General features: G+C 43.6%; 1 protein-coding gene and 2 long non-coding RNA genes across 12 annotated transcripts; 2 read left to right on the top strand and 1 right to left on the bottom strand.

Moving 5' to 3' along the window:
• Positions 1-36,443: 36,443 nt before the first annotated feature.
• Positions 36,444-73,088, bottom strand: HS3ST1 (heparan sulfate-glucosamine 3-sulfotransferase 1). 5 transcript variants are annotated; one of them, XM_061420830.1, is made up of 4 exons: positions 72,911-73,088; positions 72,345-72,606; positions 72,096-72,210; positions 36,444-38,252 (listed from the first exon to the last, which is right to left on the bottom strand). In XM_061420830.1, exon 4 carries the CDS (start codon positions 38,139-38,141, stop codon positions 37,203-37,205), a length of 939 nt encoding a protein of 312 aa, XP_061276814.1. In that variant the 5' UTR covers positions 38,142-38,252; positions 72,096-72,210; positions 72,345-72,606; positions 72,911-73,088; the 3' UTR covers positions 36,444-37,202. The 5 variants fall into 5 exon arrangements, with proteins under 5 accessions (XP_061276814.1, XP_061276815.1, XP_061276817.1 ...); XM_061420831.1 differs by lacking the exon at positions 72,911-73,088 and adding an exon at positions 72,792-72,895; XM_061420833.1 differs by lacking the exon at positions 72,096-72,210.
• Positions 73,089-73,237: 149 nt separating this feature from the next.
• LOC133249855 (uncharacterized) lies at positions 73,238-98,639 on the top strand. Of its 6 annotated transcripts, none has more exons than XR_009737130.1 (4): positions 73,238-73,357; positions 73,553-81,433; positions 82,140-82,243; positions 85,699-86,935. It is a non-coding gene; the product is annotated as an uncharacterized LOC133249855 (long non-coding RNA). The 6 variants fall into 6 exon arrangements; XR_009737129.1 differs by having other exon boundaries at positions 73,270-73,357; positions 78,717-81,433; XR_009737133.1 differs by lacking the exons at positions 73,238-73,357; positions 82,140-82,243; positions 85,699-86,935 and adding exons at positions 90,672-90,767; positions 92,811-92,946; positions 98,568-98,639 and having other exon boundaries at positions 73,405-80,536.
• Positions 98,640-100,225: 1,586 nt separating this feature from the next.
• Positions 100,226-103,500, top strand: LOC133249856 (uncharacterized). Its single transcript, XR_009737134.1, has 2 exons — positions 100,226-100,438; positions 100,861-103,500. It is a non-coding gene; the product is annotated as an uncharacterized LOC133249856 (long non-coding RNA).
• The last annotated feature ends 40,679 nt before the right edge of the window (positions 103,501-144,179 follow it).

Raw genomic sequence — 144,179 nt, forward strand, 5'->3', positions numbered from 1 at the left:
TCCACACACACACACAGACCCTTCAAAATACCAAGAAACTTCAGAAATTAAAGCTCATGTACAACTTTCACAGGACTACTCCTCAGGCCAACATGTAACACCCATTTTATTTTATTCACAATTCTGACTAGTTTGACATACATTGTCCAATCAGGACAGAGATGAACCAACATGTAACAGATACTCTGTTTGCTAGTTACAGTTACTATATACCATTCATAACTTACAGAACTTCTTTGATTTAAGATGTTTAATCCAACATGCATGATTTCTCCACTTACATAAGCTGCCTTCAAGAAGAAATAGAAATTTCAGAAGAATAGTACCCCAGAGTAAACAAATGGAAAATGTTACGTATATGAACATACCCTTAGGGGAATACTTGCCTTTCAGTGAAGCTTAAGGATACATATTATGATCCCACAAATATTATGAACATGAAAATAGTTTTCCAGAAAAGAGCTTTCCCATCTTAGTACACAGGAAAATGCTCTTCATTGCTATGAAAGAATCCATCAAGAATAGTATCATTTTAAACGTAAAAGTTTAAAGGACTCAAGTTTTATCAATTTCAAAAAACTTAGTCACTCCTAGAAAAAATAATTTCTTGAGATTCAGGAAGATAAGCATCGTGTGAGTTCATGGTACTTTGTTCTCTCCTGCAATATTAGTTAGGTATAATCGCCTGGACAACAGGGCAGAAGATCTTAAGTTACAGTGTTGCAAACCGTGTTCCCAGGAAGGTCTCATCTCCAAGGTCTCTAAGATAAAACCTCTCCTTCAGGCCACTGTGATATTTGGAAATACAGTGTAATCCTAGAAATCATTTTTTACACATTTTCCCTATTTGATGAATTATCAGGAACCAAGTGGGCTTCCCAGGTGGCACTAGAGGTAGAGAATCTGCCTGCCACTGCAGGAGACATAGGAGACTGGGGTTCAGTCCCTGGGTCGGGATGATCTGCTGGAGAAGGAAATGGCAACCCACTCCAATATTCTTGCCTGGGGAATCCCATAAACAGAGGAGTTTGGCAGCTACAGTCCATAGGGTTGCAACGAGCTGAACACGACTGAACGGACTTAGCATTCATGCACGCAGGAACCAAGTGCAAAATAAAACAGCAAAGACCATGTTGATCACTTTTTCTGGAGCTGTTTATTGATACTGTCAGAATGATTGCAGAATTGAAACAGGAGATAAAGGGGTAGGGCACAGCCTTTAAAAGAAGGACATAGCCATAAGTCATGACATGTATGTGAAAGACAGTGAAGTCGCTCAGTCGTGCCCGACTTTTTGCAACCCATGGACTGTAGCCCACCAAGCTCCTCCATCCATGGGATTCTCCAGGCAAGAATACTAGAGTGGGTTGCCATTTCCTTCTCCAGGGGATCTTCCTGACCCAGGGATCGAACCCAGGTCTCCCACATTGCAGGCAGACGCTTTAACCTCTGCACCGCCAGGGAAGCCCCATGACATGAATAGTTAGAACCAATTAGATCCAAGATGGTGTATGAGACTTCCTCTAGTCCTTGAGCCTCAGGATACCTTCATTGTAACGTATCAGCAAGCTAAACGACACAACTGCCGGCACCAGAACTGTTCAAAAACTGACCACATAAGGTCAACAAGTGGGCAGTGGCCCAATTCCTGGAAATCCCATCCCTTCCCCCAAATTGCCAACATTCCTTTCACTGAATTCTTTTTGAGACGAGACATCAAGAGCCTGAGTTTCGCTAGCTCTTGAGACCAGATGTGTGATTTCAGTTAAAAGAACATGGGTTCAAATCCCAGTCTGAGTTACACAATTTCAGAATGACTTTTTTCTATTCCCCTATTTAGCAGACACATCCTTCTGAAGGGTGACCTAGGCAGGGCCAGTAGTCCTGAAGATTCTGTGCTCTAATCTGTGCTCTTTGCAAATGAAATCCATTCCCTAGGTATTCATTAAAAGTTTCCTCCAAGGCCAGTGCTGTGCTGGGAGTGGCTGACAGTGGAAGACAAAGACAATGGTGAGATAAACCTGAAGTTTGGGGTAAGAAGAGGCTGGATCAGGGCAGGTAACGGCAGAGTGGGATAAGACACATGAGCCCTGCTGTATTAGTTTTCTAGGGCTTCTGTAACAAAGTACCACAAGTTGAGTGGTTTAAACAAAAGAATTGTTTTGTCTCACAGTTTGGAGTCTAGAAATCCAGGACTCAGGAGGATTGGTTCATTCTGAGGACTGTGAGCGAAAGACTGATTCCAGACCTTTCTCTTAAGCTTGTAAGTGACCATCGTCTATCTGTGTCTCTTCACTTAGACTTTTCTCCATGCCTGCCTGACTCCAAATTTTCCCTCTTTATAAGCATACCAATCACACTGGATTAGGCTTCTCCAGTGACCTCACTGCCTTCCTTGGTGGCTCAGTAGTAAAGAATCTGGCAGCCAATCCTGGAGACACAGGTGAACACAGGTTCGATCCCTGGGTTAGGAAGATCCCCTGAAGAAGGGAATGGCAGCCCATTCCAGTATTCTTGCCTGACAAATCCCATGGAGAGAGCAGCCTGGTGGGCTACAGTCCATGTGGTTGCAAACAGTTGAACATGACCATGCACAAAATGATTGAGCACACTATAGTGACCTCACTATAGCTCAGTTTCTTCCATGAAGACCCTGTCTCCAAACAGGGCACCTTCTGGGGTAAAGGGGGTTATATGTGCGTACGTGCCCAGCTGTTTCAGTTTTGTCCGACTCTTTGCAACCCTATGAACTGTCTTCCACCAGGCTCTTCTCAGGCTCTTCTCTGTATGGTATTTTTCAGGCAAAAATACTGGAGTGGGTTGCCATTTCTTCCTCCAAGGGATCTTTCCAACCAAGGGATTGAACCTACATCTCCTGTGTCTCCTACACAGTAGGCAAATTCTTTACCACTGAGCCACTGGAGAAGTCTAAAAGTGGGTTAAGTCTTAAAAACATTAATTTGGAGGAACACAATTCAACCAGTAGTGAGGCAGGAGGCAGATGAGCTGCAGGATAGGCATTTACAGCTGGCTTCCTGTTTACATTTCTTGGGGCAGGAAAAAAGCGGGCTCCAGGCTAGACACTTAAAACTAGCCTCCTGTTCGCATCTTTTGGAACTGGGGCTAGGTGGGCTCCAGGTGAGATATTTATAACCATCTTCCTGTCTGCTCTCCAAAATGGAAGTAACAATTGAAAGAGGGTAAAACAGTCAGACTTTGTCTTCTGTGGAGGCTTTAAAATAACAGTTATGACAGGAGCAAACAGGGCTAAACCTCAATGAGTAAAGGATCAGGAGCTCATATGTATTTCCTATCCTTGGGGCAAGAGAGACATTTCGTGTGCACAGAAATGCTCCTGGGAGGTCAAAAAGCAGGGGGCACTACCCCATAATATGTGATGCTAATATGTGATCCCATAGACCTGTGGGCTGCAGTCCATCTCAGGAAAAAAAGCCGTGCATGCATGTTGGGCAGGGTTCTAGGGTAGGTTAGGTGTGGAAAAAGAAGCAAGATAATTGGTCAAATGTAAACAAAGGAAATCAGTCCTGAATATTCATCGGAAGGACTGATGCTGAAGCTGAAGCTCCAATACTTTGGCCACCTGATGTGAAGAACTGGTTCGTTAGAAAAGACCCTGATGCTGGGAAAGATTGAAGGCAGGAGGAGAAGCGGATGACAAAGGATGAGATGGTCGGCTGGCATCACTGACTCAATGGACGGGAGTTTGAGCAAGCTCTGGGAGTTGACAGACAGGGAGGCCTGGCGTGCTACAGTCCATAGGATCGCAGAGAGTCGGACACAACTGAGCGACTGAACTGAAACAAAGACTCGGGAGAACTGAGCTGTGTAAGTGACTTCAACTCCTCTTTACTGCACTCCTCGTCACTGGGGGCTGCCCGTGTCATTTCTCTCTCAGGGTGCATCTGCCTTGCTTCTGTCTTAACTAAAGAAACCGTTTCCCTGTGTACTCTCCTCCCACTTGTTGTGCTATGTCTTCAGTAATAAACTTTTTACCTGCCTTTATAGTTTCTGCCTCTGCAAGAAATGTATTTTTCACTGGGGGCAAAGATCCAGGAAAAAATAGCTCTAGCCTGTAGCCCTTGCTGGGTTGCTGGCCAGGATTCCTGGTTTTCATCCAGGCTACCCAGGTTCAAGTCCTGGGCAGGGAATTAAGATCTCACTTGGCACCACTGTTAAGTGCTGCTCCTTTGAGATCAATGACAGACCTTGGTCTGGACTTGGCAGGGAGGAATGAGTTGGAGGGCAGTATAACACAGCTGTTACTCAGGTGTGAAGGGTCCACTCCTTCACACCCACAGGAGGATGAACAGGGAGGCAAGTGAAGAAACTGTTGCCTTGTCTTACGACAAACATGTCTAGAGGATGGAGAAAGGGGCCTTTGTTTTGCAGTCTTTCTGAGAACACTTAATTTCAGAATGTTTTCTTGTAAATTTCAAATCCCTACCAATTTTGTCTGGGATACTTATCACCCTAAAATGGTACGTCTTGTTTTCTCCCCCCAAACGTAAGCAGTTTATAAAATACTCCAAACCCAATAGAATGACCTGGTGAGAGACTAGGATAAAACAATATAAGGCAGAAACACTTTTTTATAGGATAGGAAGCTGGGTGCAAAATAGGCAACTTTGTTTTTTCTAGAAATCAGTGAAAATCTCTAGACCTGTGCAACCTGTGGCTGAAAACTCCAGGCAGGCACTTTGAGAGAAACATCGTTATGTCAGTTTTCTGTGGCTGCCTGTCAAAATATCACAAACTCCTTTTATTTTCTCATAGTTCTGGAGGCTAGAAGTCCAGGAGCGAGGTGTCAGCAGGGCTGACTCTTTCTTTTTTTTTTTTCTTTTTCTTTTTTTTAGGGCTGACTCCTTCTGGTGGTTATAAAAGAGGTAGCTGTCACAAGCCTCCCTTTTTGGTTAGTAGATGGATGCTGTTTGGGGGTCCACTGTGTTGCCCCAAATTCAAACACTGAAGCCCTAAGCTGCTCCCTGTCCCCCCATACTCCAGAATGTGACTATAATTGGAGATAAGGGATTCAAAGGGGTGATTCGGTTAAAATGAAGTCCTCTGGGTGAGCCCCAATCTAATAATATGACAGAAAGAGGGTAGTGGGACAAGACACACACAGGGAGCCCCCGTGAAGCCACAGCCCTCGACATGCCAAGGAGAGAAGCCTCAGAAGAAATCCACCCCTGCTGACACTTTGATCTCGGACTTCCAAAACAGAATCGTGACAAGATAACACATGTGTTTTTCAAGTCTCCCTGCCTGTGGCACTTTGTTTCGGCAGCCTGAGCAGGCTAATGGAGTCAACTTCTCGCTTTGTCCCCTGACGCTGTCTTCCCCCTGCAGGTGTCTGTCTCTGGGTCGAGAATCTTCTCTGCTGGAACACTAGTCCTACTGTATTGAGTTGGCCAGAAAGTTCATTCGGGTTTCTCTATACACCCTTATGGCAAACCCAAAGAATATTTTGTCCAACCCAATATTAGGACCCATGCTGATGGCCTCTCTTTAGCCTGATTCCGTCTGTAAAGACCCTGCCTCCACACAGGTCGTATTCAGGGGTATTGGGCATTAGGACTTCAGCAAGTGCATTTGGGAAGTCACACTTCAACTCATAACAGTTGCTATTTCAGCTTTAAACACTGTTGGACTATGTTTTTTTCCAAGCTACACAACTCGGCCAATAAAAGCATAAGAAAGAGGGTTTTAGTTTCCTCATCTATGAGGAAATGAGGGGCATGAACACAGGACACCCAGCTCGGGATTTCTGTGACCCACAACCACCTTGACTTTCCTTAAATGCTGGCTCTGTTTCTCTTCAAGACAATGAACCTGATTGATTCCAAGTAGGTTTAAGGAAATGGCCTCTGGGCTTCCCTCAACCTTAAGTTCGAATGATTCCAGTGTGATAAAGCCCCCGTTCATACCAGGGCTTTGCCGAGGGCTACGGACAGGATACTCGCTCAGGAGAGGAGGACAGGAGAATTGCCAAGAATAGTTATCACAGGTGGCAGGTTCGGGCCGCAAGTCTGTGAACAGAGGCAAACGCCTGCAGCAGGGATTTGCTGCAGAGCTTGGCTAGCATCCTGCCGTCAGTTAGGGCAGTTACCAGTGTTAACATCTCCACTTGGCAGCTGTGACCGAAGGAGCCCAGCCTGCAGAATCAGACAGTCCTTAGTGAAGTCCCAGCTCTGAAATGCTGGTGGCCCGTAATGCTGTCCAAGCCAACTCCAAGGCGAAATGGCTCCCTATCCCCACGAAGCTGCCTATGAAAATTAAATGAGGTATGCTCATTGACTTTTAGTAAATGTCAGAAACACCAAAACCCAGCAAAACAAAAAACACTGTGTCCTTTCACTGTCATGCAGTTAATTTACATGAGTCTTCACTGAAGACTCAGTACACCTTTGTGAACTCGCCCAGTCGTGTCCGACTCTGAGACCCCGTGGACTGTAGCCCGCCAGGCTCCTCTGTCCATGGGATTATCCAGGTAAGACTACTGCAGTGGGTTGCCATTTCCTTCTCCAAGGAAGGAGCACCTTTAGGAGCATTTCAAAGATAGAGAAACACCTTAGCTACACCTTCTCTGCCTCTTTATTTACTTATTTGGCTGCACCAGGTCTGAGTTGCAGCATGCGATATCTTTAGTTGCAGCATGTGGGATCTAGTTCCCAGACCAGGGATCGAACCTGGGACCCTGCATTTGGAGAGTCTGTGTCTCAGCCTCTGGACCACCAGGGAAGTCCCCTTCCTTGCCTCCTTGTTCACTGTTCCTGTATTAAAAGTCTTCAATGAGGAAAGATCAGTATAATAAGCCATTCAATTATGAATTCATTTTTAAAGAGAGCTGATTAATTTGTTAATGGACCAGTGTGCTCACTGGTTAATGAATTTTATAACTTGGTTAAATCCTGTACCTGTTCAATGAGGTTTTGCTTTATGCATATTCACTTAGCACAGATACTCATTTTGTAAATGGCACTTTATGAATATTTATTTAGCTGAGTTTCACTTTTCAGCATAGTAATGTATTCAGTGTCCCTATATGAATTATGCCATTTTATGGACAGCAGTAAGAACAGGAGCAATGACACCTGCTCTGTGCCTCCACTCTCAAAAGTGAAGGCTCTGCTCTGCAGAACAATGGTCTATTTTACAAAAAGAAAAAAACAAACAAGACACAGTGCAAGTTGACTCTTACAGGAATGAAAGAACGAACATCAGCAGGTAGACACAAAAGGGATTCTTAAAAGAGCAACCCCAGTATATTGTGGGCTCAAAGCTTTATATAACTCAGTTGTGTATACATGTTGATATAATTTATTGGGTAACAGTACTGCCAGGTAATTTTATAAAACACTTAACATGAATTAGCTCATGTAATCTTTATATCATCCCTAATGATGGGTGGCTCATATGGTAAAGAATCTGTCTGCACTGCAGGAGACCCAGGTTCAATCCCTGGGTTGGGAAGATCCCTGGAGAAGGGAATGGCTACCCACTCCAGTATTCTTGCTTGGGAAATCCCACAGACAGAAAAGCCTGTGAGGTGGTGGTGGAGTACAGTCCATGAGGTGGCAAAGAGTTGGACACAAATGAGCAACTAACATACCAATGATGGTATGATACCCCAAGTACAGATGAGAAAATTAAGTTGCAGATGAAATGAATTTCCAAAGTCACTAAGAAAGTGTGAGACTCAGCATGACCCTACAAGATCTGACCAGTCTGTTGGTCACTCTTTGTTCACGAACAGGGACAGGCTTAGAGCAAAATAGATGGATTGTGACTCAGTGACTCAGTAGCAGGGAACATGTGAAGGGAGAGGAAAAACCAGCAATGAGAGGTTACATTTATTGAGGGTCAACTATGTATCAGATACTTTGTATGGAATATACTGTCCTCAAAGTACACCACTAAAATGGGTATTATATTCTTATTTTATGGAAGAGGAAACTGAGGTACAGAGTTCAGTACCCCTAGTTCAAAGAGCTAGCAAGTGGTGGTGCCAGGATTCTAGGGTCATTTCCGCTCTGCAAGACTCCCCCTGGAGTCCGAGACTGAGGTTGCCGACACAGTTCAGCTACAGGGACAAGTCTTGTTCTTTAAGGATGTCCTGGGGTCCATTCGGGAGGTGGACTGTCACAAAGTCAAAAGCAGGGCTTACGGATTCTTTTCAGGAGCCGAAAATAATACTTTATTTACTTTTTAGTTTGTTTTTCACTGGATGATGCATGTAGAGAGAATGTCTAAAATGACATAGTAAGAAGAAAACCTAACACAGACATACGGCTCATGAAAGTCACCGATTATCACAAGAGTTCAGAGGCCTTGCACACCAGCCATGAGCCCATCTCACTGAGATGCAGTCACTTGTTCCGGGGCCAAGAATTCCTATAAGCTAATGTTATGAAAGAATCATGGCACAACACAAGCGTATGCTTTTGCTTGTCAACATCAGAGCTTGCCATGCAGAGAGACACATTAAGAAGTGAGCTAGAGAACAAAAAGCTTTTTAAGATTTTTAAAAATCATAACATATGCAACAAAATCCTTTTTAAGAAGATAACACAATAAGGTGCATTATTCTTCAGAGAATAGTATAATTCTTCCAGAACTTATAGGAACAGGAAACAGCTCCTGCCTTCTGTATTTCACAATGCAGGTAATGACCCAAGGGTTCATTCAGTGGGACTTTCCAGGTGTTCTAGTATGTTCAAAAGGAGCCTTTTCAAGACCAGTAAGCAAGGAAATAAACACAGCCAAAGGAGTATTGTGTGGGACCTAGGATTTAACTTCTCAACAAAACCTATATATTTGATGGAGATAATGAATAATTCTTCTTATTTAAAATAAACAATCAAAGGAACAAAAACCTATAACAGAGTCCATCAGTTATATTAATCATGAGTGGGACCTCCAAGTCCTGACAGGCCATCCTAAACTTTCTTGAAAACAAAAACAGTGGAATTTCTTTATTAGAAGTTCTCAAAGATCCTAAAGGGCTTTGAACACTTAACTATTTAGAAAGAGAAGAGATGGTATGGATACAAAATTAATGAGAATATCATGCACAATACAAATGACCATGTATTTAGGCGCTTCTGCCTGCTGGCAAGGAGGCACTTTGTTCATAGCTTCATTTAATCCTCCAAAGAAGTAATCTTACAAAAGTTGATGTTATACTCCTCCTCTGGTTGCAGGAAACCAACACAGAGAAGTTAAGGAAACTGTGTAAGGTAACACAGCTCAATATCAGTAGAGCAGAATTCTCATCTTTGTTACTCTAAATGCCATTCCAGTTCCAGGATAACAGACCACTTCTCATTTCCAATTTTCAAAATGGCTTTAAAATTGATTTTGAACTTTTTTTTTTAAGATGGGTTCAAGTAAAGAATAATTAACAATAGTTGAAAGTAGAGTAATTTTTGTTGAAGATGGAATCCTATTGAGAAAGAATGACTTTCCTGACTCACTTTTCTTCCTTGGAAAAAGCAACTTCCGCCATAAACTGGCACAATTACTCAGAAATTAGTATGAATTTGACTATCAAATTCAAAATAGACTTTGGGAATGAGACAGTCAGGTTGGAAAATCAAAATGTTTTTTCTTGATTCCCAGGAATATAAGGGTAAATGTCAAATCTAGGTACAAAATCTGAGTCAGATGCTGTGAGTATATTCATCAGAAATTTCAGGAGGGGAGGGGTGTTGCAAATGCCAGCATTTTATGCACTTGTAGGAGCATCAATTTAAATAAATCAAAAAGTGTCTGTAAATAGGAGTAGACCATATTATTTATAAATGGCTTTGTGGATCAGCTGGTGTCGTAGGTCCTTATATGTTCACTCACTGAGGCCTCCAAGGAACCCATGAGTTAGGAATGGATGTTCTCATTTTTTTTTTCTCATATAATTAAACAAAGCCTCGGGGCAGTCAGTGTGTCTGAAGTTTTGCAGCTGGGAAATGCTGGAATCGGTTACATTCACATCTGTCTAAATTGCCTCCGGAGACTGAGAGAGAAGAGGCATCTGAGTGCAGCTCCATCACGAGAATGAAACAAAGTACCAGAGGTGTTTTCCTGAAGTGCTGAAGTCTCAAATAGGATACAACAGATGTCTGACTTCAAGTCAGGCAAAATAGATGAAGAAAGCAGAAATGCCTTGCTTGAATGAAGATAGAAGGGGTTGCAAAAAGATGTCCTTAGGCAAGTGGAGCAAGGCCGTAATTCAGGAGGCAGTGTGGGAAACAGGTAGATCCTTGAGTCCGGCTGCTGAGACTGAGCTCCATCCTAGGCCTATGAACTTAGGCAAACACATGAAAGTCGTGATGGTGTGTACGTTAGTTTGGGTCCACCCAGAACCAGGTGTCAAGATGGGATTGCACGTGTTAGACTGGGGGTGTGGATCAGTTGCAGCACAGGCTGCCAGAGCAAAATATTAATACCATGGAGTGGGTAGTTTAAGCCACAGAAAAACATTTTTATCAACATTTTGGAGGCTGGGAAGTCTAAGATCAAGGTACTGGGAATCGGGTTTCTGGCGAGGGCTTGCTTCCTGACTTTCAGATGGTCAGTTTCCTCATATGGGAGAGAGAGAGGTTACGAGTAGGAGGAGGGGTTAAAACACAGTCTGTAACATGCAGGGAGCAGGATAAAGCAGGAAGAACCTTCTCCCCTCTATGTGGTTCTGATATCAGTGGAAGAAGAAAAGGGAGAAAGAAGGTTTGAGTAAGAAGGGTCTTTGACTGAAACACACTTTCAAGAAAGTTCTGGCCAGGCTAATGGGTGTTCTTTCCTTTTTTTTAATTCTCTTTTTCAGCTTCATTGAGTTATAATTGACAAATAAAATCTGCGAGATGTCCGAAGTGTACGACGCGATGATTTATTTTGGACATTGTGGCAGTGCCCCCTGTTAAATTAATTCGTACATTCATCACCTCACGTATTTATCTTTTTAAAAAAATATATTTATAGCAGAGTAGAGTTGATTTGCAATATTGTGTTAGTTTCAGGTATATAGCAAAGTGATTCAGTTATACACATACATGTATCTACTCTTTTTCAGATTCTTTTCCCATATGGGTCATTACAGAGTACTGAGTAGAGTCCATTGTGCTATACAGAAGGTCTTAGTTGGTTATTTTATATAGTGTATTGTGTATATGTTAATCCCAACCTCCTAATTTATCACATCCCCCCAACTTTCTCCTTTGGTAACTCCAAGTTTGTTTTCCATGTCTGTGAGTCTCTTTCTATTTTGTAAATAAGTTCATTTGTATTACTTTTTTAGATTCTACATATAAGTGATATGATATTTGTATTTCTCTATCAGACTTACTTCACTTAGTACAATGATCTCTAGGTCCATCCATGGTGCTAAAAATGGTATCATTTCACATTATTTCATCATTTTTCATGGTGAAGTAATATTCCATTATATATATATCCTAAGTCGTGTCTGATTTTACAACTCAATAGACTGTAGTCTGCCAGGCTCCTTTATCCTGGGATTTTCCAGGCAAGAATACTGGAGTAGGTTGCCATTCCCTTCTCCAGGAGATCTTCCTGATCCAGGAATCAAACCCAGGTCTCTTGCATTGCAGGCAGATTCTTTACCACTGAGCCACCAGGGGAGCCCTGTGAACATTGATATGCATGTATCTTTTTCAATTACTATTTTCTCCAGACAGATGCCCAGGAGTGGGATAACTGGATTATATGGAAGCTCTAGTAGGTGTTCTTGAGACAGTCACTCACTGGAGGAGTCTTACATCTTATTGGAATGACAGGAGTGCCCTGTCACTGAGCTGGGAGCAGCCCGAGGGAAGTGTGGCACTTGTGGTAATGAAGGCAAGGGGGCAGTTGCTACGACCATTAGCAAAGTGCGCTCCTCCTGCAAGAGATCCGAGGGGTACATTTCCCTGGCTGCTTCTAGGCAAAGATTAGAAGATACTAACAACAGAGCATTGTTCAAACAATCCTTGGCAGGATGAAATGAGTTAACTTAAAGTATATGGCTTAAAGGCTTCCCAGGTGCTGCAGTGGTAAAGATCCACCTGTCAATGCAGGAGATGCAAGAGATACAGGTTCAATCCTTGGGTCAGGAAAATCCCCTGGAGAAGGAAATGGCAACCCACTCCAGTATTCTTGCCTGGAAAATTTACTGGACAGAGGAGCCTGGTGCGCTACAGTCCATGGGGATTGCAGAGTCCGACATGACTGAGAATGAACACACACAGCTTAAATTCTGCCACATGGTGACCACTTAATATTCATCAGCTCTTATAAAATGTATTTCTCATACACTTTTGTATTTGGGAGACAAATGTAAAGAGTGCTCATTACACATTCATCCCAGGTCATGTTTGTTGATCACCAACACCTACACTTCAATTAAATATATCATTGGCTTTATTGCTTTGTAAAAATCTTCCACAGATAATCAGTGTGGATGCTCAAAAAGGTTACTGCTCTGTAAAAGGCATCAGTCAGTCAGTCAGTTCAGTAAAAGGAATAAGGAGCTCAATTTCCCTGACTTGAGGCCGGTGACCATGATACACAAGGACGGAGCACTGGTTGTTTTTACATTTCTAGCTCAGTGGAGGTACCTTAGAATTACAAAGTCTCAGAATTTGATGGAAAATGTTAAGCCATCTGGTCCAAACTCCATGCTCTGCTTCGATTTTCCAGTGAAATAATCCTTGAGCCTTTCTTCACCAACAGCAATGATGAAACACATACTGTCTTATACAGTTGGCTATTCCTTTTAGAATGTGTTCAAGCTATTTTCCATCTGACTCTAGATCTGCTCCCCACTCTCTTCCACCCTTTTCTTTTCTCCATGAAGGGGGATCTCTATGTATTCTTTTTTTTTTAATTTTTAAATTTTATTTTATTTTTACTTTGGCCGTGCAACAAGGCATGTGGTTTCCTAGTTCCCCAACCAGGTATTGAACCCCAAGCCCCTGCAGTGAAAGTGCAGTCTTCACCATTGAACTGCCAAGGAAACTTCTCTGTGAACTGTATTCTTCTTTCCAGCTAGATTTCACCAATAGATTTAGCCAACATCTGGCAAGACATTGGTGGATTGGAGAGAGAAGTCAGCTCCTTCTTTCCTTGGGTCCTATCTGAAGCATAATGCAGGACAGGCAAGTCCCTGATTGAAGTCACTGCTCCCCTCAAGCTAGTGGGTGCTGGTAACCATCTCAACCTGTTTTTATTAGCCCAGGTTATCAGATTATCCTTTGTGATTCTCTGACAGGCCACCCACACCTTTGTAGCTAATTCCACTGGTAAGCCCATCTCAAATAACTCCATTTGATTTTACCATCTGTTTCTCATTGGTATCTCACTACTACGGATGTTGATAACTGATAGAAAGGTCTTCCTTATAGAGGTCATGGAAACCCTTGTTCCATTCCTTGGAATCAGACAGAAAGGGTCCCATCTATCTTTTCAAATAAAAGTCCTTCAAGTATGCAAGTCAGATCTTAATAGAAACCTAAAAATCTGGACATTTTCACTTTGGGACTTTTGTGATAAAGAATTTGAAAGCATTTCATGAAAAAAAAAAAATTCAGAAGCTAAGTACTTCCCTTAAATATCCTACTGAACTCAACAATCCTTTGTACACCTTCCATTCAAAAAATGCCCAAGACTTTTAATAGTCTGCTTATATTACCAGTCTTCACCATCTTCATCCACCAAGGATGGAAAATGTTTTCCCTTTTCTCATTCCTTTGTGATGCTAGATGCCCTCTCTGTGTTGAATAAAGTATTATAGCCTTTAATTTGCCCTCAGTTGACTATGCAAAAACTTCTTCTGAAGACAAACTATACATCTTTTTAAAAAATTTATTGTTTAATTGGAGGAAAACTGCTTTACAATGTTGTGCTGTTTCTGCCCTACAACAATGGGAATCGTCATAATGACACATATGCCCCCTCCCTCTTAAGCCTCCCCCCTTACTCCCATTCCACCACTCTAGGTTGTCACAGAGCACCAGGCTCTGCTCTCCGGGTTATGTAGCAACTTTCCACCAGTGATGTTTTACACACAATAGTAAATACATCTCAATGCTACTTTCTCCATCTGTCCCACCCGCTCCCGCCCTCACTGTGTCCACAAGTTTATTCTCTGCATCTATTTTCCTTCTCTGAAAATAGGTTCATCAGTATAATTTTTCTAGATTCCATCGATATGAGTTAATATAGGATATTTGTTTTTCCCTTCCTGACTTACTTCACTCTGTATAACAGGCTCTAGCTTCATCTACCTCATTACCACTGACTCAAATTCATCCCTTTTAATGGCTGAGTAATATTCCATTGCATTTATGTGCCATGTCTTCTTTATCCCAGGTATTGTTATTTTCTTAAAAGAGATTTGTTGCCACAGAATTAGTGAGCAGAGGATTCTATTCATTTTAACAACCTTCATATATATATATTGTTCAGTTGCTTTTCAGAATGTTTTTACCCTTTGAATTTGAGATTTTATGAGCGTGCTTTAACCTATCCATAGATCTTTATCAGTGTTAACCACTTGTTATTTGGTGTTCAGTCACTACGTCATGTCCGACTCTTTTCGGTCACATGGACTATAGCACACGGGGCTCCTCTGTCCTCCGCTATCTCCCAAAGTTTACTCAAACTCATATCCATTGACTTAGTGATGCTTTCTAGGTATCTCATCCTTTGCTACCCACTTCTCCTTTTGCTTTCAATCTTTCTAGCATCAGGGTCTTTTCCACTGATTTGACTCTTCCCACTGGCTAGCTAAAATATTGGAGCTTCAGCATCAGTCCTTCCAATGAATATTCAGGGTTGATTTCCTTTAGAATTGACTGATCTGATCTCATTGCAGTTCAAGTGACTCTCAAGAGTCTTCTCCAGCAACACAATTCAAAAGTATCAGTTCTTTGGCACTCAGCTCAGTGTTAAATATCATTAATAAACATAAATGGGTTTTTGAAATTTAGATGAAAGTCAAACTCCAATACTTTGGCCACCTCATGCAAAGAGCTGACTCATTGGAAAAGACTCTGATGCTGGGAGGGATTGGGGGCAGAGGATGAGATGGCTGGATGGCATCACTGACTCGATGGACGTGAGTCTGGGTGAACTCTGGGAGTTGGTGATGGACAGGGAGGCCTGGCGTGCTGCGATTCATGGGGTCGCAAAGAGTCGAACACAACTGAGCGACTGATCTGATCTGATCTGACTGATAGTGACTTCCCAGGCTGTGCTAGTGATAAGAACCCGCCTGCCAATGTAGGAGACACAGCATATGTGGGTTTGATCCCCGAGTCAGGAAGACCCCCTGGAGGAGGTCACAGCAACCCACTCCAGTATTCTTGCCTGGAGAAACCCAACGACAGAGAAGTCTGGTGGGCTATGGTCCATAGAGTTGCAAAGGGTCAGACATGACTGAAGCAACTTAGTATGCATAGTATATCACAAGTGTACCACTCAAAAACATAAAATCATTTGAATTATGAGATGAGATTGTCAAGGAAACAGCAGATGCCTCTACATTTGAAACCTTCTCAATTCTATCAGCCCCACACAGTTCTGGAACAAGAGTTAAAGTTCTCAAACTCCAAGCAGGTTTCATAGGAAGAGGAACCAAGCCTGAAGTATTGTAAACATTAATTGTTGTTTTGTACACTATGAATATGTCAAGGTCTTCAGTAGGAAGGGTCCATTGTCTCTAGCAGTGTGATAATCAAATACATAGTGTGATATGATTATGCATGTATTAAAATGATGCACATGCCAGACAGGGACAAGAGCAGAGCAAAAGAGAAGATGCTGTCAGTGTTGTGTGATGGGGAGAGCTGACTGTAAGGTGAGACAGTCCTGGCTCAGACCCCAGCCTCAAGGTGCTCTCCTCTAAGGAGTCATATTCAAGGTTCAAGGACACAGAGTATACCCAAGACATGAATGCTGAATCCAAGCAAGTTCTCATCTACATGCAGTCCAAAATCATGGTGCCACTGAATACTCCTGGCTTGATTATAAGATCTTATCTCCTATCATCAACATCTTCCAATTCTTTCTTGGATCCCCAAAAGGAGTATAACATGCTCACAGTTATCAACTCATTGTTATAGCTCTGTGGGTTATTTGTCTGGTTAAGCTTTAGGTTATATCATGCAATGTATGATACAATAGCAACAGTCCTGAATCTCAAAGGCTTGACAACCACCGTCTGTATGGCTGGGGAGGAAACGGCAGGGATGTGGACAGTGGACCCCCTTCTATTCAGAGGCAATTTTTCATTGATCCTAAGGAAACCCTACTCTACCCAGAATTTCACAAAATCTCCCATGAAGTTAGTACCTTCAGCTACCCTCTTCCATGGCCCCTCCCCCTGTATGCAAATCTCAAAAAGCAAACATTAAAACATCACCTCCATTTCTATAGCGATAAGGTATAGTTTGCAGAACATTCAAGGCTCCAACTCTAGACTAAGACAGCCTGACTTAGCCATTCACACCTCATCAGCGACTGATCAACAAGACGTGAAACGAAAATGGGTTTGCACCTCCAAACCCATGCTGAAATCCTGTCTCTATATCCTGTCAGGATGGAGGGGTGAGTGACTTTTCAAAAATGTGTAAATAGAGGTTCTCTGGACACAGGCAACAAAGGAGCCCTTCAGTCCCCTCCTCTAAGAGCATAACAAAATGGTAGCAGTTTTTAAGAGATTATTTTTTCTGGCTTCTACACAAAACAGTTTCAAAAATTTGAGGTACTAATTTCAGCCAGAACAGCCTGTGACTTAAAATCTTGGCATAAAGAAGAAGAAAAGAAAGAAAAAGGAGTAAGAAAGGGAAAAGAAGGAAGGGAGGGAGCTAAAACAAACTTTCTTCTTTTTCTTACCTAGGAGAAGGTACAACATTCTAGAACTTTCCAGGGACTTAAAGATTATCTAGTTCTACAACCCTTTTCAAAGAAGGAAATCTCAGGCTTCAGAGAGATGACAATGTGTGTCTAAAACCACAGAGCTAGTGAACGGATGAACTGAAACTTTGTGCAGCACTTCCCATTGTCTCCTGTTGTCTAGATAAACAACAGATTAGATGAGGGGAAGGCGTGCTCAGTGATTTTCTGGTCCAGATTTGAACTGCATAGTCTAGCCGCCCACTTGTATAAATGTACTTCATTTTTATGCTTGTTTGAGTTCCTGGCCACCGGCCAGGGGAGCTAGGCTCTGGACAGGCATCGAGGGACTGCAGTGAATGGGAGGGAGCCATCCAACTGGGAGGAGAATCTTGGCTCTCAGCTGAAGAGTGCGTAAGAATCGGGCCTAAGAAACCAGTGAGAAATCCCTCTAGGATGGTAAACACCATCAAGTGCAGAATTGTAGGCCAGGATGAAATACTGATGTGAGCAAACAGTCAATTAAACATCCCGACTCTATTAGTCTCTTCTTTCTCTTCTTCCTTTTCCTTGTCTCCCTGAATCCCTCCTCCTTCTTCTTTTTCTCCTTCTTTTATGAGATGATTTATACATTCAGGTATCTAAACCCAAGCTGTTCATCCCAACATTTGCTTTACATGGAGTGCGGTGGTGGTACTGAGAGTGTAGAGAAACCGCATGTGTCACTGAGGTCCTTGCCAATCCTTCACTTGTTTCTTTCAGTCACTAATCAATAAGTCTGTGCTACTCTGAACAGATGCAGTATGTAGAGTATCGAGCTGGGGGGTCAAATAGACTCTGCTTCTGTCTAGCTGTGTGTCCTTGAGGAAGTTACTGGATGTCTCTGGTTCTCCCTGTCCATAGCTGAACACAGGGACAAACACAGACCCCAAGGAATCACGAGAGTGAAATAAGAGAAGAATCCAATTTCCCGTTCTCTGTTAGAGATCCTCAAGTTTTTATGTCAGAGACTCTTTCCTCCTTGGCGTCAAATTCTATGTGCCGGATGAAAGATCATTTGTTCGTTCATTCACTAAATATTGACAGTAGGGCTCAGATGCTCTGCTGGCTCTGAGGGTTCAGGAGGGAATGGAAGATGCAAAATCCCTATTCTCATGGTGTTGGAATTCTAGCAGGGAAGAGCAGCAAGTCAACACCAAAGGAAAGCTTCGTGATGGAAAAAACTTTGCTTTTTATCCACTGTTGCATTCCTTACCCTGTGAACAGTGTCTGGCCCACAAAGTACTCAGTTAATATTCATGGAATGATTGAATAAATTCCATCTGGCACAAAAAATTGAAATAGGAGAGACTAGTAATATATTACTATTATAAATATTATAATATAGTAATATATTTCTATTATAAATATATTTATTCAATTGAAAAAATTACATCTGTATATATATTTATGTAAACAGTCTCTATTATTTCAACTATATATGTATATAATCTAAAAACAAATATATATCATCTCCAGTAATGATCAGTTCTATGAAGATAAATAAAACAGAGTGGAAAAAAAAGTTTCAGAATAGAGGAAGCCCTTATAGGAAGGTGATATCTGAGCAGAGATATAATTTCAAGTGAAGTAATAATCATGGCTAACGTTTATGAATCATGTAGTCATGTAAACACTGTTCTTAACAGCTTTCCACGTGTTAAATTAGTCAGGAACGGGAGCCTGATGGGCTGCCATCTATGGGGTCACACAGAGTTGGACACGACTGATGTAACTTAGCAGCAGCAGCAGCATGTAGCCCAGTGAGGAGGTGTCTAACATTGGCCATATGAATGTCAATGACATGAAGCAATGGGAATCAAGTAACTTGCCCAGGGTAATACAGCTGGAAAGAGAAGAGCTTGGGATTTGAGACCTACAGCTTGACTCTGGGGCTGTGCCTTCAATCATTATAGGGGCACTGCCTCAATTCTATCAAATGGGGATACATTCTCAAGCTTTGGAACCACCCCTTCTCCAGATCCAACTAACAAAGAGTCAATCATGCCCTGTTTCATAATCTGTGATGCCTCAAAACTAACCACCCAGCCAACCAAGCAACAAAAACTCAGAATCCGGATGACCCTATCCACCCCTCACTGTGAATCAGCATCTGTTAGAAGTGGAGTATGGTAGAGTTATGCTTCTCAAAAAGCTCCCTTAGTGACATGTACATCTAGCGATGATTGACAACATTGGTTGGGGTGGGGTGGAATGAAATTCAAGAAAACCTTGCATATCTATTCAAGAATCCACTGAAGAATGGGGGCTGCAGTCAGTGGTGGATGGAGACAAATTCAGGACCCTCCTCAAGACCTGGAGCAAATGTCACCTGTTCTATGATGCCTTCCCCCATCCAGGTGACTGCCATGTCCCCTCTTACCTCCTCTCTGTCCACCTTTCTATCACAGCTGGCAGGGTATGTGGTCATATCCCTTCTCCTGGGTCATAGGCTCCTCCAGGACAGATGCCATGTTCCCATTTTGTAAACATTAGAGACCTCTTGCAATGCACTTCATGAATTGAAAAGAATGCCCATGGGTACCTACATTAGGATTTCAGCATGCAGACCCAGAGACACAAACTATGAAAAGAGGCAACAACAGGATGGTCTGGGGAGAAAAGAAACTGAGTGAAAACAAGTCTGCCTTTTCTGGTCCCATTTCTCAACTTGCCCATGGCTGGGAGGCAGAAACAAGCTCCAGACCAAAACTCAGAGCTGTTAAAATAAAAAATCCCATCTACCACCTCCATTTTGTAAACAGCTACACTCCTTTCTGGGCTTCCCAGGTGGCTCAATGGTAAAGAATTCACCTGCCAATGCAGGAGATGCAGCTGGGAAGATGCCCTGGAGAAGGAAACAGCAATCCACTCCACTATTCTTGCCTGGGGAAACCCATGGACAGAGGAGCCTGACAGGCCACAGGCCACAGTCCATGGCGTCCCAGAGTCAGATACGATTGAGTGGCTGAGCATGTAATTTGTTACAACATCCTTAGGAAGAAAATATAAGCACATTGATGGGTCTTCTGGGTTGATCTTAACCAACATGTTGGTGAACAACCCATTCCTATACAAGGCAGACATTCTAATTATGTATATAATTTGATTTTGCTTATAAGAAGGTAATCTTTTTTTATCATTTATTTTCAACAGTTTGATCAGTTAGTCCCAACTCATGATGAGAAATTATTGTCAAACAGAACTGACAGTGTCATGGGTTAATTTTCATCCTGGATGATGCAGACACCCTAAGGCTGTGATGTTGAACATTTCACAGGAAGGTTGGGAAGAGCACCGTTTAGATAGGAAATAATGCACTTCTCATGGGAGGGATTGGAAAACTGTGTTCAGTTCAATCACTCAGTCCTGTTCAACTCTTTGTGACCCTGTGGACTGCAGCATGCTAGGCTTTCTTGTCCATCACCAACTCCTGGAGCTTGCTCAAACTCACGTCCATCAAGTTGGTGATGCCATCCGATCATCTCATCCTCTGTTGTCCCCTTCTCCTCCTGCCTTCAATCTTTCCCAGCATCAGGGTCTTTTCCAGTGAGTCAGTTCTTCCCATCAATTGGCCAAAGTTTTGGAGTTTCAGCTTCAGCATCAGCATCAGTCCTTCCAATGAATATTCAGGACTGATTTCCTTTAGGATGGACTGGCTTGATTTCCTTGTCAAGAGTCTTCTTCAACACCACAGTGTAAAACTGTGTACAGTAGCTTAAATTATAACTGTAAATGATGTATTTGGTCTCAAGATAAATCACCAGTTAGGCACATGAAAAGTGGATCCAATTAGGCCTGCTTTACAGTAAGTATCATGTTTATTTTCCATCTGTAAATTGATATATAATGCAGCAATTATAAATTAGAATTGTTATGCAATGATTGGTGATACATGAAGTTAATACTTTTATGAAAGTCCACCTGCATAAATTGCAGATGAATTAAGAACATGGTTGACTTGCTTGCAATGAAGTGAAAAGTTAATATAGACCTTAGGTTGAATTTGTGTCCATATATATATATACATATATATATATGTATATATATATCAAAGGATAAGAAATATAACATAAATTTTAACCATTTTTAAGCATATACTTTAATCATATCAGTCATCACTATTCCCAAAATAAATGTACATTGGTCACCACTGTCTATTTCCAAAACTTTGTCATCTCAGCATAAACTTTGCTGTTGTTGCTGTTCAGTTACTCAGCTGTGTGTCACTCTTTTGCAACTCCATGGACTGTAGCCTACCAGGTCTTCTATCCATGAGATTTCCCAGGCAAAAATATTGGAGTGGGTTTCCATTTCCTTCTCCAGAGGATCTTCCTGACTCAGGGATAGAACCCCCATCTCCTGTGTTGACAGGTGGATTCTTTGCTACTGAGCCACCCGGGAAGCCCTGTAGCAGAAACTTTCTTTGTGTGTGTGTGTGTGTGTGTGTAGGCTAACAATTTGAAAGTCATTTCTTTCTTTTTTTTTAAGTTAATTAATTAATTTATTTTTTACTTTATAATATTGTATTGGTTTTGCCATACATCAACATGCATCCACCACGGGTGTACACATGTTCTCCATCCTGAACCCCCCTCCCACCTCCCTCCCCATACCATCCCTCTGGGTCATCCCAGTGCACCAGCCCCAAGCTTCCTGTATCCTGCATTGAACCTGGACTGGCGATTCGTTTCTTATATGATATTATACATGTTTTAATGATATTCTCCCACATCATCCCCCCACCCCTCTCCCACAGGGTCCAAAAGACTGTTATATACATCTGTGTCTCTTTTGCTGTCTCGCATACAGGTTTGTCGTTACCATCATTAAATAATAGCTCTTCATTTCTCCTTCCTCTCCAGCCCCTGGTCACCTCTAATTGTCTTTCTGTCTTTATGAATTTGATCAATTATTTATTTCCTATAATTGGAATCATACAGTGTTTCTTCTTCTGTGTTTGGTTTAGTTCAGTCAGCATAAAGCTTTCAAGGTTCATCCATGTTGTAGCATATACAAGACTTCATTCCTTTCCGCAGCTGAATAGCTTTTTATTGTATGGAGAGAAAACATTGGTTTACCGGGTCACCTGTGTGTGGACACTTGAGTTGTTTCTACCAGTGAAAGTGAAGGTGAAGTCACTCAGTTGTGTCCAACTCTTTGTGACCCCATGGAATGTAGTCTACCATGCTCCTCCGTCCATGGGATTTTCCAGGTAAGAGTATTGGAGTGGGTTGCCATTTCTTTCTCCAGTTTCTACCAGTGGGTGATTATAAATAAAATATTGGATTTTAATAGATAGATGATGAGCATGGGTAAAATATCCCTTGAAATTTCAAACTCTTTCAAGTTTCCTTTTCAAAGTTCATACACTGGGAGATGGGAGAACTGAATCTTAAATGAATCATTATGGTACAGATCACACGCATGCACGCACACACACACACACACACACACACACACACACACACACAGATGAGAGAAATGGCAGCTAATTGAAAAACAGTAATTTTATGTCCTTAGCAAATAGTTAGGAGCCTTCTCTACCAAAACAGGTAAATTTCCAAACTATTTAGTGGAAAAGATTTTCTTTTTAAAATACCTTTAATCTGCATCTGACATGTATAGAAAAGAAAGGAAGGAAGAGGACATTCAGACTTATCTTCTTCAATACTTGAATATTTCAGAAAAACAAATAGACCTTTATCATTCAGATAATTGTCTCAAAAATTGTGTTTGCTTGTCAATGGCCTGGATTTATGTGAATGCTTATATTTAGAGGCACAACAAAATTTCACTGATTTTTTCAAGTGTTGGCCTTGATGTTCAAAATGGGCAGTGATACCAAGGGGCTGTTCTGTTTCCAACAGCCAGTTCTCTATTACAGACCTTTTGAAGGGATCCACAAAGAGTGTGTTAAAGAACAATGAATGCACGTGTGTTGAGTGTCTACCATGTGCCTGTCTGTGCTTGTGGCCTTTAATATGCACAAGAATTCCTTAATAGTACCATATTCCTATTTAACATATGAGCAAATTGATCTTCTGAAATAGTTAATCACATTTGTCCAGTATTAGCCCAAATTACCCCACTAGACCATTCAGGTATGACCTAAATCAAATCCCTTATGATTATACAGTGGAAGTGAGAAATAGATTTAAGGGCCTAGATCTGATAGAGTGCCTGGTGAACTATGGAATGAGGTTCGTGACATTGTACAGGAAACAGGGATCAAGACCATCCCCATGGAAAAGACATGCAAAAAAGCAAAATGGCTGTCTGGGGAGGCCTTGCAAATAGCTGTGAAAAGAAGAGAGGCGAAAAGCAAAGGAGAAAAGGAAAGATATAAACATCTGAATGCAGAGTTCCAAGGAATAGCAAGAAGAGATAAGAATGCCTTCTTCAGCGATCAATGCAAAGAAATAGAGGAAAACAACAGAATGGGAAAGACTAGAGATCTCTTCAAGACAATCAGAGATACCAAAGGAACATTTCATGCAAAGATGGGCTCGATAAAGGACAGAAATGGTATGGATCTAACAGAAGCAGAAGATATTAAGAAGAGATGACAAGAATACACAGAAGAACTGTACAAAAAAGATCTTCATGACCCAGATAATCATGATGGTGTGATCACTGACCTAGAGCCAGACATCCTGGAATGTGAAGCCAAGTTGGCCTTAGAAAGCATCACTATGAACAAAGCTAGTGGAGGTGATGGAATTCCAGGTGAGCTATTCCAAATCCTGAAAGATGATGCTGTGAAAGTGCTGCACTCACTATGCCAGCAAATTTGGAAATCTCAGCAGTGGCCACAGGACTGGTAAAGGTCAGTTTTCATTCCAATCCCAAAGAAAGGCAATGTCCAAGAATGCTCAAACTACTGCACAATTGCACTCATCTCACACGCTAGTAAAGTAATGCTCGAAATTCTCCAAGCCAGGCTTCAGCAATATGTGAACTGTGAACTTCCTGATGTTCAAGCTGGTTTTAGAAGAGGAAGAGGAACCAGAGATCAAATTGCCAACATCTGCTGGATCATGGAAAAAGCAAGAGAGTTCCAGAAAAGCATCTATTTCTGCTTTATTGACTATGCCAAAGCCTTTGACTGTGCGGATCACAAGAAACTGTGGAAAATTCTGAAAGAGGTGGGAATACCAGACCACCTGATCTGCCTCTTGAGAAATCTGTATGCAGGTCAGGAAGCAACAGTTAGAACTGGACATGGAACAACAGACTGGTTCTAAATAGGAAAAGGAGTACATCAAGGCTGTATATTGTCACCCTGTTTATTTAACTTATATGCAGAGTACATCATGAGAAACACTGGACTGGAAGAAACACAAGCTGAAATCAAGATTGCCGGGAGAAATATCAATAACCTCAGATATGCAGATGACACCACCCTTATGGCAGAAAGTGAAGAGGAACTATAAAGCCTCTTGATGAAAGTGAAAGTGGAGAGTGAAAAAGTTGGCTTAAAGCTCAACATTCAGAAAACGAAGATCATGGCATCTGGTCCCATCACTTCATGGCAAATAGATGGGGAAACAGTGGAAACAGTGGCAGACTATTTTTCTGGGCTCCAAATTCACTGCAGATGGTGACTGCAGCATGAAATTAAAAGATGCTTACTCCTTGGAAGGAAAGTTATGACCAACCTAGACAGCATATTAAAGAGCAGAGACATTACTTTGCCAACAAAGATCCATCTAGTCAAGGCTCTGGTTTTTCCAGTAGTCATGTATGGATGTGAGAGTTGGACTATGAAGAAGGCTGAGCACTGAAGAATTGATGCTTTTGAACTGTGGTGTTGGAGAAGACTCTTGAGAGTCCCTTGGACTGCAAGGAGATCCAACCAGTCCATTCTGAAGGAAATCATCCCTGGGATTTCTTTGGAAGGAATGATGCTAAAGCTGAAACTCCAGTACTTTGGCCACCTCAGGCGAAGAGTTGACTCATTGGAAAAGACTCTGATGCTGGGAGGGACTGGGGGCAAGAGGAGAAGGGGACGACAGAGGATGAGATGGCTGGATGGCATCACTGATCGATGGACGTGAATTTGAGTGAACTCCGGGAGTTGGTGATGGACAGGGAGGCCTGGCGTGCTGCGATTCATGGGGTCACAAAGAGTCGGAAATGACTGAGCGACTGATCTGATCTGATCTGACCCCAAATTAATGTCAAGATTTAAGACCTAGTTTTTTTTTTTTTTTTTTTTTTTTAACTGGGAAACAGATAAATAGAGGAAAAAATGTAAATCACAGCTGAATTGGATACTTCAAGTGCAAATCAGAACTAGGTAGAGTCTTTAATTGTGTGGAAAATGCAAATCGCTACTAAAGATAGAACTTCCAAATTAAAGAAAGTAGAAAACGAATCTGCCATGCATTCTTTTTAGAATGCTGTACACAGCTTCTAATATGCAGTGTTAAATGTCTCAGTAACTTTCTTTTGTGTTTGACAGATTATCTGAGAGGTCCTGTAGCTCTGCCTACGCAGAGGACCAAATTTCCCTGCTGACCCAGTCCACAATTTGTTCTAAGTGTATCTTTTCTCCTCATAAGGTTTGGTTGGGCTATAATAAAAACACAGTGTATCATGGAACAAATGATTCATGCAAAATCACTTAATCACCATCACACACAATCAAAAGATTGGGCTGAAAATAGGCAAATGCTTTAGGTCAAATAGTTGAAATTACATAGTTGGCCTGAGGACTTTTAATAATGATACCTTGCATTTGTATAATGGATTCTAAGATTCATGAAAGCTTATACCTATATTAATCTCTCTTTTAAATATGACCAAAAATCCATTAAATACGTGTTCTGTCCATTTTATTGTCAAGGAACAACCAAGCATGGCAGCTAGTCTCCAAAGAGGTCCCCCCAGTGAACCACGCCTTCTATTATTCAGCTCCTTAAATAGTCCTTTCCTACTGAATCTGGGCTGGCCCCACTGTAACAATACCGTGTAGCAGTAGTTTCTCTAGGTAACACTTGCAATTTTTGCTTTGCTCTTTAGAACACTCATTCTGGGGAAAGTCAAGTACCATAGAAAAGTTTCCACCAATGACCTTAAGTCTGCTATGCGGTAAGGAAGCACAAGTAGGTCACACGGAGGGCAGAGGGAGGGAGACCCAGCCAGCCCCCAGGCATGGCAGTCATTCCAACTGAGACATCAAGTCAGTCGGTCAGTCGGTTCAGTCGCTCAGCCATGTCCCATACTTTGTGACCCCATAGACTGCAGCATACCAGGCTTCCCTGTCCGTTACCAACTCCCAGAGCCTGCTCAAACTCAAGTCCATTGAGTCAGTGGTGCCATCCAGCCATTTCATCCTCTGTCATCCCCTTCTCCTCTCACCTGCAATCTTTCCCAGCATCAGGTTCTTTTCAAATGGGTCAGTTCTTCACATCAGGTGGCCAAAGTGTTGGAGTTTCAGTTTCAACATCAGTCCTTCCAATGAATATTCAGGACTGATCTCCTTTAGGATGGACTGGTTGAATCTCCTTGCAGTCCAAGGGACTCTCAAGAGTCTTCTCAAACACCACAGTTCAAAAGCATCAATTCTTCAGCGCTCAGCTTTCTTTATAGTCCAACTCTCATATCCATACATGACTACTGGAAAAACCATAGTTTTGACCTTTATTAGCAAAGTGATGTCTCAGCTTTGTAATATGCTGTCTAGGTTGGTCATAACTTTTCTTCCAAGGAGCAAGCGTCTTTTAATTTCATGGCTGCAGTCACCATCTGCACTGATTTTGGAACCCAAAAATATAAAGGCATCAAACATGTCATTAACAAAGCTGTCTTGGATCTCCAACTCAGCTCAGCCTTCAGGCAGCTTCAATCCTAGCCACCATCTGAATGCAACTGGGTGAACACCCTAGGAAGAACTGGCCAGAATTTCCCAGCCCACCCTCAGAACTACCAGAGATAATAAATGTAGCATGACTCTTAAGTTTTAGAGTAATTTGTAACATCGAAATGGGTAATTTTAATACTAGGTCTGTGTGTGTGTGTGTGTGTGTGTGTGCGCGCGTGCGTTCTCAGTTGCTCAGTCATATCCTGCTCTCTGTGGCCTCATAGACTGCAGCTTGCCAGGCTCCTCAGTCCATGGAATTTTCCAGGCAAGAATACTGGATCGGGTTGCCAATTCCTACTCCAAGGTATCTTCCCGACCCAGGGATTGAAACTGCATCTCTTACTTCTCCTACATTGGCAGGTGGATTCCTTTACCACTGCACCATCAGTTAAGCCCAGAATACCAACTCTACCTAACTTTTGTTGTTTTTCCCATTGCACCAAAACGACTACTAAATGAAGACGTTAACTTTACTCAGCTGCTGTCATCTAGATATTGGCTTCCTGCAAAACACTGTGAGGCAGTGGTTTCCTAGGAAGCAACTGGATTTCATCAGGGGACCAAAGTGTCTGGTGGGGAGTTATACAAGTGATATGACATCAAACATACAGCGTGGAAGGTATTAAGGGGTAGTTCTGAGTTCTCATCCATTATAAATTCAGCATGAACAGTGACTTGACTCCTCTAGAACGCACACCCTTCTTCCATAAAACAAGAAGATTAGCTTAAATTATTTCTAAGTTCTCTTTCAACTTTATCAGTGGATAGGTATCAGCTGATGTTTACCCTCTGGTTGTTGACTGCGTTTTCAAAAAGAGGTAATTTATTTTTAATACACACAAGTCATGTGTTGGAAAAATCTGAAGCAAGGCAAAATATTGGCAGTGATTATTTCTAGATAATCTTACTTGAAGGATTCAGTTTTCATACAACAAATATGTATTCCTTGGGTAGCAAAAAAGTCATGCATTTTGTTTGTTTTCAATAGAGAGTATATAAAAGTGAGTATAAATTGAGAAGAATGGCTAAAAAGTAGATTTAAGACTTTGTAGTGTGTGTGTGTGTGTGTGTGTGTGTGTGTGTGTTAGTTGTACAGTCATGTCTGACTCTTTGCAACCCCATGGACTGTATAGCCCACCAGGCTCCTCTGCCCATGGAATCCTCCAGGCAAGAATACTGGAGTCATTCCCCTCTCCAGGGGATCTTCTCCACCCAGGGATCAAACTGGGTCTTATACATTGCAGGCAGACTCTTTACCATCTGAGCCACCAGGGAATTTTCTACTATTAATACATAACAAAAATTATAAATCTAGCAGGTTAAACCAACATACTTCTATTATTTCAGTTTCCATGAGACAGGAGTCCAAGCAGGCCCTCACTGGGTGGCAGTCAAGGTCTCAGCCAGAATGTTCTCATCTGGAGCTTGGGGCCCTCTTCCAAGTTGACATCTTGTTGGGAAACTTGAGTTCTTTGCACCTGTAGGACCATGGCTTTTGTTTCCTTGCTGGATGATGGCTGAGGGACCCTTCCAGTATTGCTGGCCACTGCAGTCCCTTGATAAGCTTCTTACATGGCAGGTGACTTCAAATCTAGTAGGAGAATCTTTCTCCCTCCCCAGTATGCTAAGCTGACTCGGAGTCTCAGAAAACCTGATAACGTCACATGCAATTATCCTTACCAGATAATGTAACTCAATCAAGAGGGTAAATATCTCATCTCATTTACAAGTTCAGCTTACATTCAAGAGGAGAAAATTATATAGGGTATGTACACCAGGGACGAGGAATCTTGGGAGGACATTCTTGAATTCTACCTACTACATCTCCTTGCTGATGTTTATCTTAAGTTCCTAATCTCTATGTTTGCTTTCTTTACGCTCTAGTTCTTTTCATGAGCAAGTATGTTAAAGAAAGGACTCTCTTCTGCACTGAAAGGTGGGGTAACCTGGAGATACTAGGCTACCCTACTAGTACTAGCTAGTACTACATATATGCTAGCCAAGAAGACAGTTCAGGGAACAAATCTAGCTCTATTTACTAGTCATGTGACTTTGAGAAAATTACTTAATGTCTCTTGCCTTAGATGTCCCATCCACAGAATGAGGTTAATAGTAATGTCTGCCTCAGAGGCTAATCTGAAAATTAAATGAGATAATACATACCCAGCTTTTCATTAATACTCAGTATTATTCCATTACCCTCTAAATGGGGTGACACCAGTCATGAGAGCTAAATTGCTTTTCAATGTTGATGAGTTTTTGTAGAATTATGATCCCTTATATTTGTACATTGGCCACTAGCCATGCAAGACTCACAGAATCTGTGTGAAGAAGGCATCACTTATCTTGCTTTGCAGAAAGGTACCAGAAGTTGAGAGAAGCTACAGAAATTGCCCAAGGTCACACTGCTGTGAAAAACTAGGTTCAGGATTAGCTCTCTAAGTTTAGGACTTCAGAATCCAAGGTCAGCATACTTTCCAGTGTGCCAACATGAAAAAAGTAGAATGAGATTTGTTCTTCATAGGACCTGGTGTAGAACTCATATCCACTGGAGGAAGCTAGGGGAATAGAGATGTAGTTGGAGGAAGCATGAATTTTAGTGGCCAATCTGGAGATGCAATGGCTTGCCTTAGGGAATACTGGATTCTCTACTAGTGCAATATTCGGAAAGAGGTTGTATCATACGGCATAGTGGAGAAAGCTTGAATGTTGGAATGATTCATTTCGTTCATAAATGTTTGTAACTCTTAGGTCAAACATTGTTCTATTTGCTTGGGATATGATGGTCAGAAAAAAAACAGTGAGCTTGGATTGAGTATTTCCCCCGGGTTTTGTAAGGATTAAGTAAACAGCATACTGTGAACTGCTAACAGTGGTGGCCCAGAGAAGGGGTTCCCAGGACGGCAGCTCCCGAAGCCAGGATATGGTGAAGGGGGTTTTCACATCAGATTGACATCTGGGCTAGAATTATAATTCAATCCACAAACAAGTATTTGCTATCTACCATGTGCCAGGCACAATGCTGAGCGCCAGGGTGTTGTAACCAAGAGGAAAAGACATTCATTCAGGAGCTCTAAATTAATTACTAACCAAACAATAGAGATACGATATCTTGTAAAATAAGTAAGATGGAGTGATGCCCTCATATTGGTGAGAACCAGGAAGCTTTCATGAAGCTGGAGGTTGATGGTAATGCATGGACACTGTTGATAGTCTGAGAAGCCAAAAGAAGAGACTACTCCTTGATAATGGTTAAGTCTATCATTGTATTTAGCACTGCTGTGTGTCAGAGAACAAAGTGGTCTCATTCCTTATGGGAAAAATTAGAATAACCCTGTTGTATTACTGGCTGGTCATATTATTCATAAGAAATACAGAGAGACTAAGACCTCTATGCAAGTTTACTATCTTAGAGTGGATGCTCTAGAAGCGAAGCCCGAGATGGGGAGTCCTGTATTCTTGATGCTGCTGCTGCTAAGTCACTTCAGTCGTGTCTGACCCTGTGCGACCGCCTAGACGGCAGCCAGCCAGGCTCCTCCGTCCCTGGGATTCTCCAGGCAAGAACACTGGACTGGGTTGCCATTTCCTTCTCCACCTGTATTCTTGGGCAAGTCATTTACTAGGAATGGGATTGTGGAAGAAATAGATAATCAGGGACACAGAATAAAACAGGAGAGGAAACTAGGCAGAAGTGTGGCTTCAGGAGAAGTTTGTGTGCACGCACGTGTGCTAAGGCGTTTCAGTCGTATCCGACTCTGTGCAACCCTATGGACTATAGCCCTCCAGGCTGCTCTGTCCATGGGATTCCCCAGGCAAGAATACTGGAGTGGGTTGCCATGCCCAACTCCAGTAGGATCTTCTGGGCCCAGGGATCAAACCCATGCCTCTTGCGTCTCCTGCATTGGCAGGCGTGTCTTTACCACTAGTGCCACCTGGGAAGCCCTCAGGAGAAGTCTAGCCTCCACTTGATCCCACGAATTCTGGAACGTGAGTTGTACCATAGAGGTTGTCCTGCCCAGAGACCAGGAGGCTGGGATGCTTCCCCGTGATCCTATGCCTCATGCCACATCAGTCAATCATTAGTCACAGGCAACCCCATGGAGAGTAGAGAAGAAGTGTGGGCATTACTTCCCAGGCACCTCCAGGGATGGCAGAAACCGACAATTAAGAGAAATGCCCCAGAACATAGTACACAGGGTGAGCTTTCAGCAGCCAGATGGGGGTGGGGAATGGGCTATGGGGAATCAGAGTATTTTTCTGATGAATGGAGTCCAGACTGGACACCAACTGCAAAAGCCATGGTCCTGAAGCTGGGAAATTGTGGGAAACCAGGGCCTTGGGGCCTCCTGTTTCAAAACCAGTCTTGATCTACTTCCCAAAGTTCTCAATGCTTTTAACCACTAAACCAAATACCCACAAAGTTAACAGGTTTTACTTTATCTTACTGAATGCTCCCCAAAATAGAGTTAAGTAAATGTCAGTCCATTTATATTCAGAAAAAAAAAAAAAATTGAGTTTCTGGGAATTTGAACCTAATACCTGGTGGAATTGGGATTCAGATTGATTCAGGTCTCCTAGCTCTCCTTGTTTTTTCTCTCAGGTCACCTAACTTGGAAATTTGAGGAAAGTGGAGTGAGGATCTTGATTTCAGGGTGAACGGAAGAGTCAGGGTCATTCCTTCCACCAAAATATTTCAGTTAAACACTTCAGTCAAGCATCTCAGCATCTTGGTCCTCATCCCTTGCTTGCCATTTGGAGAGCGCCTTTGTGCTGTTCTGGTCTTTAGCTCAAGCTCAGACTTTCTAAATGAACATCTACTAGTAAGGAACCTGATTTATCACATCCCTTTTGTATCAGGATTCAGCGACTCTTGGCTTGAAGATGATCCAATAGCACTAGAGAGTGCCTCCTGAGATTCTGGATGCCTCTTATGTTTTTAGGAGCTTCTCTGGTGGCTCAGTGGTAAAGAATCTGCCTGTAAATGCAGGAGGCCTGGTTCAGTCCCTGGGGCAGGAAGATCCCCTGGAGAAGGAAATGGCCACCCCCTCCAGTATTCTCGCCTGGAATATCCCATGGACGGAGGAGCCCGAGGAATATGCTTTACTTCTTCCTCTGCTGACTCACAGTTGCATAGACTTTTAGTAGCAGGGCGTGGACACTAGAGGCTAAATTCCAGTTGTAGCCATCAGTGGCTCTGGCATTGTGGTCAGGCTCTTCAGCCTCTGAGTTTGCATTTCCTCCCCTGTAAAATTAGGGCTATGTCATTTCCTACTTCTCAGAGTTACCACATGGGTTAAAAACAACATATTTAAAATACCAAGCACATAGCAGGTATGCAAAAATGGTAGTTATTTTTATCTGACAGATATACACCTGCACAGGAGAGAGAGACGCATGGATGCCTACTAAGCCAGCTTCCGCCACTTGGGAAGCAGATGTCAAGGCCACAGAGTGAGCTCCCAGTGTGTTGAACCCACTCCCATGCCCAGGAGACCTTCTCTGCTTGCATCTCTACTTCCTCCGCCTCCACACCCCCACTGCCTTGATTCCTTAACCTGCTCTTGTCCAGAATGCCCTGCTCTGGTTACCTCCATTGCCTCCTGCGCTCCGGCTCTATGGCAATTCCCCCAAGAAGCCTTCCTGCAGTAAGGACAGGGTCCTGTGGCCCACAGGATAAGCGATCTGGGTCACAGCTTTGCCACGCCACCCTTCCCATTTCTTCCTACTCTGAGCAATGGTGTGGTTAAATGATACCTCTGTCATCTCTCACTTTATATGATCCTTGATGCCAACATTCCCCATCTCTGAGACCACCATCCCTATAGCCGGAATAGTATTCCTCTCTTTATTATTATCATTTAAAAATATTTATATATATTTATCTGGTTGCTCCAGGTCCCAGTTGTGGCATGTGGGATCCCCAGTCACAGGATGTGAACCCCCGGCTGAGGAAGGCAAATTCCTGACTGCAGCATGCAACCTCTTAATTTGGTTTGTGGGATCCAGTTACTGGACCAGGGGGCCCCCTGCTTGGGGGATGCAGAGACTTAGCCTCTGGACCACCAGGGAAGATCCCTCTACTTATTTTCTTTTAAAACAATGGGGCAGGTCCATGTCTTATGCCTCAGTTAGTCCACTCTATCCTGGGGCTAACTGACTTCTCTCAGGGATATTCTTGAATCCATATTGAAGGCCCTAAGCACACTACACTGGCTAATCTATACAGTTTAAGCTGCCTGCTTTCCTTTTTTTTAATTTAAACACAGAATAGCCTTCCTAGCGCTTCTATGCTTTTGTTGTTTTTATTTTAAACACAGAACAGTTAATGACTATTTATTCCTGGATTAACATTTTCATTCTCCTGAGAGCTTAGTGCCATGCTAAGCACGTAGTAGGGTCTCAAAAGAAAAACACAATTGTAATGAATACTCAAACTCTCAGCAGTGATCTCTGACTCTACCTCTGCGGTAGCAGGCACTCTGAACACTGGCCTCTTCTGCCCCACATGTCCTTTCTGCTGTGTACTGTCTCCCAAGATAGAAAGAGCAAGGCACTCTGCTCAGAGGCACACCAGCAGTTTTGCTAAAATAGCAAATTTCCAGGCTGTGAGCTGATAACCAAAATAGTGTTATCAGGGTTTCAGCACTATCTGATTCCTGGAGGATGGGAGGGGGCTGTCTGATGCCTCAGAAGCATCAAGTGAAGTGAATATTCCAAATATCCGGAACACAATAGCTGAGACCCTGCTCAGCTGTTCTCCGTCGCCCTGCGAGGAGGGCATCACCCAGGCTGGCCCTGAGCCTAGACCAATCCAGGCAGCAACCTCACTCCCTAGGCTTTTCTCTGTTAATAGACTTCCTGTGAGGCGTTTGGAGACAGATCAGGTGTCCACCTGACTCCTGAGTCACTGCATTTGGGCCTCTGAGTAGGCCCACCCTGGTCTACGGCAGGACCCCTCTGAATCTGACCGTGCTCAGATGAGAGCCAAGGGCCTGGAACAGGTCTGGAGCAACGGCCTCATACTGCTTATCCCTTCCAAATGGCTGGCTCAGGGGGTACCAAAAACAGGTGAATAGAAATAGCTACCAGGGCCCCTGACCCTTGCCTATGGTAGACCTCCATGACAGCATTTTTAGTCAACAACACTCCCATTGGGCTTCCCAGGTGGCTCAGTGGGGAAGAATCCACCTACCAATTCAGGAGATGCCAGAGATATGGGTTCGATCCCTGGGCTGGGAAAATCCCCTGGAGCAGAAAATGGCAACTTACTCCAGTGTTCTTGCCTGGAAAATCCCATGCACAGAGAAGCCGGGGGGGAGGGGGGGGGCTGTAGTCCATGAGGTTGCAAAGAATCAGATGTACCTGAGCACATAAGCACACCTCCAAACCAAAAATTATTGAATTTATACCCATTGATCATCTTAAATTGAGTCATCCCCTAGCATCAGCTGTGTCAGCCACAAAAGTTAGATCACGTCTCCAGTGCTTGGTCCCTCCCTCCTTCATCCCTAACCACCACCTTCTTGCCCCAACAGCACAAGCTTCAAGTACACCATCCCGAGGGTCCTGGCATGCTTAGGTATTTTGCAAAAAGCATCCTCTTTGGAGTCAGAAAACACATATCAGAGTCTCCCCTTAGTCACCCAATTCCTGGGCAACCTTGATAACTTGATTTCATCTTTGTCTCTCATTTTTTCAGCCTTCATCTATTACAGTGGGTATAATAGAAGTAAGATCCAGTGGTGCACTATAAAGGGAAACACTCTGCAGATGGTAAAGTACCGTGTCAACAGGAAGCCCACTCTATTTCTGCCACACCCTCTGGGGAGCTGTTTTTTTTTAATGACAACCTTGACTTCCCGGGTGGCTCAGACGGTAAAGGATTTTCCTACAATAATAATAATAACTTTGGCATCCTGTTGGATTTTCTGCTTCAGCATTTGATGCTCTGATTCTTTTTTGTTGTGGTGGTTTGTTTTTTTCTTCTTTCTTGTCTACTGCTGCTGCTAAGTCGCTTCAGTCATGTCCGACTCTGTGCAACCCCATAGACGGCAGCCCACTAGGCTCCCCCATTCCTGGGATTCTCAAGGCAAGAACACTGGAGTGGGTTGCTGTTTCCTTCTCCAATGCATGAAAGTGAAAAGTGAAAGTGAAGTCGCTCAGTCGTGTCCGACTCTTCGCGACCCCATGGACTGCAACCTACCAGGTGCCTCTGTCCATGGGATTTTCCAGGCAAGAGTACTGGAGTGGGGTGCCATTGCCTTCTCCGAATGAAGGTGCAGAGAAGGCATTTTCTGTTGTCTGTGCAGGGCCCAGGGTGGAACGCAGTCCATGCTAAGGTCCAGCCAGACTGGTGAAGCATAACTAAGGTGACTCACTTCCCTGATAGCACGGCTGAGAAAACCTCAGGCTCCTTCTTGCTCTTTCCCTCTGGCTCAGGCTCACCTCTTGGGATGGAAGACATTTGGCACCAGAAAAGTAATATGTCAGGAAGAACTGTCTCTAGGTCTTTCCATTTGCATTTAGGGGGAAAATGGGTAGAGAAAAAAACCAATAAAATAAAATAAAATAAAAAACCCTTGGGCTTTGACTCTAAGTGGACTCTGAGCTCTGTTTTATAGTCAACGTGAACTTGGGCGAGTTCCTTATCTTCACTGTGCCTGTTTCTTCCACTGTGAACTTGCCAGAATAATTCCTCCTTCCTGGGGTTGCTTGAGGGAAATCTCAATGAGTTCCTCTACAAAATGTCTATTTCAGTCCTCTGCCTTAAGTAAGAACTATGTCAGGAGACGCATTTGTGTCCTTGTAATTTTTTGTTTTACCGTAACGAACATATTTGTATTCATAATAAGAAAAAAAAATCTGATTTATTTAATTCTGTATGAGGCTGACTGAACGAAGAATGCAGGAGAAAACTGAGGCTCAGAGGGGCTTATCTGATCATTCCTAACAACCCAGTTGTTCAGGGCAGAAGTGAAACTGAAATTGGGCCCCTCGTCTCTGAGGCAGGTGCAAGGGGTTCCAAACCTATATCTGCCACTGCTTTGAACTTTTTTCTCTTTTCAATTTCAACCCTTGGGAATTTAAATTTCTTTTCACATTCAGGACTCCAAATTTGGAACTGATGTTTTAAACATGCACACACCCAGATCTCAAAGCATATGGAATATATGTCTATAAGTGCATATTGATCTTTCAGGAAAGAGATTAATAGACTCGGAGAAGGCAATGGCACCCCACTCCAGTACTCTTGCCTGGAAAATCCCATGGATGGAGGAGTCTGGAAGGCTGCAGTCCATGGGGGTCGCTGAGGGTCCGACACGACTGAGCGACTTCACTTTCACTTTTCACTTTCACGCATTGGAGAAGGAAATGGCAACCCACTCCAGTGTTCTTGCCTGGAGAATCCCAGGTATGGGGGAGCCTGGTGGGCTGCCGTCTGTGGGGTCACACAGAGTCGGACACGACTGAAGTGACTTAGCAGCAGCAGCAGCAGCCCAAGCAAACGGTTATCCCTTTAGTCAGCTTTTCACAGATGGGGACATGCAAAGATTCTGCAATTCCTCTTTTCTATTCTAAGTGACTTTCTGGAGACCCACTGCCACCTGGGGCAAAGTACACAGCCCCAAGATCATTCTGAAAGCCAGGTTTAATTTCCTTTATTGTTGTTTCATCTATTGCTGCAATCAGAAGGAAGTGTAAGCACTCTTTGAAGCAAGTCTCTTGCTGGTTAGCAACTAACTTCTCCAGCTTAATTGCTTTGTCCTCTTGGAGTTTACGTGGAGTTAGAATCCACACTCAGGGACCTGCTAAAGCTGGAAATGGGTGAAACTGTCACCTCCAAGAATAACAGGCATCTCAATGAAGATAAGTCTCACAATGAAAGTAAAAAATAAATCTGATGACCTCAGGGAGACATTAAAATTTTAAACGACAATGAAGACAGGAGAGAAGGGGAGAGGAAGGTAATAACTATGAAAAACATTTTTTTTAAAGCATAACAAAGAAATATACGCGATGAATGAACACACACAGCTATTTGGAGTTGGGGGCAAGTTAATTATATTCAAAAAAGACTGCATCTCCAGAATTTCTTTCTTTTTTTTTTTTGCAGTTAAATATTTTAGTTCCTTCATATAGAGACATATTACACATGTTAACAACCATGAAAAACAATACAAAATGCCCTCGATTTAACAAGTAGAAAAATATAACTAGTATATATGGCAATTGTGAATCTAATACTGTACAGAAGTAATTTATGGATCTTACAAATAAATTATACTTAAATGCCCTTTTAAAATTCTTTCCCCCACCCTAGATGTACACCAGAACTTACAATAGGAAAGGTTCCGAGCCTAGCTTATCGCAAAAAAAAAAAAAAAAAAAATCAGTGCCAGTCAAATGTTCTGCCGACAAGCTCAAAGAATTTCTTATTTGGCTCATGAAAATATTCGTGCAGTTTATTGAGGAGTCTGGGGTCCACTTGGGGGTGCGCCCGGCCTTTGGACTCGTGTAAGCAGCGGTCCCGGCCGCTGTCCCTCAGGCAGTAGAAGCCCTTGGTTTTGTTAAAGTAGAAGTTGGAGGCGTTGATCTGCGGCGACAGCCTCAGGAACCGCTCCACCTTCTGGATCTCGGGGAAGGGGTCCCTGATGAGGCGGTCGCCGTCCACGATGTGGATGCGGCGCAGCGGGAAGAAACGCAGCCAGTTCTGCATGTGCAGGTGGTACAGGCTGCGGTTGAGAGCCTTGTAGTCCACGTTGAGGCGGCCGTCGCGCACCAGGAACTCCTCGATGGACGGGTAGGGCTTGCGCTTCTGCACGTGGTTGTAGAACACTTGCGTGTAGTCGGATAGCACGCGCTCCGACGGGTCCCGCAGGATAAGCAGCAGCCGGATGGCCGGGTTCATGCCGTGGACGCGCTCAGGCACTTTGGGCGACGTGAAGTACGCAGGGGTCTTTTCCACCGTGAGCTGGTGTGGGGCGGAGAAGGGCATCTGGCTGAGGTACCAGCCCAGGCCTTGGCTGTAGTGCTCCTCCCAGTCGAAGAAGTGCACCTCGTTCTCGGCGGCCGCCACGTCCGGATGCAGGCTGAGCATCTCCAACAGTGCGCGGGTACCGCCCTTGCGCACTCCGATGATGATGGTCTGCGGCAGCTGCTGGGCGGAGCCGTTGGGGGCTGCGCCGTCGGAGATCTCCTCCTGGAGGGCTGCCGCTTTCCGCACCAGCTCCGGCAGGCCCGGCTCGTCCCCTGGCACCACCGCGGGGCGGGAAGGCACTAGCTGGAGCTGGGCCACCAGCATCACGGCGCCCAGGAGCAGCGGGGCCATGCCGGACACCACGGTGGCTTCACTGGGCCGGGCGCCGCTGGGTCATGAAGTGCTGCCCGCGGGGAGACGTCTCCAGATCAGTGACACATGGGTATTGCAGGCTTCTGATTACTAGGAAACAAAGGGGAAAATATTAACCCCACGTAAATACTTGGCTTAATCAAGCTGACAACTCTGTCATCTTTGGCAAGACACTCAGCTCCTCGGGGTTTTCTCAGTTTCTTTATTAGATGGTAAAAAATCTGCATGCAATGCTGGAGACCCAGGTTTGATCCCTGGATGGGGAAGATCCCTTGGAGAAGGAAATGGCAACCCGCTCCAGTATTGTTGCCTGGTGAATCCCATGGGCAGAGGAGCCTGGCAGAGGAGTCCACAGGGTCGGGTAGCAAAGAGTGTGACATGGCTGAGTGACTTTCACTTTCACTTATCCTATCAAGCAGTGTCAAACAGTTTCTGCACCAGGCAAGAGAGTAAATGGTTAGGCTTTGGGGGACATATAGTCTCCATGGGAACTCTTTCAGCTATGTTGATTTTCTCTTAAATGTCCACAGACAATGCACAGAGACTTGGGTGTAGTTGTGTTCCAATAAAGTCTTATTTATGGGCACTGACATTTGAATTCCGTATCACTTTCATGGGTCATTAAAAATTATTATTCTTTTACTTTTTTTCCCCCCAATATTTATATGTTTAGTGCTTTATTGACACAAAAACCAGGCCAGATTTGGCCTGTAGTCCTATTTTGCCAAACTTTGCTACAAAGGAAAAAGATTGGGAAGGTCTGTTGGACCTCAGGAAACATCAGTGAATAGCAACTAGCTTCGAGCCCCAGGCAGAGGGGCAAGAGACAGCGAAGCAGCCATGGTTTCTGCTCCCCTACCCATGAGGGGCTTCTGATTTAATAGGACCGGCGAACTTGTTTGAAAAATGGAACGGTTAGTTCCTGTTGTTCACTTGTCCCTGGATCCAGTTCTTGCTGTGGCCTCAGTGCAGAGGGGAACGTACTTCCCAGTGATTTTAAGATTTGGCCAGTGGCACGTGGGCAGATTGACTGGTCTGAGCTCCTTGCAGTCCAAAGGACTCTCCAGAGTCTTCTCCAGCACCACAATCCAAAAGCATCAATTCCTTGGAACTCAGCCCAAACCAGTCAAACCTAAAGGAAATCAACCCTGAATATTCATCGGAAGGACTGATGCTGAAACTGAAGCTCCAATACTTTGGCCCTGGATGCAAAGAGCTCACTCATTGGAAAAGACCCCAATGCTGGGAAAGACTGAGGGCTGAAGGAGAAGGGGGCTGCAGAGGATGAGATGGTTAGATAGCATCACTGACTCAATGAACATAAGTTTGAGCAAACTCAGGGAGATAGTGGAAGAGAAAGGAGGCTGGTGTGCTACAGTCCATGGCATTGCAAAGCGTTGGACACGACTTAGTGAATGCACAACAACGTGGGCAGAAACGACAGTGTGCCAGTGCCCAGCAGAGGCCTTAAGAGGAGTGTGTTTTCACATGTCCTCAGTCCTTACACCATTGTGATGAACAACAACAAAAAAAATGTGCCCAGGTCCCAGGAGAAAGACAAACCGCACTTGGCATAGAGCCACCCCATGTGTGCAGCCTAGCCATTTCCCTCGTGTGTGAGAATGCATGCTTGTGGTTTTAAGCTGTTGAGTTTTGGGCTGGTTTGTATTGCAGTACAAATTTGGCAAAAGTTAACCGACACAACCTGACTGCAAGCATCAGTATGGTATCCGTTATGATCACAGTTCAGGTACTTTGAGGACCTGCGTTCCTTCATTTTGCCTGAAACAATTAGGGATGTCTTCCTAGTAGAGCAAGTGTGTGCAGTGGGCCTGGAGGGATGAACAGGTGAGGTTACTGGAAGGAACAAAAAACTTTCACACAAGCAAAGGTTAACTGTTTATAAAGAGCGAGTCTTGCAGTCTGCTCAGTGGAATGTTACCCCAACACGGCAGTGGAAAGTAGAAATGCAGGACAGTTATAGATGAGGGTCTTGCCCAGGGACACAAAAATTTATTCCACTTCAAGATTCACGGTCTAAATTTAAAGCTCTAAACGCAGGGCTCTTCCCATGAACTGCCTGCTTTATGCCTTCTCCTCCTTTAACTCTCTGAGATTTATCACATTTGGGCGTTAAAGTCCCTAAGGAGCACAGGCACTGCTGAGCTGCAGCGTATGGGCCCCCAAGACACATGAGCCACGGTTGATGTTTTTACGGGGCTGATAAGCAGCAATCTGTGTTTGACCCTCTCTAGGAAAGAGGCGATTGGAAGCTCTGTTTTAAATAATCTCTGTCTAAACACAGCTTAGGGAGAGTTGGAGACAGGCCCAGTTTGGGGACTGTAGGACTTACAAAGCCAGAAAACATATTTTCCATCAAGAAGGCCCATCATCTTCATTATGCCAGGTTTAAAATTCACTTTAATAGTTTAAAACTTGTCTGGTGGTAGAGGTATAGTTGCTAGTTGTGTTTGACTCTTTTGACCCCATGAACTACATAGCCCACCAGGCTCCACTGTCCATGGGATTTCCCAGGCAAGACTTCTGGAGTGGGTTGCCATTCCCTTCTCCAGGGGATCCTCCCGACCCAGGGATTGAACCCAGACTTCCTGCACTGCAGGCAGATTCTTTACTGGCTGATCCACTAGAGAAGTACTAAAATTTGTCTTGAATGTGTAATGAAGAACAATATACAGGGCTTCCCTGTTTATGATCAAATTGATTTGATATCCTTCAGATATCAATTGTATTAACCACTTTGAAAAATGTATATTCAAGACCAAACAATTAAGAAGTTGAAAATCATAGAACACTGGAAAAGGAAACTGCAAAATCACCACATGCTTATTTAGGAAAAAAAAAAAAAAAACGTTTCAGAGAGCTGGCCAAACAAGATGGGGTTCAAGGTTGGTCTTACTGATTGGATGAGCTCAATTTAATGGGCCATTTGCTTTAGTCAAATGCATGTTTTAGCATGACTCAGTGAAATTCTATTTCCTTTTCCACTGCTTGTGTGGGTCAGCCAAAGGGACCAGTTGTGCTTGCCTTTCACACGTTTAGGGTATGTGAGCAGGTGCACGCGTGTGCTTGTGTGTCTGCACATCTATGTGTACATGTGTGTAGATGTGTGTGCATGTGCAGGGTGTCACGTGGGTGAAGTGAGGGAGAGAGCAGCTCTTCCACACTGAGCAGCCACACTCTCCCCATCTCACAGCCTCACATCCCAGAAAACAGCCCGATCCTGGGACACCAAAGGAACAGAGCCAGAGGCCAGACCTGATATCCACACCCTTTGACTATCCATGCTCTTTTCACTTTATTATGAGGCATGCGGATTAGCACAGGGAGCATCTGAGATCACTTTCCTAAAGGGGAGTTACCAGCAGACAGCAAAAAGAAGAAACTTTTATTTATTTTTTTTCTGGTTGAACCATGAGGCTTGTGGGATCTTAGTTCCCCTACTGGGGATTAAATCTGGGCCCTCAGCAGTGAGAGCCTGAAGTATTAACCACGAAACCACCAGGGAATTCCTGAGAAGAAACTAAATATAATTTGTCTTTTACAAAAACAAAACAAAAACACCACCACTCTCAAACAACTCCCCCTCCAAAACAACCAAAAGACTAGTATGTAGTTTAAAAACTCCTTGTTGCTATTCAGTCGCTTAATTGTGTCCAACTCTTTACAAGCCCATGGACTGCAGCACTCCAGGCTTCCCTGTCCTTCACTATCCCCCAGCGCTTGTTCACATTCATGTCCATTGGGTCTCTGATGCCATCCAAACATCTCATTCTTTGCCATCCCCTTTTCCTCCTGCCTTCAATCTTTCCCAGCATCAGGGTCTTTTCTGATGAGTTGGCTCTTTGCATCAGGTGGCCAAAATAATTGAGCTTCAGCTTCAGCATCAGGCCTTCCAAGGAATATTCAGGACTGATTTCCTTTAGGATTGACTGGTTGGATCTCCTTGCAGTCCAAGGGACTCTCAAGACTCTTCTCCAACACCACAGTTCAAAAGCATCAATTCTTTGGCGCTCAGCTTTCTTTATAGTCCAACTCTCATATCCATAAATGACTAGTGGAAAAACCATAGCTTTGACTAGATGGAACTTTGATGGCAAAGTGATGTCTCTGTTTTTCAATATTCTGTCTGGTTTGGTCATAGCTTTTCTTCCAAGGAGCAAGCGTCTTTTAATTTCATGCCTGCAGTCACCATCTGCAGTGATTTTGGAGCCCAAGAAAATAAAGTCTGACACTGTTTCCATTGTTTCCCCATCTATTTGCCATGAAGTGATGGGTGGATGCCATGATCTTAGTTTTGCGAATGTTGAGTTTTAAGCCAAATTTTTCACTCTCCTCTTTCACTTTCATCAAGAGGCTCTTTAGTTCCTCTTCGTTTTCTGCCATAAGGGCAGTATCATCTGCTTATCTGTGGTTATTGATATTTCTCCTGGCAATCTTGATTCCAGCTTGTGCTTCATCCAGCCTGGCATTTCACATGATGTTCTCTGCATATAAGCTAAATAAGCAGGGTGACAATATACAGCCTTGATCTATTCCTTTCCCAATTTGGAACCCATCTGCTGTTCCATGTCTGGTTCTAACTGTTGATTCTTGACCAGCGTACAGGTTTCCCAGGAGGCAGGTAAGGTGATCTGGTATTCCCTACTTTCACCAATACCTTCTCCCCTCCACTCTTCCAACCACACTGCCTTCCCCAAAGGAGTTATGTAAGTAAAAGTGTAACACACTGTTTTACAAGATATTCAGAAAACCTCAAATCATCACAGGTCATTAAGAGCTGCTCAGGAAGGTAAGAGCTGCTGCTGCTGCTAAGTCACTTCAGTCATGTGCAACTCTGTGTGACCCCACAGACGGCAGCCCACCAGGCTCCCCCATCCCTGGGATTCTCCAGGCAAGAACACTGGAGTGGGTTGCCATTTCCTTCTCCAATGCATGAAAGTGAAGAGTGAAAGTGAAGTCGCTCAGTCCTGTGAGACTCTTAGCGACCCTATGGACTGCAGCTTACCAGGCTCCTCCAACCATGGGATTCTCCAGTCAAGAGTACTGGAGTGGGGTGCTACTGCCTTCTCCGAAAGGTAAGAGCAACCCTCTCAAAGCTGACAGTAACCACTGCTCATTTATGTCTCCAACACTTAGTCACAGCTTGCCCTAAGATGGATCATATCTCATTGTTACTTTTATTATAGATGTTAAAATGACCCACATACGCATTTGTACATTTTCCAGGAGCCCTGTTTTAAAAACAGAATATTTTCTGTAACCCTATCCAAAACATTATTACTTCAACACAAAATGAAGGAGATTTTTTGCAGTTTTTTGTCATAAGTCTTCAAAAGCCAGTGTGTATACATTTGTAGGACATCTCAAGGCTGCTTCTTGTTGCTGTTGTCCAGTCACTAAGTCACGTCTGAGTCTTTGCAACCCCTTTGCAAAGCCAGGCTTGCTTTTTAATATGGTGTTTAGGTTTGTCATAGCTCTACTTCCAAGGGGCAAGCGTCCTTTAATTCCGTGGCTGAAATCACCATCTGAGGTGATTCTGGGGCCCAAGGCCACATGTGGTTTCTGACAACTGGAGTGGACAGCCCAGAGATCCACAACACTGAGCAATGTTGCAATTCTTACTCTGAAAGCTCGTTAATTGTGGAACCTGCTTTCTTCAAAAGTAAGATCCTTGACCCCACTCACAAATCAGGAGCATCTCAAACAGGAAAAGAACCAGGAAGGAAAGCTTGAAATTGCAAGCAGCACAAAAATAAATGGAGTATTCTCTCTTCAGAAGTAAACTAGGTACTATCAAAGGGAATCTTCTGGAAGTCTGGAGCCTGAGCTGGCATCAGCACAAAGACTGTTCAATAGCACCTGGAGGCCAGTCTACATTCCTCCAAAAAGCAATGTTGGCAGCAGTCATCCGGAGCACTTGCTACTGAGCAGACACTAGGGTAGCCACTTTACACACAGAACCCGTGTGACGCACACTGCATGCTGGACGGAACTGATCCTGTCACAAGAAAGTGAGGCTCAGAGAAACGGAGTGGTTTCTTCAGTCATGTCCATCTCTTTGCATCCCTAAGGACTGTAGCCCACCAGGCTCCTCTGTCCATGGGATTCTCCAGGCAAGAATACCAGAGTGGGTTGCCATTTCCTACTTGAGGGGATCTCCCAACCCAGGGATCGAACCCTCGTCTCTTCTGTTTACCTGCATTGGAGGGTGGGCTCTTTTACCACTAGCATCACCTGAGAAGTCCCATCCTTCCCTGTTGAAAGAGATCTAACTCACTCTCTGTTCACTCCCTTTTACCAGGCAGGCTGCTTGCTTCATCTTGCAGTGATAAACCAAGCCCTGAGTTTCAAAAATTCTGAAGCCAAGAGTCTTTCCCATCAGCAGCACTAGGCTTCCTTGGATTCCACATGAAGATGCTGACCACACACCAGGCACGGGGGACCCATGGGAAAGGACACAGAATTTTCCAGGTGGAGATTCCCCTGCATTAAAAATTAAATCCAAGGGAACTTCCCCGGCGGTCCAGTGGTTAAGACTCCTAGCTTTCACTGAAGGAGGCATGGGGTCGGGGAACTGGGAAGCCACATGCTTTGAGGTGAAAAAAATACAAGTTAAATGCAAATCCTTTTCGGGTCAGGAATGAACCTAGAATAGGATCTGTCTGCCCCTCCCACCTCACTGCCCTTTTAAGCCAAGCTCGGGCCTTCCAGTTCATTTGATGGTACCAAGCTTACACCAGCTCTGTGCCTTGGCCTTCTCTGCTCCGTCTTTCCAGGATGCTCCATCCCCCAACATGCTTCCTGAGGCTGGCTGTCCCGTCACGGATTTTATTTCAAACGCTGGCTTTCCTCGGCAACATGAGCTCAACCTCTCGCCTTTAATCACTTTCTTTCCCATCATCTTGTTTTATATTCCTGATATACTATCCAAAATTATGTTTGCTTGTTTACTGCTTGCCTCTCCACCCAACAAAGTCAATTCAGAGCTTCCTTATCAGCATCCTACCTCCCGCCGCTGCATCCTCGGGGGCTGGTGTGATTGCTGGTACCCAGTGGGTGCTAGAGATGCTGTTTGCTGAATGAACACATTGGATGTAGCGGCAAGTCAGGCAAATGACGGAAGGCACTGACAGAGGCTTTTCATTCAGCAGAAAGAGAAACTTAACCATTTGCCACTTATGAAAAAGACAGTGGCAAAAAGTAGCAAGCTTTCCTCCCTAGAGGATCAAATAGGAACCAGATGTTGAGAAGGGGGCTCAAAATTTCTCCTGGAGGATGGACAAAATCGCCTGAGAGCCTAGAATGCATTTTCATTAAAAAGGATGGGAACTAGTGAGATAACCCTTCAAAAATATTTTAATTTTCTTCTTAAGTCTTACCACAAAATTCACATTATGACCGAGATTTCAAATGTAACCACTACAACACATCTGCTCTCAGCTCCATCACTAGAACATGTTCATGGATAAAATTAAAGAACTAGAATATTTCACAGGAGGGACATTCAGTACATCAAGCACAGCGGTGCTTGTGGTCCTTCTGTCTGCAGGAAAACCTTTTCGCCCCTCAGAAAAAGATGGTCTTGGATGACAAGGATGGTTATCTGGGGGACCAAAGTCATCCAAGGGATTTGACAGAAGGGTTGGAAAGGAAGCAATTACTCTCTCCCTGAGTGCCCACCGCGTGTCAGGCAGTAAGCCCTCATGTAGAAATTATCCCTCCAAATACTTGTAACAGTATCAAGGGGGTGGCTATTCTCCTTTTATCTTATATATTTGTAAGCAATAAAAGGGCAGTGAGTGGTAATAGAAAAGCAACTGGACAGACCCAGGCTAGAATTCTTATAGCTAGCTGAGCTCAGGTTAGCTTCTCATCTCTTTGGGCCTCAGTGTGCCATTCTGCAAAACGGGCTAAAATCTACTTCATAGGGATGCTATCATGATTCCGATAGATTACTCATGCCAAAGAGACAGGGCGATGTCTGGCATTTACAGGGCATACTACGAATGCTAATGGCCTGCCTTTCTCCCCAAGGCAGACACAGAAACATGCTATTAAGGTTAAAGTGAAAGTGAAAGTCACTCAGTTGTGTCCGACTCTTTGCGATGCCACGGACTACACAGTCCATGGAATTCTCTGGGCCGAAATACTGGAGTGGGTAGCCTTTCCCTTCTCTAGGGGATCTTCCCAACCCAGGGATCAAACCCAGGTCTCCCGCACTGCAGGCAGATTCTTTATCCCTGATAGCTCAGTTGGTAAAGAATCTGCCTGCAATGCAGGAGACCACGTTTCGATCCCTACGTAAGGAAGATCACTGGAGAAGGCTGGAGAAAGGATAGGCTACCTACTCCAATATTCTTGGGCTTCCCTTGTGGCTCAGCTGAGTAAGGTTAAAAGACCTTCTCAAATAAAGAAGTCTGAGTGCCGAAGAGTTGATGCTTTTGAACTGTGGTGCTGGAGAAGTTTCTTGAGAGTCCCCTGGACTGCAAGGAGATCAAACCAGTCAATCCTAAAGGAAATCAACCCTGAATATTCATTGGAAGGACGGATGTTGAAGCTGAAACTCCAGTACTTTGGCCACCTGATGCGAAGAGCCGATTCCCTGGAAAAGATACTGATGCTGGGAAGGATTGAAAGCAGGAGAAGGGGGCGACAGAGGGTGAGATGGTTGGAGGGCATCACCGACTCGATGGACACGAGTTAGGGCGAATTCCGGGAGATGGTGAAGGACAGAGAAACCTGGCATACTGCGTTCTCTGGGGTCACAAAGAGTCGGACACAACTGAGCAACTGAACTAGAACAAAAATGTCACAGGAGCAAGAAGTGTGCTTTGCCTCTGAGTGGAGATGCCTTCCTTGGGCTGCGGTGAGCACATCCCAGGCAGAGGGGGCAAGCTTGCTCCAAGCCTGATAACACAGCAGAAAGGAGGAGAGCTCTTGTGTTACTCTCCAAGAATTGCCTCTCTCCACACATGCTGGAGTGTCGAGTGATTTAACTTTCTGGCATGCAGTAATACCCAAGTAAAGATGGTTTGATGAGAACCGTCCTTTCTGTATCCAACCAAACTTCTGAGCAATCAACGGTAGATGATGTTTTGTTTACCTTTAGGAGACCTTTACCTCTGCCTGGCTAATTTAAGAGCATGTGGCAGCAGGGTCAACTTTCCATCCTTGGCAGGTCATCGTGGAAACCAAGAAAGAGGAAACGGATTTAGCTCCTGCCTGTCAGTCTACAGAAGGACAGAGAGATCTCAAGACTCCCATAAATATTTATTTTCTTGAAACTGCCTACACATGACACTTGTCAATAGCTGTTGACATTGACTTTTGCATGAATTTACTCATGGTAATTGCTGTGAGGTAAGTTTGGGGTAGAAAAGAGCTCAGGGTACAAAAGACACAAGGTCAGTTCACATAATGTTACTACAGAGAGAAGTCAGTCAGAATAAGAAAAACAAGGATGGAATATTAATGCATATATGTAGAATCGGAAAAAAATATTGGTATAGACAATCTTATTTACAAAGCAGAAACAAAGGCACAGATGCAGAGAACATGTGGATACCAAGGGGGGATTGGGGTGAATTGGGAGATTGGGACTGACACAGGAACGTTGATATGTATCTGTTTTATACATGTTGGTGCTGCACTGCACTGTAAGTCGCTTCAGTCGTGTCCAACTCTGTGCAACCCCATAGACGGCAGCCCACTAGGCTCCCCCATCCCTGGGATTCTCAAGGCAAGAACACTGGAGTGGGTTGCTGTTTCCTTCTCCAATGCATGAAAGTGAAAAGTGAAAGTGAAGTCGCTCAGTCATGTCCGACTCTTAGCGACCCCATGGACTGCAGCCTACCAGGCGCCTCTGTCCATGGGATTTTCCAGGCAAGAGTACTGGAGTGGGGTGCCATTGCCTTCTCCGATACATATTGGTACTATGTATAAAATAGATAACTAAGGAAGACCTACTGTATAGCAGAAGGAATACCACTCAGTGCTCTGTGGTGACCTAAATGGGAAGGAAATTCAAAAAAGAGGGGTTATATGTATACGGATAGCTGATTCATTCTGCTGTACAGCAGAAATAAACACAACGTTGCAAAGCAATCATATTCCAATTTAAAGAAAAAAAGTTTCTCTGAGCCACACTGACTGCCTGGGAAAAGGAGGAGTGACCAGCCCTACTTTCCTCTTGAAAAAGACCAGGACTGTTCCAACACTCCCTCCTCCACTTTCTAGGCTCTGTTACCTCCATGACACGGGAGGCTCCATATATACAGAAGGGTACCTGGATAATGAATGCAACTCCCCGGAATTGAAGGAAGGAGGTGCCTGGGTCAGCCCGGGAGGGCAGCATGGTGGGGCAAGAATTTGGGGCCAGTGGATTTCAATCACCATGTTATTTCCAAGCTTCTGAGAATTCCCTGATCCAACGATGGATGATAAATGCCAACTGCCCCATAAGTAGCCTGAAGTCAACCCACAGGATATACTTTTCCAAATTAGGTGAGAGATTAGGTTGAAGGATCTGGGCAAGGCGTTGCAAGTTGGAGTCAATTAAAGCTCCCCACATCCCCACCAGGAGCTCTGGCTGCTCCATCACCATCGCCAGGCACTTTCCAGGCTTACAAGTGCACATCGATTCCCTGGGGATGTAGTTCAAAATGCAGATTCTAATCCAAGAGTTCTGGGCAGAGGCCTGGGAGTCTGCGTTTCTAACCAGTTGCCTGGAGAACCGGTCTGCCCACCCACAGCCTTTGGAATGGTAAAAACTAAAGAACTCCCTGAGCTTGGAACAACTGCATCCATTCAGATTCGGAGCCTGATGCCCCTGGCCTTGGGCTGGGAAGGCTGCCTTTGGATTTGGTCTCCTATGGTTGTTAGGGTAGTTTGTTTTTAAATCCAAGGCTGGAAACAATTGCAGGAGACAAAATAGAGAGGGATCAGTCTGGTCACAGAGGTGGTGTTATCTGTGGACAGGGGTGGAGGGCCGATGCTGGAATTCAGAGGATTTAGAGCCAAAAACCCAGGCGCAAATCTCAGCTTTATAACTTAAAATCCACGAGAGAGCACTGAAAACCCAGAGCCTTCGATCGAATGTCCTGGCCAACGTACACTATTGGAAGGATTAAACAGAACAGCCTATGAGGGTGCTTACGATGTTGCCATATTGCCTGGCCGATGGCAAGCCCTTCAATCGTGGCAGCTATTTTTGTCTCTTAACAAAAAAAAGGGGGGGGAGGCTGTGTGATATAAATGGGAATCAAGGATGATAATTAGTCAAACGCATTTGTTCATGATCCAAAGTACTGCAGTGACTCAACCAGACAGAGGCTTGCAGGAGAAAGGACAGTGGCACACAGGGGCGATCCAGGCTCTCTGTCTGGGGAGGGGCTCGCAGAGGGTCCTCCAGAAAGGCCCCCTGCCTGAATGATAGGTGGCCAGGTGTGTGCAGGAGGGATGAAGAGGACCCCTCCACCCCCTTCATGTTTAATCTGTGGTGCTGTGCACAGGAGGCAGTGGTGACCTAAATAAATCCTTCATTAGAAGCAGAAACACACTGGCACAGGCTGAGCTCCGTGACGGGAGGGCGGACGGGGCCTCTCTTATTACTCAGTGCAGCTGAGTGGAAAAGGGGGCCGTGCCAGCAGACGGGAGACAGGATCTCGACTGCCTCGGTGCGCTCGGATACGCACGGCTCAGCTCCCGCTCCAGGTATGAGCCAATCTGCCCACAGGTGCCATCTGACTGTGAGAACGTCCCTGGACGAGGTGGACAGTCCTCATCACCCCACTCATGGCCAGCACCCATGCAATCCATTTCCCCGGAAATGGACAGGAAAGAGACACAGAGCTTCAGAGGCCAAAGAACCCCCTGTCCTTTCTGCATCCCTGTTGATTAGGACACAGGTCACAGAGGACCAGAGCCCCAAGGTCAAGGGTGCAGGGGCTGAAATGAATCAGAAAGCAACGTCTGCTGATACCCATGCACCGAACCCCAAACACACGGGAACCTGTGTTTCTTTTATTTGGGGTCACGGAGCCCTAGAATAGTTGCCACTGAAAATAAATATATACAAGTCAAAGTAAATTCTTCCCCTGGATACGCAAAGGTGGAGGGTGAATTTGTCTCATTTCTTGAGCCAGGCTGGATAGACTGAATGATGTTGCCTCTCAAATTTCATAGGTTGAAGCCCTTGTCTCTGGTGTGGTGGATATTTGGAGATGGGGCCTTGGGGAAGTAATTAGAGTTAGATAAAGTCCTGAGGATAAGACCCGTAATGAGATGAGCGTCCCTGGGAAAAGAGGGAGAGAGATTCGTGCTCTGTCTCTGCCACCTGAGCATGCTCTTGCTTGCTTGCTTAGTCGCTCAGTCGTGTCTGCCTCTTTGTGAACCTGTGGACCGTAGCTCATCAGGTTCCTCTGTTCATGGGATTTTTCAAACGAGAATACTGGAGTGGGTTGCCATTTCCTCCTCCAGGGATTTTCCTAACCCAGGGATCGAAACTGCATCGTCTGTGTCTCCTGGATTGCAGGCAGATTCTTTACCCACTGAGCCATCGGGGAAGCCCCAATGCTAGATGGTAACCATCTGCAACCTGGAGAGAGCTCTCACCAAGAACTGAATCTGTTCGCATCTTGAACTTGAGCTGGGAAGAATAAATACTTGCCGTTGTTTAAGCCACCCAGCCTCTGGCATTTTGTTACAGCTGCGGAGCACACTCACGTGCTATGCCGTGCTTAGTCTCTCAGGTGTTTCTGACTCTTTGCGACCCCATGGCCCATGGACAGTAGCCCACCAGGCTCCTTGGTCCCTGGGGATTCTCCAGACAAGAATACTGGAGTGGGTTGCCATGCCCTCCTCCAAGGGATCTTCCCAACCCAGGGATCGAGCTCAGGTCTCCCACATTAAAGGCAGATTCTCTACCATCTGAGCCACCAGGGCTGATACACAGCCCTTAGGGGAAAGAAGAAAGAAAGAGTCTGCCTGGGACTGTTTCCACTGGGTGAGTCTTCCCAGGGCGGCACACCACGGTCTCCTGGATCCAGGCAGGTGACATGAACCTTGGAAACTGGGTGGCTGGGGCGAAGGAAAGCAGCAAGCAGCCCCGTGTGTACACAGGCGGTGTAATGAGCAAGCTGCTGCCATAACTCTGGCCGGTGTTTTTGGGGAAGAGGGACCAGTGTCGTATGATCTTTGGATTTTTTGAGACTCTATTATGGATACTTATATGAAAGTTCTTGATTTTTATGGATGCTCAAAAAGGTGAAGATTTTTTTTTTTTTTTAAATGAAAGGATTAGAAGGCAAGTCTGCAAAGACTGATGCCTCAGGTCTATGCTTTCCCACAGGTGATCACTTCACACTTTTACAAGACACCTATGATGCTCCAATACTCTAGCCTGGAAAATCCCATGGAGGGAGGAGCCTGGTAGGCTGCAGTCCATGGGGTTGCAAAGAGTCAGACACGACTGAGCGACTTCACTTTCACTTTTCACTTTCATGCACTGGAGAAGGAAATGGAAACCCACTTCAGTGTTCTTGCCTGGAGAATTCCAGGGACGGGTGAGCCTGGTGGGCTGCTGTCTATGGGGTTGCACAGAGTCGGACACGACTGAAGTGACTTAGCAGCAGCAGCATGATGCTTCCATCCCCTTCATGCAGCACAGCCTAGTCATGGCGAAGGGGCTTGTGTAACTCTATGAAGCTATGAATCGTGTCGTGCAGGGTCATATAAGAAAGACGGGTCACAGTGAAGAGTTCCAACAAAATGTGATCCCCTGGAGGAGGGGAATTCCTGGGACACAGAAATGACCCAGTCACTGCCCTCAGAGCACCCTGTAATGTAGAAGATACCTGTGGAAGGAAACCTATTACGGTGTCCAGGGTGATCAGGGATTAGGCACCGCTGTATCAGAGCACAGGGGAGAGAAGCCACACAGGAAGAAGACAGGGAGGGCCTGGCATCATTGCACTAAAAGGAATCAACATCAGTGGCCAGAAATAATCCAGGAGGAGGCTTGGGGTCTGCTTGGCAGGAAGTCCCCAGGGACAATCAGCCCAGAAAGAGTTTGCAGCAGAATCAGGGCTGGGCAGGGGGCAGGGACTCAGCCCGTGCTGGGGTTGGCTGTGGAGGTAAGGTCTTTGGGGAAAAGTGGCAGATGATACGAGACTGCAGGAGCCCGTAGGGGCCACAACTTGAAATTCAGAAGCACAGGGAGGGGAAAGAGCCCTGGCAATAGAACAAAGGAAAAATTCCTCAGCTTGAGTCCCAGAAACGCCACTCACAGACTCCAAGTTGGGACACATTAATGGAAAATCTTGGAAACTACTGCTCACTCTTGGTCCAAGAGCTTGTTTTTGTCTTTCCTCTTGGATATGCGTGTTCTTGGTTTAACGTGATCATTTAAAAACAGACATTTGAGTGTGAGCTCAGTACTGACCTTGAAAGACACCAGGGTTGGGCAAGGACTGAGATACCCCTGACTGCAAGTTGCTGAGGGGGAAACGGACATGGGCAGAATTAAAGCACGGCACCATAGCTGGTTTCGATTTTACATTGTCTGTAATTTTTTTTTTTTTTCCTTTTCGGAATTGAGTTGTTGCTGTTCCTGTAACAGTACTGAATAAAGTAACGGCTGTTTTCTCCCTCCTCCCACACATACACACAGAACTGTGATTTCTGTTCATCCCTGACTTTAAAAAAATTTTTTTAAATACTATTCAAGTTAAATATTTCCTTATTCTTAAAGCTTCAGGTTTTACAAAATGAGTTAGTGTCTCATTTGCCTCTGAATCGAGCTTGAACTTATCTATAATAAATTTAAACAGAAAGCATCTGCCTTATTATCTCAGTCATCTTGGAATCTTTAAATGCTGTTTAATCGGTCCAGAAGAACTACATCTAGATCTTGCACTTGACACAACCTTTTCTGTGATCTCTTGTTATCGCTTGTGATAAATTTCAGTATCTTCAGATTAACTACAATACTATACAGTAAGTTCAACCATCGTCAGCCTGATCACGTATTCTTTCTGCATGCTGTTGCAAAGTGGTTTATAGTTTAAAAATATTTTCAATTTATTACCCCTTAAATAATGTATCTGAAACAATCTGGCATCTGAGGGAGACATTCAGGAATCTTCAAGAATGACGAGCTCAGAGGGGCCAGCTGGTGGTTAACAGTGTGGGTTTGAACCCCAGCTCCATCCCTTACTCCCACTGTGTGACCAAGGTCATGTGACCACTGTGGGCTCTGTTTTTGTATGTAACATGCACGGATGACAGTATTAATACTATAGGATTGCTGTGAGGCTTAAAGAAGGTATTACCACATACACAAAGCACCAAGAAGAGGCCAGGCATGTAGAAACCCTCACCAAGCGTGATCATCAGCCCTGGCAGAACTCTGTTTTCCATCTTTAATCCAGATAATCAATTTCTCTAACACCGATCATTTCAGGTACATAAAATGCACCTCCACAAAGTCGTCTTGGCTTGAAAGGACCCATACACAAGAGCGAGCAGGGTGTTGAGCTGGGGTCTAGTCCTAAGTTCTGTCCTGACTTCTGTGTGACCTTGGCCAAGACCCAGAAATACTCTTAAGCTTCTTTTACAAAAGAAAACAATTGGACCATAAATTCTCAGAACATCTGCCCTCTTATATCCATCTATAATATGAAGGCTTTAGAGAATTAAGAAACATTCTTGTCTGTCAAAGCAAGACACTATTATCCAAGATTCTAAACAAAACAGTCACTGTTAAAAATAAATCTTAATAATGTTTTGTCACTTGGCATCAGCTTTCCATTTCATAGGCTAACGGGAGCAATGTATATTGAATTTCTATACTTCTGAGGTCCTTTTGATATTCAGAAAAATCATATAGCTTCTAGCAGGAAGGACTCCCTTTGAGGGTGTGTGTGTTAAGCCACTTCAGTCATGTCCTACTCTTTGCGACTCTGTAGCCCGCCAGACTCCTCTGTCCATGGAATTTCCCAGGCAAGAATATTGGAGTGGGTTGCCATTTCCTATTCCAGAGGAACTTCCTAACCCAGGGATTGAACCCACGTCTCTTATGTCTCCTGTACTGACAGGTGTAGGGTCTCCCAAGCTACCTGTTGCTCTGGTTCTATTCAGATCATATTCAGCATTCAATCAACAAATATTAATGAAACCCAGGACCTGATTAAGAGGTGGATATGCAGGAGAGGGGAACCCTCTGAAGGAGGTTTCATCACCCCCCGGGGGAAAAAAAAAGATGAAGAAAAATAGCATTATATAAAAGCTTCTCAATGAAAGGAAAATATACAAAGTAGACCAAGTCCTTCCAGCTGGGGTGGGGGCTGAGGGGTTGTGTGTCATGGGATAAACCTTCCCCCACACCCAACTCCAAAGGGTGAGCCTCAGCACCTTCTGGGCTGGATGGAGGCAGTTGAGTTCAGGACTTTTGCTTAGATATGTTTGGGAGGGTAGTTTGGGAGTGAGCAGAATTCCTTAAGACAACAGAAAAGGACGGAGGGCTGCCAGAGGGGTCCCGCTTCTTGGTCCTGATCACACATAACATCCAGTCTCTTCCTAAATCAGTGAAGATGCAATCTTTAAAGAATAGTAGCAAGTGCAAAACACAATCATCAGCTGGCCCAGCGTACCCAGAACCCAGCCAAGACCTAAAGGGGTTTGCTGTGCCTCAGGCCCTGGGGAATTAAAAGACGCAGCTTGCATCCTTGTTCCTTCCCTCCAATAACTCGGGTATATGCAGGGGTATAGGGTGTTTTTCGGGGGCAGATGAGAGAGAGGAGGCAACATACGTGATAACTGCACTGAGGTTAGGGCTGAGAAATGGCCATGAATGCACAGCTTACTAGCATAAAGATTCACAGACAACAGAATGATGGGTATACATACATCAACATCAAATTATTTTGGTCATATCAATGTGTCAAGAGACAAGAAGAACTGTAACAAAGTTACATTTAGAAATAGTTTGTTCTGTTTGTCAAAACCAAAGGCGGGAAAATGGTGTGGGAATGAGTCCTCATGTCCCAATAATAGGCGGAATTTCTTCCTCCAAGTCTTAGTGAACAAGAAGGAAAAAGCAAAGGTGTTGGGAGAGGGAGAGAAGAGACAGGAGTCTGCGTGTGAACTTCTCCATTGTTCCTTCTTTCATGGTGTCAACTTGATCTGACGGGACTTCAATAGGGTTCAGGCTTCCTAGGTGGCATCAGTGGTTAAAAAAAAAAAAATCACCTGCCAATGCAGGAGATACAAGAGACGTGGGTTCGATCCCTGGGTTGGGAATATCCCCCTGGAGTAGGAAATGGCCACCGGCCTCACAATTCCTGCCTGGAAAAAATGAGCACACACACACACACATCATGAAGGTTCATCCTCTGAAAGGAATTTGCTACATAAAATCTGTATGTATGTGTATGCGTGTGTGTTTTTGTGTTGGAGCTCTGATGATAGACCAGGTTTTTAAGACTTTCTGCAACTTTTACATCCTCTCAAGACAATCAAGGCACTAGGGAAGCTAACACACACCTTGAGGTCTTGCCTATGAGATGTTTCTATGACAATGCATTTCCAAAGGGACATTTTCAAAGATGTCAAAGAATAAATCACTACAGCCATCTTGGTCACTGAGCCACACAGAGTTCCCATGTTGACAATCACCTTCATTTCCCCATCAGCTGGTGTGAACTTGATGCCCTGGCTTTGTGCTTCAGACTAGGATCAAACTCAAACCAGCATTCGCTGTTGTTCAGTCACTCAGTCCTGTCTGACTCTTTGCAACCCCATGGACTGCAGCACTACAGGCTTCCCTGTCCTTCACCGTCTCCTGGAGCTTGCTTAAACTCATGTCCATCGAGTTGGTGATGCCATCCAGCCATCTCATCCCCTGTCATCCCCTTCTCCTCCTGCCCTCAATCTTTCCCAGCACCAGGGTCTTTTTCAATGAGTCAGTTCTTTGCATCAGGTGGCCAAAGTACTGGAACTTCAGCTTTATCATCACTCTTTCCAATGAATATTCATGATTGATTTCCTTTAGGATGGACTGGTTTGATCTCCTGCAGTCCAAGGGACTCTCAAGAGTCTTCTCCAACAGCACAGTTCAAAAGTACCAGTTCTTCAGCATCTGGTGTCCCATATGTTGGGGCAAATGAGGGGCTTGGCCCAAGCTCAACAGTTCCCATTAAATGAGGTATTGATGATTATGCTGACATTTCTGGTTGGCTTTCCACAAGTGTCTTTCAAGTATTTACAGTCACAGGAAGAAAGACATTTAATAATGTGGGTCACTAAATTAAATTTCAAGATTTCTTCTTACACACATTACCCTCTTTCTTCTCTCAGATACCATCCAGGAGACTACATCGTTTGCTCAGGACAGGGATACCAGGTCTCCAGAGCACAGGTCCCTTCTGGACACTGGTCAGGGATACAAGAAGGAGACAGGTCCCTCCACAGCCCCCAGTGGCCCACTGTGGACAGAGGAAGATGGATGTGGAAAATAGACACTTTTGGCCCAATTAGTTGGAGGAGGATCTGGGATGAACACTATTTTAGCAAATAAAGGAAGCCAGGAAGAGGAAGTTTGGGACATACTTCATGGAAAAAACACCTAGGGAACACTTAGAAGTCTGGTGAGGACAAAAACCAAGTTCAATATGCTTTAAAATGACATCCAGGGTAAAGCATATAAACAGAGAAATAAATAGAATGGTGTGGGAAGATCAAAGCAAGTGAGTTGATATCTGCTGGGGTTTAAATCCTGGCTTAGTTATTTGATCATGAAAAAAGTCACACATCTCTCTGGGTCTTATTTTTCCCATCTAAAGAAAGTAGGGGGCTCCCCAGGTGTGGCTCAGTGGTAGAGAATCCGCCTGCCAATGCAGGAGATGCGGGTTCAATCTCTGGATCATGAAGATCCTCTGGAGAAGGAACTGGCAACTCACTCTAGTATTCTTGCCTGGGAAATCCCATGGACAGAGGAGCCTGATGGGTTGCAGTCCATGGGGTTGCAAAGAGTTGGATACAACTAAGCACCCACATACGCAAAAAAGGAGGTGGTTCCTACATTGTTGAGTGACTGTAAGATTCAAATAAGATATTGAGGAAGAACACTTTAGCTCACCTGATACAAGGTTAAACCCTCAAGACAAAGGAGTTCAAAAATACCAGAGTAACAGTAGCATGATGACATCAGCTTGAAAAGAGAAGTAAAAGGACAATAATAGCAATTAAAATTCAGATTTTTATAACATCTAGCCTACTTAAATAATGGTCCTAAGTAAAGAAAGGAATCGCAACATTCCAAAAACTGACATGTAAGGAAAAGTATTCTTTAGGGAAAGCGGAAAATTTTGAGCATTGAGAGCCATTCACAGAGAGAGAGAGAAAACAAAGAAAATAGCAGAATAAAGAGCACAAAGTGGTTCTTAATCTAATATTTTTAAAGGACAACGTTTATGAGATAATTAGCCTTGGCACCATCTTTGCAGAGGACTGTAAAGAACTCTTCAAGTAAGAAAAGGCGGCAGGTGAAGGCAATTCTGAACACGAGATTGTTTCAATCAGCAGGGTCTGGTGGCTGGTGTAACTGGCATCCTCCTAAGTGGCTCCATGCCAACCCTGAGCCCTTCTGCAGCTTCTGCTGGAATCTGTACAGCCAGGAAGCGTGGCTGGGAGCAGAGTAAGGTCAAGGCAAGCTTGACTTTCAAGACTGTGTGTGTGTGCATGTGTGCCCAGTTATATCCAACTCTTTGCCACATTACGGACTGTAGCCCTCCAGGCTCCTCTGTCCATGGGATCTCCCAGGCAAGAAGACTAGAGTGGGTTGCCATTTCCTCCTCCAGGGGATCTTCCTGACCCAGGGATTGAAACCACGTCTCTTGTGTCTCCTGCATTGGCAGATGGATTCTTTACCAGCTGAGCCACGGGGGAAGCCCACTTTCAAGACTAAATAATGTAAAGCAGTCCTTGGAACAGGGGCTGCCAGGCTGGGGGAAGGCTGGTGCACACAGGGCTGCCTGCAACCAGAGGGCTCATGAGAAAACAAAGCACCAGGTGGCACTGATGTTACCCAGAGACCGACTCAGGTCACTTTCATTCCCTGATGGACCACCACCGACAGCTGCCCATCTGAACTCACAAATCTGGACTAAAACCTCAGGCTTCTCTCAAAGACTCCTGTTTCTGTTTATTTTAACGGTACTTTCACTTTCAGCAGCTGCAAAGGCAGGCTTTTTTTTTTTCTGCCTTCTCCGCGCATAGATCCATATTTTGTTGCGCAATCCTGCACTGAGATCTGGGACCAGGCAGGAGCGGGTGCAGAGCTGACAGCAGAGGTTTATCCTGTTCTCCCGTGGCAGGCGTTTCCTGCGGGAAGCAGCCAAGCCCATGTCAATTACAGCAATGTCACAGCGCCGGAGGAGCCGGGAACACCGAGAATAGACCCTGCATCTCAGCACCTCCAACCCTCAGCTTCTTGTCCCACTTGGGTTGGTGGCAGGACTCTGCCCACTCAAGGGTCTCAGAGACCTAGAAAGACAGCTGCCGGCCATCTGGGGCCAGATCGGGGAGAATGTGCATAGAACCTCAGCTGGCCCTTCCAACTCCAGGAAGTGACACAGTGCTTCCTGTCACTTTCACTGCCCGCAGCAAGTCCCAAGGCCATCTGACCTTCAGATGGGGTGGGGTCAGGGAGGGAGTGCAACCCTACTCTGAACCTAAAGACAGACAGTAGGATGCTGCCAAAGGCATTATTATTATTTTGGATGGGAGGTGGGAGGCGGAGAGCATCCAAGACAGATCTGGGGGAAAGACAAGAGTCTGGAGCTAAGAAGAAAGGGGACAGGGCTGGCAGAGGGAGCACAGCCCGGGCAAAGGGTGGGGATGCCCACGGTCCTGATTCATCTGGGGAAACAGTGGGGAGTCCTGTGGGCAGACCACGAGATGGGAGTCAGAACAGAGGACGGCAAGGGACAAGGCTTGAAAGAGTAGTGTGCGAACACCAGGCTGCGGGACTTGGAATTGCAACATTACTTGCATTATTAACAGCTAGGTCTGGAGAACCCACTACGGGCATTAAGGCTTCCCTGGTGGCTCAGTGGTAAAGAATCCACCTGCCAATGCAGGAGATGGGGGAGATGATGCTTTGATCCCTGGGTCAGGAAGATCCCCTGGAGTAGGAAATGGCAGCCCGCTCCAGTACGCTTGCCTGGAAAATCCCATGGACAGAGGAGCCTGGAGCACTACAGTCAGGCGGGGTTGCAAAAGAATCAGACGTGACTTAGCTACTAAATAACAACATGAACACTAAATGTGCTCCATACACCACTGCCTTTAATCCTGACAAATCAATAAAACAGAATATATTGGGGTCCTTAGTTTTTTTGGTCAGTAGTTATTTCTTGGGTGACAATGCCTACCACACCCTGGTTCGGGATTGATCTAGGGGTTGGGGGGTCCAGACAAAGCCTCCATCCTCCTGTGATTTAATCTACTGGAACAGATTAAACATTAAATAAGTTTATGAAAAAATCATGAAGAGTATGTGAGGTTTGCAGAAATGATAACCTTGCCCAAAGGGATACTGTGATGTAGCAATGCAGTTGGGCCCAGAGCTCATCTGCATTTAAGTGTCCTGTACTCAAACACCAATGCTGTACACCATGGATTCCATGGGACACTGTGCACCGGGGGACAGGGCCGGGACCAGATTATATTTGTGTTCTGCACAGTGGGTCAGAGTTAGAGAAATTAACACAGAGAATACTGTAGATTGCAAACAGTTTTAAAAGTTATGAAGCTGAGGGGGGAAAGAAAAGCAAAACCAGAAGAATATAAGATTTACATTTTGGCTGAAGACAGTAGTCAAAGATGTTTCAGAGAGGAGCAGCATACATCACCAATTGCAAGATACAAACATAAGTGTAATTGTTGCTCAAAGGCTTGTGCATGCTAAATCACTTCAGCTGTGTCTGACTTTTTGTGACCCCATGGACTGTAGCCTGCCAGGTTCCTCTGTCCATGGGGATTCTCCAGGCAAGAATACTGGAGTGGGTTGCCATGCCCTCCTCCAGGGGATCTTCCCGACCCAGGGATCGAACCTGAGTCTCCCTCACGTCTCCTGTAGTTGCTCAAAGGTGAAAGGGATCGATTCTGGATGACCCAGATTAATTGGCTTATTGTTTGATTAATTGGCTCTTCCACAGTTTCAAATGGCTGTGCCTTAGTTTCTCCTTCCGTAGTTCTGGCCTGTGTGCATGTGACCAAACTTTTGGATAAGGGGACCTACAGGGAAATCTGGCTTTGCTGGTGGCTCAGTTGGTAAAGAGTCTGCCTGCAATGGGGAGATCTGGGTTCAATCCAGTATTCTTGCCTGAAGAATTCCATGGGCCTGGTGGGCATAGTCCATAGGGTCACAAAGAGTCAGACACGACTGAGTGACTAACTTTCAAACTTCTCTGTTTTACAGGGAAATCTCCTGTAGGCTTTTGAGAAAGATTTCTACCCTGATTAGGAGTCCCTCAACCTTGTTCCCTTCCTACGTGAAAACGGAGGGTAAGGGCAGCTGCCGGGGTCATCCTGGGCTTCTCCCCACCTGGACAGATCAGCGAAGGACGAGGTGGTCTGGGTGGGGATACACAGCTAGAGCCTTAGTAACATTCTTAATCTGCTTTTCACACAAGATCAGGCTTACCAGCAAGAAAAGCTCATAATCACTACTAAGTGCCGCCTTATACACACTTACTCAGTACCAGACTTTCCAATGGGTATTTTACATATATTATCCAACGTTTCTACCAGCAAAAGGTCCAGGTTATTGCTGTTGCTTACTTGCTCAGTCGTGTCTGACTCTTTGTGACCCCACGGACTGTAGCCCACCAGGCTCCTCTGCCCATGGGGTTTCCCAGACAAGAAAACTGGAGTGGGTTGCCATTTCCTTCTCCAGGGGATCTTCCCAACCCAGGAATCAAACCTGCATTCCCTGCATTGGCAGGTGGATTCTTTACCACTGAGCCACCAGGGGAGCCCAAAAGGTCCATGAGGAAATGTAATGCCCTTTAACAGGACAGTCAAGGTTGGGAAAAACAAAAGCATTTTCTCCAATGTCAAAAACCTCAAATAATGCAGTGCTGTTGGGAGCAGGGGTGGTTCTGTGATCTTCAATAATGCTCTGGCCCCAAGGATGCTCCTGCCTCACTAAACAACTGAGGACCGACGACTTGTCCCCCAGAAAAGGTCAGTTCCTCTGATGTGTGTGTAGATGGGGCTGAGAGGTCAGGAGGGGAGGAACCATTTCACAGGGAGAAAGCATGGCAGGAGAGATGCTACCCAAAAGTCTCTCTAATAAGAGCCCACATTTAAGAAAGAGACTCACAGACTTTGAGAAGGAGTTTATGGTTGCTGGGGGCAGGATGAGGGGAAGGGATAGTTAGGGAGTTTAGGATGGATATGTACACACTGCTATGTTTAAAACAGATAACCAACAGGGATCTACTGTACAGCACATGGAACTCTGCTCAATGTTACGTGGCGCTGGGATGGGAGGGGAGTTCAAGGGAAAATGGATACATGTATGTGTATGGCTGAGTCCCTTTGCCAATCGTCTGAAACTATCACAACATTGTTAATTGGCTATACCCCAAGAAAAAATAAAGTTAAAGTAAAGAGAGCTCCTGTGTACTGAATGGAAATAAAACCAAACCCAAAGTAACAGACCCACTCCAGGCATCAAGCGGAGGAACATGGGGGGCATGGTGGCCGGTGTCTCCAGCAGATGGCACTGGGTTCCCTTGTGTTCAGCTGTCATCTAGGACTTCGTGCTGACTCAGAGCAGGGAGAAAGGCCTCAGCTTCTCTAGTTCTATCACGTTCCACATTTTTTCCAGTTCCACCATTACAATTTGTATGTCCTTCCCTCAAGGTCATAGGTATTAAGCCCAGATCCTGAGAAGCCTTGGGACAGGGAGAGGGAGTGACATTTACTTAAATGACTGTGTCTGGATAGGATTTAATCAGGGACTTCATGCTACAAGAGGCCACAGCATTTCCCTGGGCTACTAATCCGCTGTCTGCTCGTAATCCTTTTCTGTCCTGGCTTCTCCTCCCTTCTCTTCCCTCCTTCTTTCCTGGGTTCTTCCTCCTTCCCTTCTCTTTCTGTACTTTGTCTTCCCCTGACCGTTCCTGCTGTACCCCTTCTGCATTGCTGCTTCTAAGCTTTTGGCCCAGAAAATGAAATGATAAGATTTGCTCACACTATATAAATTAAGACTAAAGAAACAAAGGGCAAAAGACCAGACAGTCTCCCAAGAATGTGAGCTATGAGATCCACGCTGTCTGTGATATAACGTTGAGTTTGCAATCTAGAAGTCTACACTGCTTTCGTTATTTTATTAACAGCATCTTTTTTTTTTTTTAATGCTGATGAGTCAGGCATTGTGTAAATGTTTGACATTATTTATTTAGTTTAATTTGCACTAAACAATTATCTGCTATAATTTTAATTATGCCCATTTTGAAGATGTGGAAACTGAGGCTTAGAGATGGGAGATAACTCGTTTCCTGTTGCATGGCCAAGAGGTAAAAAAGTGGATGTAACCAGATCTCTCTGGCTGAGTCATTCTACATGCAACCTGCCAAGCCACTTTGCTTCCTTTCTGGTCCATATTCCATATAAACACACTGCTCGTAAGCAGCTCAAGTTAAATGAAGAGTTAGTAATTTCAGATGCAACAGAAACATCATTTTGGCATAAGCAGTATCTTACTATAGAAGAAAGCATTAAACTCTGCTTGGGAAAAGTCCACTAGCAACCAAAATACTGCTTGTTGAGTTTCTGCCAGGTTATTACCTGAAATGGAAACACAGTTCCATGGCCATCCTCAGAACAACAAAGTCCAGCGGTCCTCGGGAGATCTCGGCCTCAGTTCATAACCTGAGGTCATCTGCTTGGGAGGAGCCAGTCTGAAAGGCCCTCTCACTGTTTTATTAGCTTTGGATTCATCCGAGGAGGGAGCAATTGCAAGCGTGAGTTTTCAAAGCACAAAGCACTCCTTCACTGTACTCAGTGGAGCCCTTGTGTGGATCTCTTGGTTCCAACTCCGGTCCTGCAGTAATGAGCTCAGAGCAATGTTTGTGTTGAATAATGTGCTGCGTTGGTGGACTGGCTGCTCCCCTGGTGGCCTAAAGGGTTGAAATGCCTTCTTCCCAAAGGATGCTGGGAATAATCTGCTGCATAGATGGGAGAGATCTGACTTGTCCACAATTCTTCTGCTTCTTTTCGCAAACAAGTAAGTTTGCCTTGGTTTGATCTGTTGCTAAGCTCATCAGAGAAAACAGCCCTTCCTTCTCTACTTGGATCATATAGTGGCTAAATTATTTCACCTCCAAATGACTGTATTCTTCCCTCTCTCACTGCCTACAGCTCTAGAAGTTTCACCAAATGCATCACCTACAACTGTCACTGCAAGAATAGAGATGCTTAATAAAATATAGGACTTCCAGTTAAATTTAAATTCCAGAAAAACAATCAATCATGTCTTAATATGAAGTATCTGGGATATACCTATACTAAAAGAGTATATGTTCTTTATTCAAAGTTCAAATTTCACTGATCATCCTGTATTTTTACTTGTGAAATCAGGCAACCCTGCATAAGAAGAACGTGCATTTTCTTGAGCATTAGGCTAGGCATTTGACAAGGGGAATCTCCTTTAATCCTCATTAAAATACTGAAAAATCTGAGACCCAGAAAAACTGTCTATTTCTCGGGGTGATACCACCAGTAAGGAGGAGATCAGAAATTCAAACAGACATGACTTCAAAAGCCACAGTCTTCGAGAATAACTCCTACACCTAATTCCAGAACGTGTAATTAACACCTTCTCTGGCCTTCCTTCCTATCAGGGACACTGGGAAAAATCTGGCTGAAGATGGAATTTATATCAAGTGAAACTGAGTTTTTCAGAGGTGGTGCTGTGCCAGCCTGCTTTCACTATGTGCCACTCAAGTATGTACTTCTCTGAGCACAGCTAGAAGAGCAAGCCTTTTCATTTCAGCTGCATCTGCAATCACCTTTCTCCCACTGTATGTTAACTGCTGATACAGGCCTCTGATTTACTCTTCTTAAGGAGTAAAGATATTTACACAAAAACAACCCTACTGCAGGGTGTACCTAATCTGTAGGAATTCTAGGGGAAATTCATCAAGACACAAAATGCATCTCGGAAAGTGCTGAAGTGGAAGTTCTCAACAAATCAAAGGAGACGTGAATGTTTCAAATCTAAAAACATTCCTTTGCTTATAGAAAATGTGGGCTACTCAGCCCCCCAGGGATTTAACCTGTCTCCACCTTGAGCCATCTGCTCACTGCAAGTGGAGAATTGTGGCCCTGGACCAGGGTCTGCCGTCTTCATTTTGAGGACCTAAGAAAAGTCGCTATTCAGAATCTTGGTTTCCTTAAATATAAAATAAAAATGCTAAGAGATCCCTGTCTCCCTTGAAGGACCGGGTACAAGACAAAAAGGAGACAGTGGGTATGAAAGTTCTAGATGGAAGTTAAGAGTTATCATTTTCATTCTTTTCTCTTATTTTGTTATTTATTTTTTCCATTTTTTCATTCTTTTTAAATCATTTTCATTCTTTTCACGCCAGAGTACTTTTGTGCTGCCAGAATCTATTCAGGGAAGGGTTTGTGTTTAACATGCCAGCTATTTACCTGGACTGACCACACTGAGGATCTCTAAAATGGACAAATGGGATGGCTTGGGGCCATATTTTGATTATCTTGTATCATCACCATTCATTGGCTTTTCTCCGCAAGCCTCTCTCTTTCCTTACATATTTCTTTCCCCCATGAAGCCTTTCCCAGTTCCCCCAGGCAGAAATGTTGCCTCTTGCTCCTTTTCTGAGCAACTACTTGGAACCAGACACACTGTTCTGCAAACTGGTGGCAGAAACAAACCTGAGGCTCCAGATGCCTGCTCAGACCCGGTGTATATTCTGACGGGGGCGTGAAAGGTGGGGAGGATGAGAACCACCGAAGTAACAGGACGACTCCAGATCAACATTATGGCTGCAAAACCATGCTGTGGGAAGGAGGACTGCCATGAAAGAAAGAAACAGAGTGATTGGAAAGAAGTTGTTCTCAAAGGCAGGCCTACCTGATGCCACAAGCAAAGGCCCAAACAGGATGCATTTCTCGGTTCATACACAGAAAAATTGCTCATTTATCTGACTGCCAATACTAAACTGTAAGTTCCTCAAGAACAATAACTTTTTTTTTTTTTCGCTTCTGTGCAGCTACCCTGGCAACAACAGTCACCATCAATGGCAAAGTCGACTGGAGAGGGAGATGTACCAGAGTCTCAAAGGGCCTAAGTACATTTCACACTTAGAAAAGATTTTTTTAAAGACTCAATTGTCTTGATACAAAATGAAATTTGGTTAAGAATACAAAATGCCATGCTGCTCAGTCACTTCAGTCGTGTCTGTCTCTGTGTGACCCCATAGATGGCAGCCCACCAGGCTCCCCCGTCCCTGGGATTCTCCAGGCAAGAACACTGGAGTGGGTTGCCATTTCCTTCTCCAATGCATGAAAGGGAAAAGGGAAAGTGACACGACTCTTAGCGACCCCATGGACTGCAGCCTACTAGACCCCTCCGTCCATGGGACTTTCCAGGCAAGAGTACTGGAGTGGGGTGCCAGTGCCTTCTCAGACAAAATGCCATGGCCAGGTTTAAAAGAAAAAAAAAAGGCTTCAAAAAAATTGTATTGATGATGAAAAGCACAGATCTAAACTGTTCCTGGTACATCTCAGATGGTCCATTAAAAAGAGGTTAAATGGGGGCTCCCCTGGCAGACTAGTGGTTAAGACTTTGCCTCCCAATGCTGGGCACCTAGGTTTGATTCCTGGTCAGGGAGTTAAGATCCCACATGCCTCACAGGGAACAGGTCAAATCATAAAATAGAAGCAGTATTGCAACAAATTCAATAAAGACTTTAAAAACAGTCCATGTTAAAAAGTAAAAAATCTTAAAAAAAAAGTCAAAAAGATGCTGAATGTCAGCATTCTGAGTGTCAAAACTCAACGGTTATGACTCCCTTCTCGCCCTCGCCACTCACTTTAGTAATCTCTTTTGTGATCATCTGGTCATGTCTTCCACACTGGCCTACAACTTCCTGGAGGACTGGAAATTTTGTGTTAATGGATTCTAGCACCTAATGTAGCACCTACCACCTGCTGGACACTCAATGAATGGGCTCAAGAGATGGCCTCATTAAAACTAAGAGAATAGTCTGCTCTTAGGGGTTTACCCACAATAGCAAGTCCTGGAATATAATACCAGGTCCAAACTCCCAAATCCTCAAATCCTTTATGTCCTTTATGTCGGACCTGACTTTGGTTGTGTTGGATCAGAGACTGAACCTGGAGATTCCTGGCCCTCTGCCAAAGGTGTTACCCTGGTACCCTGACATTTCCCCTAATTTATCTTTATTCTTAGTACCTAAGAGTCTGACCTAAGATGGACTGTCCTTTCCCGTCTTGCTTTTACCTGTCTCCTCCACTGAAGACAAGCAGAAGAGCAGAGCTTTCCATCTGTTTTATCCCCTATTGTGTCACCAGTGAGAAGAACAGCGCTTGGTACATGACTGGAACTCAATAAACATGTGTTAAGGGCATAAATGTGATTGGTGTAGCTGCTTACAGCACAAGGAAAAAGTAACACCGCAAACAGAAATTCTGTAAACGCAAAATTTAACTCACAGGAACACTGTTTACACTACACTCCTGATGCACTCTTGCTTCAAGCTTATAAATAACTGACTATACTGAGCCTCTGTAGTCCCACGCATTACTTTTCTGTGCCTGGAACCCAGAGGCCATAAACTGGAGGCCTGTGGGATGCAGGTACAGATGAGGAAGGAGGTCTACGTATAGACATGCTTTGTTTCATCCACATCGTATTATTTTAAAAATACGGAATTAGCTGCTGATAGGAGACTGGAGTTTGATCCCCGGGTCGGGAAGATCCCCTAGAGTAGGAAATTTCAATCCACACCAGCATTCTCGTCCATGGAAAATTCCATGGACGGAGGATCCTGGCAGGCCACAGTCCATGGGGTCACAAAGAATCCAATATGACTGATCACACACAGACACAATTAAAAGTCAAGGGCTTTCCTTGGTGGCTCAGCAATAAAGAATCCACCTGCCAGTGCAGAAGATGTGGGTTCCATCCCTGGGTTGGGACGATCCTCGGGAGAAGGAAATGGTAACCCACTCCAGTCTTCTTTGCCTGAAAAACCCCATGGATAAAGGAGCCTGGTGGGCTACAGTCCATGGGGTCACAAAGAGTTAGACACACTGAACAACTAACACAACTTAAGTCAGTCAATTCTACATAAAATTGTAAACTCACAGCCTATCTTGGAAAATAAAATCATACTCGGCAAGATAGAGCCTGAGGTCCCAGCTTGCGTGCTGGATCAGAGCCAAGACATCACCCTTACCCAGCCTGTCCTCCAGGCCTGTTTCACTCAGGCTATTTACTTGCCGGGTTGCTGAAGGCATTTGAGTGAGCGACCCCTGCTGGAAAGTTACCAAAAAACACACAGCATGGATTTAAAAAAAAAGAAAAGAAAAAATGCCCACTGGGACCTATTTCCCTTATGTTCAGGCTATTTCTCGGAAGAATAATGTATTCATTTTTCTAGAACTCTGGTAGTATCACATAACTGTTGACATACTATGGCCCAGTAAATATTCCTCTAAGGGCCTGAAAAAGCTATGAAACTTAATTCCCTGTGGGTAGAGGAAGCTGAGAAAGCTTCATGCCCGAGGCAGGCCTGAAGATGCATTGTGAGGCTGACATCAGCTGGTTACAAGACTGACTGAATCTGAGAGAGAAGGAATTTACTTGAAGACTATGAGTTACCTCGAGGAATTCATGAGAAGCTGGAAAGCCGGTCTAGGAAACGAGAAGGAATGAAGAGAACCTGGAAGCATCAGGATTATGCCCCTGGAATAGCATCCCTGGGACATCCTAAGACACTGGGGCTGCAGCTGACACCTCTTGACTCATGACTCACACTGGTAAATAAACGCTTGATTGTCCTTTTGTCCTTCAGTCAGTCCTTTGAGATTCCAAGCCTCAGGTGGGATCACCAGGCTGAGTCCCAGTTCAGAGCTCAGAGATACTGATACAAAGAAAGAGCCCCCCATCCCCCGCCGCCCCGCCCCGTGTTAAAGTCCCTCCATGAGGGGAGGTTGCTGTTGCTGTTGTGTAGTGGCTAAGTCTGGAGAAGGCAATGGCAACCCTGTCTAGTACTCTTGCCTGGAAAATCCCATGGGCATAGGAGCATGGTAGGCTGCAGTCCATGCGGTTGCTAAGAGTCAGACACGACTGAGCGACTTCACTTTCCCTTTTCACTTTCATACATTGGAGAAGGAAATGGCAACCTGCTCCAGTGTTCTTGCCTGGAGAATCCCAGGGACAGGGGAGCCTGGTGGGCTGCCATCTATGGGGTCGCACAGAGTTGGATACGACTGAAGTGACTTAGCAGCAGCAGCAGCAGTGGCTAAGTCCTGTCCAACTCTCTGCGACCCCATGAACTGTAGCATGCCAGGCTCCTCCGTCCATGGGATTTTCCAAACAATACTGGAGTGGGTTATTTCCTTCTCTAGGAGATCTTCCCCACCTAGGAATTGAACCCATGTCACCTGCATTGGCAGGTGGATTCTTTACTACTAAGCCAACCTGAGGGAAGGTTGGTACCTCCCTGAAGAAGAAGGGTGTTTGATTGCTGGAAACCTTACAAAATGCAAAAGTCCACTATGGATTAGGAGAATTTTAAGTGGTGATGGGAGAGAGGGCAACAGGATGAAGAACAGAATGGAATGAGAACAGGCAGACCTCAACTCCAATCTGGAATCCTTTGTACCTTTAGGAAATTAATTAACTTTTCTAATCGGCAGATTCCAAATCTTTAAAATAGAAAAGTTGCCATCTGCCCATGTACCACATGAGCTTGCTGTGAAGGTTCAGTTCAATATTCATTCACTTATTTTGAAATTACTATTTGAGTATCTACTAAGCCACTTAACTAGCACCTGGGGACAAATTCTGAATAACAAAAATGCAACAGAGAGACAGTGCTTTATGCTAGATGACAGATGTAGACATCGGAGACCCAGGTCATCTTCTAAAACTAATCATGTATCCCTTTTCCCCAACTGCTAACACTAATCTGCAACATTCTTCCTTTTTTGGTTAATCAATACCAAGGCCCTTCCTGAAACATACATTTCCTTTAATATACAAAATGCATTAAGCTAAAAAAAAAAAAAAAAAAAGAAGCACCAAAAAACTTTAACTCTGATTCTACAAATAAGAAACTAATGGTTCTCAGAAGTAGTGAGGCCTGATGCTGGTGAATTTCAGGTGGAATAATCAGGAGATATTGGCCCATTACACGAAATCCTCTCCCTCATTGAATATTTAAAATATGTAATTCACACAGACATTCACAAACTAAAATGAAAATTAGCATTAAAATAGATCAAATGAAATTTGCAGGAAAAGGAAATTAACCCAGTATGTTTTTCACCAGTGTTTTAGAACTGCCCAAATGCTCTCCACATGTATCTTTCCCACTTTCTCATAATAATATTTCGAGCTCTATTTTTTAGAGGATGAATCTGAGGCTCAGAGAGGACAAAGCATTTGCTTAGGGTCCTGAGGCAAGAAGCTGGTTCCAAATCCAGTTAGCAGTCTTGCCATTCCCTACTGGAAAAGGTTGGCCTGACTGGGAAGCCCTGGGCCATTAGTGGGGTTGACAGAAGATACTTACATCAAAGTGATGGGGGAAAAGGCAGATCTTTTCCAACATCAGCTGGAAAATTACAGCTTTCAGCAACAGCCAGAAAGTCACTTCATTTCCCACAGAGCAGCTAGAAGGCTGCTGCTACTCACCAAAGTTGCTACTTGTGTTTACTCCTCCAAGACTGTCTCTTACACAAGAACCCTGGCATAGAAGCAGGCCCTGGAGCCTGAATTCTCAGTCCTAATCCTGAATACAGACTCAGTTCCACCAGGACATCAGTACCTTTTACTATGCCTTTCTCCAAACTGACTTCTATAGCCAGAACATGACTCAGGACTCACTGTGGGTCTGGACCACCCTGGGTAGATGCTCTGTTCTGGAAAAGCCACTCTGTACCAATCAAGCACATTACATTAGCCAGTCCCTCTCCCTAGCCTCTTTTTAGCCATCATCAAATTTTAATTCAACATAAGGAAAGCTTCCACATTGCATTTCCCTTCAAGGAGCTCGCTGGACATTTCCAGTAACAGAATGGTCTTCTTTTCAGAACTAAAGCACATCCCCAATTACACGGGAGAATACAAGTAAAGGACTCCTGAACAACAACGTGGAAGACTTGAAATTTCACACAAGGCACACCAACAGCACAGCTAGAACCATGGGCTTTTCCTGTTCTCCCCTGTAGAGTTCAAGGTATCACTTTCTCACCAGTTTCCCAAGCAAAGAATCTCCCATCTTAAAGCTACAGTGCACTGTACAGCGGGCAGCTTTAGCCTGAATCAGAAGCCGCAAAAGCAAGGCTCAGGATGCCTCAGAAAGGGATCCTCAGTGTATGCTGTCATGGTAATGAACTGTTTCGACTTAAGAGTGCTTAGTCACGAAGTTGTTGATCCCAGGCAAACTCAGCTGAGTTAGAGGGATCCGCTGAAGCCCTGAAACGCTCCATGAGAAGTTGATTTTGCTCTGCCGAGCGCTGGAGAAAATCTTATGTAACACAATGGGCCATTTCAATATGTTATTTCTGCAATCCTATGGGAGGAAAGGGAAAAAAAAAATCTAAGCTCTAGAAATACAAAGAGTAACGCGGGGATCTGCAGCTGAAGCGTTCATCTTCTGGAATTTCACTCGGTCAGGCTTATTCGAGTCGCACCCAATCAGTACCGAGGAAGCAGAAAGGAAGAATAATCCCGAACGCCAAAGGATGGGGTTTAGAAATTCAAGGAGGCAGAAGTTAGGTTATCTCCCTGCCCTTTCTTTCTTTCCTTTTTTTTTATTTTTTATTTTTAACATAAAATTCCTGAAATTAACCCTTGAACGGTAGTGGGCAATTGCATTTCAACAAAATAGGGTAAGATGTGGCTGCAGAGCAATAACGCCCAAGTAGGGCCCAAAGGATCCTGAGTGTAAACGGGTTGCGGCCACAAAAGCCAGCTAAGTACCGGCCCCAGGGCGCTATGGGACCCTCGAGGATCCGCGCCCGCACCTAGCGGCAGGCGGAGAAGCGGGGCAGGTGGAACCCGGGTTTCCAGAGCTCCGTCTACATCCCTTGGCCGCTTCTCGCGGCTGCTCCCTGCTAGGAGGGGACCGCTTCTGGGAGCGGAGCGAGAAGACACCAGATTTGGAGTCGCCTCCCCAGAATCCCCCCCGAAAGCATCTCTGAACAAGTAGTGGATAAAAATAGCCAGCGGACAGCGCCGGGAGGGGGAGGGAGGAGCCAGACTCACGCAAGGCTAAGCAAGGATCCGACTGGTCCTGCAAAGTGGAGGGCGGAGGAAGAGGGGTGCGATCCCCTCCCGAGAGAGGGGCCTGGGTGCGCGAAGAAGCGTGGACGATCGCCTCGCCGAGGGGAGGAGATGGAAGACTCGCGGAGCTCGCAAACCTCCGCGGAGCAGAGCACACCTCACACTCCCCGCACCGCCGCCCGCCCCCCCCCCGCCCGGCCCGGCGCCCTGCATCCCAGCTCTCGCTCCCTCTCGCCTCTCCACCTCTCTCTCTCTCTCTTTTTTTTAATTTTTTTGCCGGCCTCCGGGACAGGTTGGGGTCAGCAGCGCGAGCCGGCCGCCTGGCCTAGAGGTCGCACCTGCAGACTTCAGGCTCCGCGAGTGTGCCCGGTTCTGAGTCCGAGTCTACGCGCTTCCACCGCGGGTTGGCGCCCCTCCTCCCCTCACCTTCATCTGCCGTCACCACCCAAGGTGCTCGAAATAGAAACAGACGCAGGATTAAAAAAAAAAAAAAAAAAGTAAAAAGTAACACGAAAAACCAGAACCGTGCATGTTTGGCACTGGGGGGGGGGGGGGGGGAGGGCGGGGCGAGGGGGTAGGCTACTTACTGTCTGTCCGCCGCTTCCATCTCTCTCCTCCCGAGCTTTGCCCGCCCCTCGGGAGATGTCCCATCTCTGCTTCGTTCCCAAAGCTAACCGCACTGAGGTTTCCCCACCCTGGATGCTCCCTGAAGACGGAGTTTTTGCTGTTATCCCCGCCCCAGTTGCCAGCCAGAGTGGTACCCAGGCTCCGCGGAGCTTTGCGCTCCTACTGCCCCTCACGGTCGGTCCTAGAGAGACGCGTCGGGCAGATGCAAACCTCCTGACTCTTCTACGGGGTAAGGGAAAAAAAGAGAAAAAAATCCACCAAGTCAGAAACCTGCTTGAAAAAAACCAGTCCCTGAAGACTTGCCTAGCTGAGGGACAAAGTCTGGAGGCTAGTAGGATGGGGAAAGCTCTGGGCTCTCCTTCCTTCCTCCACCTACGTGCACTCCACTTGCGCCAGCCTTCACTCACCTTGGGCTCTGCTCTGGTCCTGAAGTCCAGGATGGCAGGTCGGGGCACCTCGATGGCCCCGGGTCCTGCCGCTCCCCACACTGGCGACCCCCGCCGCCGCAAGCGCGCGCCGCACTCACCTGAGCCGCGCCTCGGCGGTCCAGCCGGTCCGGCGCCCGAAGTCGGCTCCTGGGCTTGGCCATGGGCAGCGCCGTGGAGCCCCGGCGGCCAGCGGAGCGAGTTTTTCCAGGACGACCCGGGCCGGAGGGCGAGACACCGGCGCAGGCGCCCGCGGAGACCCAGTGGTGGCGGCGGTTCGCGGCTGCCCTCGCGCCGGGGACTTTGCAGGCGGGGAGGCGAGGTTATCACCGCCGCCGAGGGGAGGAGCAGAGGGAGGAGCGGGAGCGGGAGGAGGGGACAGAGGAGGCCGGGCCCGCAGGGAGAGCGTGTCGGGCCGAGGAGGATCGCGAGCGCCCACTGCTGCCCGGTCCGCTCCGGTGCTGCCCCGGGGTCGGGTCGACTCGGAGTCCGGCTCGCCACGCCGCTCCCGGGGCGGCCGGGCAGGGCTCGGGAAATCCCGCGGACAGGTACGGCACGAGTCAGTCCCGCCCCTTCCCTGGCCCGGCACTTCCCGGGGTTTCAGCCCTGGGAAGCTGGGGGTGGGGATGGAACTTGGGGAGGGGACTAGCGCTCCCTCCCGGGAGGGTGGGGCCGGTTGTGGGTTGGGCGACTGCCGTCCCTGCGAACCTGGGACATCCTGTCTCCACCGTCACTCTCGTTAGGGAAGGCGAGGTCCTAACCCGGAGCCCACGTCTTCCTCCACTCCCCGGCCTCGCCGGGCCCTCCCACGTGCGTCAGCGCGGCCGGTCTCCGTCAGGGCAGGTGCCCACCTTAGGCATCGCTTGCTCCCTGCGCCGCCCAGGAAGCGAGGGGAGCCATCCACTCGCACCGCAGCCGGACCCGGACGCCGGCGGCCGGGCAGCCGGGGCGAGGATCCGCGCGAGGAGCCGGCTCCCCAGCGCTCGGTGTCGCCATTGATCACTCCCTCCCTCTTCGGTTTCGCGTCCCCGGAGCGGATGCGGATTCACCCGGAGAACGCAGAGCTTTTTAGCTCTGCCTTCTCTAGGGCATCGGGATTGCAAACGTGGGCTCCGAAATTAAGCCGGTCCCCCTGCCCCCTTCCCCCGCGTTCCTGTACCTGGAAAGTTTTGTGTCAGAACTAGACCAGCCTTCAGTCTAATTTCAAATGTAAGGTTTCCAGGGACCCAGGGTAGGAATCCCCTTGGAGAAGCTAGGCTGTCTCTCTATCGGAGCCCAAACTAGTGGCCCTAAAAGGCAGATCAGCCAATATGTTAAGAAATTAAATAAAGGAAAAAGAAAACGTGCCAGATGAGTGTCAAAGTAATTTATTTTAGATGAAATTTCAGTCGCTCTTCCATATTTTAAGTATTGGAAAATAAATGTTTGGAAGAAATCAAATTTGCCCTTCAAGTGTAAAAAACCTCATTAACTTTGCTCAGATTAAAAATACACACCCACCAAAGTAATAAATCCTGTAGGAAATTGACCTCTTTCTCTTGTAATGTTACCCACTGCCCTTTTGGAAAGCAAAACCATGATCAGCATTTTCTGGCTGTCTAATAAAACCAGTAGTATCTGGGAAGCCAAGGCCAAGTCTTATTTTGGAAAATAAGATTATAGAAGTTTTAATGATCCTGATTGCTTCTTTGAGCCAGACTAATATTGACATAATATTTTAGAACTTTTAAAATGCTTTTGGAGTACCTTTGTGTTAAGTTTCTTCTGTCATGTTCCACTCTTTGTGACCCCATGGACTGTAACCCACCAGGCTCCTCTGTCCATGGGGATTCTCCAGGCAAGAATACTGCAGTGGGTTGCCATTTCCTCCTGGAGGGAGTCTTCCTGGCCCAGGGATCTAACAGTCCTCTCTTACATCTCCTGCATTGGTAGGTGGGTTCTTTACCATCAGTGCCACCTGGGAAGCCCAAGGAAATGGCAACCCACTCCAATAGTCTTGCCGGGAAAATTCTATGGACACAAGAGCCTGGTGGGCTGCAGTCCATAGGACTGCAGAGGTTCAAACATGACTGAGCCACTGAACACACGCACACACACATATGTATTTTAAAAAGTCACTTTAATCAAACTTGTGGTTGGGGGCTGGGTGTGGAAGAAGGTAGGAAAAAAGTACAAGCTTCCAGTTAAAAGATAAATATCAGAGGTATAATGTACATCATAATGACTATAGCTGACACTGTTGTATGGTATATAGGAAAGTTGCTAATAGAGTAAATCCCAAGAGTTCTCATCACAAAGAGACTTTTTTCTTTTCTTCTTTTCTTCCCTTTTGTTGGGTTTACGTGAGAAGGTGTCTGTTAGCTGAACTCATTGTCATAATCATACCACAACAGATGTAAATCAAACCAGAAGGCTGTATGCCTTAAACTTAAAGTGATGTATATCCATTACATCTCAGTAAACCTGGAAAAAAACAAAGTCAGTTTAAAGCCTCTCTTTGAAAAGCCTTAAGATTCAAATTTGCATTAGCTTCTAAAAAAAAAAGTACTTTTCCTGCCTCATTCAATGAACCCCTGTAAAATCATGTATGATGAGGTTGTGCAGGTCAAATGGTATTTTCAAATATACCCTTGCCAAGTACTGGAGTCCTTAAGCTCCTACCAGCAGCTAAGCCCAGCGCAGATCACAAGTTCTTCAAAATAGGGAGCCACTTTGATGTCCTAAGTTGGTATGATTGCTTTTCCTTAAGAGTTCAAAGTGCCTTTGGGCCCACAGTCTGGATTTCACAACTCATTTGTGAGATGCAAAGTGAGACTGGCAGTGATTCCATTTGTACCCTGGGAGCCAAAGTCCGGTTAACTGATCTACTTAGTTCCCCACTACAAGCCCCAAAAGGGAACTAGAACCTCAGGCCACAGCCCTGAGACTCTGTCACAAGCTTCTCTTGCCCCAAATGACTCCAGACAGATCTGGCCACTGGCAAGGATTGGTGTTTTAGCTTCTCTCTCTTTTTTGATTTTGGCCAGCATTCATTGATCAGTGATCAATAGTCTTATGCTTAGGTAAATAAGAAAGTATTCACTGGTTATTTGTTCTTATTTAGCATCTTTGTTGCTGTTATAGTTGTTCACTCACTAAGTCCTGTCTGACTCTTTGCAACCCCATGGACTGCAGCACGCCAGGCTTCCCTGTCCTTCACTATCTCCCAGAGTTTGCTCAAACTCATGTCCATTAAGTTGGTGATGTCAACCAACCATCTTATCCTCTGTCACCCCCTTCTCCTCTTGCCCTTAGTCCCGGCATCAGAGTCTTTTCCAATCAGTTGGCTTTTTGCATCAAGTGACCAAAGGATTGGAGTTTCTGCTTTAGCATCAGTCCATCCAATGAATATTCAGGGTTGATTTCCTGGCTTCCCTGATGGCTCAGATGGTAAGGAATCTGCCTGCAATGTGGGAGATCCATGTTTGATCCCTAGATCAGGATGATCCCCTGGAGAAGGGAATGTCTACCCACTTTAGTATTCTTGCTGCCAGAATTCCATGGACAGAGGAACCTGGTGGACTACAATCCATGGGCTCACAAAGAATTGGACATGACTGAGTGACTAACACTTCCTTTTGGGTTAACTAGCTTGATCTCCTTGCAGTCTAAGGCACTCTCAAGAGTCTTCTCCACCACCATAGTTCCAAAGCATCGGTTCTTTGGTGCTCAGCCTTCTTTGTAGTCCAACTCTCACATCCATACATGACTACTTGAAAAATCACAACTTTGACTATATGGATCTTTGTCAGCAAAGTGATATCTCTGTTTTTTTTAATACATTATCTAGGATTGTCATAGCTTTTCTTCCAAGGAGCAAGCATCTTTTAATTTCATGGCTGAAGTCACCATCTACAGTAATTTTGGAGCCCAAGAAAATTAAATCTGCCACTTTCCATTTTTTCCCATCTATTTGCCATGAAAAAGATTCCTAGCCCACTGCTTTCTGTACTTGAATAGTTTATGTTTGCTTTTGTTATCTCTGGTTTTCTACTTTTCCTCAAATATATGATGGAAGGGAGGTCAGGAGAAGGAGAATTAGAGAGAGAGAGAGAAAGAGAGGGCTTGCTTCCTCGGATGACGTCGAGGACTCAGAGTCACTCTACCTTCCTGAGCTCAACCTGATTTTATCTGTAAGGCTCCCCTGTACAGCCTCAGCCTTTCTTCCCTTAATGGCCATTTGAAACTTTCAGGTTAATAGCATGAATATTAAGGAGTCCAATGGGATTCTTTATAAGCAGAGGAAATTGGGATCAGGTTAAAAATCCAATTTTAATAAACTTTCCAAGTCTTGATTTAGATGATGCACTAATGGCTTTCAGTGCTGAATCACCTTAAAAGTCAATGTACTTTTAAAAGGTCCTTGTTGTAGAGAAAGCTGGATGGGTGTGTTTAATTGTAGACTGTGCATCCCTGTCTTCATAGAAAAGATCACGTGTATAATGGATGAGAGCAGATATGAAATGCCGCTGTGCACAGAGCTGGTTGGGAGAGGAGAGGGCGTTCGCTTTGAAAGATAGTTTTCACTCATTTGGCCAAAACAAAGGGAGTGTGATTGCACTGTGTGAAAATGGTATCCTCAAATAACTCCTCTAATTTGATTGTGCTGAGGTCTAGAATTGTTTCCATTTCTTTTGACTTGCTAATTAGCTGGAGCAGAAGGCTTGTGAGAATAGAAAAATGATGGTCATATCCAGAAAATATGTAGGATTGTGATTCCTCCCAGCCAGCACACCTGTCACCTGCCTACCCCACCAGCCTGTCCAACTCCCAGCCTTATCTGTGTGTCCTTGAAAATGACTCACGCCTCTGTGATTAATAGACTATGGGATGTTTTTTCTGAAAACAGGACTTTCATCCCCTTAGTAACACTGGATACTCATGGCACATGTGGTGACAAGTTTCAGTTCTAACTTTTGCCTTTATAGGACCTATCCTTCTCCCATATTGCTTTTGTAATTAATTAAACATTAAAATTATATGGCACGTCTACATCGCCATAAAGAAGCATGTGTGTGCATCTTCAGTCGATCAGTTGTGATCTGACTCCCCATGACCCATGGACTGTGTAGCCCGCCAAGCTCCCTTTGTCCACGGAATCCTCCAGGCAAGAACACTGGAAAGGGTTGTCATTTCCTTCTCCAGAATATATTGATATTATTTTTATTTATTTAAATATTTTATGAGGTCCCCCAAATCAGTATTTCTTGAGAGTTTAAAAGAAATTACAATATTTTTGAAAGGCCCTGAAAGTACCTTGAGATACAAGAAATCTCAAGATTTCTAATGGAGTGGTTGGCCCTGTGTTGGTGGTGATGTTGTTGGGGATGAATGCTTAATTGATTCTGGTAAGGAGGTGCAGTGGTAAAGAATCTGCCTGCCAATGCAGGAGATAGAGACATGGGTTTGATCCCTGAGTCAGGAAGAATCCCTGGAAATGGCAACCCACTCTAGTATTCCTGCCTGGAAAATCCCACGAACAGAGGAGCCTGGAGGGCTACAGTCCATGGGGTCACCGAGAGTCGGACATGACTGAGAGACTGATCACACAGAGTATGCGTGAAAACCGCAATTCCAGACTCATACTTCAAGGTCCATTTGTTATGTTGGATAAACAACTATAGAAAACATGCTGCTTTTATTTCTGGTCCTGGGTCAAGCTTTGCCCCAAATTACACACATCAGTGCTGCAGAAATTGCAATATTGCAGCCCTGAAGTGGTCCTCTTGTTCAAATTGTTAGACCCTGCTGAGTGCCAGAAAGACTTCAGGGCCACGGGAAATTGTGGCACTCTCTTTGATTTCAGGTTTGCAAGGACCAAAGCTGATGATGCTTTGATAAGCAGGTCTTGCTGATTCTCTCTTTTAGGCCTTATTCAAGGATCCTGAGAGGTTCAAACTCTTCAGGAGAAAAAAAAAGGATCTTTACCTCTCTCTAGCCCTGTCAGTTCAGTGGAAACATTTACTGGGTACGTCCTAGATAGCAGCCCGGTGGTAAGTACCTGGGTGGAGATGTACAGAGAAGAATAAAGTGTAAGCCCTAACCCCAAAGGGGCTCACAGATGTGCAGAAGAGAAAAATTACAATTCAGCCTGACGATTCTCATGCGCTCAGGTTCCCGGTGTACTAGGAAGGTCGACAGAACATTTGGAATGTGATTCTCACGCCCTTACATTCTACCCTGAACTTGCAGCTTCAAGCAGCCCTTGCTATTTCTAGCAGCTCTCTCCTCTCGGAGTCCCTGCTGAAGTCCTCCAGAGTGTGGCCTTATTGTCCCTGCAAACCGGCAGGGCTGCCTTCTCACTTCTGAGCCTTGTTTTGATTCCAGATTTAAAATAGAATCAAAACTATGAGAAAAGTCTTGAAAGGTGCTTGTGAGTTCTCTTTCTGACTTTTATAATACTTTTCTTTTAAAAGAGTTTGTAATGACACTCCAAAAGAGCTCGCTATATATATATATATATATATATATTTTTTTTTTTTCTCCTTTATGGTAGTAATGTGTATTTTATAGAACACTTTGAAGCTCAGACAACTTAGCTCTAAAAGAAAAAAAAAGTTGATATTTAAAATGATCAAGTTGACATATCTCAATATATTGGTAACAATATTTATTATAAAATTTTTAAATGGCTACCTTGCAAATATGATACCTCAATTCTGTTTTGTATCTATCCTGTTACCATGAGAGACCTTACCATGGAAACAAAGTCTGACCTCCAGGACACAGAAGATGTCAAAACAAGTGGACCAAAGACGGTTTAGGACAGAGACTCGATGAAACCTGGTAAAGGATCTGCCTGGAATGTGGGAGACCTGAGTTTGATCCCCGGGCTGGGAAGATCCCCTGAAGAAAGGAAAGTCTACACACTCAAGTATTCTGGCCTGGAGAATTCCATGGACTGTATAGTCCATGGGGTCACAAAGAGTCAGATACGACTGAGTGACTTTGATTAGATGAAACCATGCTTGAATTCCATGTTAAAAATGGCTAACTGGTACAAAGTTGGGAAAATGTATTAGACAGCATGAGAAATAAGGTGGAGGTATGAAGAGGTAAGCAAAAATCATGGCGTTTATTGATAAGATTTGTGCTAGGAGATCTGAATATCTCTTATCCTCGTTTTGCACAGACATAGAGCAGTTAAGGAGGTTCCTAAAGGGCATACAACCAGCAGTGCTGGATTTAGGACCAGGTGAACAGTCCTGGGTGTTCATTGGAAGGACTGATGCTGAGGCTGAAACTCCAATACTTTGGCCACCTCATGCGAAGAGTTGACTCATTGGAAAAGACCCTGATGCTGGAAGGGATTGGGGGCAGGAGGAGAAGGGGATGACAGAGGATGAGATGGCTGGATGGCATCACCAACTCGATGGACATGAGTTTGGGTAAACTCTGGGAGTTGGTGATGGACAGGGAGGCCTGGATGCTGCGATTCATGGGGTCGCAAAGAGTCGGACACGACTGAGCGACTGAACTGAACTGAACTGAACATCAAGTCTTTCTATGTTTTTGTCCTCCTGTCTCATGATTTAATCTCTGTTTTCTTGCTTAATTTCATGTATTCACTTCATCAAAGAAAGAAGAGTCCATTGGAGTTTATGGTCTATCTCTTCCAAATGAAGAAGAGATCAGGGGTTCTCTTCAGGCCTTGAAAAGATACTTACATTCTAGGAATTAACCATAAGGTATTTAAATCCCATATTCATGATACTGTTATAATTGCATTTAGTAAACTAACTCTAGGCTTAAAAGCTCAGTTCTCAATGTCATTGTTTTTTTCACCCTGCATACATTTATGATGAAGATGTATTGCTGGCAAACTTTATCTCACACTGCGGCCCTTGATTTCATGCAGGGTTTCAGATCTCGGCTCTGGTGTCTGTGGTCATTCATTCATTATTCCAGCATCATGTAGTTTTTAGTTCTTCGTCTGTGCCAGGCACAGGGGTGGGCCCTGGAGATACAGGAGTGGACAGGATAGCACTTCCTGTCGTCTTAGAGCTGAAAATCAGGAAGGTGTCCACATATCCTTTGGAGGGTTGAATGCCCTTCACAGCTCTTGCTCCTTATCTGGGCTTAGCCTGCCCTTCTGGATTCACTCTACCTGGAAGCTGTTCTGATTGGTAGAGACACTCTGCCTGAATAGGGAAGTGGATGGACTTGTGTGTCAGTGTGTATGTGTGTGCTCAGTTAATCAGTCATGTCTGACTCTTTGCAATCCCATGGACTGTAGCCCACCAGGCTTCTCTGTCCATGGGATTTTCCAGGCAAGAATACTGGAGCAGGTTGCCATTTCCTCCTCCAGGGGAATCTTCCCAACCCAGGAACTGAACCCACATCTCCTGCATTGGCAGGCAGATTCTTTACCACTGAGCCACCTGGGAATCCCAGTGAATGGACTTACTTGTGAAAGAACTGGGAAGTGTATCTTCAGATTATCCGTTAGTTCTGCCTTTCTTCCTCTTGGGAGCAAGATGCCTGTAGGAAATGTCCGACCTGCTCGACTCCTCTGCTGCCTCTTTGGGATCCACCTCTATGGGAGAGAGGTCTGTTCTGGTCCAGGGCTGTCTCTTCCCCCATGGGTAAGTGCCCAGTTCTGGGGTTCAGTTATGCAGCCCTCTTAGCTCTCATATGGTAAATTTCTGCAATCTCTTTTCCCTCAGTAATAAAGGACTTATTTAGCCGACATCCATCTTTGTCTCTACGGCATGGGCATGGAATAGGGGTGCCACTTACAGAAGCTGATTTAAAGTCTCCCAACTGATGAACTCTTTTCCCCTTTACCTGAATTCACTTACTGTTCATGGGGTTCTCACAAGGCAAGAATACTGAAGTGGTTTGCCATTCCCTTCTCCAGTGGACCACATTTGGTCAGAACTCTCCACCATCACCCGTGCGTCTTGGCTGGTCCTGCACAGCACGGCTCATAGTGTCATTGAGCTGAACCCCAGAACTGCCCGTAATTAGCACTCATTACGTACCATCCTGTGCTCTAGTTGTTAACCATGGCCAAGGTCAATGCCTGGGGTTATTGTAAGTCTGTTGGGTTCACAGTTTATACCTTTGAGGCCCTACTCATTCTTGGAAAGAGAACATGAGGTGAATTCTTCCAAAATAAACATTCAGGACATATGACAAACCTCAAGAGGGCAGATTCCAGATCCAGGTTGCCAGGGTTCAGATCCTAGATCTGCAGAATGTGCTCTGTGATCTCATCTGAGTTACTTAGCCTCAGCTTCTTCTTCTGTAAAATCATGAAAATGGCCCCCTTCTCTTCTTATTACGCAGAAAGTGCCTGGTACATAGTACACACTAAATGCGGCAACAGGCAAGTCCATGCGCGAGCAGGCAGCGACATCAGCCTCATGACAACTTCTTGGCCGACCACAATGGTGAGATGCTATCAATTGTGGTATAATCTCAGTTTCATAAATATTAAGATGTAAAAAACGTAAAGTCAGTGAAATGCAATGTTATTTCTTAGAAGCTTTGAAATGGCACCCCTACCTGATGTATTATAAATTTTTTCTTGTAATTTTCACATGACCTTTGCAGTTATATGTTATAATAGAGAGTAAAGAAAGCCAGAATTGTGGAATCAAATTTTGAGGTACTTAATTAGTAAATCATTTAATCAGTCAAGAGATGGATACCACTAAGTTCTATGCATACGACAGCTGCTTCATGCATGATCAGTCGGACATGATCAGTCATGTCCGACTTCTTGCGACCCCAGGCTCCTCTGTCCATGGGATTTCCCAGGCAAGAATACTGGAGTGAACTGCCATTTCCTCCTCCACAGAATCTTACTGACCCAGGGATTGAACCCTAGACTCTTGAGTCTCCTGCATCGGCAGGTGGTTTCTTTACCATTACACCACTTGGGAAGCCCTTATGCATGCAAAAGTGTGTGCGTCGTGTCTGACTTTTTGCCATCCCATAGACTGTAGCCAGCCAAACTCCTCGTCCATAGGATTTTCCAGGCAAGAATACTGGAGTGGGTTTCCATTCCTTTCTCCAGGGGATCTTCCCCACCCAGGGATCAAACCCACGTGTCCTGCCTTACAGGCAAATTCTTTACCAACTGAGCCACCAGGGAAGCTCTACCCTCAGAGTGTTTGATGGATTCAGAGAAAAAGATCAGCTAATCAGGGAACAGAATCCTTCACAAAGAGGTGGGATTTGGGCCACATCCATGTACCATAATGTTTGGTTTCAGTAGACGTTTCAAATAGCAAAATTCTCTAATGAATTTACTGAACAAATCAGAGGAGAAAAAAGCGTACAGGCCACCAATGACACACAAGCGAGGGCTAAATACTGTTTTTAAACCTCCACATCCCAGTGTTAAGGGTTAAGCTAAATTTTGAAGTTTGCTTTGGCATTTGTTTTCTTATAAAGTAATACTTGTTCATTATAGCTAATTTGGAAAAAAATCACAGGAAATTAGACAGAGAAAAAAAGAAAACAATAATACCACTACCTGAAGGCAATTCCTGGATTAAGACTGGGTAGATAATAACTGAAATGAAAAACGAAATTGAAATCACCAGTTTGTTGTACTAGAGTATTTCTAAGTCTATAGCATTTAAAGTTGTTTATGTTTAACTTTATTAAACATAACATTATTGTATATTTGGATTTCTGATTTCTTACGAAAGGGTGCAAACCGGAGCCTAGTCTCTGATTTAAAAAAAATCAGTTTTAGTAATACTTCAATATTTACTTTATATAGAAAATGAACAATACATTCTTATCTGATGACCCATGGAGGTCTGAAGAAGGGCAACTTGTCAAGCAATTCACTCTCACTCGGTTCTTGAGCCAGGAATGAAGAAGTGGGTTTAGATGGAGGAGTAGGTCTTTACCTCCAGGAGACTTTCAGGCCTCTTCCTCATCAAACATCCTCCCCCTCTTCCTTCCCCAAAGTCACCCCTTCTCCTGAATTTTAAAGTTAGAGACTAAATTTGCAAACCGGAATATGATTTAAATACCAGCACGCACCACTATTCTGAGTCCCAGACCTTGTTTTCTGCATTGCTTATACAAGTCATCCATGCCATTGCTTGGAGATGGAATTCTCTGTTACTGCTGAATATTGTGTGAGTGTTGGAAGATTCTTAGTCCTACCGTTGATGACGTTCAGGTTGTTTCCAGTTTAGGACTTTCCCAAATCATGCGTCTGTGAACATTCTTGTGTGTGTCCTTTTGGTGCAGAAATGTAAACATTTATGTTTGTTGTAAACTTAGGAGTAGGGTTTCTGCATAGTGAATCAGTATTTTTGCAGTTACACTCAATTATAGGCTACGAGATGATGATTGCTGTAACCCCCTGTCTTGTGCAACATAAGCCTGTTGCTTGTCTACTTTGTATGTAGTAGGTTGTATCTGTTAATCCCATACCCCTAATGTATCCCTCTTTTATAAAACACCTATTCATGTCTTTTGCCCATTTTTCTATTGTCTTGTGTTTATTGATTTATAGACAATCTTTGTATGTTTGGGGCAAGTTACTATGCTTCTGTTTTCCTGCCTACAAATGTGAATGATAATAATGCCTACTTTACATCTTGTTGTTGCTAGGACTATATGAGTTAATGCATGTAAACACTTAGAACCGTATGTGGCGCATAGTAAGTGCTCCGTAAGCGTTTGCTTTTGTTACCGGTCAGGTTCCCATGGCTAGCACATTGTGGACACAGAACTCCAAAGAGGCTTCAAACTCCCATTTACCAACATTGCCTTGCAAACCGTTACTTTACAGATCCAGAAAGATTGGAACTCACCTTAGTCACCCCTGATTGGGCCCAACTAGGGCCCTGGTGGCTTAGTGGTTAAGAACCTGCTTGCAATGCAGGAGATGTGGCTTTAGTTCCTGGGTTGGGGATATCCCCTGGGGAAGGGACACACTTCAGTATTCTTACCTGGAGAATCCCTTGGACAGAGGAACCAGACAGGCTACAGTCCGTGGGGTTGAAAGGGTCAGATGTGACTGAGCGACATACCCAAGGCCCTAGACATAGCTTTAGAGGAAAATGCTGGTTGTCATTTTATTATAATCACCACACTGTTTTTAAAATATTAAAATTGTGTTTTTCCTCTGAAGAGAACAAAGTGGTTTTTGACTGGAAATTACTGAAGTAGCGGTTAACTCACTGCCATTTTATGGTGCATTTGGCATGTTGATTCCAAGATTCCAAAAGTTTTTATAGAATGACTTTGCATCAGGAGGTTGAACACACACATGCAGACACACAAACAAAAAAAAGGAACTCCCCAAACACAGGAATTAAATGTATTTGAAGTTATGCAGTGTGAGCAATGACGTGTTTTAGGCTCAGGGCCCCTCTCTGCCTCAAACAACTTCTCTTGGTTCACCAACCACACTTACGAAAAAAGGACATTTCTTTTCTCCCCATTTGGGAATTAATTTGCCTCTAGTAGCCAAGGCAGTAGAATTTCTTATAAACAAACAAATCAACAAACTGTAGTCAGCCTGCCTTGGCTCCTTCCATTTGTGAAATTTTTACAGATAAATTAAATTCATTCTTTTTTGAGGAGTGAGGCATGCAGAAGACCATAATTTAGGCCTTTACAACCAAAAATGACAATCTTTCATTTATTATTCCTCACAGAGAACAGCTACTAATATCTTCCTTCTTGGTCCCTTAATTAAATTCAGCTTCTTATATTTTTTTTTCCTGATTCACTCTGTTTCATTCCTGGATTAACCTAGTTCTTCATAGTTGTAATTTCTCAACTGTTAAATTTCATTTACCTTATTTAAATTTCTGGAGATTTTTTTCTTGAGTGGAAAGTTTGTTTATTTTTTCATTTCTCTCCCCAGGCAAGAAAACCATCTCCTTTAGACCAGAGTTAACTAAATTATAAACATCCACACTGTATTATTCTATATAAGTATATGTGTAAATATAGAATGATTTTGGAAAGGAACAGTGATTGGCCTAAGACTGTCAAGAAAACAGTCTTCTTCATCCTTGAAGCCCCTTCAAAGAGTTACATAGTCCACAAAATCTTGTTCTCTCAACTTCTACAGACTGAGTTCAAGAATAAAGTGTGTTTTTGTCCCTGATATTGTTCTCACCTTGAAAGAAAAGTTATGACCAACCTAGACAGCATGTTAAACAGCAGAGACATTAATTTGAGAACAAAGGTCCATCTGGTCAAAGCTATGGTTTTTCCAGTAGTCACGTATGGACGTGAGAGTTGGACTATAAAGAAAGCTGAGTGCCGAAGAATTGATGCTTTTGAACTGTGGTGCTGGAGAAGACTCTAGAAAATACCTTGGACTGCAAGGAGATCCAGCCTGTCCATCCTAAAGGAGATCAGTCCTGAATGTTCATTGAAAGGACTGATGTTGGAGCTGAAACTCCAATACTTTGGCCACCTGATGGGAAGAACTGACTCATTTGAAAAGACCTGATGCTGGGAAAGATTGAAGGCAGGAGGAGAAGGGGATGACAGAGGAAGAGATAGCTCGATGGTATCACGGACTCAATGGACATGAGTTTGAGTAAACTCAGGGAGTTGGTAATGGACAGGGAAGCCTGGCGTGCTATAGTCCATGGGGTCACAAAAACTGGGACACGACTGAGCGACTGAACTGAACTGAACTGATTGCTCCCACCTTCCTGTATAGGGTTATACATACTTGACTGTTGCTGTGTCATTATGTGGCAAGACTGTACTTTTTGGTACAGTCCATGGACATTGGCATTGGCCATGTGATGTGCTTTAATCAATGGGATGTGAGTAGACAAGCCTCATCTAAGGGGAAGCTTTCAATGACATCACTCTTGTTCTCTTGTCCTAAGTTCCTTCATTCTGGTTCCAGAATGAACATGCACATGGCACCAAGCTATGGTCTCCTACATGGGCCATCAGTAAGAACTGACTATCTAAGGCTTGGAGGTTGTTGAATACTTCTTGTCACTGAAACTGTTTATTAATTTGTTTTATTCAAGATACCTTTCTTGAAGACAGGGAATGCACTTGCTTTGTTGGTTATGTACATAATTTGGTGCTTGGCTGTCAGCAGAATAAATGTTTGTTGAATAACTGAATGACTTGGTGAAGCTCTCCAGTGACAAACATGTAACCTCTTCTATGGCAGCTGTGGCTTTTGAAAATGTTTCTCATTCTGAGCAGAACTCTGATCCTCCACGATTTCCACTAAGGGTATCAGTGCTCTTCTTTGGACTCACATAAAACCATCTCATACCTGTCCATAAGACAGCCCTCTAGGGTTTGAAAACAGTGCTGTCCACTATTCAGGAATTCGTTCCTTTTGGTTTATTATCTTTCATGCTTTCACCTCCTCAGCCTCCTGAGAGGTTCTACTCTTTCAGTGCAGAGATGGACTCGTGGGATTCCCAGGTGGCTCAGTGGTAAAGAATCTGCCTGCCAATGCAGGAGATGTAGGTTTGATCCCTGGGTTGGGAAGATCCCCTGGAGAAGGGAATGGGAACCCGCTCCAGTATTCTTGCTGGGATAATCTCATGGACAGAGGAGCCTGGCAGGGTACAGTCAATGGGGTTGCCAAGAGTTGGATACGACTGAGCGACTAAGCACGATGTACCCATGTCCCCTGCAGAATGTGAGATTTGGCATCAGCACCAGTCTTAGTGTGTGGTCAGAGCAGCCCAGAGTGAGAAAGGGTCGTCTCCTCTGGAGTAATCGCCCATCTGGACTAATTACACTGCGTCTAACAAAGCCTTTGCTGTTCTTGGCAGCTTCATCACACTGCTGACTCAGACTGAGTCAATCAAATCCCTTAAGCCTTATTCACAAGTCTTTATGACCACATCGTGCCCCGACTTGTGAGGTAGGTTTAAGGGACCCAGATGTCAACCCTAATACTTTTCCTTGTTAAATTTTTACCTCATTTCATCTGGTTCGTGGTTTCTGTCTACTTGGGAAAAGGAAAGCTTAGATTTCTGGGAATGGAAACTCAGCTATTACCCAAGAGAAAGGAAACAACCTTGTGTCGTCAACTAAGGAATGATTAGAGAGCTCCATTGTCTGGTCCAGCAGCCTGTACTTAACTGTGTGATGTTGTTCATTGCCAAGCATGTGGTGTCTTCTCTGAATCTGTCAAAGAGAATGGAAGAATACTGAGATCCAGCAACAAACAACACCTCTATTTACGGGTGACAGACTCGAAGGGACTTCCATGATCCCCACCTTCTGATAGTGCCTTTGCATGATTCCCTCTGCTTGAGTGCCTGTGAGTCTTCTAACTTGCTTCGGATCACTAGAATATGGCAAAGGTGATGGAACATATGTGCATGCCCTTGGTAACATTACATGAGACTGTAACATGGTCTTTCTAGAAGGCTCTCCTAACTGGCTCTGAAGAAGCCGGGCATGTCATGAGCTGCCCTGTGGAGGAAGCCACATGATGAGGAACTGAGAAGAGCTTCTAACTGAGGTCTGTCTCACAGCCTCAGTTGTGATGCTGCCAACAGTCACGTGGCCCTGGAAGAGGATTTTTTCCCCAGGCGAAACTCCAAGTGAGACTGCAGCCCAGGCCAACACCTTGGCTGAAGCTTTCAAATGAGACTCTGAAGTGGAGAACCCAGCAAAGTAAGGCCTGGACTCCTGGTCCACAGAATAATGGTGTGTGTGCTCAATCGTGTCCCACTCTTTGCGACCCCAACTGGCTCCTCTGTCCATGGAATTTTCCAGGCAAGAATACTGGAGCGAAACAATACAAATATGCTGTTTTAAGCTGCTAAGTTTCTTGCTAATTGTTACTCAAGGATATGTAGCAGGATATGTGCTAATATATTATCAAACCAAATTCAGTTGGAAGCCCAAGCCATCATGAAACCCAGAAAACACACATCCTTTGTCTTTTTTTGGTGGGTTAGATTGACTTATAGAACCTTTTGTGAACCCTGTGTCCCATATTACCATGACATTAGAAGATCATCTTAATATCCAACCTCAGATAATAAAGAATTTTTTTCTGGTATTTGTCCAAATGATCTTCTGCTAATTCATTTCATTCAATGGTCCTCTCTTCTGTTTTCCTGCCTTTGAATTCCTTGCTTCTGTACCCAAGTCTGATTTTGCTTTCTGCACTCTGATCTCTTAACTTTGTTTCTTCACTGGATCAGGGTTCCTGGTTTTGCTGCCTCCTAGACTTTTACTGAGAGGTGTCTCCATCTAGTTTCTATTATATCTATGTCTTCCGGGTCTAGTTCTCCCAGGTCTCCTGCCAAAAGAGAAGCATCTGATATTCTAGATCCTTACTGGCAAAAAGCCTTCAGGCACTAGTGTGAATTTCCACACAATCTTAGATATCGCTGATAGCAGTGGGGTCACCTCAAACATTTTATTATTTTCACTTGAGTTCTTTTACTCTTTGAACATGAATCTTGTCATTGTCATCATCATAGTAAAACTGTGTACATCTTCACATATGAAAAGGAAACTGTGACTACCAGGGTTTAGCTCAGAGTTGTTTGTATGTATATCCTGATGGCCCATTGGCATGTCCCAGCCATACCAATTTGTTTGTTCCTGCAAAAGTGCTTGTTGTCATGACTCTAGTTTGAATCCTGCTTATAATATCAGAGACTGGATACTGGGGCCTGAGGAGGAAGCTGATGATTGGGCATTTGTGTTTGTATCAGCCATGCTGTTTTTACATGCAGTTGAGCTTGCCAGAGATAGGAAGGGCTCTGGATTTCTTTAAACCTAATGCACTTTTTTTTTTTTTGGCTGCACTGGGTCTTAGCACATGGGATCTCTAATTACAGCATTTCAGGATCTGGTTTTGGACATGCATTGAGAGCACAGTCTTCACCACTGCACCATTAGGGAAGCCCCCCTCATGTACTTTAAATACCATCTCTATGGAGATAGAGAATCGAGAAGCCCAGATTCTACTCAGCCAGGCTTGTTCTTTAAAAGCAATGGGATCTTAGACGTGACTTTTCAGGTTCAGGCAATTTCCCCCAGTGTATCGCTGTAGAAGAAAAACAGGCTACAAGCAATTTGAGTCATGCCTGTTAGATGGCCTTAGAATAATAGAGAGATCAGAAAGGAGACTGAGCTAACCACTCATTCCAACCCTTCATTTTGCCAGCAGAAAAACAGAAACACAGAAAGGTCAAACGCCTGGATCAAATTTCTGCAGTTAATTCATGGCTCCATCCAGACTTGATTTCAGACAAGGTAGCCATGGTGTTCTTTAAAAGGCTGTAAAGAAATTAAAGTCCAGAGGAGAAAGTCAATCACTTCTAATTACTCAGAGGGGAGGTGGGTGAGAACACACGACACCAGACCTGAAAGGACAGGCACACAGATCCAGGGAAGACCATTGTCCATCTCCTGTCTAGACTTTGAGGAGTCCTGATAGCAGGCGGGGATGAAAATAGTATCCCCTAAGTCGAGGGAGACCAAGGTCTAGGAAGGGAAGGCGTCAGCTCTGATGCTCTTACCCCAGGGATCCCATGTAGAAGGAGCAGACCTCTTAGACAAAGTTTTGATATGATAGGACTGTTTATTTCCTTGTTTCTGTTCCTGAGCATTCAGCAAAAGGCATATTGATTTTCATTATTTTTTTTTCAAATATTTATTTTTATTTATTTGGCTGCATAGAGTCTTAGTTGTGGCACATGGGAACCAGTTCCCTGACCGGGGATCGAACCCAGCCCCACTGTATCGGGAGCACAGAGTCTTAGCCACTGGACCACCAGGGAATTCCCTGATTTTCATTATTTTTAATTCCAGCCTGGCCTCAGCTGTATGGTGGGGAGTTAATAGAAAGGTCTTTTCTGTCTGGGCCAGGATATCTGAAGAAGATTACTACCCTCTGAGGCCAGCAGGATGGTGGTAGCAGAAACCAGAGAAGGGTGCAGAGCAAAGGAGAATCTGAAAAATGAGGTGAGAACCTCAGCATCAGGTACTTCTTCCGCTAAGATATTCTTTTAAGTGTCCACTTTGGAAGGACTTTTCTTTTTCGCTTGTAATCCATTTAGGGCCTAGATTGAAGGTTGATTCTATCAACCAGGTCTCCAGAACTGACCATCTACTCCCTCAATTCCCTCTTCTGCAGCCTCACAGCCTTTAGCTGGACATAGATGCCTCTACCTGTCATCTGTTTTGTTAACTGTAAGGGGTCTGTCTGTCCTACTAGATGATCATCTTTCTCCAGGAAAAGTATCTTTTTTTACATGCCCCTCCTCTAGACCCCACAGAAGGTGGCTAAAACGGGGATTTAAAGGTGGCAGATAATCATGAAATAAGGCTTTCCTGGTAGTTCAGTGGTAAAGAATTCATCTGCCAATGCAGGAGACACGGGTTCCGTTCCTGGGTTGGGAAGATCCCCTGGAGAAGGAAATGGCTACCCACTTCAGTATTCTTGCCTGGAAAATCCAATGGACAAAGAGGCCTGGTGGGCCACAGTCTATGAGGTCGCAGAGTTGAACATGACTTAGTGACTAAACAACAATAAATCATGAACTACATAGTCTCTTCGGAGAAGGCAATGGCAACCCACTCCAGTACTCTTGCCTGGAAAATCCCATAGACGGAGGAGCCTGGTGGGCTGCAGTCTGTGGGGTTGCTAAGAGTCAGACATGACTTAGTGACTTCACTTTCACTTTTCACTTTCATGTATTGGAGAAGGAAATGGCAACCCACTCCAGTGTTCTTGCCTGGAGAATCCCAGGGACGGGGAGCCTGGTGGGCTGCCATCTATGGGGTTGCTCAGAGTCAGACATGACTGAAGGGACTTAGCAGCAGCAGCAGCAGCAGCAGTGACACATTGAGGTAAGCCAAGAGCCTCTGAAGTCACATGACCTGGACTTGATATGTGGCTCTACTGAATGCTTGCCTTGTGTCTTCCACCAGCATCCTTGGCTTTTCTGTGCCCTACTTCCTTAATCAGTAAAGGTCAATATTATCAGTACCTGCTAATTGGGGCTGGGGTGTGTTAAGGGAGTTGTTTCATGAAAGGCTCTTAGAACAGTGCATCATCAGGCATTTACAAAGCATTCCAATAATAGGGTGTCCAAGATGGTGCTAGTGACAAAGAATTTGCCTGACAATGCAGGAGACACGAGAAATGCAGGTTGGATCCCTGGGTTGGGAAGATCCCTTGGAGTAGGGAATGGCAAGCCAGACTAGTATCCTTGCCTGGAAAATTCCATGGACAAAGGAGACTGGCAGGCTACAGTCCATGGGGCCACAACGAATTGGACACAACTGAACTAACTCCCGTCCACCCAACGGTAGACCATATGCACCGGGTTCTGTAGACCAACTCTATGCCTAGTGGCATCCCACCAGAGCATGGCAGAGCAAGCTGGGTGCTCCAGCCTGGCTTTGTCAATTCTCCCCAGTTGTCCCTCCCCCCTGGAATGACCTCCCCTACTGTCAGCTGTCCTCTTCCCGACACTAGGGATGTGTCCCAAGGCCCAGGTGTCCTTGTCTCAGTTTCCTTGTTTTGACTCTACCTTGGGTTTCCCAAGGCTGTACTGTAGAAACATCAACCACTGTATAGGCATCCATGTCCCAACAACCTCCTACTTTATTCAATTTAGAGAGGGTTAGGATTCGCGTTGCATCTCTGAGTCTACATGATGACCACACTGGGGATTCTAGATCTTATTGTCTGATATGTTATAATGGAGGGAGAATCTCGGTCTCTAGTGCCTCAGGGTATGCAATTCTTGACTGAGAATCTCCTGTCCTTTTCTACCAGTTTATTGATTGGGTGAGGGATTTGCTTTGGTGATATAGGTGAGTGATAATTAGGTGAGTGAATACCTATGGACTTCTGGGTCAGTCATTCTCAAAATGTGGTCCAAGATCAGCAGCTTCAGCTTCACCTAAGAATGTCACGAATACAAATTCTAAGACCCCAACCAAGATCTTCTGAGTAAGATACTCTGGGAGTGGGACCAGTGATCTGTTTTGTCACAGGTCCCCCAGGAGACTCCAGGAGATGCTGGGATGTATCAAGAACCACTAGTCTCACCCTTGAAACCACCTTTATCTGTGATGATGCCACAGATGACCAGAGAAATCCTGCTGGGAATCTACTTCATATCTTTACTAGGTAAGAGACGTTAAAATGGTGTTTCACAAACTTTCATGATAACAAGAGTCATAAAGCAGAACATAGTAAAAATCAGTCTCAGCTTTCACCTCTACTCTCTGATTCATGCCTTCTGGGGGCAGAGTTGGGGAAGCTGGGTTTTTAACCAGAGTTTCATGTTAAAATCTTATCTGTGAAGTTTAGGAAAGTATTCTTTTTTTTTTTAATTTATTTTTTTTATTGAAGAATAATTGCTTTACAGAATGTTGTTGTTTTCTGTCAAACCTCAACATGAATCAGCCATAAATATACACGTATCTCCTCGCTTTTGAACCTCCCTCCCATTTCCCTCCCCATCCTACCCCTCTAGGTTGAAACAGAGCCCCTGTTTGAGTTAGGAAACTGTTCTTGAAGGTGGGAATGGGGGCTGTGGGCTGGGTGGAATTTTCCCACCTGACATGTTGGAGATGAGTGTTGAGGAGTCAGGAGCTGTCAGAAGAACCGATAATTATCAATTTTTCATTCTTTTTGGGTCCATGAAGTGGAAAAACACAGCTCTGGAGTCTTTACAGGAGCCTCATGGAATGCCTCTACTGGCATCTTCATTTGTCCCTGGAAATCACAGCCTCTGTGTCTCTTGTGTTCGTTTCCCTGGAGTCCTGAGCCTTTGCATGATGGGAAAATGAGAAGGTCCTCATTCCCAGGGTGTCAGCCACTCTGAACAGCCTGCTTTCGACTCCTTACCATCTGCGGGCATTCACTCCTGTGTATCCTTTTGTTCTGACTGCCACTCTTTTTCAGGGAGGTCTCCAGCCTCCCTGGATAATAGTCCTGTGATGAAAGAGTTTTTACCCACTAGAAACTTTCCATCACTCTAAAGTCCAAAATCCTAATGCAGCCTGGTCTTGCCCACTGGGCTCAGGTAGAGACCTCTTACAAACACCAAAGACTGAATTCAGAAAACTAAGTTCATGGCATCCAGTCCCATCACTTCATGGCAAATAGATGGGGAAACAGTGGAAACAGTGAAAGACTTTATTTTGGGGGGCTCCAAAATCACTGAAGATGGTGATTGCAGCCATGAAATTAAAAGACGCTTACTCCTTGGAAGGAAAGTTATGACCAACCTAGACAGCATATTAAAAAGCAGAGATGTTACTTTGCCAACAACGGTCCATCTCGTCAAAACTATGATTTTTCCAGTGGTCATGTATGGATGTGAGAGTTGGACTATAAAGAAAGCTGAATGCCGAAGAATTGATGCTTTTGAACTGTGGTGTTGGAGAAGACTCTTGAGAGTCCCTTAGACTGCAAGGAGATCCAACCAGTCCATCCTAAAGGAAATCAGTCCTGAGTGTTCATTGGAAGGACTGATGTTGAAGCTGAAACTCTAATACTTTGGCCACCTGATGGGAAGAGTTGACTCATTTGAAAAACCCTGATGCTGGGAAAGATTGAAGGCAGGAGGAGAAGGGGATGACAGAGGATGAGATGGTTGGATGGCATCCCCGACTCAATGGACATAAGTTTGAGTAAACTCCAGGAGTTGGTGATGGACAGGGAGGCCTGGTGTGCTGTGGTCTGTGGGGTCACAAAGAGTTGGACGTGACTGAGTCACTGAACTGAACTGTGGCAACTTAGGTGGAAAGGGTGATTATTCAAGGGTTTTTAGGGTTCATAGAAGTGACAAGAGGAGGAAGACCAGATGTAGAAACAAGTGATATTCAGGGACAGCTAACCACCAAAGACTGCAGCACAAGGTACTACAGACGTGTGTGGGCTGGCCTGCTCAGGCTGCAACAGTGATGACTATGACCTCTATTCCCACATAAGTGCATCATTCTCTTAAGATCCAAATTGATTGCTGAAATTGATTACCAACTTGTGGAGCCCAGTCCATGTGTTAGCGTCCTACTGACCCAAGACAGAACAAGAAGAACTATTTTGTTTCTCCTTGCCTAGTGAGGGATTGGGTGTATCTCCCCAGGACTCCACCTAATAGGACTTTCTCAAATAACAGACTGAGGGTGGTAGGAAAAGGAGGCTGGTTGTCCCAGAAGCAGAAACAGTGTCTACTATGCAGATGCTTCTGCTTTGGACAACACAAAAATTTGGGGAAAAAAAAAGTTACACAATTTTAAAGGCTTTCTTGAAATCAATGGTAGCAAATGGTCTTCCCTTCTCTTTCCTTTCCTTCCTTTCCTGTCTGGTTCTTCTCTCTCCTCTGACCCATGTCTGTCTTGTTGTACTGGCAGCAATGTTCTATTGCTCAGTATTAGACAAGTTCTAAATCCTTGGAGGTAAAGGTAGAAAAGTAATATTCTGAATGGTGAGAAAGGAAATTATGTTCATGGAAATTGCTAAATTAAAACTACCAAGAGTTTATTATCTTGTTTATGGATCAATTTGTGGTCCTTTTTGTCATTCCACAGCATACTAATATTCATTTTAAAAATAAGTCCTTAGCAAACACACTGTATAATACAATACTAATAGTAGAATCTAGGTTTGTGTGTATGGGTGCTTACTGTAACATTCTTTCAAATTTGTTGTGTGTTTGAAATTTTCATTAAAAAGTTACAGATAACCAACAAGGACCTACTGTTTAGCACAGACTGTGTGTGTGCAGTTGCTCCGTTGTGTCTGACTCTTTATGACCCTATGGACTGTAGCCCACCAGGCTTCCCTGGTGGCTCAGCTGGTAAAGAACTTGCCTGCCAAGGCAGACGACATGGGTTCAATCCCTGGGTCACTATAGAGCTGAGTCACTGGGCTATACACCTGAAATTAACACAGTGTTGTAAGTCAGCTATACAAATACAATGCAAACACAAAAGTTGCTCAGTCGTGTCTAACTCTTTGCAACCCCATAGACTATACAGTCCATGGAATTCTCCAGGCCAGAATACTGGAGTGAGTAGCCTTTTCCTTCTCCAGGGGCTCTTCCCAACCTAGGGATCGAACCCAGGTCTCCCGCATGGCAGGCAGATTCTTTACCAGCTGAGCCACCAGGGAAGCCCCAAATCAGCTATATTTCCATTTAACCTAGAATTTTCCCTATGAATATTTCTGTTTTTTATTTAATCCAGAATAATTGTGGAGAAGGCTTATACAGAAATACATTCATTTCAGCTCTATTTGTAATAGCTTTCAAATTAGAAACGATCTAAATGGGATGAATATATGATGTGCACACTTTGTGGTATACTATGCTTACAAAGCATTTAAAGTTTGTTTGTTAAAAACTGAAGTGAAAAAAGAACAGTGCATAAAATCTAATCATAATTACATGGAGTAAATTAAAGGAACAGAATCTACCAACAGAAAACAGAGGAAGTGGACACACAACATTCTTCCAGGGCTTTGTTTTAAGTGAGGATTATTGATGATTAAATTTAAAACACATTTTTGTTGGTCATTTCATGCATTTCTTTAATTCCCTTAATTTTCAGTCAGAACATGCATATATTTCTTTATACCAAAATAAAATATGCTTCTGTTAACAGTAACAATAAAATGCCCTTCCTGGGGCATGGGTTTTTTGTGCTTCACTTTGCACTGGAGTCTTCTGAAATGGCCACCCTCTTGCTGAGATCACCATGAGGTCACCAAACATCCTGGGAATCAAATCCAGTAGGCATGTCCTTCTCTCATCTTACTAAACCCTCCAGCAAAATGTAATATGGTCCGTCAGTCTTTCTTGACACCCTTGTGTACCATTTTATGAAACACCACTCTCTCCTGGGAACAAGCTTGCTTCTCTGCACACTCTTTACACTTGCCTTCTCTGTTTTATTGAATTGTTTCCCCTCTCCTGCTTAAGCTCTAAATATTAGCATGCATACGTGCTCAGATGCCAAGTCCTGTCTGACTCTTTGTGATGCCGTGGACAGTAGCCCACCAGGCTCCTCTGTCCATGGGATTCTCCAGGCAAGAATACTGGAGTGAGTTACTATTTCCTCCTCCAGGGGATCTTCCCAACATAGGAGACTGAACCCACATTGCCTGTGTCTCCTGCCATGACAGGCAGATCTTTACCATGGAGCCACCTGGGACGCCCTTCTATTTAAAACCTTGTTACTAAAGGACCCCATCAACTCCCCTCTCTGTCCTGACACCTTGTTGGTTTATGGCTTCAACTCACCTTTTCTTGTGATTGCTAGTTTAACTGTATACTTGACAGCTCCATTCAAATCTCTCTCAGATATTAGAAACTTAGGTCCAAAATGGAATTCTTTATTTGCCATTCTAACATGGAAATGAAATGAAGATCAATGTGTCAACTGATATAGTCATGCATGCTAAGTTACTTCAGTCGTGTCTGACTCTTTGAGACCCTGTGAACAATAACCCTCCAGGCTTCTCTGCCCATGGGATTCTCCAGTCAAGAATACTGGGGTGGGTTGCCATGCTCTCCTCCAGGGGATCTTCCCAACTCTGGGAGCAAACCCAGGCCTCCTGCTTTGCAGGACACTAGCACAACCTGTAAATCAACTATACGTCAATAATAAAAGAGTATACTTTAGAGCCTGTATATTAAAAATAAATTTACAAAATTTACATGTTGTTTACAACACATGCACCTCACTTTGGACATGGTTTAACCAAAGTTGTCTCACAAGTTAAGCATATTGAATGGTGTCACATGATGGGAATTGAGAGAGCAAGTTTGTGACCCTTTATCCCTCACCATCCTCACCAGCACATTGTTCTGAAGGAGGGCAGATTGCTTCCTTTTTTTTTCCTTTTTTTAATTTTTCTGATCATCCCCACCACTTCTCTGAGCTGCATTCTCTTCTCCTGTAAATAAGGCACAACTGGTAACACACAGGAGAGAAATGGAAGCATAGCGATTTGCATACTCTAATTAAACTGCTGTATCAAGAGCCTGCTTTCTTAGGTTACACTGGGATGGAAACAAAAATGTGCCTTTCATTCAGAGTTTGGAGCGCTATCCCCGGGACCTGGAATGAATAAAATAGGCCAGGAAGGCTTGTGTGCCTTACAGTCTTGATGCAGCTGGTGTGCTACGGGGCTCAAGGGCAGGGCACCCCCGTCACGGTCCTTAGTGGACTGGCCTTTATCTCAGGTAAGTGGGGCCTTTCCGCTTGGCTCTCTTCCCGACAGGTGTGCAGAGAAAGATGAGAGCTTGGCCCATGGGTGAATGATTGCTTTTCACCCACGGAGTTCATTTTTATATTTGAAATGCTGCATGACCTGGTGGATGGAGCCCTGAATTGGAAGTCCAGGGTCCGTGGACTTTGGAAGACCTTGCTGCTCACACCGAGGTGAGGGCTTTAACAGCTTAATGCCTGTGTTAACTCAGTCATTATTGTGATTGCTAATTCGTAATAAAAATGCAGAAAATGTACCCAGGGTTTAAGTTTAGAAAGTACTTTCACACACAGAGGTTAACCCTTTTCATCTTTGGGTTCGCATCGGCAAAGAATGGCTGAGTGGCTTCTGGTGTCTGGTTTTATAGGAACCGGGAGAGCTCTTAGGTGTTTTGTTCTTCCTTCCCTCCATATTCATTCTGTAAAGATACTTTAGGTAATGAAGCAGATTTGATCCTGGACTGCATGCCTTCCTGAATCATAGAATTTGAGACCTGGCTTTTTCTTTTTCTTCTTTTCTTTTTTCAGTAAAAAAGACAAAAACAGTATAAATAAATGAATTGCTGCTACTGCTGCTAAGGCGCTTCAGTCGTGTCTGACACCACCCTTATGGCAGAAAGTGAAGAGGAACTAAAAAGCCTCTTCATGAAAGTGAAAGAGGAAAGTAAAAAAGTTGGCTTTAAAGATCAACATTCAGAAAACTAAGATCATGGCATCTGGTCCCATCACTTCATGGCAAATAGATGGGGAAACAGTGGAAACAGTGTCGGACTTTATTTTGGGGGGCTCTGAAATCACTACAGATGGTGATTGCAGCCATGAAATTAAAAGACGCTTACTCCTTGGAAGGAAAGTTATGACCAACCTAGATAGCATATTGAAAAGCAGAGATATTACTTTGCCAACAAAGGTACATCTAGTCAAGGATATGGTTTTCCCAGTGATCATGTAAGGATGTGAGAGTTGGACTGTGAAGAAAGCTGAGTGCTGAAGAATTTATGCTTTTCTTTTTTTTTTTTTTTTTCATTCAGCAAGTATTTATTGAGTTTCTGTGATGTTCAGTTGCTGTTTTATTTTATTTTATTTTATTTTTAAACTTTACAAATTGTATTAGTTTTGCCAAATATCAAAATGAATCCGCCACAGGTATACATGTGTTCCCCATCCTGAACCCTCCTCCCTCCTCCCTCCCCATACTTTTCATCTGTGGTGTTGGAGAAGACTCTTGAGCATCCCTTGGACTGCAAGGAGGTCCAACCAGTCCATCCTAAAGGAGATCAGTCCTGGGTATTCTTTGGAAGGACTGATGCTAAAGCTGAAACTCCAATACTTTGGCCACCTCATGCGAAGAGTTGACTCATTGGAAAAGACCCTGATGCTGGTAGGGATTGAGGGCAGGAAGAGAAGGGTATGACAGAGGATGAGATGGCTGGATGGCATCACCGACTCAATGGACATGAGTTTGAGTGAACTGCAGGAGTTGGTGATGGACAGGGAGGCCTGGCATGCTGGGATTCATGGGGTCACAAAGAGTCAAACACGACTGAGTGACTGAACTGAACTGAACTGAATTGAACTGAACTTTACATAGCCCATAAGGCTCCTCTGCCCATGAGATTTCCCAGGCAAGAATACTGGAGTAGGTTGCCATTTCCTTCTTCAAGGGATCTTCCCAGGACAGGGATTGAACCCCTGTCTCCTGCTTGGAAGGCAGATTCTTTGCCACTGAGTCACCTGGGAAATCCCTTTTATTTTGAAATAATTTCAAACCATTCATTACAGAATGTTTCCAAGACATGTATAGGAAAGTTATGCATATCCTTTTTCCAAATTCACCAATTTTACTACATTTGTTTTTATCATATCCTCTCCGTGTGTCTCTCTCTTCCTCTTCCTGTCTGTATTCAGAAAGAGTGAAAGACAGAGAGAGAGGAACAGTGCTCCTTGTCCCTCACTCCAAAAATCTTCCCAATCAGCATCTGTGGATTCAACCGACCAGATCATGCAGTAAGTACTATAGTATTTACTATAGTGAATCCGAGTGCAAGTGGACCTACCCAGGGACTCCACTGGCAGTCCAGTTGTTAAGATTTCTCCTTCCAGTGCAAGGAGTTAGGTTCAATCCCGGGTCCAAGAGCTAAGCATGCAAAGATATTTGCTGCTGCTGCTGCTGCTAAGTTGCTTCAGTCGTGTCCGACTCTGTACAACCCCAGAGACAGCAGCCCACCAGGCTCCCCCGTCCCTGGGATTCTCCAGGAAAGAACACTGGAGTGGGTTGCCATTTCCTCCTCCAATGCATGAAAGTGAAAAGTGAAAGTGAAGTCGCTCAGTCGTGTCCGACTCTTAGCGACCTCATGGACCGCAGCCTACCAGGCTCCTCCGTCCATGGGATTTTCCAGGTAAGAGTACTAGAGTGGGGTGCCATTGCCTTATCCCAAATAAATGAGTTAGTGAGGTCCAAAGAGGGGAAGAGAGTAGGTAAAGGTCACTCAGCCTGTAAATTACATCCTTAGAAAATGAGGCCTGAAGCCTGGGAAATATCACCTTCTGGGACCTAAATGTGATCACGTCTGTGAAAGGGGCTGGATTACTTTGCATCTGTCCCAAGAGTGAGGGAGGAGATATAGAGGCAATTTAGGAGGTGCTTTCGATTCTTTGGGGTCAGTAAAGTGATTGCAAAATGGTGGTTGATGAGACATAAAAAGAAAGTAAAAATGGAGACATGAGTACAATTGGGGTGATAGGTTAAAATTTAAATTAAGCACACTGAAATGGAAATAAATTAAAATAAAGTATTGATCTTTTTAAAATAACTTCCCAGGTGGTGCAAGTGGTAAAGAAGAATGAAAGAATGCTTTGCTTCAGTGTATCCGACTCGTTGCTACCTCATGGACTGTAGCCCGCCAGGCTCCTCTGTCCATGGGTTTCTCCAGGCAAGCATACAGGAGTGGGTTGCCACGCCTTACTCAAGGGGATCTTCTAGATGCAGGGATCCAACCCACATCTTTCACTATCTCCAGCATTGGCAGATGGGTTCTTTTCCACTAGCTGCTGCTGCTACTGCTGTTAAATCACTTCATCGGAGTCCGACTCTGTGCGACCCCATAGACGGCAGCCCACCAGGCTCCCCTGTCCCTGGGATTCTCCAGGCAAGAACACCAGAGTGGGTTGCCATTTCCTTTTCCAAAGCATGAAAGTGAAAAGGGAAAGTGAAGTTGCTCAGTCATCTCCAACTCTTAGCGACCCCATGGACTGCAGCCCACCAGTCTCCTCCATCCATGAGATTCTCCAGGTAAGAGTACTGGAGTGGGCTTCCATTTCCACTAGCACCACATAGTAAAGAATCCACCAGCAAGGCAGGAGATGCAGGAGACTTGAGTTTGATTCCTGGGTTGAGAAGATTCCCTGGAGGAGGGTGTGGCAACTCACTCCAGGATGCTTGCCTGAAGTAGCCCATGGACAGAGGGGCCTGACAATCACAAAGGGTCAAGCACGACTGAAGTGACTTAACACATGCTAATCTTACAGCTAAATTAGAGCTTGTGAGCCTCATGACCTTGATGACAAATAGATGTTTTCAGTTTTATCCCCAGGGTGGTCCAGCATTGGTGTCTTCCTGTCCCCCATCACGCATGTAGAAAAGATAGCTATGAATACCAAGTGGCCACATCTCATCTTCCAATACTAGGTAAGAGAGAACCAAGACTCCGGGGAGGTCAACTGACTCCATGGGATGGAGAAAAATTAGGATGGAGTTTGAGCTACAGTGAGTGCCAGAAGATAAGGAAACTTTTTAAAAATGCAAGGGTCATACTGCAAGGACAAAGGAGATAGTTTTAAGAAACTCCTACTTGTCAAGTTATAACAGTTTAAGCATCAAACAAGAATATTAACTAGAGCTAATTGGAATGAATTGAGTCTATAAGAAAGCTATGCCATTCAAAGATGAAATAAGTTCATTAAAATGTATAAGATGATAATTATAATACAAAAGAAAGGGTGAATGAAATTTTTAAATGAGCTAAAATTGGTAAGGAACTATTGCCATAGATGACATTCTGCTTTTCCAAGTAAATGGAAGTATTACATTTTGTCTTTTTGTTTCTTTACCTAGGAAATAGAAATTACACCCAGAGGAGCAAAGATCTGTGAGCACAAGAGACCACAGGCAAAAATGAGAGTAGAAAGCATGCCAGTCGGTTTCCATGAAAAGAAAGTGAAAGTGAAGTCGCTCAGTCGTGTCCGACTCTTTGCGACCCCATGGACTGTAGCCCACCAGTCTCCTCCATCCATGGAATTTTCCAGGCAAGAGTCCTGGAGTGGGTTGCCATTTCCTTCTCCAGAAGATCTTCCTGACTGAGGGATCGAACCTGGGTCTCCCAAATTGCAGCAGACGCTTTACCATCTGAGCCACCAGGGAAGCCCTATGGTTTCCATATAATGGATCAAATTCAAGAAGACTACCTGGTGGGTTAATTCAGCCTCTTATCTCCTAGAGAATGAAATGTCTGCATGAGTCCATCAATTTTCCTGAGATACAAAACGTGGAGGTTGAGTTAAATTGTAAACTGGAGTTAACTGTCTTATATTAGTTTGCTAGGACTGTTGGAACAAAATACCACAGACAGAGTGGCTTAAACAGAAACTTACTTTCTCATAGTTCTGGAGGCTAGAAATTTGAGATCAAGGTGTCAGCAGGCTTGGTTCCTTCTCAGAGTCATGAGGGAGGAATCTGTCCTAGGCAACTTTATTCGACTTAAAGCTATCTTGCTCTGTTTTTATATTGTCTTCCTTCTGCATACATCTATGTCCCAATTTGAGGGAGTCTCATGGGCTCAGAGGTTATAGCGTCTGTCTGTAATGCGGGAGACCTGGGTTCGATCCCTGGATTGGGAAGATCCCCTGGAGATCTTCCCAGGGGATCCTAGAGGCCACCCACTGTAGTACTCTTGCCTGGAAAATCCCATGGATGGAGAAGCCTGGTGGGCTACAGTCCCAATTTACTTTCCTTATAAGGACGTCGGTCATATTGGATTAGAGTCTACCCATATGACCTCAGCTTATTTAAATTATCTCTTTAAAGATGCCATATCCAATTATAGTTTCATTCTGAGATACTGTGGGTTAAGACTTCATAAGAGGAATTTGGGGAAGACATAAATCAGCTCAATGCCTCCATGACACAGAAATAATGAAGGGAGAGAGCAGAGACAGCAATTTGCAGGAAAAGACGTGACTGTGGACATTCTGACAAAATGAAACAACCTTGGTAAGAAATACCTGCTAGGCTTTCACTCACTCTAGAAGTTCAAACTGTGGCCTTTGGTGTGACTACTAGTGAATTCACTGATAACTCAACGATCTCAGCTGATCAACCATAATCTCTTTGCTTTATGTTCAATACATCTCTGTAGCCTGGAAAGATGCAGTAAAATAAAGTATGTGAGTAATGGAGAAATTAGCTAAATCTGTATGATCACTAATTTTCTGCTAGGCTGAGTATGAATATAACAATATATTTTATAAGCATTATGATACTTTGTGAATATCACATATTTGTGAATATGTTTCTAAGGTGTTTGAAGCACTAAAGGAATGTTACACATTAGGTTTATGCTTTTCTTGAGTTAGAGAATTTGATTAAGGTTTGCAATCAACCTTTCAGTGTGTAAGATGATTTATAGTTTAAATTTTGATTTATGAATAGATTAAGTCTGTTTAAATATTTAGAGAAAATTTACCTGGTATACTTGTAAGTATAATTACATTGAACATTAAAGAAATAGCAAGTAGTAAATTTGATTGTTTGTACACACAAAAACTTGAAAGTCAACTCCTGAGAAGGTCTCCAAAGTTGGTTGGAGTTGGGAACAGGTGTGATGTGTGGCATGAACTAATGGCACTTACATTCAGCACATTCAGCCGTCCACTTCCTATGTCCCAGGACTCTTGGCTATTAATTCCAGTATAAATGAGGGAGGCTGACTTTCACTCAAATTTTTTTTTGAGTGATATTATATTTATATCACTAACTCTATATCACTAATATTTATATTTATATTACTAACTTTATTTATATCACTAACTTTAAAGTTATATTTATATTTATCTCACTAACTTTAAATATTTAGAATATTTATATCACTAAGTTTAAAGTTAATGATATAATTATTAGTAAAATTATATTACTAACTTTATCCTTTTGCAAGATTAAGATCCCTGGTGGCAAATAACAATGATTTTGCCTCACTGGAAAATGCTACGGCTGTTGTATTTCTTAAAGAGTTAAAGGGATGGGAATTATGGAAGATATCTGTCGTCAAAGAGATTTGCATCAAAAGAGTTCCTATAAGTACTCACTGACCTTCACTTTCCCTGCTTGTGTTCCAGATTTGCCTACCACCTTATCTTTGCCTGTTGATACCCTCTCTTCCAATTTCTCAGAGATGAGCAAAGAATGGGTCTATTCTCCATGAAGAGCTTTACAGTCAGGATATGTCACTGGCCAGAGTCTGCTGTTAATAAGAAAATTGATTTGATAAATTGAATTCATTAAACATGTGTGTGATTCAAGATATTACTAAAGTATCACATTATAATTTACATTTAAAAATAGGGTTATAGGGGAGGCCAGTGCTTAATTTGAAGACATTATCTGAGTACTAGGCATGAATTTAAATGTGCTTTATTAAATAACTCCGTGTCCCCATGACTGCTACATACCAGGTCCCTGATTTTAGTCACAGCATCACTGTTCATGGGAAACTTACTCCGTAGAAATTAATACGAGTAGTTATCAGTTTTGGGGTACCTCTTTCAGTACTAGTTTTTATTTTGCATTCATCAAATATGAAATATTCCCTCTACCCTGTGGTCTGTGTGTTATTTGCCACAAGGTGATAATCAGAGACTAAAAAATGTTAAGGTATTTCTGGTAGTAATATCTGTGTAGAGCTGAAATTAAAAATTTAGCCTTCTGGGTATACATCTAGGGGCTTCCCTAGTAGCTCAGTGGGTAAAGAATCCACCTTCAATGTGGGAGACCTGGGTTCGATCCCTGGGTTGGAAAGATCCCCTGGAGAAGGGAAAGGCTACCCACTCCAATATTCTGGCCTGGAGAATTCCACGGACTGTATAGTTCATGGGGTCGCAAAGAGTCAGACACGGCTGAGCGACTTTCACTCACAGGGTGTCCATCTAGTTCACTTCTGACTAAGATTCAATGTTGCTTTACTCCTTGACTTTTAGTTTCCCATTTGTGAAATACACATAATGATGCTTGTCTGTGAGAGCTTTGTGAGGTCCAATAATATTGATATAAAACTGACATAACGAGAAGGCCTCCTTCCTTGGTGAGGTCCAGGGTGGTTGGGTACTTTCAACCTTCCAATGCACTCTTCCCCCAGAACTTCAGTTTTGAAGACACTTCCATTTAAAGTTATATTTGTATTGTATTAATATTTATCCATTCATGAATACTAGAGGTGAGGTCTTTTCTGTCTCTCAGTCTAGACGGGGAACAGTGTAGATGGATGATTATATGGGTACCCTCTTCCCCTTCAACTTGGTTTTGGATCAGAATCTAGGTTTGCCATTGTTCAGAGTAGGGTTACCAGATAAAGGATATGGACTGTCCTGTTACATTTAAATTTCAGGTAGATGATAATTCATTTTGTTATAAGTATGTCCTAATATTTGTATGTAACATTTGGGATTTTATACTTTTACAAGAACTAATTTGTTATTTATTTGAAATTCAAATGTGACTGGGCATCCTGTATTTTATCTACCAGCCCTAATCATAAATTCTGCTTTTACCAAAGTCAGGCCCTTCCCAGGCAGAGAACTGACACATCAGCAATTAACAGGCTGGTAGACAAAATTTGGGGCAGGCACTGAAGGTGAGTCTCAGAGGTAAAGAGAAAGAAAAGATAGGCACAAAGGAGGAGGTCAGACATCCCCAGGCCCCTGGAGGACTTGGCCCTCTTACAGGAGGACACTCCCTTCCCCTACCTGATATTGGCCTGTTTTCCTTCTTTCATTTCTCTAAAACAAGCAGTTTTGCTTTTGTGCTCACCTTACATTTGGGGAACTTCTAGATTGATCTCAATTTTTTTCTCTTATGTTATCATACATATTCATAGTATCCTTAAAGGCCTTCCCTGATGGCTCAGTGGTAAAGAATCTGCCTGCAATGCAGGAGGTGGGGGTTTGATCCCTGGGTTGGGAAGATCCCTTAAAGAAGGGAATGTCTACCCACTCCAGTGTTCTTACCTGAAAAATCCCATGGACAGAGAAACCTGGCAGGCTACAGTCCATGGGGTCACAAAAGAGTCAGATACAACTTAGAGACTAGACCACCACCCCCAAAGTGTGCAAAGAAATTTTTCTATTTCTTATTTAGTTCTTCTATTCTACTGGGTTATGGAAGATAATCTAAATTTAAATTACCTGGAAAATTAAATCTTATCCAATAATTTAGATTATTTGGAATCCCCCCTTTAGGGGATAATGGATTTCCATGGAGTTAAAAATGCATTCTTTTGTATTATTTCCCTCTTTCCCCTGTGTGCTTAGGACATAGTGGGTATTCATTAGTATCTGTTAAAAAAATGGAAAGTACCTCATTTATCTGCACCCGCATCCATAAATAATACTTCAACTGAAATAATAAATGTATTTGTAGCTGCTGTGAATGGTGCATTGCTATATTATTTCTAACTTTTGAAGTGTCCTGTTACAATTCATGAATAGAGAAGCCAGGGTTCAGATGAGTTAATTTTGCCTGAGGTCACACAGATTAAATGTTAATAATAGCAGAGCTGAGAATAGACCCAGATATGTCAAACCTTAAAGTTTTCTATTCTATTCTACTGCCTTTCAAACAACAAAAATAGTGCGTGAGTTTTACAAGGTGCTTTGATGTACTTTGGGAAATGTAAGGCGGACTGAAAAGAACTCTTGATTTGTTGTCAAAATACATGGATCTAAGCCAGGGTTTCTTAACCTTGGCACTACGAACATTTTAGTCTGGACAGTTCTTTTCTGTAAGCAGTTGTATTTGTGTATGGCAGGATGTTTAATAGCATCCCTGGCCTCTGCCCACTAGATGTCAATAGCATAATCCCTCTAATGCGACAATTCCCAATCTCTGAACATCTCTAAATGTCCCCTGGAGGCAAAATTACCCTTGGTTGAGAACTAGGGGTTTAAAGTGATAGTTAACCACTTGTGAGATTCTGGTCAGTTCATTTTATTTCTCTGAGCTCAGTTGCCTCCATGTGGGACATGAATTATATTTTTCACCTGCACCATCGACCTCATCAGGTCAGTGCATAGTTACAGTGAGATTAGAGAAAACCACATTGATAAAAGATCTATTATATGTGAGACATCCCACTAAGCTTCGTCTTTTCTTGTTCAGTCTACCCACAATCTGTGAATACTGGTCTTGTCTCCATTTTACATATGCAGAAAGAGACTTTCAGAGAAGTATGGTAACATGTTCAACTTTATAGATTCAGCAAACATGAGAGAGTAGAATTAAATGTAGGTTAATCTTTAAAAAAAAAATGTGTATTGAAAAACCCTGAAGCTGTTTGGTCAACTCTAACCTATGGGACCTGTGGAAAATTTGACAGGTCATTTCACTTGTTTATTGGTCAATATTATTGCTTTGTGATACAGCGAACAACCACAAAATTATTTCTCTTTTGCTTAGCCAGGCACTAAGAGTGGGAAGGAAACTGGTAATACCAGTACATGCCCCAATCTGGAAAAGTTGAATAGACATTCCTTAATTTCCTTTGTGACTATGAAAATGAAAGTTCTTTCTTCACAGAGAGGAAACAACCTAGACATCATAAAAGAAATACCGATATCACCACTTCTTTTAAGATGAAAAGATAACATTTTATGCACATGACAGAGTAGGCAATGTTCAACCCTTGAATCTATCAAATCAGTATAATTTCATGGAGGATCAGCACTTTCAAGCTTTTACGATTTAACTGCTTTTAATGGTTTTTGGTAATTATACTGTTATCATCATTTTAAAATAAGTATAATTGGTACGCTCTTCAGGGATTGAACAGGAAAACATGGTATTGTTTTGCCACAGAGAGAGAGAGAGAGAGAGAGAGAGAGAGAGAGAGAGAGAGAGAGATTGATTACTGGAGGAAGGAAAAAAGGAATGAAGGAAAAAAGGAAGAAGAAAGAGAGAGTATAAAAACCATTGCAAGAAATTACAGGTAAGGAAGCTATAAACCAACATCTTTTTCTTTGCAGAAGGAAAAAGTGTGCTGAAAGTGATGACAATTTGTAAATAACTGTCCTTTGGCCCCCCTGGAGATACTAGTTCAGCTGCAGCCACTGCCTTGGTCTCCCCTACTTTCCCAGAGACTCCGGGGGACAAAGTGTGGCTGTGTCCCCAAGGATCATCTCCAGGGCTGCCATTCACTCACAGGAAGAGGCTAGAATAGATCTGAGTTTGCCTTCTCAAAGGAACTTCATGCAGCTTGGGGACCTTCTCCCTTCTGTGGTTTTTGAAAGCTGTGGTGGTGGCTTGATTCCCTTGTTGTTTAGTCGCTGAGTTGTGTCTCTTTTACGGCCCCATGGACTGTAGCCTCTGTCCATGGGATTTCCTAGGCAAGAATACTGGAGTTGGCTGCCATTTCTTCTTCTAGGGGATCTTCCTGACCCAGGGATGGAACCCTTATCTCCTGCATTGGCAGGTGGATTCTTTTCTGCTGAGCCACCAGTGAAGTCCTTAATTTCGTTGAGTGAGTGCATGAGTGAAGTTGCTCAGTCATGTCTGACTCTTTGTGATCCCATGGACCGTAGCCTACCAGGCTCCTCCGTCCATGAAATTTTCCAGCCAAGAGTACTGGAGTGGGTTGCCATTTGCTTCTCCAGGGGATCTTCCCAACCCAGGATCGAACCCAGGTCTCCCTCATTGCAGGCAGATGCTTTATCATCTGAGCCACCAGGGAAGCCCTGGTGATTCCATTACCTAAAGCTGATTGCCTTTCTCTGCTGCTGCAAGGCAGCTTGAACATGATAAAGTCCTATTGTTTTACATTAGAAAGAAAGTGTCCCCTTCCATTATTTCATTCAAGCCTCTAATCCAGTCTTTTACTTAGTCAGGACAGGGTGAGTTATTTCCTGTCTGGAAGAACATTCTGGAGCCAAAAGAGATGGTGGTGAGTTTCTGGAGGGAATGTATGGCTCCTGGTGGGAGAGGTGGCTTCACCCCACCTTCTGGAACCTCTCAAGAGTCAGAGAACTAGACCTACCAGGGACACAGAGACTTCAGTTTGCAAGATTTTTTAAAAAAATTGTTATGTTTCTTTCCCTTCTTGGTCCAGATCACTTCTGCTTTTCGTTCACTGTGATTGGTTTAGCCAGATGCAGCAGTCATGTGTTCTGTAGTAGAAATCTGAATGATACCTAGGATGCGGACTTAGTTTCTGCTCCCTCACTAATTAGCTTTGTGATTTTAGGCAAAGACTTTCCCTTTCTGGGCCTATATTTCTTACAAACACTATGAAGAAGATATTGTAACTTTGCCACTGAAATTAAAAGATGTTTACTCCTTGGAAGGAAAGTTATGACCAACCTAGATAGCATATTGAAAAGCAGAGACATTACTTTGCCAACAAAGGTCCGTCTAGTCAAGGCTATGGTTTTTCCAGTGGTCATGTATGGATGTGAGAGTTGGACTGTGAAGAAAGCTGAGCACCAAAGAATTGATGCTTTTGAACTGTGGTGTTGGAGAAGACTCTTGAGAGTCCCTTGGACTGCAAGGAGATCCAACCAGTCCATTCTGAAGGAGATCAGCCCTGGGATTTCTTTGGAAGGAATGATACTAAAGCTGAAATTCCAGTACTTTGGCCACCTCATGCGAAGAGTTGACTCATTGGAAAAGACTCTGATGCTGGGAGGGATTGGGGGCAGGAGGAGAAGGGGATGACAGAGGATGAGATGGCTGGATGGCATCACTGACTTGATGGACGTGAGTCTCAGTGAACTTTGGGAGTTGGTGATGGACAGGGAGGCCTGGCATGCTGTGATTCACGGGGTCACAAAGAGTTGGACATGACTGAGCAACTGAACTGAACTGAACTAGTCTCCAACTGATATTTTTTTTCTTCCCCTGCTATGAGATCTATGTATCAAATGAAATGTATGTTACCTGGAACTGGTGGTGGTGGTTTAGTCACTAAGTCATGTCCGACTCTTGCAACCCCATGCACTGCAGCCCTGCCAAGCTCCTCTGTCCATGGGATTCTCCAGGCAAGAATACTGGAGTGGATTGCCATTGTGGACTTCAATTTATGGAACATGTATAGATCTTTCCTGCAGCTCAGATGGTAAAGAATCTGCCTAAAATGCACAGTTTTGCCAAGAAAATGCACTGGTCATAGCAAACACCCTCTTCCAACAACACAAGAGAAGACTCTACACATGGACATCACCAGATGTTCAATACCAAAATCAGATTGATTATATTCTTTGCAGCCAAAGATGGAGAAGCTCTATACAGTCAGCAAAAACAAGACTGGGAGCTGACTGTGGCTCAGATCATGAACTCCTTATTGCAAAATTCAGACTTAAATTGAAGAAAGTGGGGAAAACCACTAGACTATTCAGGTATGATCTAAATCAAATCCCTTATGATTATACAGTGGAAATGAGAAATAGATTTAAGGGACTAGATCTGATAGGGTACCTGATGAACTATAGATTGAGGTTTGTGACAGTATACAGGAGACAGGGATCAAGACCATCCCCAAGGAAAAGAAATGCAAAAAAGCAAAATGGCTGTCTGGGGAGGCCTTACAAATAGCTGTGAAAAGAAGAGAAGTGAAAAGCAAAGGAGAAAAGGAGAGATATAAGCATCTGAATGCAGAGTTCCAAAGAATAGCAAGGAGAGATAAGAAAGCCTTCCTTAGCGATCAATGCAAAGAAATAGAGGAAAACAACAGAATGGGAAAAACTAGAGATCTCTTCAAGAAAATCAGAGATACCAAAGGAACATTTCATGCAAAGATGGGCTCGATAAAGGACAGAAATTGTATGGACCTAACAGAAGCAGAAGATATTAAGAAGAGATGGCAAGAATACACAGAAGTCTGTAGAAAAAAGATCTTCACAACCCAGATGATCACGATGGTGTGATCACTGACCTAGAGCCAGACATCCTGGAATGTGAAGTCAAGTGGGCCTTGGAAAGCATCACTACAAACAAAGCTAGTGGAGGTGATGGAATTCCAGTTGAGTGCTTTCAAATCCTGAAAGATGATGCTGTGAAAGTGCTGCATTCAATATGCCAGCAAATTTGGAAAACTCAGCAGTGGCCACAGGACTGGAAAAGGTCAGTTTTCATTCCAATCCCAAAGAAAGGCAATGCCAAAGAATGCTCAAACTACCACACAATTGCACTCATCTCACACGCTAGTAAAGTAATGCTCAAAATTCTCCAAGCCAGGCTTCAGCAATACGTGAACTGTGAACTTCCAGATGTTCAAGCTGGTTTTAGAAAAGGCAGAGGAACCAGGGACCAAATTGCCAACATCTGCTGGATAATGGAAAAAGCAAGAGAGTTCCAGAAAAACATCTATTTCTGCTTTATTGATTATACCAAAGCCTTTGACTATGTGGATCACAATAAACTGTGGAAAATTCTGAAAGAGATGGGAATACCAGACCACCTGACCTGCCTCTTGAGAAATTTGTATGCAGGTCAGGAAGCAACAGTTAGAACAGGACATGGGACAACAGACTGGTTCCAAATAGGAAAAGGAGTATGTCAAGGCTGTATATTGTCACCCTGCTTATTTAACTTCTATGCAGAGTACATCATGAGAAACGCTGGGCTGGAAGAAGCACAAGCTGGAATCAAGATTGCTGGGAGAAATATCAATAACCTCAGATATGCAGATGACACCACCCTTATGGCAGAAAGTGAAGAGGAACTAAAAAGCCTCTTGATGAAAGTGAAAGTGGAGAGTGAAAAAGTTGGCTTAAAGCTCAACATTCAGAAAACGAAGATCATGGCATCTGGTCCCATCACTTCATGTGAAATAGATGGAGAAACAGTGGAAACAGTGTCAGACTTTATTTTTTTGGGCTCCCAAATCACTGAGGATGGTGACTGCAGCCATGAAATTAAAAGACGCTTACTCCTTGGAAGAAAAGTTATGACCAACCTAGATAGCATATTGAAAAGCAGAGACATTACTTTGCCAACAAAGGTCTGTCTAGTCAAGGCTATGGTTTTTCCTGTGGTCATGTATGGATGTGAGAGTTGGACTGTGAAGAAGGCTGAGCACCGAAGAATTGATGCTTTTGAACTGTAGTGTTGGAGAAGACTCTTGATAGTCCCTTGGACTGCAAGGAGATCCAACCAGTCCATTCTGAAGGAGATCGGCCCTGGGATTTCTTTGGAAGGAATGATGCTAAAGCTGAAATTCCAGTACTTTGGCCACCTCATGCGAAGAGTTGACTCATTGGAAAAGACTCTGATGCTGGGAGGGATTGGGGGCAGGAGGAGAAGGGGACGACAGAGGATGAGATGGCTGGATGGCATCACTGACTCGATGGATGTGAGTCTCAGTGAACTTTGGGAGTTGGTGATGGACAGGGAGGCCTGGCGTGTTGCGATTCATGGGGTCGCAAAGAGTTGGACACGACTGAGCGACTGAACTGAACTGAACTTAACTGAAAATGCAGGAGACCTGGGTTGGATCCCTAGGTCAGGAAGATCCTCTGGAGAAGAGAATGGCAACCCATTCCAGTGTTCTTGCCTGGAGAATTCCACGGACAGAGGAGCCTGGCGGGCTACAGTTCGTGGGGTCGCAAAGAGTTGGACACGACTGAGCGACTAACGCTGCTACTGCTACTGCTCCTGCAGGAGCAAGCAGCTGAGTTGGCTGATGTGGTTGGCTGAGCAAAGGGCGGAGAAATAAGTGAGCTTCTGGCCCTAAGGGGGCCCCTTCCCACCAAAAGCAGGCCCCCGAGGCTTCCAAACAGGTTTTTGCAGCACAACCAAAAGGAATGTGGAAATCCCTAAGCAGTATATTCACACATGTTGTACACATTCTTTAAAAGTACTCTGTACATGAAAAGAGGTACGGAAAAGCCCCTAGTAAAACTGGAAGGATGTAGTTGTGTTACTGTGATGGTTATGGTCTTTGCATGGAGCGAAAGGACCCTTGTTTCTGACCTACAGAGGCCTGTGGGCTGCTGGCTTTGCCCAACATTGACTAAGACAAAACCAGAGGCAGAGCTTCAGAAAGGTGGCTTGATTTTCTTTGGTGAAAGTAAGAGTTTGAAAAAATATTGAGTGACTCAAGGAAAGAGGGGAGAAGGCAATGGCAACCCACTCCAGTACTCTTGCCTGGAAAATCCCATGGACGGAAGAGCCTGATAGGCTACAGTCCATGGGGTCACAAAGAGTTGGACACGATTGAGCGACTTCACTTTCACTTTCACTTTCCTGCATTGGAGGAGGAAATGGCAACCTACTCCAGTATTCTTGCCTGGAGAATCCCAGGGACAGAGGAGCCTGGTAGGCTGCCATCTATGGGGTTGCAGAGTCGGACACGACTGACGTGACTTAGCAGCAGCAGCAGCAAGTAAAGAGACTGTGAGAGAAAGAGAGATCTGAATGGCTTTCCTTAATAAAGCATTTCCTCCAATTGAAAGGAAAACACAGAAGCCAGGGTAACCAGGAACCACCCTGATGGGTTTATCACCAGCTGCCTCCCCCAAAATTCCTCTAAATGCTAGATCAGTGCGGGAAAGACTTGCTGACACTGGTGGCTGGAAGGATGACAGAGAAGCTTGCCTGATGGCAGAGCTCGTCTCACTATGCTCCTTGCAGGTAAGGATTTATTCATTTGCTCATGCATTCACTCATTCATTCAATTAGGAATACTGCAGTCTGTACACAAGATGTATGTGTGTGTGTGTATGTGTGTGTATTAGTTGCTTAGTCGTGTCGGACTCTTTGCAACCCCATAGACTGTAGCCCACCAGGCCCCTCTGTCCATGGGCCTCTCCAGGCAAGAACACTGGAGTGGGTTGCCATTTCCTTCTCCAAAAGGAACTATAGAAAGAAAGTGAAGTTGCTCAGTCGTGTCTGACTCTTTGCGACCCTATGGACTGTAGCCTACCAGGCTCTTCCATCCGTGGGATTTTCCAGGCAAGAGTACTGGAGTGGGTTGCCATTTCCTTCTCCAAAAGGAACTATAGAAAGAAAGAAAGTAAAGTCGCTCAGTTGTGTCCAACTCTTTGCGATCCCATGGACTGTAGCCTACCAGGCTCTTCCATCCATGGAATTTTCCAGGCAAGAGTACTGGAGTGGGGTGCCATTTCCTTCTCCAGGCACACAAGATAGAACACCTCTATTTTCAAGTTCACCAGTTAGTGAGCTCCCTACGTGCTAGGCTTGAGAACATAGAGGTGAGCCAGATTTCACAAGTTCATCCATCTCTAGGAATCTTAAGGCAGCAGGCACGTCCTTTCTGAGAAGCCCCCAGTCTGGATGAGGTTCCCGTCCATCATAGGTGCTCCTGAGGTACTTTGCCCTCAAGCGTCACCACACACACTGCAATGGGAGCTCTGGGCTCTGCTCCCCACAGCTCTGGTCCCAGAGAGCTTAGCATAACACCTGGCAGCTAGTAGGTGCTCAATGAATAATGGTTGGAAGACTGTAACAGTACTTCTCACAGCACTCTATGCCATCCAGTTACTTTTCTTCCTTCTTTCTAGTTTAATTTTTTATTATTTATGTGTTTTTTTTAATTGAAGTATAGTTGATTTAAAATGTGTTAGATTCAGGTGTACAGCAAAATGATTCAATTATACATATACGTATATCTGTTCTTTTTCAGATTCTTTTCCTTTGTAGGTTATTATAAAATATTGAGTATATTTTCTTGTGCTGTACAGTAGATACTTAGAGTTTATGTATTTTATATACAGCATTACTTGCATATGCTCTGTTGCTCAGTCACGTTGGACTCATTGCAAATAGCTGAGCAGAATCCTCTGTCCATGGAATTCTCCAGGCAAGAATACTGGAATGGGTTGCCATTTCCTCCTCTAGGGGATCTTCCTGACCCAGGGATCAAACTCCTGTCTGCTGAGGCTCCTGCATTGGTAGGCTTATTCTTTACCGCAGAGTGACCTGGGAAGCCCCTACAGAGTAGTGTGTATATGGTAATCCTGTTTTCCTAATTTATCCCTCTCCCTCAACCATGAGCTGTTTACTATGTGTGTAGGACTATTTCTGTTTTGTAAATAAGGTATTTTGTATTTTTAATAGATTTCACATATAAGGGTTATCATATGGTATTTGTTTTTTCTATATTCCTTTTCTAGCCTTGCAAGGCCTGTGAGCTCTGGAAGGGCAAAACCCCGCCTCTTTCTGCCTGACCACAAATGAATGATCCCTTCTAGTGATGCACGATGAGCCTGGCCTGAGCTCAGATCCAGGACTCTGCCACATCCGGCAGTGAGTGTATCCTGTTTCAATTTCCTCACATCAAAACATGAAAATGATTTCCACATCCAGAGCTACTGAAAAAAATTAGAAAGAATGCCTGTGACCTGCCTGGGACACACCATAGCAAATGATGGGCACACAATAATTACTCACTATTAATAGAAACTTCAATTTGTTTAAACTTCTAAAGCTCATTGAATTGGCAGAAAAAACAGCCTCTTTCTCTCTAGAGAACTTGTAGTTACGCTTCTGCCAGATTCACCAGTCTGTAACATTTTGCCACATTTGGTTTATTGTCCTCCATACATACATACAGCTAAATATCCATACACACATGTATCTTCATATACAGGTACCTATGTATGTGTGAATTATAAATTCCAAAATATTGTTTTTCTGAGCCATTTGAAAGTAGGTTACTTATATTCTACCCTTTTACTTATTAATATTTTGGTGTGTAATTCCTAGGAATAAGAATATTCTCTTAAGTAGCCACACTACTGTTTCATTGGGGCTTCCCTGATAGCTCAGTTGGTAAAGAATCTGCCTGCAATGCCAGAGACCCTGGTTTGATTCCTGGGTCAGGGAGATCCACTGGAGAAGGGATATACTACCCACTCCAGTACTCTTGGGCTTCTCTTGTGGCTCAGCTTGTAAAGAATCCACCTGCAATTCGGGACACCTGGGTTCAGTCCCTGGGTTGGGAAGAGCCCCTGGAGAAGGGAAAGGCTACCCACTCCATTCTCTTCTGGCCTGGAGAATTCTATGGACTGTATGGTCCATGGGGTCACAAAGAGTTGGACACGACTGAGTGACTTTCACTTCACTTTCACTGTTCCATTTAGGAAATTTAACATTATTAGAATACTTTCATTAAATCTACCTTCCAATATCACATATTTGTGAATTGTCCCATGATATCCTTTAAGCCCTTTCTCTTTCAGTACAGGGTCCGGTGGCCATTTGGTGGTCACGCCTATTTAGTCTCCTTTAATCTGGAAGGTTTCTCAGCCGTTAAAGAATCCAGACAAGTTGTAGAATGTTCACTGTGGGTTTGCCTGATTTTTTCCCTTTTGATTAGATTCAGGTGACTAGTAAGGGATGGTGTTTCCTCCTCAACACGTTACATCCAGAGGCTATGGTCTCCACCTGCTCCTCACTGCTAAAGGTAATTCTGAGCACAAAGCCTAAGTGTCATCTGTTCTCACCAGCATATGGTGACTGGCCTTCCTTTTTCAACTAAGAAGCAATCTGTGGGAAGACCCCTTTGACATCATGCCAGTATTCTGCTCCTCACCACATCTTCCCCTAGATCTGGGTCAGCACTGATGATCCTTGCCTACTGGGTCCTCCCTAGGATGGATCAGCATTGTGATTCCAGTACTCCAGCGCTCCCCACTTTTTTTTTAAAGTTATTTATTTTTGGCTGCACTGGCTCTTCATTGCTGTGCGTGGGCTTTCTCTAACTGTGGTCCATGGGCTTCTCATTGCAGTGGCTTCTCTTGTTGCAGAAATTTGGCTCTAGGTGCAAGGGCTCAGTAGTTGTGGCACATGGGCTTAGCTGCCCCACGACCTGTGGAATCTTCCCAGGGATCAGACTCATGTCCCCTGCTTTGGCAGATGGATTCTTAATGCCTGGGCCACCAGGGAAGACCCCTCTCTCCACTGTCATCCCAGGCATTCTACAATAAGAAAGAACTCTGTGAGTAGGCAAGTTGATGAATCTAAGGATATTTATCCTATTGTCAGAAGAGAACGGGACAAGTGTGTTGGTAAGAGAGCAAGCTGGAGATGAAGATTTATATGTTAACCCCTGAGAAGCCCCGAGAATGTCTCAGAACAAAGAGAAATAAAGCCACGGGATCATGGGAAACTCAGCACAGGAATCAGAAAGAAGTTGCAGTTGCAGGAGATTCAGTGGTTCGGGGAGAACCTGGGCAGGAGCTACAGGCAAAAGGATGGGTCAGATCCCACTGGGGCCACATTCCAAATGGTTGAGGAAACTCTCTCTACCTTTAACCCTGTTTGTTCTTCCATAAAACTGTGATCATCGTACTGATGTCATAGCATTTCCCCACATTCTGGACAGAAATTGGATCTAAAGCATACTATATAACATCATGTAGGTGCTCATTAAATGAGAACCCCTTTTCCTTCTTCTCTTCCCTGTGTGTTGGTCAAATGTTGTCATGGAAACACACCTCTCTGCTTACTCCAAGGTCTCTTTAAAATTGTTGGGATTACTTCAAAAGTTTGGTGTTTAAAAAAAATCTGAAATGAGAAATTCTGAAGGTGAATAATATGCTATATTTCCTGCTAATAGTAAGTTAAATGCTCAAAAGCCACTTCTGAGCTTAACTAGGAAGTCTCAGAGATGCTTACATTTCAAAATTGTCCTAATTATTTTTGGTCAATTAAATATGACAAACATGATTTTGCATGATGATAATGATATCACCATTTTATTAGTATCAACAAAATACAATCATAATAATGACTGCTTTTCAAATTGAATATGTAGTATTTTTGCTACCTCCTTTTCCATCCTCACAACTGTTTTGTTGGTATTCTTTCCATTTTACAGATGAAGACGCTGAGACTCAGAGTGTCCATGAGATGTGCCAAAAGTCTTATTGCTGGAAAGGGGCAATAAGTATACTTTTTCTCCAGAATGTATATACTTTGCATTCCAGGTTACTTCTGGACAGTGATTTCATTTCAATGTGTTGAAAAGAATGTGTTTTCCATTTGTTTCTTCCAAGCTTGATTTAGGATAACCAAGTGCAATCAATCATCTGACTGAGGCAGAGATGGTTATTTCTCAACAAATATTCTGGGCATCTCCCTTCATTTCTCACCTGCACTTGCCATTAGGTTGAGGCCAATGATTCCTTCTGTCAAAGAATCTGAAACAGAATGATACATTACTTCCAGGTGGAGACAGTTAACAAGCCAGTGTGCTTCTCCCCCGTTTATCTTCCCCATGCTAAAATGACCTTAGAAGGAACATGCTAAAGAGGCTAAATTATAAGCTGAAGAAACCCTGGATCTCTGAATCACAGGATGGAGGAGCATCCCAGGCAAGCCACATCAGACTTTGTGTGTGGAAGAAATCAACTTCCATTTTTCTAAGCCCCCATGATCGTAAAGTATATTTGTTACTGCAGCACAATGTAGCCTACCCTGACTGACACGCTAGGGGATCGTTTTTTTGGTGGCCAGTTATCATGGAAGGCATAAGAATCTCATAATTTGGGGTTACAAAGTGGCTAGGGGACTCCACGAAAATGAATGACCTGACCTCTCTCTCTCTCTCTCTCTTTCTCTCTCTCTCTCTATATATATATAAAAGCAAATCTACCATCATCTTGTTCTTTAGAGCTGGAGGTGGAGGTGTAAAGAAATAGAAACTCCTTCCTTTTCTGTACTGAGATATAGGTTAAGCTAAATAGGAAAAAAAAAAAATCTTTCTCCTCCAACCCAGAAGGACAGAGAAAGAAGGATCTGTAGGAAGAGGCAGGCATATACTTGGGAGAACATTTTAAATATTGTTACCACAAAAAGCATCTGTAAACATCAGAATCTAAAAGAAAATAATCACAACTAATGAGATGTAACCTGATTAGAGAAAATCATTTCAAAAAATCACTGTGGGTTTTCACTTCTGCACTGGAAGGCTAAGCTTTGCCTGAATCTTATTAATAGGAGAATGATGCCAAGATAACTAGGACTGATAAGGGATAAATACACTTTGGCTTGATTCAACTGCAAATATCACATGTTTTGAAATATTATTATAAGTGACTCTCAAATTTGGATAATTCGTTTCTAAAGTAAGTTTTGTTGGCCTATAAAAATATTTTTCAATTTCCCTAAATGAGAAATGGGAGAAAGAGGTTAATTAAAAGTCAACTGAAGACTACTTAGGCACTTAAAGATGTAATTTCTTGAGCTTCAAACTTAAATAGCTCAAACTATAAAATAGCTGACTTTTATGATTCATGACTTTACTCTTTAAACATTGGTTTTTATTTCCTTGGTTTGATTTAAATCCTATCCTAAAACTTTGCAGAATCTTAGGTTTTGAATAACCAACCACGTCCGCATTTACTTTTTTTTTTTTAACTTTACAATATTGTATTGGTTTTGCCATATATCAACATGAATCCACCACAGGTATACACGTGTTCCCCATCCTGAACCCTCCTCCCTCCTCCCTGCCCGTACCATCCCTCTGGGTCGTCCCAGTGCACCAGCCCCAAGCATCCAGTATCGTGCATTGAACCTGGACTGGCGACTTGTTTCATATATGATATTGTACATGTTTCAATGCCACGTGTGAATGAGTCTAAGTTTGCAAGCAGAGAGATCACTAAGACCGAAAGAGTCTCTTTAATACCTCAGAACGCTGATTGCAGGTTTCTCCAAATCTTCTAACTTATGCTCTCTCCGCTGCCTCTCTGCCTCCCACTCTCACACCTTCCCTCTCCCTGTGTGAATTATCCAGCTGATACCCATCTTTCAGAATCCCACTCATTCCTCATGATCCAGTTCAAACTGCTGTCGCTTTGAGATATGTTTCCTCATCATGACGGTCTTTCCTTTCCTTGATTTTCTGTTATATTATCTGGGGGAAACCACTGGTCATTCCACAAAGCTCGTATTGTGTTGTTAAGTGTCTTTTTTGCATTTACATGCCCTATCTCCTTATTTACCCTGTAGATTTCCTGGGATCTGCCACTCTCTCCAGTGCCCTGTAGAACATCTGTAGTTTTGGCCTGATACTAGATGGAATTGCCAAAGCTCTCATGTGGTGCCTGCATTCAGGATTTATGTTCAGCTCTGTCTCCAGATGGACAGGGAGGCCTGGTGTGCTGCAGTCCATGGGGTCACGAAGAGTCGGGCATGACTGAGAGACTAAACTGAACTGTCTCCAGTACTAAGTTGGAGGGGCAGTAGTCATATACTCCAGCCCGGAAAGAAGGTCAATGTCCAAAGCCCAAGGCCAGCTGTTTAGTCCCTCAGTCATGTCTGATTCTTGGTGACTCCATGGACTGTAGCCCACCAGGCTCCTCTGTCCATGGGATTTCTCAGGCAAGAATCCTGGAGTGGATTGCCATTTCCTTCTCCAGGGGATCTTCCTGACCCAGGGATTGAACCTGTGTCTCCTGCATTGGCTGGCAGGTTCTTTACCCCTGTGCCAGCAGGGAAGGCCAGCTGTAGACTCTTGCCATTGAGTGAGACAGATTGCAGGGCCGTGATGACAGACAGGAAATCCTGGCTAGAGTTTAAATGTGTTCAGGAGACATATTTGGAGTTTGCCATATTAAAAATGAAACCTTGTTTATTAATATTTAATGACAACTTTGAGCATGCATTAAAGGAAGACTAAGAATTTTCTGTACTTGCTAATAGAGTCTGAGAAACTCAGCTCATTATGGGCAAGTGATTCATATGACACAGCAGGTAAGCCTTGTTTTACCTTGAAGAACACCTTCCAGAACTTTTAAGACTGGGAGATCTGATGTTCTCGCCAGGCTTCAAGCCATTGTACATATTTCCCATCTGTCTACAAGTATCCTTCGCTTTACCAGGATAACTTCTTTGTTAGAAGGGTTTTTGTTTGATTTTGTTTTGCATTGTAATCTTTATAAGGGCAACTTCACACACCTTAAATATCTTCTTTTTGGAGAAGCAAAGAGTTCTTTTTTCCCATCTTTGTTCCTCACCCTGAGTTAAGTTACTTGTTTCTATCATATGCATCCTGTACTTCCACTATGGTAGCAGTTTTCTACTGTGATTTCTTTATTTAATTAGCCCCTTTCTTGATAGCCTAAGTATGTGTGTGTGCCCTCAGTCATTTCCAATTCTTTGAGACCCTTTGGACTGTAACCCGCCAGGCTCCTCTGTCCAGGGGATTTCCAAGGCAAGAATATTGGAGTGGGTTGCCATTTCCTTCTCCAGTGGATTTTCCCAACTCAGGGATCGAATCCCCCTATCTTGCATCTCCTGCATTGGCAGGTGAATTCTTTACCAGCTGAGCCACCAGGGAAGTCCCCGTGATAGCATAAGCTTTATGAACGCGGAAACCAAGCCTGTCTTGTTAACTGCTGAATCATTTTCCCCTTACACAGTGCCTTGATATATCAGGCACTCCAAAAATATTTGTTGAAAAAAAATAAATATAGTTTCCAAACTTCGGAGATGAAAGAGGAAAAAATTCAGGCAAACTAAACTGAAGTTGTGCCTTTCAGTTCAACCTAGCTAAAATCCTTCACATTATTGAAGAAGAAATTGACATTTACACAAAAAATCTAACTGTGCAGTGTTTATACAATGCATTTATCAGGAAGACAGTAAGCTATTTAAAGTTCTCATTTTGTGGGTGAATTTTACATTTTTACCTACATGGGATGTGTTGTCCTAAATTTTCCTGAACAAACCATTTAATAGATGTGTCTAGATTCTGTAGCCCCTACCTGATTACTGCAGTTAAACCTTGTCCCCAGAATAGAGATGCATTTGTGTGTTCCCTTTTTACAAGGGAGACATGACTAATACTTGTTAATGCTTATATTAGTAGCACAAACTCACAGCTGTTGAGTACTTATTATGTATTAGTTACTGTTCTAAAGTGTTTACATCAATTATTAGAGACCACAACCCCTGTATGAGATCAGCACTATTATTATCTTAATTCATTAATTTATACACCAGACACATATTGGGTTCCTGCCACATACAATGCATTGAAATGAAAATGAAAGTGAAAGCCACTCAGTTGTGTTTGACTCTTTCCAACTCCATGGACTATACAGTCCATGGAATTCTCTAGGCCAGACTATTGGAGCGGGTAGCCTTTCCCTTCTCCAGGGGATCTTCAAAACCCAGGGGTCGAACCCAGGTCTCCCACATTACAGGCGGATTCTTTACCAGCTGAGCCACAAGGGAAGCCCAATGCATTGAGATAGGCATTAGGAAATATGATAGGGATTAAAATAAGTGTAACATTTTGGCCCATTGGAATTTACATCCTAGCAGAGCATAAGAGAGCAATAAGACAAACATCAATTAAGCTAAATGTTAAGAGTGTTACAAATAAGTGTAGCAAGGAAGGGAAAAGGGAGTGCTGGGTTATGCAATTTTTCAGAGAGAGTTCGGAAGGCTTTACTGATAAGGGAGATATGAGCAGAAATGGGGAGAAGGAAAGAGAGGGAGCCATTCAGATATCTGGGGGAAATAGCATGAAGAAAATCCTGGGGACATGGAATATTTGGGATCAGGAGTGAATTTCATGTAGTTAGAGTACAGGAGCTTCCTCATTGGTTCAGCAAGTAAAGAATCCACTTGCAATGCAAGAGACACAGGAGACGCATGTTTGATCCCTGGATCGGGAAGATCCCCTGGAGAAGGAAATGGCAATGCACTCCAGTATTCTTGCCTGGAGAATCCCATGAACAGAGGAGCCTGGTCAAATAAATGGGTTCCAAAGAGTTGGACATGACTGAGCAACTAAGCACATACGTACATACATAGACATACTTACATAAATACATAGAGTACAAGAAATGAGTGAACAAGGAGAGCACTGTGAAGGAAGGAACAACTAACATGGGTCTTACAGATTATTTTGTGAAGGGCTCATTCTGAATGGCAGGGGATATTATTGGGGGGTTTGAGATGGAAATGACATGAGCTGGTTTGCATTTTAAAAGGGTATTCTGGTTTCAGTAGTAAAGCATTCACCTGCCAATGCACGAGACTCAAGAGACTCAGGTTCGATCTCTGGGTAGGGAAAATCCCCTGAAGTAGGAAATGTCAACCCACTCCAGTATTCTTGCCTGGAGAATTCCATGGACAGAGGAGCCTGGTGTGCTACAGTCCATGGGATCGCAAAGAATCTGAAGCGACTGAGTGACTGAGCACAGCAGAGCACCGAGCAGTGGTTGTGTTGAGAATAGATGGATGGGTCAAGGGCAGGGCCAGGAAGCCCAAATAGGGGACCATGGCAGTAATTCAGAGAGGCGGACAGGTGGCTGAGACAGGGTTGTACTGGTGCAGGGGGTGAGAACTGCTTGGGTTCAGTGGTTTGTTTTTTGGTTGTTGTTCTTTTGGTTTATTTATTTTTTGAGGGGTAAAGCCAATGGGATCTGCTGATGAGTGGAATGTGGACTATGAGAGAATGAGAGAAATCAAAGACGACTCGAAAGCATTTGCGCAACTGTAAATGTTGAGTTGCTATTTACCGAGATGGGAAGAAAGAAGAAAGGACAGCTTTCGGATAAAAGATGGTGGGTTTAAACTCGGACAGTTTGGTCTTAGGTTCCTGTTGGAGTGCCAATAGAGATGTTAAAGAGGAACTGGATATATCTGGAGTTCAGGAGACAGTTTGGGGCTGGAGTCACAAATCTGAGAGACTTCAACATAGGAATGGCATTAAAACCCTAAAAAATGAAGTGGGCTTATCTGGGAAATAAGGAGCAGGGACTCAAGAACTGATACCTGGAGCAGTCAGTATTTGGGTATTGTGTCCATTCAGGGAAATAGATGCTTGAGCAGTATAAGGGGCTCCTTAGCCGTTTTGCCAGTGAAAGATAAAGAGGGAAGATGCAGGAGAGGGTGGGAAAAGCCTTCAGGCCACAGAGCAGACCTGCCACCTCTGAATGGGCAGAGTCTGGAGGAAGCACACTTGTTAATAGGCAGAGTGAGACTCCGACTATGATGCAGTTTTGACAATGTCTTGGCAATCCCAAGGAGGAGATCCAAAATGAAGTTTGCCCTTTAACAGAGCCCCAGGTTGGATCAATGGTGGTAGGATGTGTGTATCCATGCTCTGTCATTGACTAGGGCCATTGAAGGGCATAGGGCTTCCCTCACAGCTCAGTTGGTAAAGAATCCACCTGCAATGCAAGAGACCCTGGTTCGATTCCTGGGTCAGGAAGATCCATTGGAGAAGGGATAGGCTACCCACTCCAGTCTTCTTGGGCTTCCCTGATGGCTCAGCTGGTAAAGAATCCACCTGCAATGTGGGAGGCCTGGGTTGGGAAGATCCCCTGGAGAAGGGAAAGGCTACCCGGTACTCCAGCATTCTGGCCTGGAGAATTCCATGGACTATACAATCCATGGTGTGGCAAAAGAGTTGGACATGACTGAGTGACTCACTTTCATTTGCTTCATTGACGGGCATGATCTCAGCGTGAATTCTGCAGTGGAAGCCTGTGGTGCTGCTGCTGAAGGCCGATAGCTAATGACACTTCTGTCAGCTTTCTGTCAAGGTCTTTCTTCAAGATCTGAGCAGCATATCTCCATGGTGGCCACAGTTATGAATTCACCCATAAGAACTCTGAATCCTGGAAAGATGAGGTAACTAGTCCAACATCAAACAGCAAGTAAGTGGCAGCCTGTCTGCAGATCTGATTTTTAACCAAAATGCAAGACTGATTCCCTCCAATGAGCATATTTGTGAGTGTCAAAGAATGAATTGGATTTTATTTGCCATCGTACAAAGAACTTAAACAACAACAACCATTGGTTTGAGGCAGCCTCAATGGAAGAGGTAGACCTACTCAAAGTCTCCTTTTTCTCTTTGGTGCTGAAATTTTCTTGAAATGTTTTCTCCATCTTCCTCCCCATCCAGCTCCCCACACTCAGGCACATAAACCCTGCCTGTTTGATCCCTGTGCCAAGTTTGTGAAATATTCATAGATAACTAAAAAAACTGCTTCCTCCTTCATGAAGCTTTCTTGGGTTCTTAAGCAAATGCAACATTTAACACTTCTAAATTTTTGTAATACTTTAATCTGATTGTCATTCATGACTTCATGCCTGCAGTGATAAATGTGTTCTTCATCTTCCCATCTCTTCATCATCAGCTCTTGGTCCTCGGGTGGTAACTTGAGGGATCAAGGCAGAAGGCATGACCCATTGTAGGTCAACAACTGCTACTCTTCAGTCGCAAGACTTCTTCAATCTGTTCTGCTTTCTGAATGAATTCTCTGTGCCTTTTTCAGAAGCTGGCATTTCTATTAGGTGGTGCAGTGGTTAAGAATCCGCCTAACAATGCAGGAGATGCAGGAAACACAGGTTCAATCTCCGGGTCGGGAAAATCCCCATGGAGAAGGAAATGGCAACCCACTCCAGTATTCTTGCCTGGAAAATTCCATGGACAGAGGAGCCTGGCAGGCTATAGTACATGAGGTTGCAAAGAGTCAGACATGACTGAGCCATTTGTCTTGGAATTACTGCCTTTTCTCCAAAGTTCAGCTGAAGAGCTCCCTTCTTCAGAAAACTTCCTCTACCATCTCCTAGGAGTCTCATCTAGATATCTCTACTCTGTGTTCCCACTCACACCATATTAGCATCTTTCAAAGACTCTTGACAGTGACCTCAAGTTAGAAATATATTTTACATCATGACTTGGTGCACAAGCCGACACAGCTTCCCACGCAATTGAAATGCAATTGTCTCACCAAAATTCTTGCATTTTTACTGCTGTGCAATGCCCACTGATATATTCTGGTCTGTTTTATTTCTTTTTTAAAAAATGCTGTCTGCAGCCTACTAAATTGATTTAATGACCTGCCAATGGGTCTCAATACACAGCGTGAAAAACACTGCCCTCTATGGACTTTCATTAATACACTCCGCTTACAATACTGACATCATTAGTATACTTGTCTGTTTCCCCCAGCAGGCAGTAAACTCTGAGGGTAGGGATCATATCTTATTCTTATTTTCTCTTCTATTTTAGCACAAGTAAATGTCTGAGGAATGAATAAGTGAGTGCAGGCAGGCTCTAAAGTCTTGACAACCGCCTACTCCGAGTTTGAAAATGTAACAGAGTTTCCAGGATGCTGAAATGTTTACCTTAGACTTAGTAGAAACTTCTTTCTTGCCGCATGGATGTTTGCCTCCTTTATGTCCCGGGTGCCAGTGGTACAGTTAGCCCAGTAGGCTTACTATTCTGGAAAGTTCTCTTTTCCTACTTTACTTGTTCACTCCTGTTGTCAGAACATACAGAGCTACTTCTCTGGCCTTAGCTGATCCAACCAGTCTATTCTAAAGGAGATCAGCCCTGGGTGTTCTTTGGAAGGAATGATGCTAAAGCTGAAACTCTAGTACTTTGGCCACCTCATGCGACGAGTTGATCATTGGAAAAGACTCTGATGCTGGGAGGGATTGGGGGCAGGAGGAGAAGGGGACAACAGAGGATGAGATGGCTGGATGGCATCACTGACTTGATGGACATGAGTCTGAGTGAACTCCGGGAGTTGGTGATGGACAGGGAGGCCTGGCATGCTGCGATTCATGGGGTTGCAAAGAGTCGGACACAACTGAGCGACTGAACTGAACTGGACTGAGATGCTTTACAATGTTGTGTTCATTTCTGCTGTACAGCAAGGTGAATCAGCTGTGCCTACGCATGTATGCCCTCTTGCATTTCCTTCCCATTTAGGTCTCCACAGAGCACTGAGTAGAGTTCTCTGCTGTAGAGTCTGTTCTCAGCCTGTATTTCAAAAAGAAATACAATGTATTTAAATGCTAAATATTGGGGCTTCTCTGATGGCTCATTTTGGTAAAGAATCTGCCTCCAGTCTGGGAGACCTGGGTTTGATCCCTAGGTTGGGAAGATCTCCTGGAGAAGGGAATTGGCTACCCACTCCGGTATTCTTGCCTAGAGAATTCTGTGGACAGAGGAGCCTGGTGGGCTATAGGCCATGGGGTCACAAAGGATTGGACACGACTGAGCAACTAGCACTTTCACTTTTCACTTTCAGTATTCCGTTGTATATATGTAAGTTCCTTAAAAAACTAAAAATAGAACTACTACGTGACTAATCAATCCCACTACTGGGCACATACCCAGAGAAAACCATAATTCACAAAGACACATGCACCCCAATGTTCATTGCAGTATATTTGCAATAGCCACGACATGGAAGTAACCTAAGTGTCCATCAACAGAGGAAAGGATAAAGAAGATGAGGTGAGCTAATTTCTAAATCTGTGACCAGAATGAATGTAAATCAGTCCGTATCAGAAGGTGAGAGATAAGTTTCCTACTACATGTAGTAAGTCCACCCCTAGCGAGATACTGAGGGTCATGTGGGACTATAGGTACAAACCAAGGTAGGGCTAAGAAGAGAATGTGTTCTGGCAGCCTTCTGCGCACCTGGTTTCAGTTTTCTTAAAAACCAATAGGTCCTACATTTATGCCCTCACCTTATTTAGCCCCTCTGTTCAAATGCCCCAATATTTGGTCCATACCAAATTCTTGTGTTACTTTTGCCAAGTGATGCTTGCTTCTGTCACTGGGAAAGAAACTTCTAAAATTACATGTGTGACTTGTCAAGGAGTCCCAGGCAAGCATCTGATCAGGTGCACAGTGACTGGTGGGTCTTAATAAGGTCCTGTTCTAGGCACCACCATTGCCTTAACTCCTCCAGGAAGTTAGCCCTGGAATAGTTTGCATGAGAGGGCAAAGAGTCTTCAGTTCAAACCAAGAGAAACATCTAGGTTGTGCAAGAAAGGGCGGAAGGAGAGATTTTTCTTCCCACATATACACCAGTACAATACATTCTGGTGTTTTGTTCCTCAATGTTTTCATCTATAGAATCAACACAGTTCTAAATTTGGTTGTGAAGATTAAATAAGGTTGTGAACAGGAAGGAAGTAACACAGTTTTTGACATACAGTAAATCTTTCCATATAGGTCTTTTGACTCCTCATTTTCTGGTAAAAGGCACTGATGTAGTCTTCTCATTTTAAATCATGGCTTCTTAACATATAAATGTGGAAACTAGAAAAATGGTACAGATGAAACTATTTCCAGGGCAGGAATAGAAATGCAACAAAGAGAATGGACATGTAGATGCAGGAGATGAAGGGGAAGGTGAAATGAATTGGGAGACTGGTATTGACACGTATACACTACCATGTGTAGGTTATATAACTAGCGGGAACCTACTCTAAAGAGTAGGAAACTCAGCTCGGTGCTCTGTGATGACTTAGATGTGTGTGATGGGGCTGGGGTGGGAGGGAGGTCCAAGAGAGAGTTCAGTTCAGTTCAGTCACTCAGTCATGTCCGACTCTTTGCAACCCCATGAATCGCAGCATGCCAGGCCTCCCTGTCCATCACCACCTCCTGGAGTTCACTCAAACTCATGTCCATCGAGTGGGTGATGCCATCCAGCCATCTCATCCTCTGTCGTCCCCTTCTCCTCCTGCCCCCAATCCCTCCCAACATCAGAGTCTTTTCCAATGAGTCAACTCTTCGCATGAGGTGGCCAAAGTATTGGAGTTTCAGCGTTAGCATCATTCCTTCCAAAGAACACCCAGGGCTGATCTCCTTTAGAATGGACTGGTTGGATCTCCTTGCAGTCCAAGGGACTCTCAGGAGTCTTCTCCAACACCACAGTTCAAAAGCATCAACTCTTCGGTGCTCAGCTTTCTTCACAGTCCAACTCTCACATCCATACACGACCACTGGAAAAACCATAGCCTTGTCTAGACGGACCTTTGTTGGTAAAGTAATGTCTCTGCTTTTCAATATGCTATCTAGGTTGGTCATAACTTTTCTTCCAAGGAGTAAGTGGGGATATATTTATACATATAGGTGATTCACTTCATTGTACAGCAGAAACTAACCCAATATTGTAAAGCAATTATATTCTAATTTTTAAAGCGTTGTTGTCTTTGATAAAGCAGAGATGTCCTATCCCAGTGGTTCCTTTTATTTATTTTTGTAGTCTCTTCTCATTTGCTGAATTGCTCTATCTCCCCATGATTTGAATGTTTGCTCTGAGTCATAAATAGTGATAATGACCCCACATTAGATAAAGATGTTCTTATTTTTTTAGAGCAGTCCTAGAAAGACTTGTAAATGGTCCAACATAACATAGGTCTTGATGACAGACATTTCCCTGGGTAGAGTATCAACCCCCGTTGACCAGGATAAAATTGTTTGTCCCTCTTTGCCAGACAGATCTTGAAGTAGCTTGTCTTGTCAGAGCCTGATACTGAATTGTCAGGGAAAATTGAGTTTCTGAACCTGCCATGTTGTGTAGTGGCCAGAAGCCCACTGTGGGGGATGGCCTGTTTGTGTTAGCCACTTTTGAGTTCTGACCTGTGTGCATTTGTCTGGGAAACTCAAGATTCTACCTTTGAGTCCTGGGGGAACCTCTGCCACCTACACCTGTCAGATGGAGGTCACTTTGGGCTGGGTTAGTGCTCTCCTCTCTGGACATGGCTGGCATAAAGCTCTGTCTGCACCTTGGCCCAGGAAAAGTTATCGGATGGAAAATAAGGTGATGGGGATAGTTTCATGTCTTTCTTCAGTGTGTGTTGAGTTCCTACACAGGGAGAAGCAGCTAATAGAAGGTAAACCCAAATTAAGACAGAAAATGCAAAAGACATTACATATAATCTAGACCCAATGCGGGTGGGCAGCTGGGGTAGATTAGGGAATGAAGATGTGCCAAAATCACTTGTGAGACTTTGATCACATTGCCCAAGACCCTCCACCTCGAATCCTGACATTTAAAGACACTGTCAGAATTAACTTGGCTGAGGGGCATTTTTCTGTGATTACGTCATTGACAATTAAAAAAAAAAGTCTCCCAGATGATTTCAGTATACTTCTGCCACTCTCAGAAAAATAAATTTTCCCTGTCCATTTCCTCACTCACTAATAGCCTCCTCTACTATCCTGGCTGTGGATTCAATACATCGTTCTTATAGTTACATAAGAGGGCTTTCAGGTGGCACAGGGGTAAAGAACCTCCCTGCCAATGCAGGAGACACAGAGATGAGGATTCATGAGGGTTTGTGATCCTTGGGTCGGGGAGATCCCCTGGAGGGGGCAATGGTAACTCATCCAGTGTTCTTGCCTGGAGAATCCATGGACAGAGGAACCTGGTGTGCTACAGTCCATGGGGCCACAAAGACCATCGTCCATTGGACCATCAGTCCATCGGACCTGACTGAGCACAAGCGAAATAGTACATAAGAGAGAAAATTGGGTGCTGCTGGATTTGGCCCAGGAATTTAGTGTTTCTGGCCTCTTGTCAACTTTCTTTTGACTATTATCCCAACATTTCCAAACTCAGAACTGTTTCCTCCACACACCCCAAAATCTCTGTGCACCAGAGGCTGTGATTTCCTTGCAATCAATGCCACTAATATGGAGTGACAGAGCCATAAACTCAGAAGATGACTTTGAGATCGCTTTGTTCATTCAACTCCCACTTATCTGTAGACTAAAATGGCAACTCACTCCAGTATTCTCGCCTGGGAAATCCCATGGACAGAGGAGCCTGGCGGGCTACAGTCCATGGGGTCTGTAGCCCCCATGAAGAAGAGTCAGACATGACTGAATGACTGAACACATGCAGAACACACACAATCTGCAGATCATGAATCAGAACCCAAAGAAGGAAAGTGGGATCTTTAAGATGAACAAACCTGTTAGGGAAAGAAGAAGGCCTAGCGCTTAAGTTGCCAGAACTGACTGCTGTTTTCAATTGTCTGATCATGGTTATAACTACTATTAGGTCATGTGATCTTGTCATGTGATCAACACTAATAGGAATATAACCTGTCAACTGACTGCACAGATCGCCTTGCTGTTATCTCAACGTCATGAATGTCCAGGATGAACAAAGAAAAATACCTTGTTCCAGGATCCAACTTAGAAGTATAGAAGATGAAGTAAATATACTATGGAAAGTTACTCAAAGATATAGTCAACAATGGTAGTGTTTTTTATGCATACTTTTTAAAAAAGAATAACAACAGCAAAAGGCTATAGCAACAAAGCCGACATTGATATGCAGACGTGAACTTTTACCCCAATATTCATTCTATTCTGATGACAGAATCTCTGTTTTCCTTCTTGAGAATTATTCCTCCTCCATTTTCCTTCATGTGATCTGAATACACAGGGAAGTGAAGACCGTGACCCAAGACTAGCATCTTGTTTCCCTTGGTGTGGCTGCAACAAATGATCACAAACATAGAGTTTTACCATTCTGAAGGTCAGAGGTTGAAAATGGTTCTCATGGAGCTAACCTCATGGTCTCAGCAGGCAGGCTGTTTCCTTTCAGAGGCCCCAGGAAGAGAATATGTTCCCTGTCTCTTTCAGATTGCACAGCTTGCTGGCCTTTCTTGGCTTGTGGTTATTTTATTCTAATTTCTAATTCCATTGTCATGCTGCCTGACCTCTGACCCTTCTGCATTCCTCCTATAAGAATGCTTGTGATTCCATTCGGGGAACCCAGATCATCCAGGGTAGTCTTTTTCTCTCATGATCCTTAATCAAAGGACATCTGAAAAGTGCCTTTTGCCTTGTAAGGTATCCAATTCACAAGTTCTTTGGATCAGTGAACAACTTTGGGGGGGCTACTAATTGACCTCCCATGATAAGTCATTCAAAGCATCAAATTCCCTAAGCAATTGTCATTGTTTTGGGTGAGCAAGTGACCCAGGTTGAGCCAATCAGAAGGACTCCTGGGAGTTGTGCATGTGATAGCAAGACATTATCTCCCTGCTGGCATTAGGGTTGTGGGGGATTGGACCAACACCTGCTCTGCTGCAGGTGTCCTGCCACCTGAGGGCAGGGCTTGTCTCTGAGTAGGAACCACCCCCATTGATTGGTTCTGTCCAGGTCTACGTTCAGACTTGGCACTTTGGAAATAAATGTGCTTCCATATGCTGAAGTTAATTGAATTTTTTTGTTGTTGTTGATATTTGTTATAAAAAAAGTCCTCCTAGTTATAAACAATAATAATTTTATTGTGTTCTTACTTTTTACCCAGGATTCTCTGAAGAGTTTTATATGGATCATCTCACTTTACCCTCACAGGGCCCTGTAATAAGTTGATGCCTTTCATTATCCTCACTTTGCATGTAAAAGTTTGAGGTTTATAGACTTTGAGTACCCAGCTCAGGGACACAAAGCAGGTAAAGGGAATGTCCTGGATATCACAGTTTGTTTTCAGAGATTTAGTTAAGTTCAGTTGCTCAGTCCTGTCTGACTGTGCAACCCCATGGACTCCAGTATGCCAGGCTTCCCTGTCTATCATCAACTCCTTGAGTCCTTCGAGTCAGTGAGACCATCCAACCATCTCACGTTCTGTCGTCCCCTTCTCTTTCTGCCTTCAATCTTTCCCAGCAACAGGGAATTTTCTAAGCAGTCAGTTCTTCGCATCAGGTGGCCAAAGGATTGGAGTTTCAACTTCAGCATCAGTCCTTCCAATTAATATCCAGGGCTGATTTCCTTTAGGATTGACTGTTTGGGTCTCCTTGCAGTCCAAGGACTCTCAAGAGTCGTCTCCAACACCACAGTTCAAAAGCATCAATTCTTCAGTGCTCAGCTTTCTTTAATGGTCCAACTCTCACACCTATACATGACTACTGGAAAAAATATACATTTGACTAGATGAACTTTTGTTGCCAAAGTAATGTCTCTGCTTTTTAATATGCTGTCTAGGTTAGTCATAGCTTTTCTTCCAAGGAGCAAGTGTCTTTTAATTTCATGGCTGCAGTCACCATCTGCAGTGATTTTGGAGCATCCCCAAAATAAAGTCTGTCACTGTTTCCATTGTTTCTGCATCTATTTGCCATGAAGTGATGGGACCAGATGCCAGGATCTTAGTTTTTTGAATGTTGAGTTTTAAACCAAATTTTTCACCCTCCTCTTTCACTCTCATCCAGAGGCTCTTTAGTTCTTCTTCACTTTCTGCCATGAGGGTTGTGTCATCTGCATATCTGAGGTTATTGATATTTCTCCCAGCAATCTTGATTCCAGTTTGTGCTTCATCCAGCCTGGCATTTCCCATGATATACTCTGCATATAAGTTAAACAAACAGGGTGACAATGTACAGCCTTGACGTACTCCTTTCCCAATTTGGAACCAGTCTGTTGTTTCATGTCCAGTTCTAACTGTTGCTTCTTGACCTGCATACAGATTTCTTAGGAGGCAGGTCAGGTGGTCTGGTATTCCCATCTGTTTAAGAATTTTCCACAGTTTGTTGTGATCCATACAGTCAAGGGCTTTGGCATAGTCAATAAAGCAGAAATGTTTTTCTGGAACTCTCTTGCTTTTTCAACGATCCAACAGATTTTGACAATTTGATCTCTGGTTCCACTGTCTTTTCTAAATTCAACTTGAACATCTGGAAGTTCACACTTCATGTACTTTTGAAGTCTGGCTTGGAGAAATTTGAGCATTACTTTGCTAGCGTGTGAGATGACTGCAATTGTGCAGTAGTTTGAACATTCTTTGGCATTGCCTTTCTTTGGGATTGGAATGAAAACTGACCTTTTCCAATCCTGCGGCCACCACTGAGTTTTCCAAATTTGCTGGCATATTGAGTGCAGCACTTTCACAGCATCATCTTTTAGGATTTGAAATAGCTCAACTGGAATTCCATCACCTCTACTAGCTTTGATTGTAGTGATGCTTCCTAAGGCCCACTTGACTTCGCATTCCAGGATGTCTGGCTCTTGGTGAGTGATCACACTATCGTGGTTATCTGGGCCATGAAGGTCTTTTTTGTATAGTGCTTCTGTGTATTCTTGCCACCACTTCTTAACATCTTTTGTTTCTGTTAGGTCCATACCATTTCTGTCCTTAATTTTGCCCATCTTTACATAAAATTTTCCCTTAGTACCTCTAATTTTCTTGAAGAGATCTCTAGTCTTTCCCATTCTATTATTTTTCCTTTATTTCTTTACATTGATCACCAAGGAAGGCTTTCTTATCTCTCCTTGCTATTCTTTGGAACTCTGCGTTCAAATATATCTTTGGGTATCTTTCCTTTTCTCCTTTGCTTTTAGCTTCTCTTCTTTTCTCAGCTATTTGTAAGGCCTCTTCAGACAACCATTTTGTCTTTTTGCATTTCTTTTTCTTGGAGATGGTCTTGATCCCTACCTCCTGTACATTGTCATGAGCCCCCGTCCATAGTTCTTCAGGCGCTTAGTCTATCAGATCTCATCCCTTGAATCTATTTATCACTTCTACTGTATAATTGTAAGGGATTTGATTTAGGTCATACCTGTATGGTCTAGTGGTTTTCCTTACTTTCTTCAATTTCAGCCTGAATTTGGCAATAAGGATTTCATGATCTGAGCCACAGTCAGCCCCTAGTCTTGTTTTTGCTGACTATATAGAGCTTCTCCATCTTTGGCTGCAAAGAATATAATCAATCTGATTTTGGTATTGACCATCTGGTGATGTCCATGTGTAGAATCTTCTCTTGTGTTGTTGGAAGAGAGTGTTTCAGAGATTTAACCACTCTGCTGAAAATAATCTTTGCGATATTGAAGGAAAAGCCTGAGTAAAATGGTAGGGTATCTATAATAAAACTGTAAGAATGTAAGCAAACTGCTAACAACCATTACAGGAAGAGGCAATATCTCTTGGGAGCACTAAGAGAGTTTTTTAGGGGAGGAGTATATTGTATTTTTTTGTATAATTGGAGTTATCATTTTAAAAATGGAAAACAGAGTTTATTTAGCCAGAGAGAAACTCTTTCCTTGCCAAACTGTGCTCGAGTGTCAAGTTTGTGATCCTAAGTATAGCAGACGAAGTTTTGAAGTTTAGTATAACAGTGTGCTAATTGCTGCATTTATACTCATTCTTCCTGGGAGTTGGGCTGGAAATGTACAAGTGTGCACCACCCATTGTACTGGTGACACGAATAGGAAATTTACATTTTTTTCCTGGCAGAGAACTGGGGTAACATGTGTTGGATAGATAGAATAATGGCAGAGTTTTGAAATGACCTTGTTTTCTAGCTACATAAAACTTAAAGGTACATACATATGTGCATTCATGTACAAACATATACAGAAGTCTCCACGTAACTTTACCATAAATGCTTTTTCAGCTTGCCTTGTAGATAGTAACTTGGTTCATGAATTCCTCTTTGACTTTTCTTTCTCAGTGTCACTAGCTTGAGGTGACATGAAGGTGACGTTTGGAAGGCAGGTACTGTGGACCAGGCGTCAGGCAGTTCAGTCGCTCAGTCGAGTCTGACTCTTTGCAACCCCATGAATCACAGCACACCAGGCCTCCCTGTCCATCACCAACTCCCGGAGTTCACCCAGACTCACATCCATCGAGTCAGTGATGCCATCCAGCCATCTCATCCTCTGTCGTCCCCTTCTCCTCCTGCCCCCAATCCCTCCCAGCATCAGAGTCTTTTCCAATGAGTCAACTCTTCACATGAGGTGGCCAAAGTACTGGAGTTTCAGCTTCAACATCAGTCCTTCCAATGAACACCCAGGACTGATCTCCTTTAGAATGGACTGGTTGGACCAGGCATACTGGCAAGTAATTTAATCACATCATCTCATTTAATTCTCACAAAAACTCTATGATATGGGCAACTTTTATTTTTTAGATGATGAATCTGCAGCTATGAGGTTATGCAATTTGCTCCAGGTCACAGGAAAGTAAGGGTGAGAGCTGAGACTCAAAATGTCACAACACAGGTTTGTGTGACCATACATGGAGAGGGCAAACAATTCTGAAACGTTGGCATCTAGAGCAGGAAAAGGTTTACTGCAGGGCCATACAAGGAGAGAGGTGGCGTGTGCGTCTGTGTGTGTAGGTGTGCATGCACACACTCAGTTGCTTAGTTATGTCTGACTCTTTGTGGCCCATGGACTGTAGCCTGCTAGGCTCCTCTGTCCATCAAATTTTCCAGGAAAGACTATTGGTAAATATTTGTATGTGTAAGGAAAGAGGTTGTTCATGACCACCCCCCAAACTTTGAACTCCCTGAAGGCTTTCAGTAAAATATTTTTAAAGACAATGTGAGGAGGGGCAAGGTTGGTTGTTGCAAACTTCTTGATGCAGGAATCTTTTGTTGGGGTAGGTCAGGTCACAATGTTTCTGTAAACCTCCAACAAAACCGGTGCTATTCTCCATTCTGAAACGTTTTCAGTTCAGTTCAGTTGTTCAGTCATGTCTGACTCTTTGCAACCCCATGGACTGTAACATGCCAGGCTTCCCTGTCCGTCACCAACTCCCAGAGCTTGCTCAAACTCATGTCCATTGAGTCCGTGATGCCATCCAACCATCTCATCCTCTGTTGTCACCTTCTCCTCCTGCCTTCAGTCTTTCCCAGCATCAGGGTCTTTTCTAAGGAGTCAGCTCTTTGCCTCAGGTGGCCAAAGGATTGGAGTTTCAATTTCAGCATCAGTCTTTCCAATGAATATTCAGTACTTATTTCCTTTAGGTTGGACTGGTTGAATCTCCTTACAGTCCAAAAGACTCTCAAGAATCTTCTCTAACACCACAGTTCAAAAGCATCAGTTCTTCGACGCTCAGCTTTCTTTATAGCCCACCTCTCACATCCATACATGACTACTGGAAAAACCATAGCTTTGACTAGATGGACCTTTGTTGGCAAAGTAATGTCTCTGCTTTTCAGTATGTTGTCTAGGTTGGTCATAGTTTTTCTTCCAAGGAGCAAGCATCTTTTAATTCCATGGCTGCAGTCACCACCTGTAATGATTTTGGAGCGTCCCCCAAAATAAAGTCTGTCTGTCACTGTTTCCATTGTTTCCCCACCTATTTGCCATGAAGTGATGGGACCAGATGCCATGATCTTAGTTTTCTGAATGTTGAGTTTTATACATAAATGGAAAAGTGCTATACTCTTACAGGTAAGAGCAATGAGAATAGGCTATCCTATATATTTCAGGCTAGAGGCAACATTTTTTTAAATTTTTATTTTTAATTGGAGGATAATTGCTTTGCAATGTTGTGTTGGTTTCAGTCATAGGACAAAGTGAATCATCTGTAAGTATACATATGTCTGCTCCCTTTAGAGTCTTCCTCCCACCTCACCCTCCCCATCCCACCCCTCTAGGTCATCACAGAGCACCAGGCTGAGCGCCCTGTGTTATACAGCAGCTTCCCACTAGCTGTCCATTTTATACATATAATGTATATATTTCAGTGCTACTCTCTCAATTCTTCTGACCCTCTCTTTCCTTGATTGTGTCCACAAGTCCACCCTCTGTGTCTGTATCTCTATTCCTGCCCTGCAAATAGGTTAATCAGTACCATTTTCCTAGATTCCATACTGTTGTTCATTGTTCAGTTGCTAAGTCATGTCCGACTCTTTATGACCCCATGGGCTGCAGCACACCAGGCTTCCATATAAATATATATGTTACTACACGGTACTTGTCTTTCTCTTTCTGTCTTACTTCACTCTGTGTAACAGGCTCTAGGTTCATCCACCAACATTCTTCACTGGAAGCAAAAGCAATACAAAGATCAAAGTAAAAGACACCGATCCACTATGGAGTCAGAACTAGGGTCTTTTTGATCTGAAAGTTCATATTCCTTTCGTTACACATTTCTGTGGAAATCCTGTAGCTTTGCACTAAGCATCACGTGACTTATATTCAAATGTGAGCCATCTTCAATAACTATTGTGTTGTTTTATTTGTATTTATTACAACCACACAGCCTTATATTTTACACAGCATCTACTGCTGAGAAGAAGTGAGATTTAGGTGACCATGTGAGCTTTAGAATTAGATTCAAATTTTGTTCCTGGTCATATTAAAGCCTGATTGCTTGATGTTGGGCAAGTTATGTAGCTTTGCTAGACTTTGGTTTCATCATCTGAAATTAGGGAAAATAATTATATCCTCACAAGATTGCTGAGAATATTAGTAAAGACATGCATTCAAAGTTTATGACATTAGAAGCTGGGTAATTGTTCATTTTTCTTTATCCTTTCAGAATGTTGGAACAGCTCATGAATGTGGCCTAATATATTAGCTAAATTGAACTTAAAACCCTTCTTTCCTATTTGCTGATTCCATCCCCCTCCCCCTCTCTCTCTTTCACACACACACACACATATGCATACAAAGCATACCAGAACCAGGATTAACTGGCCTTCTGATAAAAATACTCCATCTTTAAGGGCTTCCCTGGTAGCTCAGCTGGTAAAGAATCTGCCTGCAATGCAATAGACCCCGCTTCTATGTCTGGGTCAGGAAGTTTCCCTGGAGAAGGGATAGGCTACCCACTGTAGTATTCATGGGCTTCCCTGGTGGCTCAGATGGTAAAGAATACACCTGCAATGCGAAAGACCTGGGTTCGATCCCTGGCTTGGTAAGATCCCCTGCAGGAGGGCATGGCAATCCACTCCAATATTCTTGCCTGGAGAATCCCCATGGACAGAGGAGCCTGGCAGGCTACAGTCCATGGGGTCACAAAGAGCTGGACGTGACTGAGCAACTAAGTGGTACACTCTTTCACAAAAAATGTGTTCCAGAACCAGGAATAACTGGCCTTCTGATGAAAATACTCTTTCAGGCAAAGACAGAATTCATGCACTGGATCAGAGTTGTGTGGCAGTTTCATTTTTATAGTCTGGTGAGTGGCATATTTTGCTTCTCTTGTTTGCTTTTATCTTGAGGTCAAAGAAATGATGCCATACATTATCACAAGTGCCCAACCTCCATTTCCCAAACATCTGTGCTCATAGCATATGTCTGCTGAGACAAGTGGATTCATCTTGCTGCTATCCAGCCTCTCACGTGCTGGCTGCTTTGAAGCATGGTACATTTATTTTGACCAGCTCTGCCAAATAATGACAAGTTTAAGGGGGAATTAGGAAGAGAAAATATTTGTGTTCCATCTGGAAAGAACTCCAACATGTTTATTAGCCATCATCTCCCTTAAATCATCGAGGTTTAAGTATGTTCAAGAGTCCCTGGGCCTGAGGTTAAGTTATTACCACTGGTTTATCTTGAGCAAATTTTGACTTGTAGACAAACACCCATGTGGTTTGAATTTCTTCCATCATAGGCTTAAAATACGAGAATGTAATTAGTGAGTCTTGAAGTTGAATGAATTTATGAGCATGCAAACTCTTGAGATAAGCCAAGCGCCTGTGGCAACACACCACCCTAACGAGAGGCTTCTCAGGGATTTCCTGAAAAAGGATTTCCTTCTATAGCCCAGCAGGATAGTTGTTAGAGGTTCTCCTTAGAACATTATCTGGGTAAGAAGTTTGACATCTAGGAGGTGACCTCAATACATCCTTCTTTCTCTCCCCCAACATCAGGTCTTGTGGGTTATCTGTCACTCAGGCATCCAGTCTCCTTCCACTCTCAGCTCTTTCTCACTCTTTAACCTGTTTACCTTACAGCCAACTATTTTTTTTTTTCTAACACAAATATTATGTAACAATCTACTCATCGTTGTACCCCCATAATACAGCATGCCTGCTAGTATTATATGCTCAATAACTAATCATCCCAGGCATCTCTGCTGGCTCAGTGGTAAAGAATCCACCTGCCAATGAAGTAGACACAGGTTCGATCCCTGGGCTGGGAAGATCCCCCGGAGAAGGAAATGGCAACCCATTTCTATATTTTGTGAGAAATCCCAAGGACAGAGGGGCCTGGCAGGCTACAGTCCATGGGGTTGCCGAAGAGTCAAACACTGTTTAGTGGCTAAACAACAACAGGACCACAACTCATCATCACATGACTGATGAGTGGCTGAATAAGTGAACTATGGTACTTTAGGTAAATCTCACCTTCATTTTCCTTACTTGAGTTAATGCTCAATACTATTCAAGTAGATCAAAGGAACATAATATCTGCAATTTAGGTACTTGTGAACAGTACCATAGATTGGCAAGGCTGCCTGATTCAGTAAGATTTTTATTTTCCAGTAGAATAGATCTCTTTGAAAGAAGTTAATAAAGGAAAAGAACCTTCCTCTAATTTTAAGAAAATCTTCATTCTGGTGAGCCAATATGATACCTTGAGACTCAGCTAGAGATGTTTGAAAAGAGAGCATATATACTCACGGTATCAGTGCCAGTTGGCAATGATTGAAGTCAGTAAATGAAAATCATGTTAAGACAAGTTCTCAAACTCTGTTACACCAAGAGGCAAGTTCTGTGTGCTGGGGGAGCAGGGAGGGGGGGCAGGGAAGATGATATACGAGGTTAACTGATAAACTTAGCACTCCTCTGTATAACAATTTAACTTGAATGGTGGTGGAAGTAGGGAAACATGTACTGTTTATGCTTCCCAAAGTTTATGTTGTATCCACCAAATCCTTGTTTTAATTCTGCACAGTTTCATATTTAATTTATTTTATATGCCTCGTTTATGTTTTGATAATAAAAGAAAAAAAAAACATTAATTCCCACACATCAGATCAATTTTCTACAGCAGTTTATTCAAATTAGATTTCTGTTGTACAAACATGAAATTCTGCTAAGTTTCATTTTCTGTCTCAGTGAGTTTTTTTGAGTCACTTTGGGCATTTGTTTTATGTGATTTTAGCGCTAAACTCTTTAAATCAACGCGTCTTCAATCTTGCCTTGTTTTCTCAAATTGTGTATTAAATTTGTGAGGAGGGGTGCTTGGAATCCTCTTGAAAGATCTCAAAGCCTACTGTCTGTTTCAAAATTCCAGGGCTGTTTCAAATAAAGATTTGAATGCCATTTTTGTTTTCTAAAAGTTTCCAGTAGCTTTCCTTTTCTTTTTAAATTTTTTTCTTGAAAATTGTGCCCTTGTCATATGATCAATCTTTCTCAGTCTCTGTAGTGCAAGGGGGTGCCTCAACCTCACCACCAAATTCTAGAATTTTCTCAGTCGTGTCTTGTCCATGAATAATTGTTAGTTCTTCTTCCTGTTGGGTGTGTGTGTGGTGGAGGGAAGCAAAGTTGGGAATAAACTGTCACCGTCTTGGTGATGTTACTCTTGCCAATCTACATTTTCAAGCATTATTCTTATTCTGTTTATTTCTTTTTTTTCTCATAGCATCCTTCTTTCCATGTCCTGGTTGAATCTGGACTGTACGTTCTCTAAAATGGCTTCACAGCACCCTGTCCTCTGGGCTTACATTTATTGCTGTCTTGACTTAAATTTACTATCTTTATTTTTTAAGCCACGTCTTTCTCTTAGTTTTTATTTTCAATTTTGCTGGTGTATATTCTCAAGTAACTTCCTAGGAGTGAATGTTCGGAATATACATTTCATACATTCTGTCTGTCCTGACAATTGGCCTTCATATACAATTCTGAATTTGAAAATTATTTCTCCCTTATTCCTTTGGAATCCTCTCTCTATTGTTTTGTGGTCTCCTGTGTTCTTCATGCATCTGAAGATACTCTGTCCTTTCTTTCTAAGTCTTTTGGCCATGCCACATGGGCATGTGGGAACTTAGTTCCCTGACCAGGGATGGAACCCATGCCCTCTGCATTTGTAGCACAAAGTCTTAACCATTGGATTACCAGGGAAGTCCCCTGTCCTTTCCTTCTTTGTAGATAACCTATTTTTATCTCTGTGATTGTTAACACTTTGTTACTCTTCAGTGTACTGAAATTTCTTCTTTTTTTTTTATTTGATTTTATTGTGAGAAGAACGCAACTTAAGACCCAGCCTATAAACAAAGTTCTGAATGTATAATACATCACTGTTGACTATAGTTACAGTGTTTCAGAACATATTTCTAAAGCTTATTCATCTCATTTGACTGACACTTTATGCCTGTTGATGATGACTGCCTCTCCGTTTACCCCTACCCCCAGTCCTGGGCAACCACCACTCTACACTCTGATTCCATGAACTTGAACATTTTAGAAACCTCCTGCAAGTGGAATAGTGCAGGATTTGCTTTTCTGTGACTGGCTTTTTTAAATGAAGCACGATGTCCTCATGATTCAGTCATGCTATTGAATATTGCAAAGTAGCCTTCTTTGTAAGGGCTGAGTAACATTCCATTGTGTGTATAAACCACAGTTTCTTAATCTATTTATCTATAAATGTGTCTTAGGTTGTATTGCCTATGGTAAGTAGTGCTGCGGTGATCATGGCAGTGCTAATATCTCTTCAAGATCCTTATTTCTATTCTTTTGGATAAACATCGAAAGTGTGACTGCTGGATCATATGATAGTTCTATTTTTATTTTTTTGAAGAACTTCCATACTATTTTCCATAGAGGCTGCACCATTTTGCATTTCCATCAACTGTTTAAAAGGGTTGCAGTTTCTCCACGTTTCACCAATACTTGCTGCCTTTTTATTTTTTATTTATTTTTGATAATAGCCATTCTGACAGGTATGAGGTGATATCTCATGGTGGTTTTATTTGCAATTGGCAACACTGACCATTTTTTTTTTTTCCATTTACCTACTGACCATTTGTATATCTTCTTTGGATAAATGTTCATTTAAGTCCTTATTTTAAAATCAAGTTAAGTGTTTGTTTTTCACCACTGAATTGTTCCTTATATATTTTGGAGTTTAATTTGGACCATGTGATATGGTCCAATTGTTGGTAATCCCTTAAAATTCATATTTTGAAATCCTAATTCTCATATGATGATATGAGGAAGTGAGATTTTGGGAGGTACTAAGTTATGACGGTGGACCCTGCATGAATGAAATTAGTGCTCTTATTAGTTCTAGAGTTTGTGTTGTTGTTTTTAATGGAGTTTTTATGGTTTTCCATATGTAAGATCAGGACACTTGTAAATGGGAACAATTCTAATTTTTTTCTGATTTATATGCCTTTTATTTCTTCTTCTTGTGTAGTTACTCTAAGACTTACAGGAAAGTGTTGAATAGAACTAGTGAGAGTCGGCAGGCATCCTTGCTTAACTCCTGTTTTTAGTGGAAAGACTTTCAATCTTCTGCTGTTGACTATGACATTACCTTGTCATGTATGGCCTATATTATGTTGAAGTAATGCCCTTTTATTTCTAGCTTGTTGATGGTGTTTATTATGAAAGGTTAAATTGTGTCAAACAAAATTTTGATGGATGTTTTCTGCATCTATAGGCACAATAATGTGTTTTTTGCCTTTTGTTTTGTTTAATGTACTGTGTCACATTAATTAACTTTTCTATGTTAAACTATCCTTGCACCCCAGTGATAAATTTCACTTATGGTGTATAATTTTTTAAATGTGCTGTTGGTTTCAGTGTGCTGGTATTTTGTTGAGAAATTCTGTATCTGTGTTCATTATGGATATTGGCCTATAGTCTTCTTTTCTAACTGTATGTTTGTTTGGTTCTGGTACCAAAGTATTACTGGACCCATAAAGTAATTTTAGAAATGCTTCATCCTCTTCAGTTTTTTGGAAGAATTTGAAAAGGATTGACATTAATTCTTCTTTATATATTTGGTAGAATTCTCCTACGAAGTCATCAGATCCTGGGTTTTTTGTTGTTGTTGGGAGGTTTTGATTACTGATTCAATTTCATATGAGTGATATGTTTGTTCAGACTTTCTCTTCTTCATGATTTTGTTTTACCAAGATATGTTTCTAGGGATTTATCCATTTCTTATAGGCGATTCCATGTGTTGGCTTATAATTGTTCATAGTGGTTTCCTGTGATCCACTTTATTTCTGTGGTATTAGATATAATGTCTCTTCTTTCATTTCTGATTTTATATATTTGAATATTTTCCTATGTTTCTTAGTTAAACAACTGAATTATCAATTTTGTTCATCTTTTTTGAAAACCAACTCTTACTTTTGTTGATTATTTTTCTATTATTTATTTTATTTATTTTTGCTCTAATATTTGCTATTTCTTTCCTTCTGCTAACTTTAAGTTTC

Source organism: Bos javanicus, chromosome 6, assembly GCF_032452875.1.
Source record: "Bos javanicus breed banteng chromosome 6, ARS-OSU_banteng_1.0, whole genome shotgun sequence".
Taxonomy (NCBI): domain Eukaryota; kingdom Metazoa; phylum Chordata; class Mammalia; order Artiodactyla; family Bovidae; genus Bos; species Bos javanicus.

Bases quoted from the DNA above. Each gene is read 5' to 3' on its own strand.
- HS3ST1 (XM_061420833.1), bottom strand. From the start codon at position 38,141: ATGGCCCCGCTGCTCCTGGGCGCCGTGATGCTGGTGGCCCAGCTCCAG.